This window comes from Magnolia sinica, chromosome 13 (genome assembly GCF_029962835.1).
Source record: "Magnolia sinica isolate HGM2019 chromosome 13, MsV1, whole genome shotgun sequence".
Lineage (NCBI taxonomy): Eukaryota > Viridiplantae > Streptophyta > Magnoliopsida > Magnoliales > Magnoliaceae > Magnolia > Magnolia sinica.
Window position 1 is genome coordinate 40,855,515 of NC_080585.1, and position 144,179 is coordinate 40,999,693.

General features: G+C 39.4%; 1 protein-coding gene across 1 annotated transcript; it reads left to right on the top strand.

Moving 5' to 3' along the window:
• The first annotated feature begins 5,594 nt into the window (after positions 1-5,594).
• On the top strand, positions 5,595-112,633 carry LOC131223649 (uncharacterized). Its single transcript, XM_058219103.1, has 22 exons — positions 5,595-5,819; positions 13,380-13,423; positions 13,551-13,614; positions 29,018-29,132; positions 29,225-29,292; positions 43,490-43,587; positions 51,821-51,992; positions 71,430-71,652; positions 80,185-80,311; positions 85,233-85,339; positions 85,457-85,549; positions 91,288-91,416; positions 91,656-91,789; positions 95,062-95,151; positions 99,200-99,267; positions 104,225-104,432; positions 104,517-104,588; positions 106,077-106,116; positions 108,814-109,091; positions 110,337-110,514; positions 111,018-111,229; positions 112,062-112,633. The coding sequence occupies exons 1-22, from the start codon at positions 5,760-5,762 to the stop codon at positions 112,356-112,358; spliced, it is 2,877 nt and encodes a 958-aa protein (XP_058075086.1). The 5' UTR covers positions 5,595-5,759; the 3' UTR covers positions 112,359-112,633.
• The last annotated feature ends 31,546 nt before the right edge of the window (positions 112,634-144,179 follow it).

Sequence of the window (144,179 nt, forward strand, 5' to 3'; positions counted from 1 at the left end):
CTGATTACACATTTTTTTCAAAATTGGGCCCTGATCATTAAGTGTGGACCGTTAATTGAGATCAAGTTCGTTTTGACATAAGTTAGGAGAATTTTCAAGATAAGCCAATCTAAATTTTAAATTACCAAGAAAATCATATACCCCGGCCCTATTCGATGACCCCAATACATTAGATGAATTAGATTTAAGGAAAGATTGATAGAAAATGTCAAATTGGATAAACTCAATCTAAGTTGGATGTGAAACACACCTACTCTCACACGCCCACTCCTTTATAAAAGGAGGAGTGCGTCCCCTTCTCTTATAAAGAAAATGAAAAGGAAAATGGAAAGAGAAATAGAAAGAGAAAGATAATGGGAAAGAGACAGAGAAAAAAGAAAAAGAAAAGAAAGATAAAAAGAAAGCCTAGTCACCCATCATCCTCTTCCTCCATATATGTAGTATCTCCCTCTTGTTAAAACGATGTTATGATTCATGTAGAAACTTTCCTACATTGAGATCTACCTATGATTTATATCCAAGGCTAAGGTGAGGGATTCCTTTAAGCTTACACTAATTTGAGTTGATATGATTTATCTTGTTTTTAAATACTTTCATATTACTGTGATTTTCCATGCAATTGATTGATTTACCATTATCAATTATTTATTCTTTTGAAAATTATGGTTAAGGTATAATTTTAATTATGCCTGATTTTTATTAATTTATGTGGGGTGATGGATACAAGCCTTGTCATTTGCTAATTTGAAAGCGACGCGTGCTTCGACTCTGTATTGAGTTGGTCTTTTGCTCATCTCTCCTTTTATTCTTGTTGAGTTAACCTATTTGTTACTCTTCTTTTTTATTGAGATAGTTTAATGCTACTTTTCTCCTTTATTAGGTTAGCCTTGTGCTACCTCCCTTTATGTCTTGGGCATGTGTCTTGGAATTTCAAAACTCTCATGGTTCGATTTATTTTTCCATTGATGTGTTAGAGGTCTCACATTTAGTGATTCATATATTTTATCGTGAATGTAATGCGCTTTGGGTAGTGACTTTCTTCGTTGATACATAATTCCATGGATTTTGAATAGCGGTGCACAAATTGATGCAAGTAATTCGTAATGCGTGTTACATCACTTCCAGGATTGGATGTCACGTAATTCATCCGATTCGTATGTTGTGCCGTCTTGAGGTATTCACGTAAATATACAGTAGCGTTGGACACACCGACGAATCTCCATATTGTAAAAGCACGGGGCAAGCCGAGTTTTCTATGAATTATATTTCATATTGTGATAATCACTATGTATGATAAATCGCACACACTTTGCTAGGCATGCATTCATATATATATATATATATATATAGGGAAAAGGTACTATGCGCTCGACCTCACGATAAGCTTCCGTGAGGTCGAGCTGTGTGGGCCCCACCGTGATGCGTGTCGACCATCAACACCGTGCATTTGATGGGTCCCCTCTAAATTATGGGATATCCCAAAAATCAGCCGTATACGGAACTCAGGTGGGCCATACCATCTAAAATCATGTAAAAACATGCCAAAAACATATAAAAGCACTTGGTGGGGCCCACCTGAGTTTTGAATGCTACTGAAACTTGGTCTGAACCCTCATCCAAGTGGGACACACATAATGGATGGGCTGGATTTGCAAACCACATCTCGGTGGGCCCAAAAAATGATTATGAATGTTTTAATGGTGCACGGCCCCTCCCCACTTCTGTATGTGGTGTGGCCCACACAAGTCACGGATTGACTTGATTTTTGAGACCTAGGCCCATGATGGAATGGTGCATCTAACTGATGGGGTAGATGTTTGAAACGCATCACGGTGGGGTCCACACAGCTCGACCTCATGGGACGGTCTTGTGAGGTCGAGCGCATAGTACCTTTTCCCATATATATTATATATATATATGTATATATTGGTTACCCATATTGACACCACTCGTAGTGGTAGAGTACAAGACGTATTAGAACCATTACATTATTTTTATGAATCTCTTGAATTATTGTTAATATTAAATGATAACCATCACTATGAGTAGGGCATTGACCCTCTCCAACCATACAGATGTTGTAGGTAAATTACAGGTTGATGTAACGGACGACGACCGTTCTGTGGAAGATGGGTTCGAATAGAGAGAAAGAGTAGTGCACGATTGGTTTTATTTATTTGCCGTTGCAAACTTTGATAATGTAATAAGCTCCCATTGAGATGGCATTTGATAATTTGTTGAATTCTCTTACTCTAGTGGAATGCTAAATACAATTAATTTTACTCTCGTGAATGGTTACCTTTGTGAATGTAACTGGATGTGACTTTTTTTTTTTTAAGGTGCGATTTTGAAGCATCAAAATTTTACATTATTAACACCTAGAAATCTCGGGCACGAGTATGTACTCGGGCAACGAAAATTCGGGTTGTTACACTAATACCACTTATTGGGAAACTGCGGAAGCACAAAGAGATGAATCAAGCAAAGTATTTCAATCGCACAATCAAGTCTAATCATAACCATTTCGAATTTAACAAGGAAAAATCATTGCAAGAAAAAACCATGGCATAGCGATAAAAATGCACTATGAAAACATAAAATCACAAAGAGATAGAGATTACCCGATTTGAACAAACCTCGAATCTCCCCAAGTTATGCTCTTGAAACCCTATAATGAACTAGAAAGCTCTCTCTAGACCCAAGTCCCGATTACACCCATATATATAGCATGTACAAGAATCACAATCGAAATCGGAAACAAATCCCACACTTATGCAGTTATGCGTATACGCTCGATCTCACTTTGATGGCATCGATAGACCGTTGATGGCATCAAGAAAGTTCCAAAACTGTCCAGTGATAAAGCATGGATTTTTCAGATTTTTTCGATGGCATCTTCGATGGGACTTCGATGTCATTGACGAACTGTCGATAGCATCAAACCCATTCGATAACATCGAGTAGACACCATGAAGTGTCCAACAACCAACATGGGATTTCTGGATTTTTCTGATGGCATTGAGCATCCTTCGATGGCATCGAAGTTTGCTCGATGACATCTAACTGTCTGTTGATGTCATCGACAAACCTGTTGTTTTTATATTTAAGATATCAATAACAATTTACTCGGCTTAAAGTTTGACCGAACCGTTGGTGTCCCCTTGCATTGAGCTAAACAAATTGGAGACTGGGATCAAAGATCCATGGTCCTCCCAACCACCAATATTTGCACTTCTATTTAGGTGATATATAAAGGGATAGGGGTTTACCTTTCAGAATGGATTCTTTTTCCCTATAACAATAAATGTGAGTTTATGGACTAAATGACTTTTTTCTTTTAGTATAATTCACTACCAAAGTTTAACAATAAAAATAACAAAGGAAAACATATAAAAGTCGAGAATTCTTCTTTTATTAATAAATTTTACAATAATAGCACTCATGATCGGCTTGAGGGATGTCGATCTGTTTGTTCCCCAATTAAGATTAAGCTTCGTAGTAGGACGATCGTTATGTGTGGGATAGATGTCTGTTCGTCGCTCGATCAAAACCGAGTGTTGTGGCGAGATGGCTGATTGATGACAGATCTTCGACAATTTGTTCGTTGCTCGATCGGAACCAGGCTTCGTGGTGAGATGGCCGGTGAAGTGACAACATATTTGTGGTTTTGGTTGGAACTAAGTACATGGCAGGATGGTCATGAATTGACTATCCGTTTGTTGTCTGGCATGGACCAAATTTCGTAATGAGATGACTAACGGAATCATCTAACATGTAGTAGGAAAATTCCGCAGTATTCTGTTCGAAACTAAGTGATCTGCCTTGCGATATAGTGGAATGCCGTGGATGAAGGATGTAAGGATAAACTAAGAACTAAAATTAACTAGGGGCTCCATGTCTGAGTAGCAATGGGGCTAAAATTTAAATAAATGAAGTAAAGACATATGTCCATAGTGGGCAGATAAATAGAGTTGGGCTTGATTGTATTAGCATGGGGCCTGGAGCTCTTTGTGGAGTACTGTTTATATAAGCTTTTGGGAAGTGGCGGTCTTGCGTAGTATTTAACATCGTGAATGATTTGGACGATCGGTTGTGAAAATCTCTTTGATTATTCAACATAAGCACTGGCTATTATATACGACCATATGTACAAGAGATATACTCTGACGTGTGTTGGATGAAGTCCTCGCATCTCTAGACCCTCATATTGGAAAGTTGCTATGATCCTTACATCAATTGGCTCTGGCATCCGTAGATAGATGCTTTTGATAATGCTATATCATTTAATGTTAGATGAAGATCTCACTTGATGAGATTTCGATATTTATTGCTAAGAGTGAGATTCTTACTTCAATGAGACTCTTGCCCTCACGTATGTTACTTTTGATAAAAATCTAACATTTAACATTTAATACTCTTTCAGGTATACATTTCTAACTCAATTTTAAGTTGATCTACATCACATAGGTATACATTTCTAACTCAATTTTAAGTTGATCTACATCACATATGATATGACTGCTATGTAATCTTGGGCCCATCGCATGTAAACAAAGATAAAGAGAATGAGTAGAATTTTATCCATCATTTGGCAAATGATGCCAACACTTGGTGGTATCACATTGATTCACTTCATTGTCCCAAAAATAAATATAAACGTCTTTTGTGTAAACACATTCACCCATGCTACGCATCCAATGTCATTCCCCATCAATAAAATGCCATCTAAATAAAGAAGAGAGAAGCACAGCTGCAGGAATCACTTTTAGAGATGTTCTGTGTGGTCATCTCTTGCAATGGTACTTCGAATCAAATCTTACGAGGTCAGGGCCTCACCGAATCCGCTCAGGATGGCAATGGTCGGGATGGCCAGATCATCAACTCTTGAGCGCTTTCCACCCTGGGCTAGATGGACGGTAGCAGTTGCTACATCAGCATACCACGTTGAGTGTGGGCATGGCTTGCCGGCAAAATCAGAGCACCGTCCCGGCCTTTTTATCCTCGTTCCTGCTCGAGGAGTGGCTTTGATTGTTCCATCCTGTGCCCCGCTGGCGAAGTGTGAGGAGATTTAAATGAAAGCCGTCGAGGCCATTCCGCTTTGTTCTCACCCTGTCCTACCCCCGCCCTTCTCCAACTGGGAACGGGCAGGAGCATTGAGTGCCCGCCGTGATGTATGGGCCTTATCCACACCGTCCATCCATTTTCTCCGTATCATTTTAAAGTACGATTTTAAAAAAGAGCAGATCCAAGGCTCAAATGGACCACACCACAGGAAGCAGCGGTGATAATGATTCTCACCGTTGAAACTTTTATAAGACCCACAGTGATGTTTATTTGCCATCTAACCAATTCATCAAGTTACATAGACATCTATGAAGAGAAAACACAAATATCAGCTCCATCCAAAACTTCACTGGCCCAAAGAAGTTTTCAACAATAGAGTTTTATCTCTATTGTGTAGTTTACTTGAGCCTTCGATCTGCCTTATTTTTGGGCTTATGCCATAAAATGATACCAAAAAATGGATGGACGGTGTGGATAAGATCCATACATCACAGTGGCCACTCAAAGCTCCTGCCCGTCCCAGCTAGAGACGGCCGGGGGTAGGACGCAATCCGCGCCCCACCCTTTCGCACGTGCAACGCCGAGCAATCAGCGCGTTTGCTTTGCATTTTCTCAAGCGCGCGTCCGGGCTCAGCGATCTCGTCGTAAAAAAGCTCTGCCCGCGATCTCTTCGTTTTTGCAGTCTCTGTAAATCCATGGCGTCTTCTTCTTCTAGCAAGATGGAGGAAGAAGAAGAAGAAGAAAACCTAGATCAGGTACTCTCTCTCTATCTCTCTCGATTTGACTCTCTCTCTATTTCTCTCGATTTCACGTGCAATGCACGCTCCTTCAATACCAAGCGCCTGATTTCAGAGATTTGAGTTTGGAGATCAGATTTTGACTTTAGTATCCCGGAAATTTATTGCCAAGAAATCACATGGATTGGGAATTTCGTATTCATTTCTACGAATTCGTTTTCTTCGCCAACTTCTCTTATCCATCCGTTTGTCCATGCATGGCGTTGCCTGCCATTGTTGGACCAGCCCGATTTGTAGGCCAAGGTATCTACCTGCGGGGCCCACAGGATGGATGAATCTAATATAGCACATGCATTGAATGCGTTTCCATGTGGGGTTCCAGCCTATGTACTGGAGTCTTGGTTTGATGAACCCTTTTCTTCATATCTTACGCATGCGTGGATGCATGCTTGTATGTTTACTTATATGTATATGTATATATTTTCTCTGGACACTAGTTTAAATGATTAGTTTCAATTGGCATTCAGGACTGATCAAGTTTCTTTTGTTCGACGAGACTAGAGATTTAAGACTGGAGGAAGTGTCTAGGTTTAAGAATACTAGAAATAGTACAATAGTATTTGGAATGTAACTTTAGTAACAATTGTTTTAGAGGTGAGGCTTTTGTTAAAATCAATGGCTAGGGTCAAAGTGTTGTGTTTCGTTACCTTTGCGGGAATGCTTCTAATAGAATTGATTTGTGTGGATGAAGTGGAGATGTGTTTTTGATGCACCGTGTGATTGCCCATGTACCACCGAAATTGAAGGAAACATTTTAGTAGACTACTATTTGATAGGCTATTCTGTTAAGGGACGAAGCTTTGCGCAACTATGAAGCAACTCAAATAGCGATTGAGTGATGGAAAAATGAGGATATCGAGATGGATGCATGGAGAGTACCCAAGCAGTAGCCCCAATAGTAGATAAATTGGTCCATACTAGATTGAGATGGTTTGCCATGTGATGTGAAAGTTGAAGGCAACCTTTGCAAGGAGGGAACTTTGATTACAGTGGGAAGGTTCTAAAGAAAAATAAAGGGGGGTCCTAAAAGGACTTGGATCATGGTGGTGTGAGGAAATGTGAAGGCTTGTTCATAAATCGAGTAAGGGCCTTGCGTAGGAATTATTAATGAAACATGATTTACAAAGTGGACACTCCAAGTAGCTGGGAGTAGTGTTTTATATAGCATGTAGCGTATTGCATAGCATTCAACTCTCCATAGCATGTAGAATAAGCTATATGATATGTCTATTTTTTAAAACAACATGGTAAATAGTAAGAATACATATGATAAATGGAGTGGCGGCCCATATGATGGAATAGATAGGTTCAATTCTATGCCATACACCACAGTGGGCCCCATGCAGCAAATGATTGTAGAACAAGCTTATTCTATAATATTGCACAGCCCCAACCCCCTAAAAATGAAAAAAAAAGGGATCCTCCTGGATTGGGCGGTGGGCCACATCAAAGGAAACAATGGCCAACTATGAGCCACCCAAGAAAATCAAGCCTATCCAACCATCACGTATGTCGTGCCATAGAAGACAATGCATAACCACCCAAACACCTCCACTGAAGTATGGTGGCCCATGTGATGGTTGGATGGGTTGTATGCCATGCCATGCATACACCACAACATGGCCCACACTTAAAATGTTGTAGAACAATCCTATCCTAGAGGAGGGCTGAATTTGTTCCTGGGTGGTAGTACAATATTATTCATAGCTCCTTTCTTTTAACAGATGGAGTAGACGGAAGTTAGATAACTTACAGTTTGAAAGCCTATCTATCGAGGAAAGGGAAGGTGGTGTGGGTATTAGAGTTTTTTAGTCGATGAATGCATCTCTTCTTGGGAAGTGGCATTGGAGATTCGGCTTGGAGGATGGAAAAATGTGGAGGGAACTCATTGTATCTAAATATGGAGGGCCATAAATTCCATCTGGCCCTTGTTTAAGCTTGGAGTGGCCTTTTCTCTTGGAGATGGCGCCCACATACACTTTTGGGAGGATCTTTGGTGTGGGGATAGAACATTGGAATCAGATTTTCCATTGTTGACAAATTTGGCCCCATCAAAAGAACACCATGGTCAATGGTTGTTTCTCATGGAATGGAGATGGGGGGTGTTGTGCCTCCATGTCGAAGACATCTATCGGATGAAATAGTAGAAGGTTTTGTAAATCTCACGGAGCCGCTCCACAATCTTCAATCAGCCCTTGGTTCCAACATTATTTTAATTTGGAAAGGCGGTGCATCGGGAAAACTTTTGGTAGATCTTTCTATAATCTGGTTTGGAAACACTATCTCCATCCTCACATGATGTATTTCACAACTTTTGGTTCTATAGAGCCCCTCCAAAGGTAGCTGGCTACCTTCATTTGGCTGGTGGGGAAAAGAGGATCTTAACAGATGACAACCTGCAAAAAGGAGGGACGGTTCTTCCAAATATATGCCTCACGTGTAAAAGAGGGCCAGAATCGATAGACCACCTTTTCATCCATTGCTCCTTTGCGTGGCAAGTGTGGTCCACCTTTTTACTAAGTTTTGGAGTGGATTGGGTTATGCCGAAATCAGCTGAAGAGTTATTAAAGAGCCGGCATGATATGCATCTTTCTAAAGATGAGGAAGTGGCATTGCATTTGGTCATCATGGTAGTCTTATGGAATATTTGGTGTGCTCGAAATAGGCTTTGCTTCACTACTAAGCAAGGATCTTGGGAAGAGGTAGTGTGGAAATAAAAAAGGGATGTATTGGAGTGGCTATCAGGGATAAAAAAATGTAAACGCTGAGGTAGTGGCGGTTAAGTTTGGTGTGTAATATGTTTTTTGGGGTTGTATTTTTTGCTGCATCTTAGCATTTCATTAATAAAATTTATCTGTTACCCCTCAAAAAAGTAGAAAAGGTGGTGAGGAAAATCAAGGTTGAAATTGTGGGTTGGCCTCTAATGTGAAGGGGGTGGATGCTTGTAGTCTTTCCTTATTTTTCAGGTTGTAGTCTGGGGTTGTGTTCTTTGCTCGCCTGGCTTTTGCTTTGTTGTGGTTTCCTAATAAAATTTCGTTATTTTTATAAAAAAAGGATTGGTTTCAGTTGATCTTAAAAGGCTTACATTTTTTATTGGGAAATTATGGAAAACGTTGCTTTGGCTTGCTTCCGCATTGGACAGTCAATAACAACTAACAAGATCAGAAGATGTTGGGATATTTCATTTATTTATTTTTTGATAGGCCGTTTGGTGGACTACCAATGTAGGTAGATGATGGATTGACTGGGAGAGGATTATACTATCAGATCAGACTGTTGGGTGATTGCATGGCAACACGAGAAGTTTAGACATTGTATGGAAGATTACACTATCAGATCAGACTGTGGGTGATTGGGTGGCAGCATGTGTAGATGATGAGTGTTGCGGAGATTGGGATGTTGTGATGGATGTGTGGAATGGATGTAAAAGATGAATCTAAAATAAGGACATCCAAAACAGCCTAAGAGTATCCCATTTAGGAGATTAAATGATGAGCAATTGAGATGGTTTAGCTATAATTGCATGTAGTTGGGTCGGGTGTGGAAGCGGGGAAAGTCTATTTCAAAATGACAAGAGCAAGAGTCCAAAGCCCGATACAAAGTGGGAGTGCACCTGTGTAGATGGTTTGTTCAACTAATGGTTTAGCCATGTGCCACGAGAATTGAGACGAGCCTAAAAGGAGGATTGAGGGAAAGCTAAGGACCTGGCTTGAAGCGGTGAGAAGGAGATAACCTTCTAATGATTAGCACATTCCATTCTTCTCCATGTTTGAGACACATTCTAAAGCTCATCTTTCCCTGAACTTTAAAAAAAATAGTTGCATCATATAAAAGAATGTGGTACTATCAAATGTAACATGCACTGAGTGTAGTTCCTCTAAGAGGATGGATCATAATAAGTGTATCTATTGTTAATAGTTATGTCCTACAAAGAAATTCAGATTTTGTTGCTTTTCATTGTTGAGATTTATAAATATGCATGGCCTAAACACTTCCATAGAAATGCTGAATTAAATTATAGGAGTCAAAATTTCCCTTTGGGAGATAGTACCAACGGCTTTGGTGGAAAGATTGTTGTGTATGTTGGGTTTGCTGAAATCTTTAACCCATGTGTGGGGGCTATCATTGTGATATAAAATGTTGTAAATCTTATGTCATGATTCCGTACTTATACAATGAGGACCCTGGGTTCTCTCAAACTCTTCATGCCTACAAGTTTAGCAAAACAAGCGAACTTTGTTGAGCCTTGGGAATTGTTATTAGGTCATCATTTGGATATGAAGTCTACATAAGCATGATGTGGAAGTCACATCCTTCTAAAACAAAAGAGAGTGATTTATGGGATTTGCTTTGATATGATTATAGTTGGTGATATTTGGAAGCAGCCTAGCAAACACCTTAAAATGAACTTAAGGAGTCCTGTATTTCCAAATACAACAAAATCAATCAAGCCAGTACACGATTTAGCATTTTACCCATTTGTTGAGGCGAAAATTCCCTGTCTACAAGAAGCATAGCTGCTTCCATCTACCCTACAAAATCGGAGAATCTTTCATGCCTGTTGTGGCTCTAAATCCATTACTTTGATTGTCAAGTCATTTGATAGTGTGAAGGTGTCTCCTATACTAATGTTATTGTTAATTGGATATTATGGTTCATTAATTGTTAGTTCCTTAACATTTCACGTTCCTCCTGACATTTCTTTGCCGCCTCACTCTTTCCACCATTGGTTCTATAGAGCTCCCCTAGGGTTGTTGTGTTTGTTTGGCTTGTGGGTTTCAAGTGGATCCTTACTGTAGATAACCTTTAGAGGAGAGCTCTTATTCTTCCCAATATTTGCTTGACATGCATGGGGAATGTGGAATTGATCGATCATCTATTGTTCATTGCCCTTTTGCCACTAAAGTTTGGGCGCATTTCTTGGGCTTGCTTCACGTTGACTGGGTTATGTTGGGAACTGTTGAATATCTCTTGAGGGCATGGCATGGCGGAGGCATAGGGAAAGCAAGCAAATCTGTGTGGAGGCTGATTCTCATGGCTGTTTTTTGGGCCATTTGGGGTGTTAGAAATGGTAGATGTTTTTGGAATGAAAGCACGAGCATCAACAAGGTTGTTAGGCATGTTAAAAAGCTTGTGTCCAGTTGGGTTGTGTATGTAAAGGCCAATTTGGCTGAAAATCTGTTTGGTTCCTCTTAGTGGTGCGTGGGTTGTATTCTTTGCCACTTTTGCGAGCTTTTCAGTAAATTTTGTTATCTTTCAAAAAAAAAAGGGGGAAAAAAAAAACGATTGGATCTCTATGTCTGAAAGTCCATAGCCTAATTGCAAATCATAAGGAGATACTCTTGTTTATCCCACTTGGATTGGATGGTTAGTGATGTGCACAATTTGGGAAGAAGAACCACAACCCTCCAAAGATACCAAAGATACCCAAAGGGGTTGAAATGAAAAATGTGCCTAAGCTGGACCCATTATGTCATTTGATGGACCAAAACATTCAAGGGCCTGTTTGGTTGGATGCATTTCAGGGGAATTGCAGTCTATTCTACACTTTTCAAGCATTAATTACATGCTACAAGAATTTGTGATGGAAGGGATGCTGCATGACATTGACAGCAACAACTTTTAGGTACAGAAAACGAGATTGACTCTGTGGGTCCCACCATGATGTATATGTTTTATCCATGCCGTCCATTCATTTGGCCAGATCATTTTAGGGTATGCCTCCAAAAATGAGACAGATCCAAAGCTCAAGTGGACCACACTATGGGAAGAACATTTAAATGGTTAGCGTTCAATCTCCAGTATTTTATGTAGTATGGTCCACTTGAACTTTGAATCTGCCTCAGTTTTGGGCCTATGCCCTAAAATGATCTGTATTAATGAATGGATGGAGTGGATATAACACATATCATGGTGGGGCCCACCAAGCTTTGGCTTCGAATTATCATGAAATCTGATCCCGGGCAACTCCTCTTCACTTTGAACCGCATGTTATGTTGTTTGATGTATGCATTTAATGCTGATTTGAGAAAAATTACATGAAAATACATGTAATTACATCAAACCAAACAAGCCCTAAAAGGAATAAGTGGACGGGCTTTTCTGGTTCTAATTGGTTAGGAAAGTTAGAATGTGTCACATGCATAAATGGGGGGTTGTAGACTTTTGGCTGCTAAATACCATGAGCTGTTAGTTACATCTCATTTGTAGAAAAGCCTTGATTAAAGGCCAAATCAAGGAATTGGAGTAACAATATTATCAAAACTGCTTGTGATGCTGATGAGTGCTTTTAGTAGGAACACTTAATAGGTGGCAGAGCTCATTAGTGTGCTAAGAGGTCTTCCTTGTCTTGGAAGACCTGTCCTTGAACAAGAGACTGAGTTCTCAAAGTTTTGCCTATGTCTATTGTCTAGTGGTGCACCCCAAAGGGATATTGGTGAGTCATGCATAAATTCTCTCAAAACTTCTCCAAGTGGAAGCAGAGACATGGGGATAATGCATAAAGTATTCTCTTGAAGTCCATCTCATGGATGGAAACCTTATGATATATGGTCTACATCTTGAGTTAATGGATGACAAAAACTTCTATTCAGAAAGAGAGATTAAGGAGGGAGGGGAGAGATATTTGGAAAAGGAATAATTTTAAGGGCTTTTTTTTTTTTTTTGGCCTTAACTTTCTATGTGGATATTTAGGCCAAGCTTGACTGGATTATCTTTTGGGCCCAAGGGCCAGGCCTGAGCCAATTTATAGGCCTAATTGCCAATCCTGGAATAGGCTTTTCCTGCACCTAGTAACTGGTCTATTGAATCCTTGCTCTAAGCAACTATTTTCCCCCTTCTAGTTATAATTTATAAGAAACTAACTACGAGTGTATTATTCTCTCTTCGTGATTTGCCTATCCTTACATTGGTTGGTCAAGCTGGGGTGCTTAGTGGCTTCATGGTTGTTTTTAAAGCTGTGATTTCAACATATTCAAAATCAGCGTATTTCCCATCCATGGGACTGTGTTTCTTATACCCGTTTTCTTGATGATATGCTGGAGTCAACTGGCTGCAGAGTGTGAGTAGTCAACAGTTGGATCAGACTCACTTCCCATTTCCTTTCGGTTCTCCCCCCCTCCCCCCTTTTTCCCTTTTCATTTCTTGCTGTTGGTAACTTTAAAATATTTCGTTTTTATAAACACATATTCAACTTTCATTTATCAGATAAAGTATGTCATGAAAAGTTTTAGTAAGAACCTTTCAGATTGTGGGCACGTTGTTCTTTTACCAGATAATGTTTGTCACAAAAAATTTAACCAATGGATCCAGAAGTTAATAGCATGACATTCTATTGCCAATCTTTCTTTCCTAAAGATCTGTATGGTGAATTCCCCGCCTCTATGTAAAGAGCAACGTTTCACTTTCAGAATTGACATGCTAGAATTTATATGCTGTTTTATTTACACATAACATAATAGATTTCCATGGTTCTAGTAATGTTTCAATTGAATTAATGGTATTCTCATTTTCCTGCAGCCTGAGGGATTTGATGATTTCACCCTTGCTTCTTCTTGGGAAAGGTACCTTTTAGTTGCTTAGTAACTATTCATTTGAATGCTTTTTGTTTGTTAATGTAAAACTTGTTGGACCATTTAACTTGGGAAAGGAGGAAACCACTAACAATACCATGCTTTCATATGTTGCTAGATTCATATCTGAGATAGAGGCTGTTTGTCGTTTATGGCTGGTGGATGGTCCAGCAAATTTGGTGGTATGCCAGTTTATTTTGGAAAACCAGCTTAGTATTATCTACTTTGTTGTGATGTATACTATTTTTAGTGGGTTTGCATGCTTCAATGTTCCAGTTTGCATTGCTTGCATATGGCAATAAATTCGGAAGTTTCTTTTTTTCCTTTCAAGATTCTGATGGGTGGCTTTCTTTTATGTATTGATATGCATATCTGATACAAACACCACTCTAACCTTGCATGCAGTAAAATTTGATCACATAAGTTACATGACAATAGAAGGATATATATATGCCCCAATACAATATAGAAATAAAATACAAAAAGACAAGACATCTTTTTTGCTTACACTCTCCCCCTTCTGGAGTTGAGTTCTCTGAGGCAGTAACTAAAGCTTGCTGGAAAGATGCCTATGTTGAGGGGAGGCTCTTTAGTGATAATGTCCAGCAACTAATGTGTAGAACAAACACTGAATGAATTTCACCAGGGTCCATTGTCTCCCTAATGAAGTGTTGATTTTCTTCAATGTGCTTGATCTGAGGTTGTGGTGAGGATTGAGAGAGATGTCATCCACTATTATCATCTGCCTATAGCAGCTGGGATGAAAAGAATCCAAGCTCACTTATCAAATGACAAATCCAGGTAGCTTAGTAGTGGCTGTTGCCATTGCCTGATATCTGAGCGATTGCTGGACAAGGAGATGAGACTATGAAGTATGATCAGCAGAGATACATCAACCAATATTCTAGAACCCAGTGTTAGGATCAAGTGTGCACCAAAGAATACGGACTAGGGAAGGCTGATGGAGGCATAGTAGGATAATATTAGGGATGGCAATCAAGGTTCTGAATCTGTTTTGGAGGGTGTATCCACCCTACCAAAAAATGATGTGATAGGGGGCGTATCAAACCCTATCAACCCTGTATTGGAATCCTTTTTTAAAAAAAAACTGTATTGGATTTGGCTGTGCAATTCTTTTGGCCACAATGTGGAAAGATATCATAAGAAGGAAAATGGAAACAAAAGAATTATCATTTATTTGTGTTTCGACATGTATTCAATGGTGTATCATTCTGTTTTTGCAAGGCAACAAAAAATGTATTCAATGGTGAATCGAACCATTCTTTGGTAAGAATGTTGTTTGCCAACTTGACCTATCGAAAACTGAGATTTTTGGTCCTTGAACAATAAATTTTGAGGGAGAGGGCGGTGCAATGCATCATGGAGCGTTTCCGAAGCATATAGTATATGCTATTTCACTTAGTAAAAGTTTGCAATTGTTTTGTTAATAAGAAAGAGTTTGGTAAACATGAAAGATGCTGAAAGAGAAGCTCAGAGCTTGGAAGAAAGAGTTTCTATCTAAGAGGGAAGACGAGTTCGACAAGATAGCAGAGGATATCCATGAGATGGATCTCAAAGAAGAGGCTATAGGCCTATCGGATGAAGAAAGGAGGGAGAGGGATGCTTTAGCTTCTAGATATGCAAGCGAGGCAAAGGAAGAAGAGATAAGGTGGCGCTAGAGATTGCTTGTGATATGGTTGAAGGAAGGAGATAAAACACTTAGTTCTTTCACAATTTTGCAAGTTCTGGGGCCCACGCTAACAGAATTTCCAGTTTGGTTGTAGATGGGAAATTATCTCTAACAAAGACTATATCTGTGAAGCCATAGTATCGCTCTATAGGAAGCTTCTCTAGTGAGCCTTGGGATAGGCCGAGGCTTGACGGATTGCCGTTCCGTTAGATCTCAGCCGAGGACGCAGACTTGTTTGAAAAGAAGATTTCGGAAGAAGTGAAAGTGGACTTGGCCACATTGTGTGGGGAGAAAGCCTCTGGCCGGATGGATTTCCTATTGCTTTCTTCTAGAAATTTTGGCATATAATGGGAAAGGAGGTTACAGAGTTTATAGTGGAGTTTTTCGATAGTGGGTGCTTGTCTAAAGAGCTTGGGGTGTCGTTTATAGCCCTCATCCCTAAGATTGAGGGAGTTAAACTACTGAAAGATTTTAGACCCATCAGTCTTATAGGGGGCATGTACAAGATTTTGAGTAAGATCTTGGTGCAGAGATTGAGAGAGTGCATCTTTAAAGTTATTTTGGAAAATCAAGGGGCTTTTGTCTTGGGAAGACAAATTTTAGACACGGCGCGGATCGTTCACGTGTATTGACTATATGTTTAAAGGAGGCAAGAGCGGATTAGTTTGTAAATTAGATATAAAGAAGGCGTGTGATCATGTCGATTGAGATTTTACGGATTATATGCTCCAGAAGCTGGGTTGTGGCCTAAAGTGGAGGGGGTGGATCAATGCCATTTGGCTTCTTTCTCCATTTGGTGAATGGTTCTCCTAAAGGCTTTTTCAAAGCCTCCAGGGGTCTTAGGCAGGGGGACCCTCTTTCACCTTATCTTTCTGTGGTGGTGACCAAGGCCCTATGCATGATGCTTAACAGGGGTGAGGAAAACGAATGGTTTTTAGGTTCCCAAAATTGCAAGGCACTGTTTCCCACCTCCAATATGCAGACGATACTCTTCTATTTTGTGAGGTGAATGATGGTTATGTCTGGAACTTGAGGAAGATCCTTGTCTGTTTTGAGGCAGTATCGGGTTTGAAGGTAAATGCGTCAAAATCAGAGACGCTCGGGGTGAATGTTCGACAAGAAGATCTGTTTCGAATGCCAGTCGCTTTTGGATGTCACACAGGAGCATTCCGTATACCTACTTGGGGCTACCTCTTTGTTTGGGGAAACCGGCCAAACATCTCTAGGATAAGGTTTTAGAAAGAATTCAGTGGACGCTTTCTTCTTGGTGTTGTAGATGTCTTTCGTTGGGGGCCCGACTGACTTTGCTCAAATCAACTTTCTCCAAAATGCTAGTTTATTTTTTTGTCTCTATTCAAGTGCCCAAAATCGATGTTGGACAAGCTTGAGAAGATGAGGAGGGATTTCCTATAGAAGGGGGACAATGATAGAATGAAATTTCATCTTCTTAAATGGGAAGAGGTTTGTAGAAGTGGATTTGGAGATTTAGTGTTGAAGAGGGAAGCCCATGGATGAATTTGCTAGCCGCTAAATATGGGGTGCAAGAGGGTGGGTGGTTTGTTAAACCCTCATCTTCCTACAGAGCTTTAGGTGCTTGGAAAGCAATTATGGTTATGCAACATATTGTGAGACGTGGAATCGCCTTCAAGGTTAGAACGAGAACTTGGATCAAATTTTGGGTGGACATATGGTGTGGATCCAGGCACTTTAAAGTTTATTTCCAAGTATTGCTAGGCTTGCTCCAGGCAGGTATGTCAGCATGGTGAGCTGCTACTTTAGAGATGGGCAAAAGGTTGTATTCCCCTCCCTGCCATAAAAATATGTTGGACACCGAATTTGAGGAGGTTCTCGCTTTGTTGGAGCTCCTCAATCCGGTAAAGCTGGATCTGATTTGGGAAGATAACATTGTTTGGGTTAGAAGTAAGTCTGGGAAATTCTCGGTCAAAGGTCTATACATCCTCATCTCTCGGATGCCTTCGTCTATAGATCCGTGCTACTCTTTTAATCATTGGCTTTGTGGAGTGCCCCCTAGGCTAGTGGCCGTTGTTTGGATGGTGGGTCGGAAGAGAGTCCTCACAGTCATCAACCTCCAAAGGAGAGCGCTTGTTCTTCCCAACATTTGCCTTATGTGTATGCGGGGTGAGGAGAGGATTGATCATCTTTTCATACACTGTTCTTTTGCCACTAGAGTTCGGGACCACTTTCTCACCTGTTTCCACATGGATTGGGCTATGCCTAAGTCGGTGGAAGACTAATTATGGGCTTGGTATGGCGGCGGCGGCGGTAAGGCTACGAAATCTATTTGGCGGCTTCTCTTGATGGCGTTCTTTGGGGATCAGGGAATGATTGTTGTTTCCGCAATATTTCCGAAGGTGAGAGTGTGATTATTGGAAGGGTTAAGAGGCTTGTTTTAGAGTGGGTGGTTTATGTTAAGGTGACCTTGGCTGCCCTTCCCTTCTAGTTTTTGTAATGTGCTTGCGCTTGTATTTTTTCTGCTTCAGTGTTTTTTCTAATAAAAGTTTTTATTATCTCTAAAAAAATGAAAAATGCTAAAATCAACTAAGTAGGTCCATTTAACACAAATCAATCATGATTTGGTGGACTAGGACACATTAGATTGAAATATAATAGAAAGAGGGAAAAAAAACCAAATGATTGAAGGTGATGGTTTACCTCCTTTTTTTTTTTTTTTTGATTTTTTGATTTTCCACAAAATGGTCCACTCCACCTTGATTCGTCAAGTACTGCTCAAATCTTATGTTTTGAACTCCAATATTAGCCTCTGGTGAAATTGAGTTTCTAGGCTTCCTCTATCCCTGTAAACAGGAAAATGGATGAAATAGTGGGAGAAAGTGAAAATGCAACTTGGCTCTCTAGCCATTTTGTCCATGGCGTTATATGCATGGGGTATATTGTGACTGCTATAGTTGTACAGGATGATATTCTCACCATTTTTTGCCTTTGGTTTCACCCTTGAATCATGTGTCAGTTCTGGTTGTATTGCCTATATAGATTCAATAGTTGTATTCGCTAATATGATATGGATATTCAGAAAATTGGTGGCAAGGGTTCAAGTCAATGTTGGTCCCGGCCCCCTCATGATCAAGATGACCAGGTGTGACTTTTGATTGGGTTCTTAATCCCAAGCCCAACTTTACCTAGCCCCCTTATGAAAAGATTATCATTTATAAGGAGCTCCACAAAATCCATCTATCAAGAAATGCCTTTTTAGATGTCATAAATAGCTCAATATGACTAACAAGCAAACATATTGATTTGGGCAAATGAAGAAGAGGTATGTGCAAATGTAAATGCCTTGCTCCCTTGTTTTCTTCTAGGTGTTTTAGGAAGTGGTAAAGCCAAACCTGTTAGCCTTATCTTTGAGTTCTTCAATTGAAGTCACCTCTCAAAGGATATAGGAGTGTCTTTCATTGCCCTTATCTCTAAAATGGAAGGTGCAAAGTGCCTATTTGGTTTTCAGCCTATAAGTTTGATTGGTAGCCCTTACAAAGTGTTATCGAGGATTCTGGCAACCATATTGCGGAAAGTTTTGGGTTTTGTCATATCGAAGACTTGAGGCACGTTCTTATATGGGTGACAAATCCTTGATGAGGCATTGGTAGCCCATGAGTGTATTGATTCTAGAAGAAGAGAAGGTAGACAATGTATTGTTTGGTTTGAACATGTTAGAGAGAGAGAGAGAGAGAGAGAGAGAGAGAGAGAGAGAGAGGCTCATGGGGCTGGGATGTCCAATCCTACTTTATTCATAGCAATAGGAGAAGGGTACAATTACATATATGCCCTTATTAGGAGGAAAAAAACTAAAGAAAGACCGGGGACAAATAAGGAAAGCATAAAAATAAAGACAACATTAAAAAAAGCTAAAATTAAGGCCCATAACACAGAAGACCCAGGTGTATGTATTTGTGGGCCTAGTCATAGGCCCATACACACTTACTCTCCCTCAAGCTGAGGCATAGATTTCAATCATGCCCAGCTTGTCAAGATTACATTGTCTTAACATATACTGTAAAAGCCTTTGTGAACAAATGAAGTGGAAACAACACATGCAACAACCTTCTCATGAATAAAGTGACAATGAGCTTTAATATGTTTTGTGTGCTCATGAAAAACAAGATTAGAGGCAATGTGAATATCAGTTTGATAGTCACAATACATCGGGACATGAGTCTTCACAGGAAATCTCAATTTAGAAACAAAGCTTTTCAACCATATAAAAGTTCACATATCGTATTTGCCATAGCATGATTTGTTGTCTCAGCATTAGATCATGCTACAAGTATTTGCTTCTTAGTTTTCCATGTGACTAAATTGCCGCCGAAAAAAGTATAATAGCCCAATGTAGAGCAATGATCATCCGGGGAACTTGCCCAATCAACATTAGAATACCCCTTAATCTCGAGATTATGATGACGACTAAGAAGGATACCATGCGCTAGGGACAATTTGATGTAGTACAAGATGCGACAAATGACTTCAAGATGACTAGAGCAGGGAGCATGCATGAACCGACTAACCAAACTAACTGCATGAGACAATATGGTTGAGTAATTGTCAAATATTTCAATCTTCTAACCAAGTGCTCATACATACGAGGATTATCAAGAAATTCCCCATCGTTTGCCCTGAGCTTTTTATCAACTTCCAATTGAGCTCATACACCAAGATTTCCAGTTGATGTCAACAAGTCAGAGCATATTTTTGTTGAGACATAACTATGCTCTATTGGATCAACGGACTTTAATTCCAAGAAAGTATTTTAATGGTCCCAAATCTTTGATATGAAATACCTTGCTTAGATATAATTTCAACTCTAATATATCATTAACATCATCACATGTAACAATAATGTCATCCACATACACGCTTATAATAATAGTCTCCTTCGTATGCCGCTTGATAAACAAAATGATCAGAATGGATGCGAGTGAAACCAATACAGATCAAGGCCCCACTAAACTTTTCAAACTAGGCGCGAGGAACTTACTTCAACCCATTTATTGCCTTTTTCAGACGACATACCTTGTTCTCTTGATACAAGGTCCAATTCAAATTGGTAGCAAGAGAAATAATCACTTGTACAGAGTTCATCTTGGCGACAAGGGCAAAGGTCTCGGAATAATCCTCACCAAAGGTTTTGTAAAACTTTTAGCTATAAAAGTGGGTTGTATGGCAAGATATACTTAATCGGGATTGTACTTGAGAACATACACCCAACGACAACCTATAGGATTCTTTCTAGTTGGTACTCAGTCATCTCCCATGTATGATTTTTTCAAGAGCCACCATCTCTTCCTCCATAGCTCGACACCATAGAGGAGAAATAAGAGCATCCTTAAGATTTCTAAGAATGGTGGAGAAAGAACACTCAACACCTGAAATAGAGGACTGATGTTGAGGGGAGAAGGAATGGTAGGAAATAAACCTTTGAATAGGATGAGTGGTACATTGTCTTTTTGCTAGGTAAATCTAAGGTAGGTTCTAAATAAGGATCATTATAAATAGGCGGCCGAGTAGGAACACTATCAATACTTGTAGCTAAAGGAGCATGCTTCGTGGTGTCCTGGGAAGTAACGTGTTTACAAATATTCCTTTGTTCATATACTTTCAAGTTTGACTTAGTGGAATTGGTACTAACCTTATTTCTACTATTGTCGGGTGCAAAAGACAGAGACATTGTCTGATCAGACTCAAGAATAGGAACATAAAGAACCATAGAACGTGTCTCCCCCTTTTTATCAGAAAGTAGGAAGCATCTTCCACAAATTTATCATCCATAGAGACAACGCTTTTTAGTAAGAGGATTAAGACATTTATACCCCTTTTGTGAAGACAAATATCCCATGAAAATGCATTTAACAGTTTTATTTGACAATGTATTTCTAAGAGGATAAGTGTTAGAGACATAACATACAATGCAAGTACAACACCCAAAGACACGCAGGGAAATATCAGAGATTGGATAAAAGTCTCAAAAATACCGAGTGGGAGACTTTCCAACAAGAACTTTAGTGGAAAATCGATTGAGTGGATAGCAGGCTATAAGAACAACATCTGACAGAAAAGATTTAGGAATAGACATTTCAATAAGAAGAGCCTGGGTGACTTTTAAAACATGTCTATTCTTCCTTTCAGCCACTCCATTTTGTTTTAGGGTACATACACATGTGGTTTGAGAGTTAATACTACGCTCTTGAAGATAATATATCATAGTATGGGAAAGCTATTCTTTTGCATTGTTGGTACGGAGAGTACCAATACTTTCATTAACTTGATTTTTAACCCAACTATGAACACTTTGAAAGTAGAGCTAACTTTATCTTTAGATTTCGTCAAATAAATCCATCTCATATGAGATGCATCATCAATAAATGAAACAAAGTATTTAAAATCCATTATAAATAATAGGAATTGGACTCCAAATATCCAAATGAACCAAAGAAAATAACGCTGGAACATTTCTCCACAGGCAGATAGACAAACTTATGGTTTTTGGCTAAAACACAAGCTTCACACTTACATTTTTTAACATCACTAGATGTTACTGTATTGGTAATAAAGATTACAATATTAGGCTTGAAGGATAACCAAACTTACAATGCCAGAGATGGTCTTCCTTCTTGACACTAAGACACTCACTTGAAGTATTCATATAAAAAAGGTATAAACCATCATTCTCATATCTGCCACTGAGAAATTTATTCCTCTTCAAATCCTAAAAAACACACTAATCAATATAAAAGGTTACACTACAATTAATGTCCCTGATTACCTTACTAACTGATAACAGGCTCGACGTAATGTTAGGCACCAACAAAACAAATGACAAGGAAAAAAAAGGGGAAAACAAAGATAGGAGTTAAGAGTGCTGTTTGTCAGTTTCAAACATCCTAAACTAGAATTGTGAGTAAATGAAGAAAAAGAGCCAGACGTATCTGTTATATGATCAATAGCCTTTAAACCAATGACCCAAGGGCTTGACGTAGAGGTAATATGAAGAGCAGTGGATGTATTACCTGCTCGAGCTAAGGAAATGGATGAGGAGGCCTTATTCTGAGTGGCATCTCTTCATAAAGCATCATACTCATATTTTGAGAGATTAATAATATCACCAGCTGATGGAACCGTAGGTGAAGCTGAGTAAGGAATTGTATCCTCGGCAGTAATATGAGAACACTTGCCATCTAAAGTTGCAGAGTTCGCAGCTTGGCCAGAGGTCTACCATGAAGAACTCAACAACAATCCAAAGTATGTTCCTGTCTACCATAGTGGGTACACAATCGATATATGCCATGACCACGACCAATACCATGGTCATGACCATGACTGCCATCATGTCCTCCTCTTCCTGACGCCCTACCACGACTAGATGTAATATGATCGATAGCCTTTAAACCAATGACCCAAGGGCTTGATGTAGAGGTAATATGAAGAGTAGTGGATGTATTACTTGCTTGAGCTAAGGAAATGGATGAGGAGGCCTTATTCTGAGTGGCATCTCTTCATAAAGCATCATACTCATATTTTGAGAGATTAATAATATCACCAGCTGATGGAACAGCACGTGAAGCTGAGTAAGGAATCGTATCCTCGGCAGTAATATATATCTATATATATATATATATATATATATATATATTTTGAAAGATGATTATATTGAAAAGAAAAGAGGATTGAAACAACAGGGAAAACAAAAACAAAAAACAGAAAAACAGAAAACCGGAACTGAAAGATCCGCTGAGATAGCAGATTAGATCAGCTCAAACCCCAAGAAACAACAGATCAACATTCTTCAGCGCTTCAACCTGCACGGCCCATTCTATCAGGGCCTTCTTAACCTTAGAGGACACATACTGCGCGGGATGAACGATATCCCAGAAACATCTGTTGTTACGTTCTTCCCAAACAAACCACCAGATCGCAAGAACCGCCATCCTCGAGATCTTTGTTCTCTCTTTGCCCATATGCACACCATGCCACACTTTCAGAAAAAGATCCGCCCTCTCAGGGAAGCAACAACTGATGTTGAAACGACAAAGGAAATCGGCCCATATGGAAGAAATAAAGGAGCAATTCACCAGCAGATGATCAACTGTTTCCTCCTGTCGCATACAGCACAAGCAAATGTTTGGTATGGTCATCCCTTTTTTTTGCAGATTGTTGATAGTCAAGATCTTTCTTTTCCCAGCCAGCCAACCAAAAGCCGTGATTCGGGGGGGAATAGTGTATTTCCAAAGAAAGGCCTCCCCACTGGACTGATTGTAGAGCCTGCTGGAAGAAATGTAGCTGTAGAAGGAGGACACCGAGAAGCAGCCCGTCTTACAAAGCTTCCAAATCAGACTGTCGGGAGCCGATTTGTCAGGAGAAAAAACAGAAATGCACTCCAGCAACTCGGCGAATTCTGATACCTCCCAATCTTGTAAATTTCGCCTGCAAACAATGCTCCACACAATGTTGCTGCTAGATATCTCGTAACAATCCGCCATGGATATAGATTTGGCTGGGGCAAGGGCAAAGATCTGCGGAAATCTATCTTTTAGAAGGCTATCCCCCACCTAGTTATCTTCCCAAAACCGAATATTGGCCCCATTATCAAGCTCGAAAGTGATACCACTGAGCACCTCCCTTTTTGTTTTTAGAATATCCTTCCAGATGGCTGACGCCCTATACGTGGATGACTCTTTAGTCCACCAGCCCCCGCTCGCTTTCCTGTATTTTTGCTTGATAACCGAATTCCAAAAACTACCGTTTTCAGCCCCCAATCTCCAGATCCATTTACCTAGCAGAGCCTGATTCATAGCCTCGAGATCCCTGATTCTAGCCCCTCCATCTGCCGTACGCCTGCACACATCCTTCCATCTCATCAGGTGAAATTTCATCCTGATATCCGTGCCAAAGGAAGTTGCGCCTACACTTTTCAAGCGACGCCAGCACAACACTGGGACATTTGAGCAGCGACATAAAATAAATAGGAAAATTGGAGAGGGAGGCTTTAATTAGGGTGAGACGACCGCCTAATGATCAGTATCGACTCTTCCATCTAGCAAGAAGCTTCTCGAACCTGGAAGTGACTTTCTCCTACATTTTAATGGGCGGCCTGCCAATGCAAAGAGGAAGCCTGACAAAAGAATAGGGGAACGAAGCCGTGGAGCACCCAAGGATACCTGCCAGGGCCGCAAGCTCATCGCTGTCCAGATTGGTGCCATACATATTGGACTTTGCTAGATTGACCTTTAGCCCTGAAACAACTTCGAAACAACAGATAGCGGTGCGCAGATTTTCTACCTTTTCGACATCGGCTTCCAAAAAAAGCAAGGAGTCGTTTGCGTATTGGATTAACGATATCGGGGTCCTCAGCCCTTTGATATTGATCCCACTTAAGACACCTTCCGCCTGACCTTTGTGCAGCATTCTGGAAAGGGCTTCCATGACTATAAGAAACAAGAAAGGGGAAAGGGGATCGCCTTGCCTGAGGCCCCTCGAACTCTTAAAAAAACCTTTAGGAGAGCCATTGAGAAGGACGGAGAAGGAGGCAGAATCGATGCATTCCTTTATCCAGCCTCGCCACTTCGGCCCAAAACCCATCCGCTTCAGAAGATAGAGCAAAAAATCCCAATCCACGTGGTTGTAAGCCTTTTTGATGTCTAGCTTACAGATAATCGACTTCTTCCCGGAGGATGAGGCAAAATCCAAACACTCGTTCGCGACAAGAGCTGCACCCACTATCTGTCTACCGGCAATAAAAGCACACCGATTTCCAGAGATGATCCTCCCAATCACTCGGCAGTAATATGAGAACACCTGCCATCTATAGTTGCTGAGTTAGTAGCTCGGCCAGAGGTCTACCATGAAGAACTCAACAACAATCCAAAGTATGTTCCTGTCTACCATAGTGGGTACACAATCGAAATATGCCATGACCATGACCAATACCATGGCCATGACCATGATTGCCATCATGTCCTCCTCTTCTTGACACCCTACCACGACTAGTAGTAGCATTGTCGAAGTTTTAAGAACCTGTCACTACAGCAAAATTTTCAACTGTAATCGATCCCATAGTAGTACAACCATTCTCAACGCGCATTAATAGTGCATAGATGTTGTTAAGTGATGGTAAAGAGGGTGAACCAAGAATCTGGGTGCGAATTGGTTCGAACTTTGTATCAAGGCGTGCTAGTAACTCATTTTTGCCTTCTTAATCCTCTTTTTACATGCCTTTGTATCTGTGGAACACGAATTGAAGATCATCCAGAAAGGATAATTTCTGCCATAGACGACACATCTTGCCATAACAGTCACACATTGATCGCTCCCCCATCTTAGATTTCCGATCTCCTGATAAATATTATAAATCCAAGCCATATTATTTTGATCTGCATATAGTTCATGGGTCATTTGCTAGATCTCATGAGTAGTAGACTGTCTTGGAAGATTGATGAATGAGCAAATTGATTGGGCTGCTAATGATAGAAAGGTATGGAAATGGGCTTCAAACAGTCTTTTTTCTAAATCGAGGTTCTTTAGGTTGGTGGGTAGGATGAATGTTTCTCCTTATGTGCAAGAGTTTGAAATACTCTGGCGCCTCCAAGAGTAAAAGTGTTTCTTTAGATTGAAGGTGAATAAGATTCTAACGAGTCACTTAAAAGAAGGAAGGAGTCGAGTCACTTAAAGATTTTCGTCCCATTAGTTTAATTAGGAGTCCATACAAGATTGTGGCTAAGATCCTTGCTACTAGGTTTAGGACAACCTGTGTCGTCTCTAAGAACCAAGGTGCTTTTGTGGCAAATAGACAAATCCTAGATGGTGCCTTACTTGCACATGAATCCATTGATTCAAGACACAAGGTAGGCAGGAAAGGTTTGGTATGCAAACTAGACATTGAAAAGACGTATGATCATGTGGACTGGGGATTTCTTGAGTATATGCTAAAAAGAATAGGGTGTGGGAACAAATGGATTTGGTGGATGCATGAGTGCACTTCATTAGCTTCCTTCTGTGTTGGTGAATGGCTCTCCTAAGGGAATCTTCAAAGCCTCGAGGGGTCTTAGGTAGGGGGATCCATTATCCCTTATTTTATTCATTATAGTAGCAGAAGCATTGAGGAGAATATTAGCGAAAGGTCAAGATGTGGGGTCATTTCTGGTTTCAAGGGTGCACTAATAGATCCGCGGGTCTCCCATTTGTAATTCGCGGATGACACAATCCTATTTTGTTATGTAGAAGTTCCTATTATTGATAAGCTGAGGAAAATTTTGGGTTGCTTCGAGGAGGAATTTGGTCTAAAGGTTAATGTGAGGAAAAGTGAGATGCTAGGTATCAGACTTTGAAATGAGGACTTATCCACCTATGTCGACATGTTTGAATTGTGGAGTTGGTTCATTCCCTTCTTCCTATTTGGGTCCCTTGCTATGCGTAGGAAAACTGGCTAAACACCTGTGGATTAGGGTGATTGAAAAGCTCGAAAGGAAGCTGTTAAGATGGAAGAGCCACCACTTATTGTTAGTAGGCCAAGTCACACTCATTAAAGCCGCTCTTTGTAACCTCCCTATGTACTTTGTGTCTTTGATTAAGTGTCCAAGGTCAGTTTTGAATAAGTTGGAAAAGCTGTGGCACGATTTCTTATGGCAAGGGGCTGAGGAAAAGAAGAAATTTCACATACTTAAATGGGAGGAAGTGTGTAAGCCATTTTCCAATGGAGGTGCAGGTATCAGAGTACTAGAATATTTCAATGTGGCACTTCTAGGCAAGTGGCAGTGGTGTTTGGATCCAAAGAGGGCAGGCTATGGAGAGAAGTCATTGCTTCCAAGTATGGTGTACAAGAAAGAGGGGGTGAGAGGTCAACAGAGCCTTGCATTCTTGGGCATCGGGGATTTGGATGGCCATTAATTCAGTTTCTTCCCTGTTTAAGTCAGGTGTGGCTTTCTCCCTTGGAAATGTGAATTGTTTTTGCTTTTGGGAAGATCCTTGGTGTGGTGAGAGATCTTTGGAACAAGAATTTCCATTCTTGGCTAGATTAGCCCCTAGGAAGAATATTTCATTGTCTTCATGCTTTTCCCCGGTCGGCGAGAGCAGGGGGTGGTGTCTCCCATGCAGACGGGCATGGTTAGATGAGGAGGCGGTAGACATGACACTATTATTGCCTCAGCTTCAAAACACACACCCCTCTTCGGCGTCCATGGATTCTATGGTTGGAATGCATCCCCGTCTGGCAAATTCTCGGTCAAGTCTTTCTACAAGATGCTTCGGGCTTCGGAGTCGGCAAGCAACAAAGAATTCTTTCATGCTTTTTGGTTTTACAGGGAACCTCCCAAGGTTGCATCCTTTGTTAGGTTGGTTGGTCGTTAACATATCTTAACCACAGAAAATCTTTAGAAAAGGTCTATGATCCTCTCAAACATGTCTCTTATGCAAGAACGATGCAGAATCAGTTGATCACCTGTTCATCCATTGCCACTTTGTTCATCAAGTGTGGAGCTCATTTTTAGCATCTTTTGGTATCTAGTTGGTCATGCCGTGGTTGATGATTTGTTTTTTGCTTGGAACGACAACCCCATTGCTAGGGAGAAGCACATGACATGGCGGCTTGTTTTATTAGCAGTCTTGTGGAACACTTGGCGGGAACGAAATCGTCATTGCTTTCTCAACAGACAAGGACCATGGGAAGAGGTTCTGTGGCTTTCCAAAAGAGACATAATTGATTGGTCTTATGGGGCTAAAGATGTAAATATTGATGAAGTGTCATGTTTGGGTTGTAATTGGATCTGTAATCAGGGCTGCACGTTGGGGTTGTTGTTTTCCATACTGTTTTAACTGTTTTTGGGGTTGCCTTTTAGGTTGTATTCTTTCATTGCTTGAACTTTTGTTTTGCAGCTTAATAATAAAACCAAATTCATTACTCTTAAAAAAAGAAAAAGAAAAAAGAAAAAAAAAGATTCTAATGATAGACAATCTCAAGAAGCGGATTTTTTTGCTCCCAAATAGATGTGCGATGTGCATGACTGAAGAGGGAACAGTTTGATCACCTTATCATCCACTGTAGGTTGTGAAGGAGATTTACGCTTTTTTTTTTTTTCTTTTCTTGTTGCAAAGACGCAAATTGGTTTTCAATGCGTCTATTGGAGTTGTGTTGCTAGCTTGGTTCAACAGGTCATTCAATGGTTGGAACAACACTATCCAAGTTTGAATGACAAAGTGGTGCCTAGTTATTGCTTTTCTTTCTAATACTTAGAAAGTAGCCCTTTCAGCTTCAGCCACTCAAATTTTTGATAGTCCTTTTTATTTCTCATCAAACGAATGGCATATTCTGGAAATCCTAGCTATTCTTAGCAGAGTAGTTCTAAAAAGAAAAATAATGTTTATGATCATTAACTGGCGCATGCTATGCCGGACTTCATCAATCTATCATTTTTCAGCTTTTTTTTTTTTGGTTGGGAGATAGAAGCAGGGATGTTGGCGATCATCACTAGTGCAGAGCCTCTCCCTGTATTTTCTCTTCTTTCTCCTGTTTGGCTCTTGTATTTGTAGGGGTGGTGACAAGATGGTCACATCCTCTTATGGCTGTGTTTTGTTCCCCTTTTTAACTTTCAGTTTAATAGATTTAGTCATCATTCTATTGTGCTACTGCTATGTTATTGAGGGGCTGGCGTTTCAATTTTATTCACTATGCTATTAGATTTTAAACTTTTGGTCATATTCTCACCATAACTTGAGAATTGAGTATATTTAAATTTTGTCTGAAATCTGGATTATTGTTTTGCGATGGTTGTGCTTATTTTCATAGCCACATATTATCAATCCAATTACATATGTGTCCATCTCAGTATATGGAGTATTCTATGGTGATAGTTATTCACGGACTTGTTTGGTTCTAGGACAAGGGTGCAGATCACTTGGGTTCTCCAAAGAACCTATACAAGGTCAAATTTGAGTTGAAGTATGGGATGAAAAGCTATAGCATGGAGTACTACTTTCAGATTAATGGCAATGGTACTTTTCAAGTTGGTAGAGAATTTATTTTTTGCTTCCGAGAGAAAAATGGAATTTTTTATTATATTGTTCTCAAGTTTTGGTTGGTGCAGGCAAAGTTGTTGAATGGAATGACAATCTGCACAATCTGCAGCTATCTTTTGGAGTAAAGGAGTTTCTGGTGTGTATCTAGCTTCATATTTTATTTTTCAATGAAATGCTCAGTCCATTTTTAGCCTTCTCCATTTTGCTGTATCAAGAGAGTAAAAGGGGAATTGTGTTCATTAATTATTAATATCAGAATTAATTGACCATACCTAGCCTGACCAAAAGGGTATTTTCTTTAAATTAATGATAACAAGGATTGTAAAGGATACTTGAAAAGTTTTATTGAATGATGAGCCTTGTGCACTTCTAGTTGTGGCTGTGGATGAGTACTGCTTTAAAATCATACTGCTTACAATTGTGTGCTGATCCAAACATGGCTCATCTGGTCTTGTGCAAAAAGTTTGGAATTGATTCTTTTTGTGCGTAGTAATGCAATCCAAGGGCAGACTCCACGATAATCTGGATATTTTTGTGGGCCCCTGATGATGGACTGATCAATCTGTTGGTTCCATAGAAAACTTTCTCGGTTCACATGTCCATATTTTCTATAGCAACAGTTAGTGTCTCTGTTACTTGCTGGGCGAGTTTTTGTTCGGTATTTTCATCACCTATTTTCTGGGTCACTTCTATGGGTGATGCTGTCCTACTGATACAAAATTGGTCCTTTTTGAAATCCTACTGAGTTAGCTCTCATACGAGCATGTGATTCATTTGGGTCGTGGCTGACTTATGAAAAGGCTGTAGGATTTTGATGGGATTTAGAGATATTCCAGTCGTTATTAATATTTCATTGAATTAGATGGTTAGGATAAAAACTAATGGGTGGTTAGGATTCGATGGCGCTCCTCTTACTTTAGGAGAAGTATATGTGTGTGTGTATATATATATATATACATGTAAAGGCTTTTATAAAGGAATGACAAATGAAATTTCAGTTCACTCTTCTTTTAAACCTGCAATGGATTTTTTCAGAGGTGCGGCTTTTAAACCAGCAATGGGTTTTCCGAGGTGCAGCGCACCTTTGCTACAAGGGAGACTCTTCTAGACCATGTGGTGAAAGTTCAGAGTCCACACAGCCATAATTTGGAGAAATCCAAATCATCTGTCCCTTTTTCCTTCTATCTCCTATCCTTCAAGCTACAAATCATCTTCCTTTACATTTATAACATTTATGATTACAATCATCTGCCTTTTTTTCCTTCCATTTGTCATCATTGAAGCTACAAAATGTCTTCATTACATTTACAACATTACCACATCTAGCACGTCTCAAATAGTCCTTTCTGTAAGTTGAATTGGGACTCAAAAAGAGTTATGAAAAGTCTTAACTAAGGCAAATGACATTCACCTTGTATCCAAGGTTGGGAAAGAACCTACCATGGACGGAAGGGTAGTTCTTATGGAAAATGCTGCCTTGCTTTTCCTATTATGTCGAAAGTTTTTATCATATTGCGCCTAAATCTTGGTTATCTTCGGTAGCTGATGATTTGACCAAAGAATGTTAAAGTTTTGAAGTTTGGGAATTTATTATGATGGTTTAGCTTAACCAATGACCTCTAAAAATGGATGAAATTGCAAAGTTGTAGGGATTGATCATGGATTAGGTCCAACTATAACAAACAAAAAATTTGTAGGACTTTTAGGAAGTCAATAAAAGACATGAAAGAAAGAGCCTAGAACATAAGGTTTTCCCAACTAAACATCTGATGTCATGCTAGATTTGTTTATAACATTTTCATCATTTGCATCATCTAAGCCTTTTCGCAACTAATGCTTGGTGTATCGGTACCTTTACAAGTATCAATGATTGGGGATATGGAAACATGTATCAATATTTGCTGATGTTATTGCTGATACCTGAAAAAATATCGTTAACTGAAGGAAAGATTGGGGAAACATGGAGAAAAAGGTGGAATTTTGAAGTGAAAATTTAGGAGATGTTAAAAGATACATGTTTACATATTTATAAATCAAAATATTTAAAAAAACCACACATAATAAGTTCCTAGTTAATAGGGGCCTCCGTGTGCCCTCATAAAAAATAGTGCAATAGTAATCAAAATGAGTTAATATTATACAAATGCAGGTGGTAAAAATTAAGATATCTTTGCAGGGAAAAGAATCGAGGGAAAGTGATGTAGGAGTGACCGTTTGTGCATACCTTGCACCTCCCTCTGCGATTTTCTTGTCTGGGAGTTACATTCAGGAGGGGTCGTAGGTCATTTTGGTTGAGACAAGACTATTGCCCTAGTGGAGTATAGATTCTATTGGCCAAGCCTCAAGCGAGACGTGGCTAAAATTATAGGGCAGTGTCGTACTTGTCAACTGACAAAGCAAAAAAAGCAGAATACGGGGCTATACACACCTTCGCCAGTTCCATTCGCCCCTTGGCAGGACATTAGTATGGACTTTGTGCTTGGGCTCCCCAAGACTATTCGAAAACACGATTCCATATTTGTTGTCGTTGACTGTTTTTCTAAAATGTTCCACTTCATCCCTTGTTCAAAGACCTCTAACTCATCCCATGTTGCCAAATTATTCTTTAGTGAGGTTGTCAAGCTTCATGGGTTATACAAAACCATAGTGTCTGACCGTGACGTGCGGTTCATGAGTTATTTTTGGAAGACACTATCGCATATGATGTGTACTAGGCTCTAATTTTCTTCTCCCTACCACCCTTAGACTAATGGTCAGACTGAGGTGGTCAATAGGAGCTTAGGAAATTTGCTCAAGTGTTTAGTGGGGGAGCACACGTGGATGTGGGATACTGCACTACCCATCGCTGAATTTGCATATAATAGTTCTGTGAATAGATCCACAGGTTTAAGTCCTTTTGAAGTCGTTACTGGTTATAAACTTAGAAAGCCTATTGATCTTGTCATTATGTTCGTGTCTCATAGGCCATCAGAGTCTGCAGAGTTCTTTCACATCATATTCATTCATTGCATCAAGAAATCAGGTGAATGATCAATGCTAGTAATGACCAATACAAATTTTCTGCAGACCAACATATACAATTAAAGGAATTTAATGAAGGGGACTCTGTGATGGTCCGCATCAGGCCAGAGCAGTATCCTCGGGGAACCGTTCGGAAATTACATACGCGTAGCGCTGGACCATTCAAAATTATAAAACGAAACGGTCCCAATGCGCATGTGGTAGACTTTCTAGCTTCCATGGGAATTAGTTCCACATTCAATGTGGAGGATCTAATTGCATTTCAGGGGACCACTGACACATTGTCCAGCCTTTCACCTAACCATCCCAGTTCCCCAAACCTTTCCCTTGACCCATGGCCTTTTCCCGACCCATCTTCCCATCCTCTACCTTTTATACCTACCCTTCCCACATCCAGAGAGGAGATAGAGGATATTCTAGATCATCAGATTGTATCGACGCTGGATGACGGTTTTCAAAAGTTCCTTATCATGTGGAAGTTACGCCCAGCTTCAGACAATACGTGGCTCATTGAGAAAGAGCTTTAGAGACTTGATTCAGACATCTTGGAGTGGTTCAGGAATTTTGTTTCGCCAGTGGCGAAACCTTCGTAGTCGGGGAGAGTTGATGGGGGCATCATGCACACGCCCCCTCTACGCAAGTATTCAAGGAGGAGGCAGGCCCTACTTTCGATTTGGATCAACGACATCTTTGGAGGACCTCACAAGTAGGGGGCTGCGTTATGGAGCATTGGAGTGGACCCGATCATCACATAAATCCTACCATCGGATCTCATGATCGTGGCCCACTACTTTAGATGATTTAGGATTTTTGAGTTCTGATTATTTTTATCATTAGAAACATCATGAATGACTTTGATTGCTTAGATTAGTTATTTTTTTATTTTAGTTTTGGTATTAGTGTGCGCGCATGGCGTAAGGGTAGTTTTGTCCTTTTGGATTTAGTGTTTTCTTATAAATAAAGCAATCCCATGTATGGACTCTCATGATATTATGAATTAAAAATCCTGCATTTCTTCCTGTCTCTCACATTGAGTTGAAGGATCAAATTGGGTGCGAAGCCCTCCCTTCCTCGAAGGGTTAACTACCGTTGTGCGAAGCCACACTCGCTCCAAGTCATCACCATTTTCTTACGCATCTCATCCATCATCCTCAACACCCCATTTACCATCAGATTCACCAATTTTCGCGTCAAAATCCTCTCCTACAGCGGTGCACACGAAGTTTTCAGATTCTGGCGCATCTATGGGGCTAAAACTTCGGCGGAGTACTAAGCTATATCCATGTGCTGGATCGAAGTGATTTTTGGTATGTAAACAACCCACCCCTGGCCGATCCTAACCTAGGAGTCCTTTCCCAATTTTGTGGGCCCCACACACGTACGGACGTCTAGTCTCACACGTGCATCCAGGCCAACCTACTGTCCAGTGTGCGTGGCCCATCCCAGGTCCTCTTTTCCCCTTTGTTTCTTTCCTTTTTTTTTTTTTTTTGGCTTAAAACCTCCCCATAGGATTCCCCATTAATCCTCTACCTAAACCCCCTTAAATCTATCCCTAATATTCACTCCTAAACATGATCAACATGTGGTACAACGGAATTGTTAAATCTGGAAATTGCTAAATCAGTCCCTGTACCCTCAAATACCTTAACCGATCCTTAACCGTCATCTAGAAAACCTCATAATCCGAAATCCATAACCCAAAATGGTCCCAAATCTCAATTTTCCCCAATTTTCAAACCTTAGATTTTTCCCTAAATTGAAACTTAGTGAATCTCTTGAGTCGGGAACAATCCTATGCAAAAATGCTCCTATTATAATCTCGATTATAATAAGAGTCATTTCCTGATTTTGTGGGCCTCACACACGTACGGACGTCCAGTCTCACACGTGCATCCAGGCCAACCTGCTGTCCAGCGTGCGTGGCTCATCCCAGGTCCTCTTTTCCCCTCTGTTTCTTTTCTTCTTTTTTTTTGGCCTAAAACCTCCCCATAGGATCCCCCATTAATCCTCTACCTAAGCCCCCTTAAATCTATCCATAATATTCACTCCTAAACATGATCAACATGTGGTACAATGGAATTGTTAAATTTGGAAATTGCTAAATCAGTCCCTGTACCCTTGAATACCTTGACCGATCCTTAACCGTTATCTAGAAAACCTCATAATCCGAAATCCATAACCCAAAATGGTCCCAAATCTCAAATTTCCCAAATTTTCAAACCGTAGATTTTCCCCTAAATTGAAACTTAGTGAATCTCTTGAGTCGGGAACAATCCTATGCAAAAATGGGTGATTCTTACACTCCTTTGGGCTTGTTTGGCTTATAATTTTATTTGATCCAGCCCTAATGGTTGTGTAGGCTTGGACCCCATAGATTCCCCTTCTTGAATATTTGATAGTATGTAGGATGTGGAATTTTGTGACTGTTTAATATTGGCATAATTACAAACTTGATTTCTTGCACTCTATGGTTAATTTCATCTCCTGCGTCAATTATTAATCACCCATCGAATATGAGACTGAGAAACTAAAAGGCTCAAGTTATCATTACCTCATTCCTAAAATTTGCTTTTCTCGTCCACTTAGGGAATAGGTAATAACTTCTAGTAAGCCTAGTGGGTGATCTTGTTCAGATAATTATCCTCCTAGGGCTGATGTTTGTTGTGGATCATCAGGTTTAGGAAATATACTGAAACCCAAATTATATTTAATGAACAACATTAACATAGAAACAAAGCAATACTTAATAACCTAAAAATAAATGATGAAACTAATCAGCTTGGTGAAGTGGATGCTCAAGCGTCTTGTACCATCTATTGTCTATAATCTCGAGCATCCATCTATATGAATTAGGGGATGCAACCCTCAACTCCTCTTATCAATCACATCAACTTGTTCATGGACCCCATCGAAGGCCACATGTCATAGTTCACTACCTTAAGAAGTCTATAACTTAGATGCAGGATGACAACTACATCACAAACTCTATCCCATAATCCATCACTCAACTCTATCTCCGTAACTCTCTGGCAATTTGGGTCTCTCTAATTCCACTCCATGTACTTCTTAGATATGAAAAGATTCCTTATTTTGGCCTTGTGTTGATACAAGCTATCTAATGCGATATAGTTTGTACCTTTGTGGTGAATCGTGTTGCCACTGGTCAAACAATATCTACTTGACACTCGCGCATTGCGGCCAACAATGAGTGACCATATATGAAGTTGGCCATTCTCCTTGCTACTTCAATTGTGGATATGATCGAGTCTTTTTGGCTTATCGAGTCAAGCATGAGGTCTATGTAGTGAGCCATTACAAATTGTACTTCTTCATCAACTTCTTTATTGCCTTGATGAAGGCATTGCCATTGCCCGTTACAACCCGAACCATATTCTTTAGGCCAACCTCTTTAATCACTCTGTTGAGAAGATCATATATATAGGAGTGATTCCTTATATGAGCGGAAGCATCAATAGAACTTAGAAATATTGCTTGATCCTTGCAATAAACCATGAATTCGATAAATGACAACATTTTGGGCTTCGTCCACCCATCACATTGTTGTACTCTTTGCCCAAGCCTGCATCTCCTTCTACACTTTGTCAAGGTAGGCTTCCAAAATCTCCTTTGATGTTGGAGGCTTCACTCCTTTGTCAACGCGTTGGACAGTGTCAATCATGTAAGGGAAGTGTGGGGCGGCCGCTGTATGTGTTGGTATGTGGTTAGAAATGAACTACCTGGCGATAGCACTCCCCAGAGACTTCCTAAATCTTGCTTTCCACCCACAACGAGTGCATCTGGAAACACCAATGCTTTGGGTACGTTGTAGGTTCGGCTTGTCTGAATTAGAACTAGCATCACTCCTACTCTTGTCCTCACCCCCTATTGCTCCCACTAATCTCATGTTTAGAGTCCCCAAATGTCGACGTAGCTTCAAGTCGTCGCCTCGACTCCCTATCCCAACTTTTAGCCAATGACTCATGCATGGCCTATCTGTACTCCATCCTCTCTTGCTCGGTAACACAATCCTCTGGATATGCTAGGCTCATGTCTTTGCCATCATCATCATTGTCATCATCTCACTCCTCAACAACCCCTAGACCTCGTGCAGGAACCTATTACTTGTTCCTAACTCCCTCTCTCATGCTTGCTGCCCGTGTCTTACCCTCGCTCGATACCTTCCTCATTTCCATTCTCACCTCCTTTGGAACATTTCTACTACCCTCCTGCCACGTGCTCCTTTAACCTTAAAACCTCTCCACTACTTGTGTGATGTCCATAGTAGTTGCAAATCATTCGAAAACTATTTTCCTCCATTTCTCGTCCATGTTTTCACCCAATGTTCCTTGCTCTTTTTCCTGACATTTTAATTTAAGCTACCTATATGGAAATACGACAATAATGCCATTGGGAACACGAACGTCACTTAAAGGTGTTCCTAAAACAACATCCATCTATAATCCATTCATGCATGCATGCATACATCCATACATGTCTATCCATCACTCCATCCATCTATATGTACAATCATACATACGTACATTAATGCATCCATCCATCCTTCCATGCATACATCCACTAATACATCCATCCATCCATCCATGCATATATGCATACAAACATACATCCACCCATCTATGCGTACATGCATGCATGGTCCATCAATGCATACGTACATGCATGCATGATCCATCCATGCATACATACATGCATGCATGGTCCCTCTTTGCATACATACATGCATGCATACAAACATACATACATGATCCATCCATCCATGCATACATACATAGATACATCATCCATATATCCAACCATCCATCAATGCACACATACATACACACTACATTACATACATGCATGCATCCATTCATTAAAAAATGAACCCATCCACACATATACATCATACATCCATCCCTATATTAAAGAAATTATGAAATGAAAAAAAAACATTATTTTTATAAAAATAAACAGTTTTTTTTTTCTTTTTCATAAATTTCAAATAATTGAAAAAGTAATCTTTCTTGAAAAATGGATGACCTCATTCATTAACATCCGCTCATAAATAAAAAACAAGTAACAATTATTTCATGATTAAACAACAAATTTTTTTTTTCCAAATAAAACATTTTTTTAATTTTAAAAAATTAACATTTTTTTTCTGAGAAAATGAAAGGGTTGGTTGAATTGATAGATCGGCCAACTCTCATCAACATACTAAAAATTCAATCCTTAATTACCAATTTTAGGGGAGAATGGAGGAAAATAGAATTTCCCCAATTTCCCCCAATTTCGACCTTTGAATGGTCACATTTTCAACTCAAATCCATGTCAATGCATGAGAATTGTGCACAGACATGGATTTAAGTAGAAATCCTTTTTTTAAAATCTTAAGAAAAAATATATTTTCGAAAAAAATTTCACCTTTAAAGTTTCGACGTGCTTCTGCTCTCGTTTCGTCAAATCTCCTCCTAATCCAATCTTTGGGAAAAGGAAAAAAAAAGGGAAGATTTGGTCGAAATCCACCTCACTACCAATTTCTTAACGAAAAAAAATTAAAATTAAAAAAGGCATTTCCCTTTTTTTTTTTTTTGCATTTAAAAAAAAAATTTAAATTTACCCTATTTTTGCACTTTTTTTTCTGGAAGCATTCCCTATGTTGGTGATAATATCATATGTATCATTGGCACACGAGTGATCTATACTGGCTATACGATTGATATTGATATTATCTACATATCAGTAAATCAATTATACACAATAATCTCGCCGATATAAGGAAAATTTTCGATTAACAGGTATTTCTGTATCGCCACCTTGGTGTCACCAATAATATTGGTGATATTATCAATAATATTGCCAATATTAATATCACTGATATTTTAAACAATGACCCAACTAACTAGGTCGGCTATCTCATTTCGCTGTTCCACTCTATCAAGGACCATACCTAAGTTAAACCATATTTCAATACTGATACTTCGAACATTGATTTCATCAAGTCTTTGCTTACTACCTCTGCCCACGTCCTTTTGGGCCTTTCCTTGTCCTTGTAGAGCCTTCAACTTGAACCAATTCACTCCCAACTGAAGTTCTTGGTGTCTATGGCACATGGCCTAAGCATTTAATTTTACTTTCCCTCATCTTATGTGAAGAGGTATACTATGCTTGATCCAATAATATCTACAATATGGGACCATATATTTTCTAGAATAAATGGGGGTTTTTAGTTCACACAAGTTAGGCCCATGGTTTATGATCCAAATCATTGATATGATGGGTCCTAGTTTGGAATAGATGAACCATGCACAAACTATCTCGATGGGAAAATCCTAACCCTTCAATTGTTGGCTAGAAAATATTTGGTTTAGGAAGAAATACAACAATGGTCCATAGCCCAGAGAAAGCCATAGGTTTAATGGTTAGCAATGTTGTCAAATTGCCTAAGCGATTGTATGCGATCACCACTGTGTGATCGCTTGTGAGATCACACAACAAATTTTTTTTTTTTTTTTGAAAAAAAAATCATTAAAAAATGGAAAAAATAGGGAAGAATTTGTTTTTTCCCCATAAAGACTTCACTACTCCCATCAATTTTCAAATTGTGAATATTAGTAAGTATATTACCTATACTATGTAAGCTATTAATAACTAAAAATTAACAACTTATTAATAAAAAGTAAAAACTTAATACTTTTATTGATAAACAAAATCTACAAAGTACAAACTACTAATCTACTAACTATAATACTATATACATTGTTTCCTCTTCCATTGTGTCACAACACCACCATCACCATCGTAGAGTCATATCCTTCTTTATCGTATGCTTCATCTTCTTCTGTTTCCTCATCTACTGTCCACACAAGTTGCTCATCCATGTCTAATGGTCGAGCATCTTCTTCTTGTACTTCTTCAATCTCAATATCATCGTCGTCTTCTCCTTGATTGCTATGCGCAGGCCTCGTGCTGCTGCTCGTCCCTCAAACTCCTCTTCTCCGCCATTGAGATTGAGAACCTTCGCTAGGCGTCGATCCATAGGTGGCGTCTTTGACTTGGGCCCATGTAAGGGACTTGCCGGCAAAGACTGGATCCTCTATCTCCACAAGCCACTCACTATCTGCCTTCAAATCATCTAGGTTGATAGGATCATAGAATCTAGGCTTTTCTCACCTAGCCCTAGAATCTTTCTCGCAGCTTTTGATTATACTAGATGAAGACCAAGTTGTTGAGTTTCTCTTGTACAAGGCGATTTCTTTTTTTCGTGTGAATCTGCATGTCATTAACATTTAGAATATGTAATATTAGTAATTTAGCATTGAAATTTGAAACTAGAAGTAAATTATAAAATTTTGAGTTGTAATTTGTAAAACTTACTGACTCGAATGTACTCCAGTTGCGCTCGCAACCGCTCGAAGAACACGTAAGGCCAATAATTCTCATGGCCAACTTCTGTAGTGCCGGATCCCTCCTAGTCGGGTCTACTCCATGCATAAACTGCCAGTTAGTTGTGCAAATAAGTTTAATTTAGATACGTTCTTACTTAGACTTCTTACATTGTAAGTTGTAAAACTTCATAGCATTGCATACTTGGCAATTTCATACTTCTATGCCTGATAACAATCTCTCTTGACCAAATCCCTGCACTCTTCAGGTAGAAGTCTTAACTCCCGAAATTTTTTATCATGTTCTTCTTTGTCTGGAACCATTCTTTCTGAAGTGTCTATAAGTTCGACCATATGAAATGTGACTGCTGCAGTCTGATCGGCCGACGCAAAGAATATGGCCGGATTAAGGGTGTAGGCAGCCGAATATAAATGAAATAACATTTGGCTACGCCATCTAGCATTTATAATATTTAGGATGGGCTGGTAATCACGTTCTTTATAGTTGAAGTATTCCATTACTTTGTTTCTATCCCTCTCCATCGCATCATAAATATAGCCCATGGGTGGCTTTTCATTACCGTCCACCAATCACAACACACTTACTAAGGGTTCAGATGATTTTAAGACCTTTACTACTTGAGCCCAAAATTGATCGGAAAGAATGGTTTGTTGGACTAACTTTCCTTTGGCCTTTTTTGAACATGGTTCATTATTCCAATCGGTTGATACTATAAAGGACTTAAGTTCAACTTTCTTTGAATGTAATATTTGTAGTGTTAAGAAAGCTGTTGCGAATTGGGTGACTGCTAGACGAAGCAAGTTGCACCCAAGGTGGTTTCTCATGTGATTAAGAAGAAGGGCATACTTGTACATTAAAACCGTGATTCTCCTAGCTGTAGCAATTACTTTAAGATATAACATACCTATATCTTCTAACATTAAATCGACACAGTGTGTTGCGCATGGTGTCCAAAATAAACGTTGCCTCTTCTTCATAAGTTGCCTACCGGCAGCTGCATAATTTATTACGTTGTCTGTGATAACTTGGACAACATATTCCTCTCCTACCCCTTTAATTACACTATCTAACAATTTAAATAAATAATCGACCGTCTGGGAATTGGCTGATGCATTCACGGTTTTTAAAAACATTGTCCCGGTTGGACAATTTACAAGAAAGTTTATCAATTTTCGACCGGATCTATCGGTCCATCTATCGACCATTAATGAAGAACCATATATTTTTCAACTTTCTTTAGATTCGGAGATAAAATTTCTAGTAAGCTCCACCTTTTTTAGGCAACTTTCCCTCACTACATGATAGGAATGGGGTTTCAAGCCAGGTCCAAATTGACCTATAGCTTGAACCGCAACTTTAAAACTCTTCATTTTCACGGTGTTAAAAGCTACACTAGCTTGGTACAACCACTTCACAATGAACTGAATCGTGGTTTTTCTATCTTTCTTCTTATACTGCTTTTTTTTTTTTTTTTATAAATGGTTTAGGCGGGTTCCTTACCCCTTTGGTCAATCAAATGTTGTGGATGTGGCATACACTACCTATCCATAGGCCCATGCCCATGAGCTCTTTTGGCGGCCGGTCTAGATCACCTTGTGGATGTAGGTTGTGTAGATTCATCCAAATCTACTACATTGATGTCATTATAAGCTTCTCTCTCTATCAATTCTTCTTGCATACCATTTTGTCATGTCTTTTTCGAGCATGCTTATCTATGTACTCCATGATTTCTCTACGGATTTCCGGAGTAACATTGGGACATGCTCTTGCATTTGCTCCCGATGTGTGCACAATGTGTTGTTTATGCCGGCCAATATCATTGGGACTTACGAATCCGCATAGGTCACACACTACTTGGGACTTTTCATTGGCACTTCGATATACCTGTACTTCCAACTCGAGTCATTTGACTTTTGCTTGAAAGTAGAAGATTGGGAAGAAGACATGATGACACTATGTAGTAGCCTAATAGGGTAGAGTAGTTGACCGTAATGTGTGTATGAGACTATGATTGTGTATTAGAATTTAGAGTCTATTAGTGTAGGTAGTAAGTACTAAACTAAATAAGTAGTAAGCAGTACATACTACTAAATAAGTATTATTTAGTATAATAAGCAAGTGCTAACTACTAAAAGAGAGGGAGAGTGTCACTAGTATGGTTGTGGGAGTAGAGTAGAGTAGAGAGAGAGAGAGAGAGAGAGAGAGAGAGAGAGAGAGAGAGAGAGAGAGAGAGAGAGAGGAAAACCTCTCGTCTCTTGAACTTGAGTCTTGAATCTTGAATCCTAGAAACTATAGACTAGAACTAAACGAGAAACTAGAAATAATTAAACTAGAAACTAAAAATAAACTAGAAATTTAAAACTTGAAATAAACTAGAAACTTGAAAGTTGAAAAAAAACTAGAAGTCTAGAATCTAGAAACTACGAAGTACAAAGTAGAAACTAGAAACTAGAAGTCTACAAATTACAATGAAAGTATGAAACAAAATGGAAGACTTTGTTGGGACTTGAGTGTGTGATTGCCACTTGAGAGTTGAGACTTGACTATTGACTCTTGAGTTGTTGAGAGTATCTTGAGTTGAGTTGAGTGACTTGAGTCTTACTTTTGAGTCTTGAGTCTTGAATCTTGATAAATGATAATTCTAAAAAGAAATCAAGAATAGATCACACAAACACAAGTTAGAAACTTAGAATAGGGATTGGAAATTAAAAAAGTTATAAACTTAGAATAAGAGATTAGAGTGGAGATTAAAAATTAGAATAATAAGAGAATAGAATTATAGAAGAGATAAGAGAGGAAGAGATAGAGTGATTGAATCCTTGATTCTTCTTCTTGCTTCTTGACTAGATCTTGTTTCTTGCTTCATGATAGAGTGAATAGTATGAAAGAGATTAAGATGAAGAGAGAATGAGAGCTTTAGAATGATGTATGAGAGCAAGAGAGTGTTTTAGGATGTATATGTTGCAAATGGAGGAGGAAGTGCCTTTTTATAGGCAAAACTTCCGAAATAAAGATAAAAATTAATGCTCCAATGGTCAAATTTCTGACCGTTGGAGGGTATACGATCGCAAATGCCATTATGCGATCACATAATCGCATATGCGATCGCTTTATGCGATATGCGATCGCATACCATCCATATGGCATATGCGACCATCACATATGCCATATGGATGGCATTATGTGATTATGCGATTTCACTTGACAACATTGATGGTTAGGGTCTTCAAATATGGGAAATCTTTGGTATGTGGAGCATCCATGATGGATTCTATAATATCAATTGATTCAGATCACCCAACTATGGATCCCATTTGTACAAGCTGAAAATGCAAGCATACTGTTGATACTTTCATGCTAAGCATTATATAATTCCTCTGCCGAATACTAGTCTTAGATTGAAATAGCTTGTGACTTTCTCAAATTCTCATCTTTCTTTAAAAGTTGATAGACACAAATACTTTATGTTGCTTGAAACTAAAGGTCTGTCTACTCATCATGAATTACAGGTTTAGGCATCTATGATCTAACTGAATTTGTTGTCAGCCTCTGATTTTGGATAATATTAGAGCTTATGGTTTATTTAGATCTAAATGTCCTACTTCTTGCTAATTCTTGTGGATTGATTTTGCGCCCCCCTTTTTTTTTTTGGCAATTTGATATGGAGTCTAATCTATGTATCATTTGTATTAGTTAATATTGTCGTGATGAATAATAATGACGCTCTTAGCTTATTCTACACTCTCCTTATGTGAGCACTATGCATATTCTTTCTGTTTATTAATCTGGTTTGTTTTTACTAGGAAACGACATGAGAACCGTCAGTTCTACCTGTATCATAAAAATTGCAAGATATATTGTCTTTTGCTAGTTGCTCATTATCTGGGTTCTTCTTGTGCCATTAGGTGATTGCTCCTCTGAGTGCTAGTGGGGTGGTCCTTGATGCTCCTGAAGCCAGCAAACTTCTGAGTGCAGTTGCAATCGCCTTATCAAATTGTGGCAGGTATATTTAAATTTGTCATGGGCACATTCAAATTACATGGACTGGGCTGCTTCTAATTAAAGTAGAGCTAATGCAATCCTTGCAACAACCAATACCAATATATCCTTGATTTTTTATATTTATGTGGGACTTTTGTGTGTGCACATGTGCATGTGCATGCCTATGTACGTATGCATACTCAGATTTTGACATCTCTCAGCAGTCAGCTCCCCATACCATTGTACTTTCACCCTTTTTTTTTGTTTTTAAATTTTATTTTTTACGAAAGTTTACTTCTACCCCTTTTTCCATGCAAAGATTACCATTCTTTCCTTGGTCTACAGTCAGATCTTCCCTATTTGAAGCAGAAAGTGTTGCTTCGTAGGCATCCTTACTTGAGGAAGTTCTTGTTTATCGCATGGTTTAAAATGATTTGATAGATACTAGATTTTCAACACTACTAAGCTAATCTATCACCAATAGGCCACTAGACTTGGGAAACTTGATGATGCAACCAATGATTTCTCATGCATATATTCTGATATGTGCCACCCACATGTATATTTTCAGCCTTTCAGGCCATTACTAAGATCTTAAGCAATAATTGATATCAAATCAGGACAAGAAAGTCTATTAATTTCAAGTTCCATTTCCTTTCTGGTAATCTTGTCTTCCTTATTTTTTGTTTATCATTGTTGTCCTTTCTTGCCTCTTTCTTTTCCTTCATTTCCGCTTGAGTGGTGGAGAACAAGGGGACGGTCTTTTGTCAGATCGAGAGGTTGGCTTTCATCAGAATAAGAGGTTGCTCCCGTTGAAGAAATCGAGAGGTTGTGTGAAGATATGCCTCACCTCAAACAGATATGATGAGGGCGGTGGAAGACCGAACTGAGTGCCGGCCTGATTTTTCCTTGATACATACCAATGTGCTACTGTTTACCATGGAAGGGCGTGCCAGGAGCCGAGATAGATCTTCCACTTCTTCGTCCAACAAATTTCCATGACATGGAGTCCAAATCACAATATCACTAAATATAGAGTAACAATGAGAGAGAAGAATATTTGCTTTCGGGGATAACCTTGTTAGTCTTGGATACTCTTCTTTAAGCGCCCTTTCTCTAATCCAAAATATCGCAAAATTGAATACTCTTCCATAATGCCGACGCTATATGTAATGATGAGTTTTTCGTCCACTATCCCCCCTTCATAACACTATTTTTTGGCTGTTACTTCTCTCCATAAATTACTTTCTTCCGTACCAAATCTTCACAATCACTTGCCTAGCAATTAGGAGTTCATAGACTCAAGATTCTGTATGCTTGCTCCCCCTCCCTCATAATGCTTGCACACCTCTTTCCACTTCACCAACAAGTGACTTCTGTTTCTCTTTTGCACCCTGCCATAGAAAATCTTGTTTAAGTCTCTCTAATCTATCCAATATAGCTTTCAAACATCTAAAAAGGGACATGAGCATAGCGGCAAGTTCGACATGGCTGCTCTTATTAGCGTTAATCCACCCCCCCAAATGAGAGATGCCGACTCTTCTATCTTGATAGCTTTTTTATTTTTATTTTTATTTTTTAAAGATATGCTATCTTGAAAGCTTCTTTCTCCTTTTTCAATAACTTTTATCCCAAAGATATTTGCGTACACATAGAGGGAAGCCAAGGTATGTAGACGGAGAAGAATTGACGTGACACCCGAATATCATCGCTAATCTCGTTTCCTCCTCGAAAATTCGAGTACCCAACGTCTCACTTTTTAGGATGTTCATCTTCAAACCAGATACCACTTCAAATCATCTAATGATTTTCCCCAAGTTGTCCACCTTGTCTTCTTCTGCATCACACAATATGATGGTATCATTGACAAACTAAAGGTAGGAGATCTGAAATTGTGTTCTCCACACTAAACATGCTAATGAGGCCCGCTGATAGAACTATGTCCTACATTTTACTGAGTGCTTTTGCTATCACCATGAACAAGAAGGGAGAAGGTGGATCCCCTGTTCAGAGACCTCTTGAAGCCTTAAAAACCACTTTTGGGCTACCTGTTGACCAACATGGAGAGCTTAGCTGACGAAACACACACTAGAATCCACCTCCTCCATTTCTTCCTGTGACCCAAGTGATCCAACATATATTCAAGGAAGTCCCAATCCACATGGTCATATGCTCTCTTGATGTTGATCTTGCAAACAATGCCCTTCTTTCCTATTCTGTGACTTGAGTTGATGCATTTGTAGGCAATTAACGAGCTATCCAAAATTTGTCTCTTGGCCACAAAAGCACTTAGAACCCTTGGATGTAACATTTACAAATACCATCTGAAATTTGGAGCCCTCAATTTTAGCTAAAATTTTGCATGGGCCCTCAATAAGGCTAATCGACCCGAAATTATTAGGACATTCTGTACCTTCTTTTTTTCAAGATGATAACTACAAAAGTAGTGCCCAACTCCGACGATGACCATTGTCAAAGAACTCAACAATGAACTTTACCAGGTCGTCTTTCACCATCAACTAGAAAAATTGACAGAACGCCATGGGATATCCATCTAGCCTTTGGGCCTTATCTTTACTGAATGTTTCCACCGCTTCTTTAGCTTCCTACTCGGATATCGATTTTTCTAAAAAGTTTGCTTTCACTTTGGATATTTGATCAAAATGCAAGTTATCGATCTGCAACCGAATCCACTTCTCACCCATGAGAAGATCCTTGTAGAATTGAACTTTAGCATCACAAACTTGGGATTTTTCCTCAACCCTTGTCCCATCCACCATCATGCCATGAATCTCATTCATCCTGGCTTGCGCACAATCAATGCCTTGAAAGAATTTCATGTTCTGATCTCCCTCTTTAAGCCACGTTGCTCTCGATTGTTGCCTCCAGTTGACCTCTTCTTTTAAGATATTACTATAATTTAAGGTCAACTTGACTCTTGAGACCTTTTCCTCCATGGACAACCTCCCCTCCTTTAGATCAAGAGCTTGAATTTCTCGGAGAATATTTTCTACCTCCAACTCCTGCTTTCCAAACACCTCTTTCTTCTAGATGTTGATCCTTCCTTTGAGAATTTTGAATTTCCGAAATAACCTAAAGCCTGCACAACTCTCCACCATGACAAAATTCCATGACTCCTTCACCAAGTTAGAGAAACCCTCCACTTGTAGCTACACTAACTCGAACCTAATCAACATCCCAATCTTACTCCACTTCCAAGCTATTAAACAATGATATGAAATTGGCCTCGAAAGTCTCCTCTGTTGAACAAGAGGGAAACTCTCAGACCAATCAAAAGAAACAAAAAACTGGTCTAATTTGGACTTAACATAATGCAAGGGCACACTTGGGGTGGGCGGCCCACATAATCCATGGATTTGGGGCTTGTGTGAGGCGGAGCCCATGGATTTGGGGCCCACGAGGGGGCGGAACCCATGGATTTGGGGCTCATGAGGAGGGTTCGGCCGAGGACCTAATCCATGGATTTGGGACCTGGGCTATGAGATAAAGGGATTAATTCGCCATGCTCTATCAGTTTGAGCTTTAAGAGCAAGTGGTTAATTATCCTACATCATAACAGCTCCTTTCTTGCCCATTTTTCTAATTAAACTTAACCTCTCCCATTGGAATGTCCACAAGGTCATTCCTGGAGACCTAATATGAAAAGTCCCTCATACTTCTTGTAATGCGTCCTCCATTCCATTTCTCAAAGGTAAATCTTACCACGTTGAAGTCTCCCCTTAGACACTATGGGAACTGCCAATTGTTGTGCACAGAGTCCAACTCAACTCAAAATGTAGCGCGCTTAGCTAAATGATTTGGCCTGTATACTGCTATAGACACTCATTTGAAATCCAACATCACATCCCTTGTGAGCATCAAAACTGAGTATAGACCCCCCCACCACTCCTTTTCCCACACACTTGTATCCCATAGAAACAATATTCCTCCCGCAGTCCCTACTGCATCTAGGGCCACCTGGTTCCTATTCCTTCCTCCCCATAAAGAAGCAATAATCCTATCATCCAATGACTAAAGCTTGATCTCCTAAAAGGCAACTAGTTGGACCATGGAGCTCTTATAGAAAGTCTTAGATCCGATTTCTCTTCTACATGCATTCCAAGCCCCCAACTTTCCAACTGATCAGCTTCATTGTTGCACCGCCTTAGCCCCTTTCCCTTTCTTCTCACCTCTGAAGCTTGCCCCTGACCTATAGTTAAAGGACTCAAGACTTGTCAACTCCCTACTCCCTTTGGTGTTTTTTTTTTTTTTTTTTTTTTTTTTGAGTTTGCCTCTATTGAGCATCTTGAGACTTCTGGGCTCCTCTCCTCTCAACAAACTAGAACAAAGCAACGAGGTCCTCGCATTCACTGAAGAACACTTCAACCATCTTACCGACATGACCGATAGCTTCCTTTATACAGTGCATGGCCCGGGCCATAGAGATGTGCCCCCCTTGTTGGTGAGAAATTTTTGTGCACTGATAACCCTCTGCCATTTCCAGCCTCCTTGTCAAAACTGATAGCCGATTAAAGTGGCGAGATGTCCAGTGGCTCCAGCAGAAGCCCACCACTGGACTGCTTCTCTCGCAATGATTGACCATGACTGCCTTTCCCCTCTAGGTTGGTCTCCCTTTCCTGGACCACCGGAATCAAAGCTTGCTTAACCATACCTCCTTTTTACCACATAGCATAGCCAACGTCCTTATATGTATGTGACAACCCAACCTTGGAGGACGCCATCACTAGGAATTGATCGCCTTCTAGGAAATTTGATGGAAAGAGATGATATTCCTAGGGACCTGCTCCTAGTCTCCTACCCTTTCTCGGGCTCCCTATGGCTTGATTACACGCTCGTTACCTCTACAGGAGATGAGAAATCAACTACTTCAAGGTTTAAACGGGAGGGTTCTCATGCGTGCTAGAGCTTAACTCCTCAGCTACACGAACGCCATAATTAAGGGGCTATGCACAAGTGAGGGAACATGGGTGGAGAAAACTCGTGCGTGAAACAATGTCCACCTAATCGGACACCTAGCATCCCCTCCTCATCCAAAGCATCACCTAATCTTGCACTTCGATCTCAAGGGCATACGTGGCCTGAGCCTTCTACGTACTTTTCGAACCGGACGCGTGTTTGGCCTACGTTCGCCTCTAAGCCAACAACTCCCTACACGCCTATTGCCATCACATACATATCTCGAACCTCTGGCGCCGCTGTGCCGACTTAGAAGCCTAAACTTTTTTTTTTTTTTGCTCAACCTAGAAGCCTAGCCTTTGTAGCACGTAGCATAGCCCACTTCCTTACCTGCATGTGACAACCCAACCTTGGAGGATGCCATCACCAGGAATTGATAGCCTTCTAGGGAATCTGATGGAAAGAGATGACATTCTTAGGGATCCGCTCTTAGTCTCCTACCCTTTCTCAGGCTCCCTATGGCCAACTGCACGCCTGCTACCTTGACAAGAGATGAGAAATCAACTACTTCTACGTTTAAAAGGGAGGGGCTCTTGCATGTGCAAAGCTTAACTCTTCAGCTACACAAATGCCATAATTAAGGGGCTCCGCATGAGTGGGGGAACATAGGTGGAGAAAACACATGCGTGAAGCGATGTCCACCTCACCGGACATGTAGTATCCCCTCCTTTTCCGAAGAACCATCTACTCTTTGCGCTTTGATCTCAAGAGGGCGCATGTTGCCTGAGCCTCCTGCATACTCTCTGAACTGGATGTGTGTTTGTCTTACGTTCGTATCTAAGCCAACAACTCCCTACACGCCTATTACCATCGCACATGTATCTTGAACCTCCGGTGCCGCTGTGCCAACCTAGAAGCTTGGCCTTTTTAATATTTTATTTTTTGATTTTGCTCTAGCTGTGGGTTATTCTTTGTGTTAGGGTGTTTTATGGCTTCGGCGAGATGGTTTTTGTGCTGTTCTATTTTTGCGTGGTTTTCTGCTGGTCTGTCTAAAGTGTTTTCCATAGTCCTGCTGCACTTTGTTGTAGTTTAGTGTTGTCTTTCTTTAATAAATTCAATTTATCCATAAAAAATAGAGCGTTCTTTATGAAATCCCTTCTTCAAGACAGATTCTAATAGCTCTATTTCAACACTTGAGAAGGTGCGGAAGTTTCTAGTGCCGCCTAGAGTTCAGGGTTTCACTTGAGGGGGGAAGGGAGGTAATATGTGCACCATGTGCAGAGAGGAGTCAAGGAGCCATCGTTTTATCCATGGAAAGTCTGCAGACAGTATGGAATCAAATTTCTTTCTTCCGTTTCTTTTCCCCAAATTTTTTGGGGTATCCTTGTCCTTAATGGGTTTCTGCTAAATGTCATGGCAAGCTGGGAGAAAGGCCCATTCATCCCATTCCATCCTCGTGGGAGCATTTTGTAGAAATTGATCCTGCTCTCTATGATGTAGGGGATTTGAAAAGAATGAAACTCCAGGTTTTTTGAAGATCAAGGATCCTTGGTGGTTATTTATGTGTAAAATCCAAACCATGGTTGCAAGATGGGCCTCAATGTTTCCCGGCTTTAGAGGAGTCATCACTTCTGATATAATTTATGATTGTCAATCAATCGTCTTAGGAGCTGCTTGAGGCTGGTTTAGGCTAGTGGATGCATGGGCTTGTGCATAGAGTGTCTCTATTTCTGTTGTGGGAAAGTCTGCTTCCACTTGCTAGTCGTTGGGTGGGATGATTTCTCATCATCCCTGAGTATTTTATTGGCCTTTTGTTCCTTACGAATTCTCATGATCAAATGAAAAAATAAAAGGAACAAGGAAAAAGTTGTGTTGGTCTGTTGGACATGATTGAAAATGAGCTTGCATGCAGATATGACTTGGTCGAGTAATGTCTCGCATGCAGCCAATTGTAGATGAGAAAACTGTGTAGCTAGTTTTTTGTGTGGCCCAGCATGGTGTGTGTGTATAACATCCAACCTGTCCAGTAGGGCTAATCATTAGGTAGGTAACGACTCACGACATAGAATGTTGTTGGTTATATATATATATATATATATTATATCAGTAGTATATATTGACTCATTTAGACGAAAAAACTGAAAAATGAACCTCAATCAAGTAAATCTCTAGGTCCCCAAATTACTGGTTTGAAACTTGGATCGTGGAATTTCAACTTCACTGATGCCTTTGTTGCAAGAATTTGGGAGGACAGGCTAAAGCTTTTAAACATGTAATGTGGGGGCATTTTCACACCGAGCTCGAGTGGGGTAGCCTGTGTGAAGCGGGGGCACACTCGGAGTGGGCGGCCCGTGTGAGGCGGGTGGGTCGTGTGAGGCAAGAGCCATGTAAAGTGGGACCCACGAGGGGTGTTTGGCCGAGTGCCTGACCCATGTGAAGTGGGGCCTGGGCTATGAGATTAAGGGATCGATTCATCACGCTCTATTAGTTCGAGCTTCTAGAGCAAGTGGTTAGTTTTCCTGCATTAAAGTGGTATTAGAGCGGGAGGTCTCATGTTCGAGACTCCTCGCTGGGGGTGATTAATGCATGGGCATTTTCACACCGGGCTTGAATGGGGTAGCCTGTGTGAAGTGGGGGCACACTCAGGATGGGCGGCCCGTGTGAGGCGAGACCCATGTGAAGTGGGGCCTGGGCTATGGGATAAAGGGATTGATTCGCCATGCTCTATCAGTTCGAGCTTTTAGAGCAAGTGGTTAGTTGTGTTGCATCAACATGTCTCACTTGTAGCGAGTAATGAGCAAAAAGGCGACGTATCTGGAAGTTATATAGTTTATTTTTGTCTCATTTGTAGAGGCTGAGCTGCATGTCTTGAGCTTGCATATATCAGGGTGATACTAGATGCCTGTTCAGGTGACTTGTATCAGTGCTCACTACCACTGAGTTGATTTGGTGTAGCTACAATGAACCTTGCCTCCTTGTAATTGGCATTTCTGGCAAACAACTCTTTTTGTTATGCCATTTGCAGTTGATATTATAATTATCAAATGATGGGGGGATTTTCTTTGTTACTGAAAATGCTGAATATTTCCTCTATTGTTCTTCAAACTGCTGTTCGAAATCTTAATTTATTGCATTGAGTCCTTGACTAAGATAATGTTTAGTAACCTAACTGTCTGAAATTGCACTGTATGTTTTCCTTAGTGTATTCATGCATGAGCACAGCTGTACATGCTAATTTATCGTTTTAGCTTTTGTCTAACTTGATCTGTTACTTTTAATTTGAGAAAATGTGCGACATCCAATATGTACTGATCTCTTGGATAAATTCCACATCACAGTATCTGGCCGGCATTTGTTCCGGTGCATGATCCTTCACGGAAAGCATACATTGGAATTCAAAATATGGGAATGGTTTTTACCAGAAGGTATGAGGCCGATCGTATTGGCAGCCAGGTTCCAATAAGGCTCATGCATTTGGAAGGACTGTATGAGTTATTCGTATCTAAATTCGTGAGTTCAGCTATCCATAATTCTTGTTTTTGTTTATATTTATATGGTTTCAAACTAAATTTGTATTGATGTATATTCTTTAGATTAGATCTTTGAATTTTGGTCACTTGAAACTAATGTACTTGTGTAATACCCATTGGAGATAGAAACTTGCATTGATGTGAGAGAATCTTCCTTGGTGGTCATAAAGAAAGGCGAGGGAGCCCATCTTAGAATGGATCTTTTCTAGTCTAGTTAATAAATCACAATCATCATCATCACAGCCTTGTTACTTTTATTTGTGGTTGGCTTGCATAATTCACTTGGCAAAAGTTTAACTGGCCGCCCAGCTGACATCCATCCTTCTTTACCTGTGCTAGGGACCAGCTGATGCATTGCTACCATGTTGAGTTGAACTTGTTGATAGTTATCTATACTATACATTAGAAGAGTGGTTAGGGACTTTTAACCAACCATTGGCAAAATGTTGTGTGTGGGTAGAAAAATATGAAGGTATATGTGTTGGTGTGCCAACCGATAGTTGGCTTAAGTTGCAGAGGGAGGGAAGGAAACTCGAATCAAACCATTCAAACCATAGGCCCCACCTAAACTGTGACTTTACCCAAACCTAGATTGATTAGGTAATCGTAAATTGTGAATATGATATACATTATTTGGACTAGTAAATCGTCCATTTAATGTATTTGTTGGATTATTTTCCATCCATAATGGGTCCCTTGGAGGATAAATTTGGATTAAATTTGTTAGAAACATCACACTGTGTGCGCTATCTATGATACTCATGTGGAGTACCATATGCTTATATTTATCTTTTGTTAAAAAAGCCACCTGCTCTTATCTCCCCATTCTTATAAATAAGAGACTAAGTGAGAGAGGATCTCAAGTTCTGTCATTGTTTCTTTCATACTTTCTTCTCATTTATTCTCTAATACACAGTGTTTGAAGTATCGGTATCGGTACAAGTTTCGCTGGCCGGGGAATGGGGATACGGAAACAATATCGATATCGCCGATAACTAGAAATGTGGGGAAACATGAGGAAAACTGTGGAATTTTTCAGTGAAACTTCAGGAGATGCTTAAATACACATATTTGCATATTTAGGAATAAAAAAATTGTAAAAAGAATGTATTCATAATAAGTTTCCATTTAATGGGGGTGTAAATGCATTTGTTATTGTAAGAAATCAGTCCAACCATCCCATCAATCCCATTTATCCATCCAACCATCCAACCTTCCATCCAAACGTCTAACGATATTTCAGAATATCGACAATACACGATATTTCACCAAGAAATTGCCGACAACTTGAAAGGAAATGAGAGACGGTGGTCTTGATATCGCCCATGTTGCGATAACGATAATATCATGATATTATCGATATTATCTTCAACCATTGCATACAACCATGTGCGCATAAAAAAATGAAATGGAATTTTTTTTTTAATAAACAAAAATTTGGCAATATCTACACTGGCAATATTATTGAAATATCGCTAATACACTGGCGATACAAGTGATACTTAGAATTTATGTAGTAAAAAATATTGGCAATACATTGGTGATATCGATATAAGTGGCACCTGGAATTTACACAATCGAAAATATTGGTGATACTTAGTGATCCATCTCTGAGACTTGGAATTTCCAATACCACCACAGTTATCGGTATTGCTACTAGTGTTATCGGTGATGCCGAGCTATAGATACAGATAATATCGGGGATATGTCAAACAATGCTAATACCATAAATTCAGCAAAGTTACATGTATTCCATGTGTACAACATGGTTATGGATCTTTTAGTACTCATGCTTTGGTAGCTAAATCCTCTATAACATACCTTGCCAACTATTTTGTACATTGCATGAATGCATATAAAAAAAGGTCTAGTCAAATTATGTACTCATAATTTGCCGATGTATGCTATCTTATAGGCTATAACTTACTAATGACATTTACTGGAAAGGAGCTCCAACAAGTTTGAATGGGCATGGCAAGATGTTGCTTTGAGAATGAAAGAAATACATAAGTGACCATTGAATCCAATTTTGAAAAGAGAATAACTTGTGATGTTCTCAACTCAAAATTGTTGTACTAGGCTTTGCAATCAAAATGTTAGTTTGTGCAGTCATACTTTCTAGAATTTTAATCTTATATAACATTCAATTGATGCAGATGATTGAGATGTTTCCACTATGTGCAATAAAAGTCGGAGTTGTTTGCATCGAGGTGGATCTTTTATTAGGGTTGAAGGGCCTGAAGGGAGGATGAGGGGAAGAGTAAAGGACTTGGCTCGAGGTCGTGGGATGGGACATGAGGGCTCCAGTTACCGAGGATAGGGCATTGGGATATGAATATTGGCCAAACATTATTTGTGAAGTGAGTCCCTAAGAGCTGGACAAGGCAGTGATGATGATTATAAAGTTTTGAAATACAAATGGCTATGTGACATCATCATCTAAACGTTATCCCAACTAACTGGGGTCGGCTACATGAGTCCTTTTGTGCCATTCCACTCTATCAAGGACCATACCCTTTGTTAAACCATAGGTCATCAACTCTTTTCTTACTACCTTGTCCCACATCCTTCCGGTCCTTCCCCTTTCCCTTTTAGAGTCTTCTACTTAAACAAATCCAATCCTTCTAATTGCGTAGTTCATGGTCTTTGTAGCAGATGACCAAAACCTCATAGTATACTTTCCCTTGTCTTATTACCTATTCATGCTACTCCTAACTTCCCTCATACGTGTTCATTTCTAATTCTATCCTTCCTCATCTTGTCACTTATCCATCTTAACATCCTTGTTTCAGCTACATTCATTTATGAACTCGTGTTCACTAACTACCCGAACATTATATCCCATAAAGCTTGGATGGTCTTATCGCTATCCAATAAAATTTCACCTTTTGTTTAATTGGCATGTGGCAATCACATAAAACTTCTGATGTAGGACATGAAATTAAATATGACATGCAAGAGTTCAAGCTTTAGATTATATCAATTTTAAACAATCACAAAATTCCACATCTTACATACGATCAAATATTCAAAAAGGGGAATCTATGGGGGTCCAAGCCTAGACAAGTTTAGGGCTGGATCAAATAAAATTATAAACCAAACAAGCCCAAATGAGTGTAAGATTCATCCATTCTTGCAAAGGACTGTTCCCTAATTCAAGAGATTCACCATGTTTCAATTTGGGGGAAAATCTATGGTTTGCAAAATTGGGGATAATTGGGATTTGGGATTCTTTAGGGTTAAGGACTTGGATTTAAGGCTAAAGAGGAGGAAAATAGAGGAAAGATAGAACTTGAGATGAGCCACGTGCGTGGACAGTAGTTGGCCTTGGGCGCACATGCGTGACGGCTCATCTGTACGTGTGTGGGGCCCATAAAGTCAGAAAGCGACTCCTAGGTTAGGATCGGCTAGGGTAGGATTGCCTCCATGCCAAATTTCGTGTCGATCCGACGCATGGTTTGTGCGTGGTGCTCTGCCAAAGTTTCAGCCCCTCTGACGGGCCAGAATATGAAAATTTGTTGTAGAAGAGAACTCGGGTACGAGAAGGGGTGAATCTGAAGGTGGGAGGGATGTAGAAGATGATGGATGTAGGGTATAAAGATGTAGGGATGATTTGGGATGGTTGTGGGTTCGCACCGTGGTAGTTAGCCCTTCGAGGAAGGGAGGGTTTCGCACCCAATTCGATTATTCAACCCAAAGAGAGAGAAGAAGAAAAACGCATAATTTTTATTCATAAACTTCATTGAAAATACCTACATCGGGTTGCTTATTTATAAGAAAACCCTAAACCCCAAAAGACAATTTTGCCCTTGCGCAATGTGCGCACAATAATACTTAAAGCTGAAGTAAATAAAATAATAACTAATCTACGTAATCGAAGCCATTCATGATGTTTCTAATAACGAGAATAGTCAAAACTCAAAATCCTATATCATCTAAGGTAGTGGGCCACGATCATGAGATCCGATGGTAGAATCTATATGATGATCGGGTTCACTCCAATGCTCCATAGCACAACCCCTAACTGTGAGGCCCTCCAAAAATGTCGTCGTCGATTTAGATCGAAAGTGGGGCCCTCTTCCACTGGATATGTGCGTAGGGTGGGGGGCGTGCGTATGATGTCCCCAACAACTCTCCTCGGCTGCGAAGGTTTTGCTACTGGCGAAACAAACTCCTGAACCGCTCCAAGATGTCTAGATTAAGTCTCTGAAACTCTTCCTCAGTGAGTCACGTATTGGCTAAAGCTGAGCGTTACTTCCACTTGACAAGGAACTTTTGAAAGCTGCCATCCAACGTTGATACTATCTGATAGTATAGAATATCCTCTATCTCCTCTCTGGGTGTGGGAAGGGTAGGTATGGAAGGTAGAGGCTGGAAAGATGGGTCGGGAAGGGGCCATGGATCAAGGGAAAGGTTTGGGGAATTGAGATGGTTAGGTGGAAGGCTGGACAATGTATCAGTGGTCTCCTAAAATGCAACTAGATTCTCTACATCGAATGTAGAACTAATTCCCATGGAAGGTGGAAGATCTACCACGTATGCATTCGGACCGTTTCGTTTTGTAATTTTGAATGGTCCAGCGCTATGCGCATGTAATTTCCGAACGGCTCCCTAAGGGTACCGCTCTGGCCTGATATGGACCATCAAAAGTCCCCTACATTGAATTCCTTGAATCGTTTATATTGGTCTGCAGAAATTTTATAATATTCATTACTAGTATTGATCTTTTGCCTGATTTCTTGATGCAATAAATGAATATGATGTGCAAAGGACTTTGCAGACTCTGATGGCCTATGGTATAGGGACATAGGGACAAGATCAATAGGCTTTCTAGGTTTAAAACCACTAACGACTTCAGAAGGACTTAAACCTGTAGATCTATTGATAGAACTATTGTATGCAAACTCGGCGATAGGTAGTGCAGTGTTCCACATCTTGGTATGCTCCCCCACTAAACACCTGAGCAAATTTCTTAAGCTCCTATTGACCACCTCACTCTGACCATCGGTCTGGGGATGGTAGGCAGAAGAAAATTGGAGCCTAATACTCATCATATGCCTTAGTGTCTTCCAAAAATAACTCATGAATCGCACGTCACGGTCAGACACTATGGTTTTGGATAACCCATGAAGTTTGACAACCTTACTAAAGAACAACTTGGCAACGTGAGATGCGTCAGAGGTCTTCGAACAAGGGATAAAGTGGGCCATTTTAGAAAAATGGTCCATGACAACAAATATAGAATTATGTTTCTGAATATTCTTGAGGAGCCCAAGCATGAAGTCCATACTGATGTCTTACCAATGGGTGAATGGAACTGGCAAGTTGTGTATAGCCCTGTATTTTTCTTTTTCTGCTTTGCCAATTGACAAGTATGACACCGCCCTATAATTTTGGCCACGTCTCGCTTGAGGCTTGACCAATAGAATACTCCATTAAGGCAATGATCTTGTCTCGACCAAAATGACCCGCGAGCCCTCCTGAATGTAACTCCCAAACAAGAAAATCGCGGAGGGAGGTGCAAGGTATACACAAACGGTCACTCCTAAACAAATATCCGTTCAATATTAAACACTTGTTGCTAGCTCCTGATGGACTCTAACAACGATGCGTACACAACTCCAAAATCTGGGCACTCAGAATAATTCTCTCTGGCACGCTTGAGCCCTGTGACTTCGACACTCATGGAGTCGAGTAACACGACTTGACGACTCAACGTGTCGGCAGGCTTATTCTCTACACCTGCCTTGTGCTTAAGCACAAAAGTATACTTTTGAAGGAACCGGGCACACTTGACGTACCTAGGGTTTAGTTTCTTCTGAGAGTTTAGGTATCTCAAGGCCTCGTAATTTGAGAATAAGACGAATTCTTGCGGCAATAGATAATGATGCCAGTCGGGCAACGATTGCACTACCGCATAAATTTCTCTGTCATAGGTGGAATATTTTTGCTTCGCTTCATTTAGTTTCTCATTAAAGAAGGCGATAGGGTGCCCTTCCTGAATAAGCACTCCTATACCAACTCCTGACATGTCGTATGCGACCTTAAAAACTTTCAAAAAATCTAGAAGTCGCATGACTGGAGCCTCGGTCATCTTAGTCTTTATCTCATTGAAGGTCTTTGAGGTTGCTTTCGTCCATTGAAACTCTTTTTTTTTTTTTTAAAATGCAATCCGTGACAAGAGCCATAATAGAACTGAAGCCTTGAATGAACCGCCTGTAGAAGGTGGCCAAGCAATGAAAGCTGTGCACCTCGTGAATATTCCTGGGTTCAGGCCAATTGGTAATGGCTTTAATCTTCTTGAGATTTGCCGACACACCCTCAGCTGACACAACAAAACCTAAGAAGATAACACTGCTATACATAAACGCACACTTCTTTAGGTTGATGTACAATTTTTCGGTTCTAAGGATCTCACAAACCTGCCTCAAATGGTTGAGTTGTTGTTCCTTGGTCATGTTATAAATCAGGATATCATCAAAGTAGACGACTAGGAACTTCCCCATAAAGGGCCTCAACACTTGGGTCATCACACGCATGAAGGTACTTGTGGCATTAGTCAGCCCAAAAGGCATGACTATCCACTCTTGTAGCTCATCTTTCGTCTTGAAGGCTGTCTTCCACTAGTCGCCAGGGCGTACATGGATTTGGTGATAACCACTTTTGAGGTCAATTTTCGAGAAGATAGTAGTGTTGGCCATCATATCTAACATATCATTAAGATGTGGTATGGGAAACTGATACTTGATTGTGATTTTGTTGATGACCCTGCTATCAACACACATCTTCCATGTGCCGTCCTTCTTAGGTGTAAGCAGGGTGGGCACGACACACGAGCTCATGCTCTCTCGAATAAAACCCTTTTCCAGGAGCTCATCAACCTGCCTCTTCAACTCTGCATGCTCCTTTGGGTTCATTCTGTAATAAGGGAGGTTTGGTAGAGTCGCCCTAGGGACTAAATCAATGGCGTGCTGTATATCCCTCATAGGGAGAAGCTCATCTAGTAGATTATCAGGAAAGACATCACGAAACTCATCCACTACCGGAATGGCCTCAGTGGGTAATTCTACACTAGCCTTTGGTGCACTCTCCCTAGCCACAAGGACGTACACCATCGAGTCCGACTCAGTCTCTCACTCAAAGTCTTTATTATTTAGAATATGGAGAGGCTTAGACTTGGACTTCAATTCCTTCAATTCCTTTGAGCCGCTCACACCACTCTGTCGTGGACTCCTTTCCAGTCGTGTTCTTGGGTGGGAGAGGATTTAGCTTGACTTTCTTGCCCTCAAACCAGAATGTACACACATTCGAACAACCAAATATGGTGACATCCTTGTCATAGAGTCAAGGCCTACCCAAAATGATGTGGCCAACTGTAACGCCCCGAAATTTCACGGCCAGAGTTTATACTCGTGCCTGAGAAAATCGGGTGTTAATAATATATAAACTGGATGCTTTAAAATCTCACCTTCTTTTTTTTTTTTTTTAATTATTTTCTTATTTAAATCGCATCCGGATACATTCATGAAGGTACTCATTCACGAGGATAAAATCAACTGTATTGTTTATTTCATCAGAGTAAAGAAATTCAATAAATAATCAAATGCCTTCTCAATGGAAGCTTATTACATTAATCAAGTTCGTAGCGGAAGTGTAAAACTAAATAAATAAACTATCTTCGTATTCTTTCGGTATAGTCTTCTATGGGGAGACGGTCCTCTAAGTCTTCGATCTGTACATCATCTGCATCATTTGTACGGTTGGGAGAGGGTCAATGCCCTACTCATAGTGATGGTTATCCTTTAAGATTAACAGTAATTCAAGAGATTCATAAAAGCGATGTAAGAGTTCTGATACGTCCCATACTCCACAACTACAAGAGGTATCGATGCATAAGTAATCTATATGAGATGCATGCCTAGCAAAGTATATGCGGTTTATCACACTTAGCGATCGCCACAATGTGGAATACGATTATAGTTATCCGACTCGCCTTGCATCCCATACTACGGAGATTCGCCGGCGTGTCCCACGTTTAACATGGATTTATGCGGTTATCCCAAGACGGATACAACACATGACCAGGTGAATCATGCAACCCCGATTGGAGCGACTAATTGCGACAACCAACCCCCCCAAAAAAATTGATGTAACACGTATATATAACGATTCACATACACCAACTGGTGCACCATCACCCATGAAACATGGAATTACGTGTCGCCCTAGGGCCGCTACCGAAACGCATTACATCCACGATATTTATTCGATAGCTAGAAGAGGGATTCCCGACATGGTACTTGCACTAAAAAGGAAAACCCATTGAATCATGGAAGTTTAGGAATATTAAGACACCCGCCCAAGCCCTTTTAAAATAGGTAGCACAAGGCCACTAACATAAAGAGAAGAGTGACAATGGCCAACTTAGATATAAGGAGAGTGGTAATAACCAACTTAAGAAAGAGAAGAGTGGCAAAGGCCAATTCAACAAAGAGATGAGTAGCAAGGGCTAACTCAACAATATTGGTAAAGGCAAGGGCAAGGCTTGTATCTGTCGCTTCCCATAATTTCACAAAGATCGCTTGTAAACAACATTATACTAAAATCTCAAAGGGCAAATAATTGATGGTAAAACATATAATTGCAGGAAGAATTCAGGTAACACGGAGGCATGTTAAAGACATGATAAAAATAATGCGAAGGCATGTAAAGGTAAGATGAAATAACAGAATGGCATGTAAATGCAAGGTAAATATAATAACTTAAATTAGTGTAAGCCTAAAGGATAAAACCCTAAGCTCGACGCAAATCTGGCCCAGACTTAGTCCAGGACTTAACGAGTCGACTCAGCACATATTCTCTCTCTCTCTCTCTCTCTCTCTCTCTCTCCTTTCCTTTCTCTTTCTTCTTCTTTCCTTTCTTTTTCTTTCTTCCTTTCTTTTTCTTCCCTTTCCTTTCTTTTCTTTCTCTTTCTCTCTCTCTTTCTTTTTTCTTCCTTGCTGCCATGTCCAGCAAGGTTGTCCGTTGTTCCTTCTTTCTCTCTCACATTTCTCCTCTTTCTTCTATCAAGTCGGACGGAAGAGGTCCCTTTTTATAGATGTAAGAACTTCTGGATCATTCCTGCGAAACCCTTATGTGGTCCTGGGTGCGTAAGCAGGGGAAACGGTGTCGGTTTCCTTATGCAGCCCTATTTTTGCTTATCACGAATTGGAACAGCGTGGTGGCCCCCCATTCTTCTTCGGATCCTTTTTGCCCGAACGGATCTTCTTGAACGGCCCTAATTTGGTGTCTGACGGTCTCTGGCCCCTAAACTCATGTTCTGCTCACATTGTTTGGCTTCGTGAATTACGCAGTTCCTGCATACGCGACTCCCAGACGTATGTTTAGTGCAAGAAAACCAAGAACGACTGAATTCTCCTTATTTTCGTCAGCTAGGGTGGGATCGGAATCCCCTTCTCTTTGGTATGGACAGTCTAGATCTTGTGGATCTGGCGTGGCCAGATTTCTTGGACGGGGGAAGTTTCTGAGTTTCTTTTAGACGCTGTAACAGCGTCTGACTCCACTCGTCTTGAGGATGGATGGGGCCCGCTGGTTCGGCTTTTGTGGTGTGATCCAACCTGGCCATCAATTTTATCTAGTCAATTTAGGGCATGGGCTCAAGTTTGGAGTGGATTCATTGATCAGGTGGCCCACACATGGAGTAGGAAGGTGGGGTGAAATCCATTCTTCCATCCGGTTTCATCGCTGTAACACCGGGAAGGTGTTGACATTGATTGTTAGCTGGTTTAGGTGGGGTTCACTAGTGATGTCCTTCTTGAGATCCACTCCGTTCATTGGTTTGGCGGGATAATGTTAGGCCACGGGCCAGAATATGGGGTGGGTTCGAGGTTTGGGTGGGCCACACCATTAGTCCACGTGGGGACTGTGTTCGTCTTTGAACCAAGAAGTCAGTTAGGATGTGAACTTCTTGGTTTCATTTGCATGTGATAGGTGGGGTCCATTATGGCTATCTTTCGGGAAATCCGCTCTCTTCACCGACTTCAGCTTGCTGTGTGGGCCCACGGGCCCAAGTTTGAAGTAGATCCGAGCTCTAGGTGGACCGCATGATCGGATAACACTTAGAATGATGTTCACTGTTAAACCTTTATAGTTGAATAGTGCCATGCATTTGACATCCCTTAATTACAAATTTGCCATCTATTACTCAACTATCTTCTGACGTCCGTTATGTCAGAGTGTACCATCCAAATGCCCTAAGATTTGGCGAGTACCCTTTATTTTTTGTGCTCTATGGTTCAAGTTTGGGCCCCAATTTCCAAAGGATGTCCAAGATGCTCTTTTAGATGGCTTACATGCTCCGTACTTCAGAACAGTGGTTGTACACATCTAATTGAAACATTACCCGGTGGTTTGGACACATAACCTAATATCTTCATAATGATCGGATTATCCTAAATTTCCGATGGCCCGTTTGGGGGATCCAAATACGATGGATGGTTAGATGACATGCTAAAAACAAGACTTAATTGTCGGTATTCTAATCATGTATCTAGGTGATTGTACTGTTAGTTTTGTAAATTGATGGACATAAAGCGAGTTTCTGGAGTGATTAGGGGTAAGACATGTATATTGTTAAATTCGAGTGACTTTTTCACATGTATAAGTTCCTCATATTGTAATTCTAATGGTGGGTTAAGCATATTCATATGTGGTGAACAAGATGAACGGATTAGAATCTTGATCGGAGAAGTGTACGGACGGATGTAGAGGTCAAGTAGCTAGTTTACTGTAATCTAAGGGCTGAAATTCGACGTGTATGGTTAATTTATGATACATAGGCATGGTATAAAATTTCACATGAAACGGATCATGGGAACTATGTGATCTAGAATTTAGGGGTCTAGGCTAATGGTATTTTCGTAATTATTGCTGATTTGAGAGTTTTGTGAAATCTAATGGTTCTATACCTATTTTTAAACAATTCTTACAAAAGAACTTATATCTAAATCATTATGAATAAAGAGTTATTCACCGATTTAGTCAAGGGAAGGTACACATAATCAACGGTCGGATGACTTGATTTATGGATGAAGATCATTCTTAATCAGTTAGATTCACGTTGGAGGATGGATGTAGGGTTAGGTTAGCTAGATTGGTACCGTACACGTGTACATAATAGGCTAAATTCATGGTAACACTCGAGGACTTTCAATACTCGGGTATTGAAAAGTTCGGGGTGTTACACCAACATCCATGGAAACAAAATCACACCAGAGTGTCTTTATATGATCTAAACTGAATAGGAACAAGACAACGGTGCGAGACTGGAATGGAAGTCTCATCAACCCAACACACTCTATATGGTTGAGGATGGGCTTCAAGCTTCAAGCCTAAATGGCTCACAGTGCCAGTTGATGCCACATTGGCACAACTACCACTATCCACGATCATCTTGCAACTCTTATCACCACATTTTGTATAGGTATAGAAGATCGTATTGCGGCGCTAATCATTGGTATTCTTTACTTGGGCAAAGGCGCAACGCATAACTGCAAGGGTCGCACTCTTGCGCTCCCTCTTCCTCATCACTAGGGACCTCTGTTGGCTCATATTCTTTTTCCTCACCGTCACTTTCTGGGGGCACTACTTCTATTTGCCCATTAATAAGGAATACCTTGGTGCCCTCTTTTGTGCCACACTGGTGGGCAAAGTGACGAAACCCCTGACATTTAAAACACCTAGTCGTATCGCTTTTGTGCAAGCTAGACTCGACAACTCCTTTACCCTTATCATCCTTAGGCCTAGACTGAGCACTACTGGAAGGCTTGTATTGATATCTAGTCTTAGGCTTAGCCCCAGAAAGGTTGGCCTTAGCACCAGAATCACGAGACTCAAACCGCCTTCCCAAGATGCTTTTAGGTATTGCTCGACCTCCAACACTACTTGATACATCTGTTCAAGAGTGTCTTTGTCCTTGGCGAGCAACTCTCTCCTAATGTCAGAACGAAGGCTTGTCTTAAATCGAGCAAGAGTTAGTACGAGATCCTCTTCAACTTCACACCGGGTCAAGTACTCTTCGAACTTCTCAATGTATTCAGTCATACTCATGGAACCTTGTCGAAGAGATTGCCAATCTTCAACCAACCTTACGTGATAAGAGAAAGCGAGGTACTTCTCCTTTAGAATTTCTTTCATTTCTCCCCAATGGACTATTAGGGGCTTTCTCAACCTTTCTTTCTTTCGCTCCATCGTAACCCAAAACCTCTTTGCTTGGCCCACAAGCTTCATCTTGGCAAATTGGACTCAGCGAGCATCCGACATGTCATACCACTTAAAATAGTGGTCCATGTCCGCCAACCAATCTAGAAAAGCTTTAGGGTCAAAGTGACCATTAAACGTAGGGGCCTCTACTTTAACTCTCTTGAGGAGTTGCGCATCTGGGTCATAATGATCATGATGCCCCTCGCGGGTGGGTGCACGGGTGCGCGCCCATGACCATTTCTTTGGCCACCCCCATTCCCTTGTCTATTCTCCTGACCACCTGTCTGGGATTGGGTGTAACGACCCGCCCCACCATTGTGATATTGTCTGCTTTGCCGAAGCTCACGGATTTAAAACGCGTCACACCAGTTAAGGGAGAGCCTCCACATATAACCACCACAACTCTAGACGGCGCTTCCGATGTGGGACAAGGTTCCACTCCACTGTCAGCACAGTAGCCTGCCAACCACTGGTAGCTTGCCCAGGTCTTTTCAGACCCTGTCCACTCAGCGTCCACCCACATGTGCCACAGTATTGTGTTCCAATATCCCCCACCAGGGTAGAGCCGTCCTCGACTTTGATACCATTTGTAACGACCCGCCCTACCATTGTGATATTGTTCGCTTTGCTGAAGCTCACGGATTTAAAACGCGTCAAACCGGTTAAAAGAGAGCCTCTACATATAACCACCACAACTCTAGATGACGCTTCCGATGTGGGACAAGGTTCCACCCCACTGCTAGCACAGTAGCTTGCCAACCACTGGTAGCTCGCCTAGGTCCTTTTAGACCCCGCTCACTCAACGTCTACCCACATGTGCCATATTTAGCTCAAACAGAGTCCATGTGTCCATACAACGCTGACGTCAGCAAGGTGACGTGTCGCTTCTCAATATGTTGGATGCGGAATGCCTGGATCTATGCTTTGATACCAAGTAGAGAATGATTTGATGCTGATAATGTGAAGAAGAGAGGAGAATGTTGAGAGAGAAGAAGAAGAAGGGAGTTTGGGAGATGTTATGTTAGGCTTGCTTGCCCTAACATATAATATTTTATTATAATAAAGCATATAGTACACCGCAAGAGAAGAGGGAAGTGTGCACATGCACTTACACTAAAAGGGGCCACTAACCACAATACACAATACACAATACATGGCACATGTGGGCAGACGTTGAGTGGGCGGGGTCTGAAAGGACCTGGGCGAGTTACCAGTGGTTGGCAGGTTACTGTGTTGGCAGTGGGGTGGAACCTTCTCCCACATTGGAAGCGCTGTCTAGAGTTGTGGTGGTTATATGTGGAGGCTCTCCCTTAACCGGTGTGACGCGTTTTAAATCCGTGAGTTTCGGTAAAACGGACAATATCACAATGGTGGGGCGGGTTGTTACATTGGGCTTCCCCAATGGTGGGGTTTGCCCGGGTGGAGGGTCTCTAGTTGGGTAACGCGCACATTAAGCTGATCCAAGCAGCTACCCAAAGACTTAAATTGCCGGGTTATGTTGTTCATGGACTCTTGCAATTGCTCTATGTTTAGTGCAGGGTGCAAACCAAAACCACGACCAGTACGTGTGGGTATACAACCACTCACTCAACTCAAAGACCCTCTAATGCAACTATATGCGTCTAAATGGGACTAAATGATCCTATAGGACTATATGAAGGAAATTACATAATGCTACTAAAATTCCAGCAATATAACTGCCCAAATAATTTGTTAACAAAAAATTCAGCTATGAAATTTGTGGATTTTCTGACAAGAGAAAATTCAGCAGCCCATATTGTGAATTATGGGTCCTAAACAATCCTATATGAGAAGACTTGATGCATAATGGACATAAATAAACTGAAACCTAAACATGCAATGCATTCCCCTATAAAAACCTAGTCTCTGATACCAAATTTGATGCTGGACATGAAATTAAATATGATATGCAAGAGTTCAAGCTTTAAATTATACCAATTTTAAACAATCACAAAATTCCACATCCTACATACGATCAAATATTCAAAAAGGGGAATATATGGGGGTCCAAGCCTACACAAGTTTAGGGCTGGATCAAATAAAATTATAAACCAAACAAGCCCAAAGGAGTGTAAGATTCATCCATTCTTGTAAAAGATTGTTCCCCAATTCAAGAGATTCACCATGTTTCAATTCGGGGGAAAATCTAAGGTTTGCAAAATTGGGGATAATTGGGATTTGGGATTCTTTAAGGTTAAGGACCTGGATTTAAGGCTAAAGAGGAGGAGAGGAAAGATAGAACCTCAGATGAGCCACGTGCGTGGATAGCAGTTGGCCCTAGGCACACGTGCGTGACCATTCGTCCGCATGTGTGTGGGGCCCACAAAGTCGGAAAGCGACTCCTAGGCTAGGATCGGCCAGGGTAGGACCGATTCCATGCCAAATTTTGTGTCGATCCGATGCACGGTTTGTGCGTGATGCTCCGCCGAATTTTCAGCCTCTCTGACGGGTCAGAATCTGAAAATCTGTTGTAGAAGAGAACTTGGGTGCGAGAAAGGGTGAATCTAAAGATGAGAGGGATGTAAAAGATGATGGATGTGGGGTGTAAAGAAGTGGGGATGATTGGGATGGTTGTGGCTTTGCACCACGGTAGTTAGCCCTTCATGGAAGGGAGGGTTTCGCACCCAATTCGATTCTTCAACCCAAAGAGATAGAGAAGAAGAAAAATGCAGAATTTTTATTCATAAACTTTATTGAAAATACCTACATGGGGTTGCTTATTTATAAGAAAATCCTTAACCCCAAAAGACGATTTTACCCTTGTGCCATGTGCGCACATTGATAGTTAAAGCTGAAGTAAATAAAATAATAACTAATCTATGTAATCAAAACCGTTCATGATGTTTCTAATAACAAGAATAGTCAAAACTCAAAATCCTGGATCATCTAAGGTAGCGGGCCACGATCATGAGATCTGATGGTAGAATCTATATGATGATTGGGTCCACTCCATTGCTCCATAGCACAACCCTTAACTGTGAGGCCCTCAAAAAATGTCGTCGTTGATACAGATTGAAAGTGGGGCCCACCTCCTCCTTGAATATGTGCGTAGGGTGGGGGGCGTGCTCATGATGTCCCCACCAACTCCAGAGGCACATCTCCACTTCTTCCACAAGCATGGATGGTCTTATTGCTTTCCAATAAAATTTCACCTTTCATTTAATTGGCATGTGGCAATCACATAAAACTCCAGAGGCACATTTCCACTTCTTCCACCCAGCTTGAATTTTGTGAGCAACACTCTTCTCAATCCCTCTGTTCTCATGAATTCTCTTTTCGCATGAAATGGCTATGTAGCATATGATAGAGTTAAGATAAGAAGATCAACCTTTCAAGGTAGAGTTAATTGTCTTTGGCCAAGAAATTTAGGTTAACGTTAAACCCGTAATACGATAACAGAGAATGTTAACTTAATATGTAAAAAAGGAGTAACTTCAATTTTCTATCTACCCTCATTTGTATAATAAACAAATGCATATGTCACATTCTTTACTAGTCTGAATCACTCGTTATTCTTCTCCCCATTAACTTACTCTTTCCTCCTTGTTGTTTTAATAAAAGGTAGTTTCAAGCAGTGTTCGCAATATCGATACTATCGGCCGATATATTGGCCGATATTATTGTTATCGCCCCCCAGCGAGACGAAACCCGCACGATAACCCCCGGAAGATACCAAAACCCCCAAAATCCAGATATTGCACGATATATCGTCGATATCGCACGATGTATCGTTGATATTGCACGATTTCCTCCATTATTTTCGGATTTCGATAGACGCACTCGAAAAAAAGAAGAAGAAGGAGAAATCGGAGAGTACCTGTAGGCTGTAGCGAAGATTGGTGATCAAAGGTGGGCCATTGTGCGGATTTCTCGGAGATTCTGGCGAGAAATCAGGCCAGATTGAGGAACAGAACGAGAAATCATCGCCATCTCTTGCTCTGGAACCCTCGCTTGGATGAAGGAGAGGGGCGCGCGAGGGGTGAAAAGGGGATCGGATTGTGTGGTGGGTTACTGAGCACGCTCTTATCGTACTCAGTAAACTCAGTTGGGCCCACCTTTAATGTATGTGGTCTATCCACGCCGTCCATCCGTTTTCTCATCTAAATTAAGGGGTTGATCCCAAAATTTAGGAATTTTAGTGGATCATACCACAGGAAACAGTGGTGATACTGATTTCCACCGTTGAAACCTTTCTTGGCCCTGCAGTGATGTTTATTGGTCATCCAAACCGTAAGACGTGGATGAAGGGAAAATACAAATATAAGATTGATCCAATCATCCAAGACTTCTGTGGCCCTCGAGAAATTTTCAACGGTAGATGTTCAATTCAACTGTTTTCTACAGTGTGGCCCATTTGAACATTGTATATACTTTATTTTTGGGCTAAAGCCCTGAAATTATCTGCTAAAATGGATGGACGGAGCAGATAAAATACATAAATCATGGTGGACCTCACATGAGTTTACTTAGTACGCTAAGCGTAGTAACTCACTAGGCAATCGCATAAGTGGTGTCACCAAGTTCTGTGGGTCCCACGGTAATGTATGTGTCGCATCCACACCGTCCATTAATTTGGAAATATTTTTTTAGTGCATGACACAAACAATTATGTAGATTTAAATCTTTAGTGGACCCCACCACCGAAAAAAGTGGAGAGTGACGCCCACCATTGAAACTTAAAACCTTCCTAGGGCCCATCATAATGTTTATTTGTGATCTAATCTGTTCATAAGTCCAGGAAGATATGGACTAATGGAAAACACAAATATCATCTTGATCATCCATCTCTTGTGGCCCTTAAGAAGTTTTTAATGGTGAATGTCACTCTCCATTGTTTCCTGTGGTGGGGTCCACTCGAGCTCTGGATCTGACTCATTTTTTGGCTCATGCCCGTAAAATGATCTATTCAAATGGATGGACGGTGTGGATAGAAAAAATACATCATGGTGGGACCCACGTAACTTGGTGACGGCACTTGTGACTGTGAGGGGCGAGGATCAGGGGACGCCGATTTCCTGCGAAAGCCTTTCGTAGAAAGTTCCTGCGCAAGGATGCTGGGTGGGGCCTACCAAAATGTTTTTGAGATATCCACCCCATTCATATGTTTTATGAGATCATTTTAGGATGTGCAACCAAAAATGAGGTGTATCCAACACTCAAGTGGGCCATACAAGAGGAAAAAGTGGGCATTCGGTGAACACTGTTGAAGCGTTTTTATGGCCAGAAAAGTTTTGCATTAGGCTATAATTTTGGTGTTTTCACTTCATCCCATTGGGAATGACCTTGTAAAAGGTTTGGATATCATATAAACATCAAGGTGGAGCCCAGTTAAGGTTTCAACGGTAGAAATTTCTTGCCCCAATTTTCCCTCTCGTGTGACCTACTTGAGTGTTGTATCCACCTCATTTTTGGTAGAATGTACTAAAATGAGCTCGAAATATGGATGGACGGAATGGATTTATAAGATACATTGCAGTGGGCCCCACCCGACATCCTTGCGCAGGAACTTCCTACGAAAGGCTGGTGCACCACACACCAGATATATAGCGGAAACGGATTGGCTACTCCCCCTGACACCAGCCTTTTGCTGGTGGTCGGTGCTCCGTGGGCCTCACCATGATGTATGTGTTTCATCCATGCCTTCCATCTATTTTTATAGATCATTTTACAGTGTGAAACCAAAAATGAGGTATATCCCAATCTCAAGTGGACCACATTACACGAAACAACGTTGAATGAGCGTCGACCATTAAAAACATTTTGGCGGCCATTAAAGTTTTGGATCAAGCTGATTTTTGTTTGTTCCCTTCATCTGGGCCTGTATGACCTAATCAATAGATTGGATGTCAAATAAACAGTACAGTGGGCCTTAGGAGGATTTTAATGGTGGATATCCAATCACTATTGTTTTCGTGTGGTGTGGTCCACCTGAGATTTATATCCGTCTCATTTTTGAGATCAAGCCATAAAATGATATGTAAAAATGGATGAACGGAATGGATGAAACAAATACATCATGGTGGGGCCCACAGAGCATCGACCACCAGCCATGGGGCTGGTGTTGGGGGAGTAGCCAATCTGTTTCCTACAGCTGCTGTAGGTACGTGGGACGCGGATTGTGTCCTACCCCCGCCTATCTCTGGCCCCGAACGGGCAGTTCTGTGCGCGGGCCCACCGTGATGTACCTATAAATCTAAGCCGTCCATCCCTTTTTCTCCGATCATTTTAAGCCTGAAAACAAAAATGAGGCAGATTCAACGCTAAAATGGACCACACACTCTTGCATTTAATGCAACTGGCATTCGATGCTTTGTGCATTTAATGCAACCAAGCTTATTATTTGGTGTGGTCCACTTGATCGTTGGATCTACCTCATTTTTGTGTTCAAGCCTTAAAATGATGTGAGAAAAGGGATTGACGGCTTGGATGTACAGATGCAGCATGGTGGGCCTACCCACAGAACTACCCCATCATTGATATGTATATTTCTCAAATTTTACTTCTTCAGTTCTTCTTTTGCTTTTCAATGAATTGGTTGTGTTTTCATACATGACTATGATATATTTATAAATATCATCATGCATTCAATTTAAATATAGTTGCATTAGTTCAGTTAAACATCGCATAGCTTAGGACCCTATACAAAGGAAATTTATTATGTGCATCTTTTTTTTTTGCGATGTTATGATTTAAAAGTGTGTACTAAGGGCTTTTTTTAACAATCCCCAAAGTTTCATTAAAAAATTCAACCATTTTCCCAATGTTTCCCCATGTTTCCCAAAAAGTGCGATAAATTATGCGATACAAACGATATATCCCGTGCAATAACCGATAAGTATCTGTATCCCAAGGGTGCGATACATCGTGCGATACCGATATTTCGAACACTGGTTTCAAGCATGTTGTCATTCCCTTGCACATCCATGTTTACATCAATACACTTCTTTGCATTTTGTTCCTTGCTTTGACATTGTTCCCAATGGAAGTTTGAGTAATATCTGATGGAAATTAGTTCTTAATTACAATTGCAGTGACTTTGAGCTAACCACATTTTCTATAATCTGAGTATATTTAATGAACTATATTTTTTGTTCTTTTCAATTCTAACAGTTGTCCTTTTCATTTCTTATTGAAGGCCTTCTCTACCGGAGATTTATCAACAAGTTTTTTCAATGTCCACTTCACATTGAAGCTCACCTACAGAACACCTCCCCACGATGATGATGATGATATACAGGGAGGGGAATCTGAAGTTATAAATTCTAGTGGAAATTTGGAGGGTGAAAGCCGTATCAAAACACAATGGGATGATGATTGTCCTTGGACTGAGTGGTACTCTGCAGAAGATCCTATAAAAGGTAAACTTATATTTCCATCAAAGGATTCTGATCATGGTATGTTCCATCATATTGTAACGATGCCTTACCTTATTGTAACGTGTCCTCATGATGAGCCTTGTGGTTGTGTCTCAACATTCTTTACATAGTTTTTGAGTTCTTCTTGGTACCTTTTATCTGTTATTATCAAACATGAAATCGAAAGGTGCCAAGATATCTTTTGAGCATTTGTGGCAGGGATACAGTTAATGGATAGTGCTTTAATAGCTTATGAGGGACTTCCTATGGCAGGGGGCCAACGAAAAGCATTAGTTTCACCTTATGAAGTGGGAAGAGGTGTGCAAACTGCTGGATGAAGGGGGTGCTGGGCTAAGGAATTTGGAAGCCGTGAACTATGCATTGCTTGGAAAATGGCTTTGGAGGTCCGGGTCTGAGTAGAGTAGTTTTTGGAGGGAGGTTATTTCAAAGAAGTATGGATTTCAGATAGGAGGATGGTGGACAAGGGTCCCATCTCTGTATGTACTTATGGAAGTCAGTGTTCAGTTTGGGATTGAACTTTTTGGAGGGTTGGGTTTCTCTTTGGGAGATGGAAAGAAGATAACGTTATGGGAAGATGTTTGGTTGGGTGAAAAAGCCCTGAGAGGAATTTTCAAGACTAGCTAACGTTGCCGTGGAGGAGGACATCCCGATTGTTCGGTGTTTCTCCCGTTTAGTAGGGAGGTGGTTTGGGCTCCTCCTTTCCGTGGCAGCCTGTGAGATGAGGAGTTGGAAGAGTTTGTGAGGCTTTTGTAGCGGCTGAGTGGTGTTTTTCCTTGGTGGGTGAAAAGGAAGTAATGGTGTGGGTGAAAGAAAAGTCTGGCTGGTTCTTGGTCAGCTCCATGTACAAATTAATTACTGGCCCTTTGACTGAAAGGAAGATGTGGTACACTGCTCATGTGTGTCATTATTGTGCTCCTAGGAGGGTGGTTTTTTTTTTGGCTTGTCCGTTGGAACAAGGTGCTCACTGCTCACTATAAATAACCTTCAAAAGAGGATGATGGTGCTCCTGAATGTATGTATGATGTGTCTGAAGAATGTGAAGTTGATCATCTTTTTATCCATTGCTCCTTTGCTAAAGAAATTTGGAAAAGCTTCTTCGATTTATTTGGTATGACGTGCGTGATGTCGAGCTCAATCGGGAATTTTCTTCTAGCGTTGCATATGGGAGGAATGGGAAAGTTGGGAAGATAGTTTGGAGACTATCTGCTGGAATTTGGTTTATTTGGGGGGAGAAACAGTTGTTGCTTTAGGAACAATAGCAGGAGGGCTGTGGAGATTTTTTGCAAGGCTAAATCATATGAAATGGGATGGGCTTTAGCATCAAAAGTAGCGGGCAATAGTCCCCCACCCCCCCCCCCTCCTACTTGGTCTGATTTGTAATTCTTCCTGCTTTGGCCTTAATTAATAAAGTCATCACCTTTAAAAAAAATATATCTTGAAATTCAGGTTTTGTTTGTAGCCTCTTGATTTCTCCTTGCAATTAAAACCTTTGTCTTAATTAGTTTTGTGTTAGCTGCTTTCCCATATTCAAATAGCATATTGAGTGTCGAATTTGTTGAAAACCCCCCAAAAAAGGATCTATGGATTAGATATTACATCTTATTCTGTCTAAAAATAAATATTTAAGAATAGAATATGTATAAAATAAAAGCTCCATATCAATGGAAAAATACCAGAATTCCTCATTAAGAATATTGCCATTTTTAATGTATTATATGGACTTGGATTCTATGTCATAGACAATATTGCCATGTATATGTGCCACGTGTACCATAACCAGGTATGTGCATATGACCACCCTATGTTTGTGGGAGTATCCTGTTGTTGCCAGTTGTTGTCCTTTTAAAAAAAATAATAATTTTGAGATATAATGATGATGGTGAAGAAGAGATAAAATACTATAACCCTTTACTTTGTGCAAGGTTAAGAACAACATTATAACCTTATAATGTCTGATTGAATTTATTGTTATGTAATGGTCATTTCAGTTATGAACTAGAAAAGCACCGTTACACATGTCTTTAATACGTTGATGCATCTTCCAGGACCCCTTTCCTCATCACCCCTCACATAACCTCCCTAGTTTCTCTATCATATACTTTCTCTGTATTTATAAAAACAATGTGGAGATTATCTTCAATTTCTCTATAGTTTTCCATCAATTGTCTTAAAGGGGCTATTTTGATTGGTGGAAATCAAACTTCTCAAGATTTTGAGAAGATAATTCTTTCATTGATTTCCCTTCTTCTTTCTATCTTTGACCCTTTTCTAATCTTCATATACTGGTGGCTTCTTCTACTACCTCTTCTTCTCTTCCATCCCTCTCCTTATCCTCTATTACTTGTCTCCATTAAACTTAAGTAACTAAGGAAATGAAATCGATTTTCTCAGACTTGACAATTTCCTTGTTTGTGGAAGATCGGAGGATTGAGGAAATTCCTCTATAAAGGGCCATTTCCTTTTCCACTCTTAGACCTAAAGAAAAGGAAACCTTTTCCTTTTCCCCAGTTTTCCTCAAATGTGTTGTTTTCCTCTCCTCATCTACCTTTTGGTTTCCACCAACCCACATAGACCAAGTAGAAAAGTAGCTCTAATTGTTGATCTACCTAGGTTGAAGTCAAATAGATTTTCTAACGTCCTTGTTTCTTGTCTTATTCTTTGTTGCGCTACCCTCTCTCAAATGTTTCATTGTGTGTCATATGTTTAATTGGTGGAACTTTGACTTTGTGTATCTCCTTTTCCCCCCTTTTCCCCCTTCTAAATGGTTATTATGATGGTTCCAAATCTCCTAACAAATTTGTTAAGGATCTCTCTTCTTTACTCTTAATTTATCTAATGTGGTTGATTGCTTTACTTTTCTTCTCCCACAATTTGCTTGTTTGTATCACTCTCCATGTAAGGCCTCGAAATTTCCCACTCTCGTGGACAACACAAGAAGCCGAGTTTTTTCTAGGTGTTAAATAATGCCTCTATATATTCCAAATATTCATCACATTCATAAATAGAAGGTATTCATGGCGTAAAAGACGAGAATTGATCTTATTCCGTTTAACTACTAAACTAAGTTCCAATCAACCAAATCCAAACCATCCATTAATAAAATCCAATGTTGGTCCACCCATGAGGGGACTTGTTACAATTTGAAATTCAAATGAACTCTTAAGACTAGGGAAAGCAAAAATAACATGAAACTAATGTGAATCACGGCTGAGCCGCCTCAACTTCATCATCTGCCATTTGCTGCCATGAACCAACATACTCCCCACCCTGGAGCTCATCTATGGGATCATTACCTGCAAGGTTTACGATTTTTCGACAAGATGAATGAGTTGCCTAGGTTCAACTCAGTGAAGGCATCCCTCCAAGGATATCCACAACAACCACATATAAAATCCAAAGCAGAACATCCATAGTAATCCTCATTAATGCGATGAATGATATGCATGCTTTGATGGAGGTACCCGACTAGACAAAAAGGGATGCCCACGCTTCCCCCGAAACAAGATCCCCATACTTCCGACAGAAACAGGAATTCCCATGCTTTCACATAATCGGTAGCCACCAGAGGTTCTGAGCCCACTAGTCTCACAAGCTCCCCAAAACCCAACTAATGAAACGGGATCTCCACACTTTCATTAGATAGTGTACAACTAGAGAAACAAGCATTCCCCTGCTTTCCTCAACTAGAAACAGGACTCCCATGCTTTCTAGGGAAATAAGGATTTCCACGCTTCCTCTGTTGTAACACCTACAGGGAATGCATGGTTTTTCATCCAACCTTTAGTTAATCTAGTTTTACATCCTATTAATTCAATTGTGCACACATACTCCAAGTTGCGTCCACATCCACCACAAACTCATGGTCTCACAATATAACACCATTGTCCACGCCTGGACCCACAATTTATCACGATCGTCCACACATGGACCCACAGTGTAACACGATTTGTCCACTTACGTACACACAATTCAATTTGACTTTTACATGTGGAAGTGAGGTTTCTTGAGATGTGGCATTCTCAAATATGTCTCATTACATAGCACAACATATCAATGTCTCAAGTCTTAATCTCATGTAATCTAATCATGATAAACCTTATAACATAGCATTGAGCATGTATCCCACAAAAACAATCCTACATTCATGTTCATATGTTCACATGCCCTTGAACATGGCACTTTAAGAATTTCAGCAATATAACAACACCTTAAATTTCATGATAACATCATCAAATAGCATGCATACATATTCCAAGTTGGATTCGTCAAAACTACATAGTGTAGGGTTCACATTGGACTAGTATTGGGGGCGAACCGAGTTGACTCGGTGAGTTAACTTGACTCAGCGAGTTGGCTCGCTGGGTCGCACATACCTACATGTACACAAGTCTGAAATTCACATCCACAGCATGTAATTACCACCGATCCACAAACTATGTGGTTCCCACCACAAAACAATGCACAATATGAACCCTCATGTACATAGTTTGATTTTCAATACCCAAGTTTGAACATCATCAATCCAAACAATATAAATTCATGATTTTAGCATCTAAACATGTAATTGCAACATATCATCACATAAAACCAGATCTGTAAGCATGATGGAAGTTAAATCACACATTCACCAAACATGAAGGATGAAAACTACATCAACTTGAAAAGCTATGATAGTTGTAGGAAAAGCTATGATCTGATTAGGTGCTGATGATGATCAATCAACAGATGAGATGGATCGATCTTCTATGATGTACGGTGGATCTCTCTCTCTCTCTCTCTCTCTCTCTCTCTCTTCTTCTTCTTCTTCTTCTTCATCTTCTTCTTCTTCATCTTCTTCTTCTTCTTCTTCTTTCTTCCTTCTCTCTCTCCCTCACACTAGGGTTTGGACATGGGGAGCTAGGGTTGCTGCTGGATTTCCAAGAGGAAACAAGGGTAGGGAGGTTATTTTATATAGGCAATTGAGGTGGAAGGGTTGGACGTGCAAGGCCTTGCATGGGTTGGACGGTCCACTTTTGATGGGTTCACCATGATGTTCAGAGTGAAGTGGTCACTCAAATGATTTGGAATAGAGAGATGTCTTAGAATGTGTAATTTGATCGGGGGTCCACAATGTACATTGGTTGTTATCGCTTGGTGCTTGATCGATGATCATGGTACCATGATCAGGTCCATTTTCTCCACCAAAGGTCGTAGTCTCACTAGATAATCCATCATCCAAGTTTTCATCCATGATGGATGGTGGGAACACCAATAACTTAGGGCCCACTCCATTGAAGTTTGAATTTGGAAACTAGTTTCATCTTTTGAGTAGGATGGGACTGGGATGGACGCAAATTGGCCATTGACAGGTTGAGTAGCGAGACTAGCTATTGAAGTGACGTCACCAAGTTTTGTGGGCTCCACTATGATATATGTGTTGTATCCACACCATCCATCCATTTAGAGAGATCATTTTAGGGCATAAACCAAGGAAGGAATTAGATCCAAATCTTGAGTGGACCCCACCATAGGAAATGGTGGGGAGAGTGACACTGACAGTTGAAACCTTCCTAGGGGCCACAAAAGTTTTCAATCAAGTTGATATTTGTGTTTTCCCTTATTTCATGTCTCTGTTAACTTATAAACAAGTTGGATCTCAAATAAACATAACAGGGGACCCTAGGAAGGTTTCATCAGTGGGCGTCACTCTCCCCACCTTTTTTTTCTGTGGTGGGATACACCAGAACTTTGGATCTGACTCATTCTTTGGATCATGCTCTAAAATGATATCTTCAATTGTATGGATGGTGTGGATACAACACATATCATAGAGGCCCCACATAATTTGTTAACGTCACTTTAGTAGCGAGTCTCGCTACTCAACCCATCAGTAGCTAATCTGCGTCCGACTGGGATGATGTGATCTCTCAATTGGTTCATGATCTTTGAGATCTACGATGCTCATTAGTTAAAGAATATTTGACTACGGATAGTGGTTATGTTTCCCTCACGATGGCCACCAAAATCAAGGGTTTAGAGTATGTTTCGCTAGATGGGCCACTTCTACCATGATCTAAGGTCTGAAAATTGACATGTACAGTTCATTTATGATAGAAATTAAGAGTCTAGGGATGGATAGCTATTCACGAAATGAGTTAAAATTCGTATTAAATATGGGGAGAAACACACAAAATATCACACAAAGCACGAACTAAAGCGGAAACATCCGAGATGTTGCACTCCATCTCTTGTGCTTTACCTCTCGTACAAAACATCATATGCCTCATACTTGGCCTATCTTCTTCCTTTCAGTTTTTTAGCATTTTAAAAATATCATCAAGGTTTTTCTCATCTTCAGTCTTTTTTGCATTCCTAATATGACCATTTCTTGGTAATACCCTTTGTACATTAGCCTCCATCACGTTGCTTTACGTGTGTGACTTCTTCATTTAGTTTCACTTTCCCTAAGCACTTCTTTTGCAATATATATATATATATATATATATATATGGCCAACCATATGCATCCATCTCCTTTATCTTTGATTATAAATTCCAATTGCCTTATTTTATCACTTTCTTTTTAAACAACAATGATCTTTCCCCATTCAGGTTTGACCACCTTTTCCTTGGGCAGCTTCCATCCTGCTTCCTCTCTTCTTTCTCCTAGTGGCTCGTGCACACCTCCGAGTCCAATAGCTGATTTTTGACTAGTATGGATATGGTAGCTTATAAGCATTTATTTCTTGTAGATTGGTGCCCCATCCTAGATTGAACTACCCGAAAGTTTGTTACAAGTCTTCTGAGATACAAATTAGTAGATTTTGGATTAAGTAAATAGGTCCTACAAGATTTTCTTTATCCATCTTAGAGTAATTGCCTATATAACTAGCACCACTTAGTAAAGCATCTATGCTCGATCTCCTAATGGTTGCGATCATCCACTCACTCAATATGGTATTCCTTTATGATTTATGCACATGATGTTTCTCTTATTCAACGTCATCCTTAACTTCCTCAGAGTTGCTTTGATGGTCAGTTATGTTATTCTTTTAGATCTCTCCATTCTAGGTCTCCTTGTACCATAGCAAGATACTCAAGCATCTTATCTTGTCCGTCTCACATAGCTTAGCACTGGCATCAAATGTTCTTTAAATTTTGCTAACACCCTGGTTGCTCTCTTACCATAGTAAATGTGAATGTACAATAATGCTCCTATGCTTCCAACCATAGTTGCACAATCTTTCTAAGTAGGCACAACTCCCCCTTCTGATTGCGCTTCAAAGAAGGTCCTGCTTCCTAGTGGTTTGTACTTGCTAGCATTTCGAAACAGAGGCTTCTCTCTCCTGCCTTTTGAATTTGTCGTCATTTCACACTTCGTGCAACTATACTTCAAACTATGTCAACGTCATGAGCTTCATGCTGTGTAGGCATTCTTAAAATCTTATTGATTTCGGATGATCTGCAATCAACTAAAAATTAAATAATAGAAGTTTTGAAATAAGAAACGCAAACTCATGGAAGTATTTTAACATTAAATAAGAAAATGTTGTTGACCAACAGACTAGATATCCAAAAAATTCTATTATACGTAACGGAAGTAGCTATAGGAAATTTTACACATGCAATTAGTCTTTGGAGAGGCGCGACCTTTGGGTCTTAAAATAACATGGACAGGGAGTACGAGCATAGGGAAACATATTTAGGTAATTGGGGTTTCTTTGTGTCTTTAGCAAATGATGGCTCATATTATACCTCCTTCGTCTCATGGGTGGTGTTGGTCTTACTCATTCAGGGGATGCCATTAAAATTTTTTGATGCAAGTAGCCCTCACGCTTGTAACTCACACCCTTTCTTTGCTCTCTTTGCATGTAGCCTGCTCTCCCACCCTACCCCCACCCCTCCCCTTTCTTTCCTCTCTTCCTTTTTCTTAGCCGCAAAATTCATGGATCATATCATCTTCATTAAGCACCCTTCTGTTTTATCTCACAACAGTGATAACCTACGGAGTTTTGCTATACTTTAACTGTTGTTTGTTACTTGGTTTTGGAATTGTTTTATAGGTATTGTAGACTTCAAAGTTTAGGGCCTTTTTACAATGGGGGTTGAACCCCCATAATTTTGTATAAAATATTAGAAAAATATTTCAATTCAAAACAATCGGCTGTTTGATTTATCCTAAATATCCTGAGCAGAAGCAGAAATATGTCAAAAAGGACTTATTCTCTGATTCCTTTGCTCCATATCCCACTCAAAGTGAAATGGATTTTATTAATCCAAACAACTTTCAGCTGGAGCTGTGCACTTGCAGATAGCTTCCCAATTCTTGTTTCCTGTGGAGTATGTAACTTTTATCCTTTTTTGTAGAACACTATAATATTTGAATGAATGGAATATTGTATATATAGCCTTTTAAAGGTTTAATGTCTATTTAAAGTCATTCATTCTCATATAATAATGCAGCTTTCTTAGTTTACCATTTAGAAAGTAACTGGAGTGTAGGCAGTTTCTCATCTATGTTATATATGCTGTTCAGGTTTTGAGTTGATTAGCATATGGTCAAGCAGGATTGTTGAAAGTTCTCTTCAGATGGCTGAGTTAGAAAACACTTCATCACATGAAGCTGAGAAGTGGCTACTTCTTCCAATTGTGTCTTCAAATCAGTAAGGGTGAAATTTTACAACTCTAAATTCTTTGCATTTGTGTGTGGGTGTGGTAGGAACTATTGTCTGCTGGAACATTTTTCTCACTATGCAGGGGTTTATCTGTAAATATGTAAAGTAGGGTCTTATGTGTCGATATACAAAGTAGGGTCTTATGTGTAATTTTGTGTTTATTAGGATGTTATTTGTAAATAGGGGAAACTCTACATATAAAAAGATAATAAAACAGAATAGGGCTCTCATGTTTTTGAGCTCCTTAATTTCCCATCTCTCTTTTTCTCTCTCTACAATCTCTCTACATTCTCTACAATAAGTTTATGGTATCAAAGCCAAGTTGCAATCGAGGTTAAAAGAGGATCTCGAGGACCTGAAGAGGAGAAGATTTCCTATCCCAGACCCCTTTATTATGGTGACTAGATTATGGTTGTAAATGAATGTCGTCACTTCTTTTGCTCTTTCGATCATTGCTGTAACAATTTTCTTCCTTCTAATATCTTGCAATATAAGATCAATACAATGTGTAACACATGGTGACCAAAATATGTGGTCTTTTCAACATCAACATCTTTCCCGCAGCCTTATATGTTGCTTTGCTATCGGTCACAATCTGTACCACATTCCCCTCTCCAATCTCATCCACCACTTTATCCATTAGGGAGAAAATATAATCAACATTTTTTGTTTCATCCGATGCATCGATTGACTTATGGAACACCGTTCCCAAGTGGCAGTACACCATGAAGTTGATCGTGCTGCGTATGGTTGGGCCAGTCTAGATATCGCACACGATTGCACATCCTTTGGCTTGCCATACGGGTCTCAAGGTAGCCATGTATGTCTTCACATCCTCATACTCTACATTTTTCCATTTCCCCCCTGATCTCCTTAGTTGTGGGTGCCTTAATTCCTACATGTGCCTCTGCTGCTGTATCGATTACCACCTGGTAGTACGGAGAGTTGGTTGCATTTGGTGGTATGTTATCATGCATAAATAACTTAATTGCTGCCCTACCCAACTTCTCAACGGAAGTTTTACTCAACATTTATTGGATCTTCTTTTGTTTACTTGACTCATTCCTAAATAGGATCGAATCAACGGAGGGTCTCCTGGGCTCCACATCCACATCCACAAGCATCACATGAAAATGTCTCTCGTCAGCTGCCAAACATACGCCATAATCCAATAAGTCTACCCTCAATTGTAGTCACACTCCCAATTGCACTCATACTTCCCCCCTGTGTCACATATGGACCCCCTCCTCCCAAACATGCACCGATGTTCTTCACTTCACGAGGAGTGCCACACTCTCTCTCCTAGCTATATTCACCTCCCGATCTGAATCTTCGTCAGATTCTGTATTCTCATCATTATGAAGTCCCATATAATTAAGACCAAACACCTCCTATTGGGTCGCTTCCAAAACCTTACTTCTCTTTTGCACGACAACTCGTTTCCCCTTCGACTCATCCAAACTGGCTTGCATCAAGAGCATTATCTCTCTTGGCATTTTGGTACAACCCGTGATTTGGCCCTTTTGGTGTGCCAAATGTTGTTTAAGTTGTGTGATTCCACCAGCAATCAATCTTTCACAATAGTTGCACTTCATTTGGTGCCTAGTACCATCCGCCTTCTCACAATATTGCTACCCAATATCCTCACTTCCTTGTTGGCCAACCGTTTTCTTGCTAGTTATGGCATATGGGAGTCTTTAAGTTAAAAAATATTACGACTTATGGGAGTCTTAAGTAAAGTCGAAATAGAATATATGGAAATCAAAGTACTAAAGTCTAAAAGAATAATCAATAACCCCAATCAACTAATCATGTCTAAAATCCAAATGGTGAATTGAAGACTAAAGTAAATAACTATCTACTAATCAAGAATGAATCAACCATGGTTTATGAATCTCCAAAACCTGTTCAAAATGACAAAATATTAATGTATAATCACTATTTATCCGAAAATAGCTCAAAAAATACAAGCCAAATTCAATATGATCTTATATGAATGGCACATCAGATTGAAGCATTAAACCAAAAAAGAAAAAGAAAAAGAAAAAACTATTATTTTTCATATTTTTTAAAAATGGCAAACATTTATCCAAAAATAGAAGAATTACAAAAAGATATAAAATTGCATCAATAATCTCAAAGAAGCACATGAATGTGATCTTATATGAATGATGAATGAGATCGAAGCATCAAATCGAGAAAAGACAGAACAATTATTTTTCATATTTTAAAAAAATGGCAGATATTTATCCGAAAATAAAAAAAAATATAAAATCGCATCAATAGACTCAAAGAAGCACATGAATATGATCTTATATGAATGGCACATTAGATTGAAGTATCAAACTAGAAAAAAAGAAAAAAAAAACAATTTTTTTATTTATATATTTTTAAAAAGATAGAAAATACTGCATAAATACAAAAATAAAAAATAAAAAATATAAAATTGCATCAGTAATTTCATAGAAGCACATGATTATGATCTTCTATCAATGACACATCATATTGAAGCATCGAAACAATGAATCACAAAGAAAAATGGGAATAGATACCTAGTTTCGATTTTTTCCGAAAAATGGCCTACGGAGCTTCGATTCTCCAAAATCGCTTCTATGTAATGTTTTGATCCTAAAAACTAAGCTAGGAGTGATTGAAATTAGTAGTAGAATGGTGTATGAGTGATTTGGGTAGCTGAAAGTGAAAAAATGGAAAAAAAAATGCAACATAAATAGGCTAAAAGGTAGCTCTTTTTTGACCGTTATGGTTAAGAATGTTATGGGGCTGTAACACCCGTTATGGGCAAATAACGGACGGCCATTATGACCCCCCTTACCCGTAACGCGTAACAGTATCTGCGGTTACCTCTCAGCCGATTCGTAACCGTTTTTGCAAACCTTGTCTTGGAGTAAGATTACAATTAAGAACCTCTAGGTTTGTGGAAGATGGAGAGCGGAGGAGATTCAGGATCAATAATGGAATTCCATAAAAATCTATACTAAAAAGAGGGTAATTCTCGGAGTAAGAATACAATAAAGAACCTCCAGGTTGCGGAAGATGGATAGAGGAGGAGATTCAAGAGTTGGTAGTGGAGTTCCCATAAAAATCTATATTTGAAAGAGGAGCTACATAGGCCTACTTCATTGCTAGAAGAGGCTGCCCGTCAATTGGAATGTCCTTTTGAAGAAGAGGAAATAAAGATGTGATTAAGAGCATGGACAGTGATAAGGCTCCATGGGCGGATGGGTATGTGATCAGGTTTTTCCAATTTTGTTAGGAAATTGTGAAACAAGATTTGATGGAATTGCTTGGGGAGTTTTACAACAGAGGTTGCTTGAATAAAAATCTAAATGCTACTTTAATCTGTCTAATTCAGTTAGTGTCGGACGTGACGGACTTGAAGGATTGCAGACTGATAAGCTTAGTGAGCACCATTTCCAAAACCATTGCAAAGGCCCTCACTAACAGGTTGAAGAGGGTGATGCACTGGTTCATATCCCATATCAAGGAGCCTTTGTGGAAGAGTGCCATATTTTAGACAATATTCTTATAATGAATGAATGTATCCACTCTAGGAGAATTGATTGGAGTCCTGGTGTAGTTTGTAAAATCGATATGGAGACGGCATATGACAAGGTGGATTGAGGTTTTCTATTATCTATGATGAACATAATGGGGTTCAAAGCTAATTGGATTAGGTGCGTTTTGGAATTATCTCATCAGCCCACTTTTCCATTCGTATCAACAGTTTTCCTTGTGGCTTCTTTAAGGGTTCTATAGGTATCTGTCAAGGAGATCCTTTATTTCCCTTCTCCTGCTGGTTGTAGAGGCGATGGGTTGTCTGTTCAAGAAGGGTGAGAACTTGTGACTGATTGATGGTTCCAGGATGAGAACTTATCAGTATCTCACCACCAGTTCGCCGATAACACTATGGTTTTCTGGAATGCATCCCCAAAGGAAATCTTCAATGTGAAGCTTATTCTTTGATGCTTTGAGGTGGTGTCGGGCCTTCAAATCAATGTCCAAAAGCTTGATATCTGGGATTGAGCTGGATTCCTGATCTCATAACTGAGTCTCCCCTTAGGAGCAACTGGTACGTCTTCAAGTATTTGGAATTCAGTCATTTGATCTGATTGAGAAAAGGCATGCCATAGCCATCCCTAACAGATGTATCATGTGTAAGGAGGAAGAAGAGAATCGGGGTCCACTCAATTCTGCATTGCTCAGAAGCGTCTGAGATTTGAAATTTCTTTCTCGCAGAGTTTGGTTTCTCTTGGGTCAAAGCTATTTGACTGGAAGAGGAATTTGTTAGCTGGGGATGTTCACCAATCTGGGGAAAGTGGAAGGTATTATGGAAGCTGGTTACAGCACACCATTTGCTGGGAAACTTAGAAAGAAAGGAACAACAGAATTTTCAGGGATGTCCAGTTATCTAGTGAAGCCCTCATCGGAGAAAAAGGGGAAAAAAAGAAAAAAGAAAAAGAAAAAAACCAAAGGCTCCATCCTGTATTGGGTGGCTCTGCCTTCAAAAATCAGTGGACGACATTGTGGTTGTATGGAAGGAGTTATGTAGATGTTGAGGAGTCTTGCATTCTCTGCTCTCTTATGGTTAAAATGTTTATTTAACTAGTAGTTTCTGATGCTGTGCCTTTTATCTCTATGGTGGTTTTCCTGTTTGTATCTTCTTCATGCCTTGCCGGTCTTTTGTTTCAATGAAAATTCCCCCCCCCCCCCCACAAAACCAAAAAGAAAAAGAAGAAACAAAAAGATCTTCAGTGTCCACACTAACTGAGAGAACTCTTTTCTGATTTCAGTGATACTTAGTTCACCCTATAAATGATTAATATGGTAGTAAATGTTTAAAACATAACAGCATTTTGGGTTTATGGTACTTTTTTTTTTTTCCCCTCAGAAATGATTCCAAAGGAAACATGATTGGATTTGCTTCCCAATTGCGCCTTCTAATAAATGCATTGGATATGTCCTTTGAGGCTCAATTCATGGAAGATTTCGTATCAGGTTTGAAATCTTTTACTCTTTTTGTACTCGTCTTAATGTTGGTGGTGTGTTCACTGTGTTGTGATGTGGATGTTTTAAGTTTTTTTTCCTAATGTCTTGCTTCTTGTCATAAGGCAGTTGAGACCCCAAGTTCTGATAATTTGAAGTCTGCAACGGCAATACCTCCTCCAACAGTTATTGACCGTGTCCTCAAAGATCTTTTCCATGAAGGTACTCCTATTGGGACCTTTTCTGGAAAAGCTGTTTCTTGGGTGTCTTCCTTATTGAGCTTTACATTTCTCATCATGTGTTTGGTAGACATGTTTCCTTTTGCCATATTAAAACGTGGAAGCTTCCTTTGCTAGTTACTAATTGATTGGTTGTATCTCCAAATGTATTACAGTGGTCTTGTAGAAACCAACATAGGCAGTTTACTTACAACCATCTATTGCCATCTTGGCATGAGTTGGCAACTTGGCATATCGCTTGAGATCACAATGAAAAGAATTCCTTTTTGTTGGAATTTTATATCTTTGGTGTCAGGCTCTATGGCTATTGCACATTTTTTCTCATTTTATTAAAGAAGATTAAAGTAACTGCCATATCATACAATAATTGGTTTGTTATAATGTAGCTTTGTATTTGTTAACTTGTTCATCTGTATTCCAGAGTTAACTCCCGCACATCTCTATTTCTTCCACCCAAGCTTTTTATTAATTTATTTATACGCACACAACCTCACACTCACACACACGACAATGGGTACTCGAACCCATGACCTTACTGTTGAAACCCTTGTGAGTCTACCACTAAGCCATGAGTAGGGACCCATTTCTTCCACCCAGCTTGAATTCTATGGGCAACATCCTTCTCAATCTCTACACTCTTATGAATTATTGACTCAAGGTGAAAGTGGTCATTTTGGGAAACTTCTTAGTCAGTAATCTTAACTACTTCCTTATTTACACTCTTATTGTTAATTGCACTCCATATACTCTGTTTTAGTTCTACTAACTTTAAATCCTTTAGATTCTAAAGCAACCCTCCATAAATCTAGCTTTGTGTTAATGCCCTCCCACATCTTGTCAATCAAAACTATGTCATTTGTTAAAAACATACACAACAAGATCTCTTCCTTCAAATGCCTCGTTAGCTTGTTCGTAACCAATGCGAAGAGATATGGGCTCAATCCAACCCTTGGTGCAAGCCTACAGTAATTGGGAACTCACTTGTCTCTCTACTAGCGGTCTTTACATTTTTTACTCCTCCCTTATCCATATCCTTAATCATGTCAATATATCCTCTTGAAACTCTTTTCTTTCCTAACATCCACCAGATTAACTCTCTAGAGACCTTATTATAAGCTTTCTCTACGTTAATAAAATGGAGATCCTTCCTCCTCTCTGTGTATTTCTCTGGCAATTGTCTAAGTAGGAATATAGCTTTAATGGTACACCTCCTAAGCATGAAACCGAACTGATTTTCTGATACGGCTATTTCGTGACTATCTTTGCTCAATTACTCTCCCAAAGTTTCAAAGTATTAACATATTAACAATGGTTACGTAATGGCCGTAACCAGTGTTTTAAGTATCGACGATATCGGCCGATATATCCCACGATATATCTTATATCCCACCTGTGCGATACGAAACAGACAAGTAATGAGATATATACCACATGTTCGATTCGGTGAGCATTTTCAATTTTCGATCCTTTTTTTTTTTTTCTATAAATCATGTTAAATCAGTGTCAAATTGTTACAAATTCATGATTTTTCAAATCATGGATTGGGAGCTTTCGATTTTGAGACTTGGAGGAGATGGGCCAAGTTGTGGAAAATTGGAAAAAAAAAATCAAAATTTCCTATTTCTCGCAAATTGGTTGCAATCTGTGTCCAAACATAAAATCAAACATTATGTAACCTGATCTAGTGATTATTCTTTTGCTTTTGAATGTATTGCTTGTGTTTCCACACGTCTTTTTACCCTTATAAATTATATGAAATAACTTTGAATACACCTACATCAATTCAGTTAGACAACGCATAGATTAGGACCCCATACAAAGAAAACCCATTATGTGCACTTGTTTTTTGTAATGTTTTGATTTATAAGTGTGTATTGATGTCTTTTTTAACAATCATTGAAGTTTCATTGAAAAATTTAACCAATTTCCTCATGTTTCCCCATGTTTCCAACAATAGCGATACATTATGCAATGCAACCGATATGTCCCATGCGATAACCGATATGTACCGTATCCCAATGGTGCAATACGTAACATGATACCGATATTTCGAACACTAGCTGTAACAACTGTTATGTAATGGTCTGTAACGGCCTTGTAATAGCCCCATAATGGTCCACTGAGGGGTTGATAACTTCTTTTTTTTTAATTTATATATATATATAAAATGGCCGTAGCGGATGTTACAGCCTGTATCATAATAGTGCAGTTCATTAATTTGATCTCGTGATAGTGCAGTTCCATATGTCTCCTTTATTCTCATTAATAGGTACCACAGTACTTTTCTCTATTCATCTGCCATTTTCTTCAACCTTAAAATCTTGTTGAACAACTTTATTAACCAAAATATCCCAGTATGTTCCATACAGTTACAAGCCTCTATTGGTATACTATCTAGTTCGAGGGCCTTTAATGTTTTCATCTTTCTCAAAACCTCTTTCACGTAAGATATCCTAATCTCATGAAAGTACCTATGGTCTCTGAAGTCCTTGGAATTTATGGTTCCTTCTATCCTCTTCTCTCAGAGTGGCTGTCATTTGACAAGTTTTGAAATTGCTTCTTCATATTTCATTTATCTCATTGTCCTTTACAAGCACCCTTTTATCGCTCTTAATGCATCTCACTTGATCTAGGTCCCTACCCTTCCTATCTCATTTTTACAAGTATGAAGTCATCTTTCTCACCCTCCTCTTGTCCCAAATATATTGTAAAGATCATTATAAGCCTAAGTTTAGCCTCACTTGCTACTTTCTTAGCAATCTTTTTGGCGTTTCTATATTGTTCAAAACTTTCATCGCTTCTAGCCCCTTGGGTTTTAAAACTTGAAAGTTTCTCGTGGATAGCTTTTTGTACATTGTCATTCCACCATCAAGTTTCCTTATATGATTGACTTTTCCCTTAGAATACTCATAAAACATATTTTGCCACTTTCCTAATGCACTTAGCCATCTCATTCCATATAACTTTTATTTCTTCCTTGACATTCATTCCACTTTCCTTCTTGCATGAATTTATTTATGAATTACATTGTTTTATCTTCTTTTAAATTCCACCACCTAGTTTTTGGACACCTATTAATTTCTCTCCCTTTCTTCCATGTCTTAATGTAAACATCCATAACCATTGACCTATGTTGCATAGTTAGACTATTTTCTGGTATAACCTTGCAATCCTTACATATTGATCGTTTTGTTTCCCCGAGTAGAAAGAGATCTATTTGGCTTATATATAATTTACTTTTGAAAGTTATTAAATGTAAATGTTCATCTCTCTTTTTAAAGTATGCATTTGCTAAAGCTAGCTTATACACCATAGTGAAATCAAGGGTAGCATCCCTCATCTCATTTCTTGTCCCAAAACCATATCCTCCATGTACGCTCTATATCCTCTACTTTCTTTTCCTACATGACCATTTAAGTCTCATCCTACAAATATTCTCTCCGTTCGGAATTCCTTGTATTACTCCATCCATATCCTCCTAGAATTCTCTTGTTTCCGTCCTTGAACCTTACCTGTGGCATATATGCACTAATGACATTGATTATCTCCTCTCTTGGCATGAGTTTTATTAATAAAATCCTATCACGTACCCTCCCAACATCTACAACTTTACCCCCTAAATCTTTGTCTACTACTAACCATATCCCCATTTATATTATTGTCCTTTCTTATATACCAAAGTTTATATCGATCAATTTCTCTAGTTTTGGTCCATTTCCACTTGGTCTCTCCTAAACGCAAGCTAAGTCTCTAGTTTATATTCTTACCTATCAATGTTTGTATATTCCATGTGGCATGATGAATACTATTCTCCTGAAGGTATTCCGTATCGGTAATGGTGGCCGTAACGGTCACCACCATTACCGATACGGGTATCGGCCGTAACGGCCGTTATGACCCCGTAACGGTTGAAAATTTTTTGTTTGAAAAATTCTGAAAAAATATTGAGAAAATCCAGAATAATGTAAATATTCCAAATATGTATTCATTTTTTTTTTAATTTTGAACATATTTATGGTAGTGTAACGGTCCACTCTTTGGTGAGAGTGTTGTATCGGGTTGTCTAGTGAATTTGTGAACATGATTATAAATCTCTAACGTTTAGACATCACAATCAAGCACTAGAACTAGAAATCAGAAAAAGGCATAAATACTACTTTTTCAATTTTAAAAAAAATGGCCCTTGGAGGTTCTATTCGCTCAAATCACTTCAATCTACGGTTTTAATATTAAAAACTATAGTAAGAGCGGTCAAAATCAGTTATAAAATGACCTAGGAGAGTTTTTGGAATGAGAAAAGCGAAAAATTGAGAAAATTTTATTTAAATAGAAAAAAAAGTGGTCATTTTTTGACCTTTAGGGAGTAACGGTCGTTATGCCCTGTAACGGCTTTTACGACCACCTTAACGGCTGATACGGTCTTAAAAAACCATCTATCCCGTTTCACCCCTATATCACGTAATGGTCATGGCCATTACCTATACGTATCGGCCTTTACGGGCATATCGTAACGGATACGGAACACCTTGATTCTCCTGGACTAGCTTCTTTACATCCACTCGTCCATAATGATGCAGGAACCCTTGCCTACTTCTCACAGGAACCTGGCGTTGTTGTCGCGCATCGCTTCCGAGGGACCCTATAGCCAACCCCCGCCATTTTCACTACACCTGGGTTCTGATGGAATGGGTCACTTGTAGGGCCGTGGCATGAGTTTTGAATGTCATATTGTTCGGATTCTTGAAGAAAGTTATGGCATAAGTTGGGCTCTAGCCGCCAACTTGAGACAAGCCTCCTTTATGCAGACTAGGGGACTTGCAATGAGAGCACAAAACTCCCATAGGCGCAATGTAATAAACTATTACATGGATTGATTACAATCAAGTGTGTCTAGTTGTCTATTACATGGGTTGATTACATTCAACAAGTTCCGAACTTCCACTGAGTAATTTCGAGAAATTGTATCTTCTCTGACTATATTTATAGATGCAACAGTTCCTGCTGGATGAAGTGGTGTTCCTTTAGAATTCTAAACTTTTCTTGATGCCATGTGTTGGCATAAACTTGTGTGATGATAATGGGTATGATGTGCATTCATCACAAACTATTCTTTGTATAAACATAGACACAAGTTTAAATCCTTCTTGTTAAGTCCAATATTCCTGGAACAATTCTGGTTCTCCTCAAGTTTATTGAGACATGAACCCTTGTGTCCCCATCAACTGGTAGCAAGAATGAGTTTGTCCTGCTTGTTCTCAACTCTCATACAAACTACCTCTTTTGGGGCATGGATATATTTTCTCTCAATGTTTCTGAATGAGCTTGTGTGCACTCACTATGGAGATTGATGTGAAACTGATTTTGACTGAGTTCAACTTCTTATCAGTGTTGATTGTTCAAATGTCCCAGCCAGGCAGTTGCTTGTATCCTAATTTTCTTGTGCAGTTTCCATGCAAAAATATTTTATTTCGTACGTCATCTGGGAAAGCTTATGTAAATCTATTCATCTTCCTTACTTTCTAGTTGGAGTTAATTGGAGCATGTCCGTTGGGTTGTTGACTTGGGTTGAATTTTCTCTAGGGATGTGGATTTTTCTTTCAAGATCTCATATAGCTCAGTTTGCTAGAAGTTTATTCTGTTTTTCATTTTGTGCATCAATGTGCTTCTTCCACTTTCATTTCGATATTGTGGAACTAAGCAAACATATTGTTCCTTTTACAGGAGAGCAAATTTCCAGCTATGGAAAGGGTGAAGATAAGAACTCCCGTGCCATCAAAGGCGCACCTTTGGAATCGCTTTTTGCACAATTTTGTTTGCATTCTCTTTGGTTTGGCAATTGCAATATACGTGGTATGCATGAACAGCAAGAATTTGTCTATTTGAGTAGCTATTATGCATTTGTTATATTTAATCAGTTCTACATTTCATACTGGGCATAGATAGTTATTCCAAAAAAAAAAAAAAAAAAAATGAATGAAGAAGGAATGGGAAAAGAAAGGAAAAAGAAGAAGTGAAAAGTGTCTTCTAATATATAACCATGCTAAACTACTTACTACTACTATTTTTTTTTTCCCCCATATGATAATCAGCAATAGCCACGCTCTGGATAGAATTTGTGAGAGAAGTTCGTTGGTGCTGGGAGGAATCACAACCTTTACCAAGAATGCTAACCTCTGTCAATATTGATCTATCCACATGTCTAATACACCAAAAGTTGCAAATGGTAATTGTTTAATCTTTATCAGACGAAGTTTTCTTTGAGCTTAATGAGTGTAGTTTCTTTACTGAATCAGTAGTTGTCAACCATGAAATTTCCGCCTGCTGAATTCTTACATTCTTACCTTTTGAAAATATCTACTAATGTTGTTATTCTTTAGCTCATGTGGTACAATTATCTTAGAAACATTTGCCATTTAACTAACACTTAACGAAATATAATAGATTAATGAATTCATTGTCGTCATATCATGGAAGCAAAATTCAGTCAAAACATAGTCGGCTTGGTTCTGGTTGTCAGTGTGCCAAGTCAACCTCATCATGCATGCATGCATTTTGTCGCACGGATATGGATTGAGTCAGAAGGGCTTGTGCTGGTTTTAGTTTTTGGTGGGTGGCATTCCAAAATCAAGTTTGGATCAGTGTTTTAAATAGTGTGTGGTATATAGAGTAGCATAGCCTTCAGTTTTCACTGCGCTCTCATGGGTCACATGTAGCATACACTCCACACTACGTAGCGTATACTACAGGCTACATTACAAGCTACTTAGCCTGTGGTATACACTAGATAGTTTATGGTAAATGTTATTTTCACTAAAGCGGTAAGGTCAATTAGCGTTTTCAATTATTTGTTACATTTTTCTATTTTTGTTAAGAGAAAAAAGGCTTACTTTTATGAATACTAAGTGAGGGAGGGACTCGCTTCTATGAATACTTGTGTGAAAATACATAGTTAAAGAGGAGAAAGGGGAAGAAGCAAAATAGAAGGCAAGGACTCACTTTTTTGAATACTTAAGTGAAAATAAGGCACTCTACCCAGTGTTTAAAAAGAAAATAGTGTGTAGCGTAGTGTTCAGCCCTTTGAAGCGTAAGCTACATAGCATGTTGCGTAAGCTACATGCTACTTCTAGATTTTTAATCAAGGTTGCACTTGGTTGCTCCAATTTCATGATATTCAACCCCAAATTAGGTTGATTGATAATGAAATTTAACAAAATTTCATGATATTTGGTGCAATCAAACCCAACCTAAAGTAATCTGAAAGCACAATAAACGTTTGTAGTATCAATATTGTTGGATGTATCATTGGCTGGGGATACGGAAACATGTATCGATATTGTAGATATTATCACTAATGCCCGGAAATGTATCACTGACTAAGGGAAACATTGTGGAAACATGAGGAAATGGTGGAGTTTCTTAATGAAACTTCAGGAGATGCTAAAATACACATATTTGCATATTTGAAATTAAATAATTGCAAAAAAATGCATACATAATAAGATTCTCTATGATGAGGGTCTAAAAGCATCTAATGCTAACTCAAGGAAACATTAGAGAAACATGAGAAAATGGTGGAATTTTTCAATGATACTTTAAGAGATGTTAAAAATACACATATTTGCATATTTAAGAATCAAATAATAGCGAAAGAGATGCATATTTGCTAGTTAGGAATCAATTAATAAGTTTCACTTTAATGGGGCCTAAAAGCATGTATTGTTGACTTAGGGAAACATTAGGGAAACATGGTAGATCCATCCATCCGACCATCCATCCATGCATGCACATACATACAAACACACATGCATGATATATCCATCCATCCATGCGTGCACACACACACAGATACATACATCCATCCAACCAACCATCCATGCATGCATACATATCCACATACAAACATGCATTTCATCATACAACCATGCACCCATAAAAAAAATAAAATGAAATGGAAATTTCTTTAATAAACAGATTTTTAGCAATATCGATACATTGGTGATATTATTGAAATATCGTTGATAGACTGGCAATATTATCAAAATATTGCTGAAAAACTGGCGATACAAGCAACACCCGGAATTTACACAGTCGAAAATATTGGCGATATCAATACATTGGTGATACTTGGCAATAGATTGCTGATATATAGAATTTTTTATACTACTAGTGTTATCGGTATCACTACCGGTGGTATCAGTATTGCCGAGCTCGAGAGATCGATAATGTCGGGTATACTCCAAACAATGCATTGCCAAATCGTCATGGGATGGATCATCAGATAGTGGGCCTTTCTAATTTCCATTTATATAACTGAACTTCCTCTTCCCTTCAATGTACATTTTGGTGGATGGAGACCATTCCAAATATTTTTTTCTTGTCAAAATTGATGTAATTATTACTTACCCTGAAGGATCATTCTGATTGTGCCCCATGTTAATTAGCTTTTATGATCAATTGATATCCCCCAGTGCTATTTTCCACTATGATTTAATCGGATACACGAACTCAAAGAATCAAAGATGAATTCTTCAGACCGGCTTACATCTGAAATAAAGAACCTGAAGAATGATGAAGAACCGGAAGATGCTGCTGTGCAATTGAAGGAATCTGATCAGGCTAATTAGAGAAGCATCTAACCCTGAAGAGCCTGGCCCATGCACTTGTGGGGGTTGGTCAGCCCTGTCGGTGATGTGGCTGGCTGGTATTGCTGTGGGGGTTAATTGGCCCTGCTGATGGTGCTGCTTGCCCTATAGGGTCTGGCTAGCGCTGGAGATGGGCCAGATGGTCCTTTGGATGGATTGGCTGCCATAGGTCTGTTAGAGTGATGAAAATGGTGGAAAAGAAAGGTAAAAGAAGAAAGGAGAAGAAAAGAAGGAGATACAAAAGGTAAGAAGAAGAAAGAGAAGAAAGGGAGAATTGTTAATAATCTAATCCCTCTTTGATACCTTGTGGAAGGTTCACATAGTGAAGAGCATAAAGGGTGGGAGGGGAGGGAGCATGAGAATTAGGGCTCCATGTTCACCTCTCCTCACTTTTATGAAGACTTAAGTGGAAATATATATGGTACTCCATATGACCACTGAAATACACATGAATGTAGAGTCGTGGACACTAATTCACTTATTTCTCTATATTTTTCAACGATTTTAGTGAAATAATATGAGCAATAGTATTATTAAGTTGGTTACATTAGTACTTCTATCTTATATTTCCTCTTTGCCCTATTTTTCCTGTTATTTTAATAAAAGATCTGTAAGTAATCTTTAGCTTACTCTACTCGCTGAGCTTATGCTTCACGCTTTAGAGGGTGAATGCTAGTTATGTGCTATTGTCTATTTAAAACACCTATTTGGATTGCTTGTGTTATTGACCGACTTTCCTAACTCGTATGCTTCATATAAAGAATGATGCCACCGCTGTCTACAGGATAAGTTGGATTAGTTTTTGCAACCCGAATTGCTTCAATTATTCTTATGTTGCCGTTGTCTTGATCAGCTTGCAATATGCATTGAGAAGAAGGGCCCAGTGGATCAAGATTTCCATGACAGTATTGAAAGCAATACTTGTGCTCCAGGTGGTAATGAGGTAGTATTCATGTGGTCCCATTTTTTGAAGGTTTCAATGCTCATACTGTTCAATCTGTTTTATTATTCTGTACAAGTATTCGTGGATAAATTTTAAAAGAAAAAAATAAAAATAAAATTGGTTTATGGAAATGGGTGTGGGAATAGCAACATCCCCAAAGCTTTTAAATTATAAGTAGGAAGGGCCAATCATCAATTTGGATTTCCCATTCATTCCTGCCATTGCACACAGGTCATGCATAAAAAATTACACTGATCATGTCTCCTAACCCTCTAAATGTGGTCATTTAGTTAGAACTATTTGTTTTTTACAAGCTGCTAGGGGGTATGGCATGTGCAACGCTGACGCACGTGGAGGAAGAGTGGGGGCGAGAGAAAATAGGAGCGAAAAAGAGGAAAAGAGTGCGGCTACCCACTATAAAGGGTGAGGGATTTTTTCCATGGATGGGGACCCATCTCAACTTTTTTTTTTTTTTGTTGATGTGTCCCATTCAAAGTTCTAGATCTGCCTCGTTTTAGGGCTGACGTCCTTGCATTAGGCTGTGAAATAGATTGATGGAGTGGATTTCATACAATCATCATAGTGGGCCTTGATAGCCTTTGTTGCATGGCTTGTCAGTAGCACCTTTGGGGGAGGTTACACACGAGGAAGAGGAGAGCATGCTATTCCCATTAAAGCATATGTGTTAAAATCTATCCAGTTTAAAGGTATATTGTGTTTGGAATCTGAACCATTGGACAGGCAACAACCATCTTTTTCAGGTCCCAAAATAACCCTAATTTCATTTAAAAATGTCTTCCCATGTTCTTTCAATGTTCAAAGTTCTCTGCCCTAGGGAAACTAATTGTGGGGTGAAAATGTCCATGGCTACCTGCGTTATATGTATTAGAGATAGATCGAATTGTTGGCATCATTGAACTAGGTGCTTTTTTGGATTCACATGCAATACATGGTGGGATCTATTGGATAGATGTTCCAAGATGATGATTGGGCCTTCTGTGTCTTCATTAAATCTTGACTGGGCATTTTTCCTGGTATTGATTGGATGATTAGGATCTTCCGTTTGGCGTGATTTTGCACCAATGCTTTCCCCTATTTGTATGGATGAATAGACAGTCCAAATTGATGATTGGTTGTCCCACATGTCTTTTAAAAGCTTGCGGGATGTTGCTAATGTCCCTGTGATGGTGGGGACTCTAGATATGTACGTATGAATGTATGTACGTATGTAGAGGGAGAGAGGGACATCCAACTAGTGGTTAAGTTCCAACCTATCATGTGTATGACATCTAACCCATCCAAGATGTTTTGGATACACCAAAAGGATCACCTTGTGCAAAAATCATCATGATCTACTCATTAGGTTGGTCGCACTTGTATTGGACACACCATGAGGATCACCTTGAGCAAAAATCAGCACGATCCACTCAGCAGGTGGGCCAAAAACTTGTAATTTTTTATTATTTCAGTGGCTATCAATGTTTTCTATGGTGCCCTGCAAAATCAGCCCGATATACTCTTCAGCTGGGTGAGACTTATATTCTTTTATTAGATCAGTGGCTATCCATGTCTTATGTGGCCAACAGGATGACTGGATTGGGCTGATTAGCTTGTCCAGATTGATAATTGGGCACGCCGTGTAATTTAGTAACTCTGGGGGACCTTCCTAACAACCTAATGAAGGTGGGGATGTTAGCATTCCACTCCTCCTAAGGTTTTGAATAACAATATTGGTGGGTGTACCAGTAAGGCCCAAAAACAATTCAATCAATACATTACGGGACATAAGACCGTATAAGACCCGTACCGGTTGAAATTTGTTTAGCACAAGAAAATATTGAAAAAATAATGGAAAAATTAGGAAAAAAATAAAAAAACATCAGAATCTTTATACACACACAGAGAGAGAGAGACATATATGTTTTAACATGTAGTCAATGGTGTAACAGATAATTCTTTGACACGAATGCTGCCTGTTAGCTGGATCTGTAGAAAGTCAACTAGATAGGTCCTAATTGAACGCAAATCAAGCATGATTTTGTGAATTATGGCCCGCTACATATGAATACAACAAAAAGAAGAAGTGAAAAATGTAAAAGATAATGGTTAATTGCTTTCAGTATTTCCCAAAATGGTCCATTCGTCTTTGATTTGTCGAAGTGCAGTCTAATCTTTGGTTTTGATTCTCAAAACAGGCCTAGATCTAGTTTAAATTAGTTCTTATGCTTCCTTGATGATTGAAATGAAGAAAAAAAAAAGTGAACATTTGAAAATAAAAAATTTCAAAATGTGACTATTATGGCCATATTGGCCCGTGTTGGCTGGAACGGCCCTATATCAATGCTGATATGGAGCGTATTGGTCTGTATTGGCTGATACGACCCATTTATTTTCTTAACGGACCGATTGATCCCCATAATGTGTAACGAGAGAGAGAGAGAGAGAGAGAGAGAGAGAGAGAGAGAGAGAGAGAGAGAGAGAGTTAAGTCAAGTCAAGTGTACCTACACTCGAGGATGTGCATACACCCCACCTTGATGTGGATGTGGCATCTGGGCCACGCATCACGTGTGTCCCCCCTCTAGAAGATGGGATCCCCCAAAACTTAACCCGATTTGGACTTTAAGGTGGCCACACCATTTAGAAGAATGCCAAATCATGCTTAAAATTTATAAAATCATTCGGTATAAATGAGATTCGGAGCTCAGGCTGGGGGATACAACTGATGTTGCCCTCGGCACACACATGCAACTAGTTGTAGATAAAAAAAAAATGATCAATTACTTGTGTGTTGGACACACTGTGGTGTATTTATGTATGCTTGTTTGTATTGGAAGGTCTCAGACAACTACTTGCGGATAAAAAATGATCAACTAGTGTGGGGTCTAGCTTGGTGTATGCCTTTAATCCATCCAATAGGCTTGCCCCTAATGCATGGGCATTTTCACACCGGGCTCGAGTGGGGTTGCTTGTGGGATGCAGGGGCACACTCGGGGTGGGTGGTCTGCATAACCCATGGATTTTGGGCTCGTGTGAGGTGAGTGACTCCTGTGAGGCGGAGCCCATGGATTTGGGGCTCATGAGGGGGCGGAACCCATGGATTTGGGGCTCACAAGGAGGGTTTGGCCGAGGACTTAACCCATAGATTTTGGGCCTGGGCTATGAGATAAAGGGATTAATTTGCCACGCTCTATCAGTTTGAGCTTTTAGAGCAAGTAGTTAATTGTCCTGCATCAAATTGGTATCAGAGAGGGAGGTCTCGTGTTCGAGACTCCTCATCGGTGGTGATTAATGCGGGGGCATTTTCACACCGGGCTGGAGTGGGGTTGCCTATGGGATGCAAGGGCACACTTAGGGTGGGTGGCCTGCATAACCCATGGATTTGGGGCCCATGAGGGGGCGTAACCCATGGATTTGGGGCTCACGAGGAGGGTTTGGCCGAGGACCTAACCAATGGATTTGGGGCCTGAGCTATGAGATAAAGGGATTAATTTGCCACGCTCTATTAGTTCGAGCTTTTAGAGCAAGTGATTAATTGTCCTGCATCAGCTCCACCATGAAAATAGGATGTGCAAAAATCATGCTAATCCAACATTCATGGTGTGCCCCAATAGTCATGCCGATCCAATCATCAAGTGGGCTACCATGTGAATTTGGAGATTTTTGGGTGCTTGTCCGTTGTTTTCTATCGTGTGGCCCATATGGTGATTGGATCAACATGAGTTTGGGCCATACTATTTTCATGGTGGGGTAACCCAGTTGGATGGATTGGATAACATACAACATGGTGGGCCCCACACTACAACTAGTCACATGTGAGACATATATATATTCACACATTTTCTAGGGCATCCTATTTTCATTCTAGGGCGACACTACTTGATTGTTGGATGTCATGCACACAACGCATGCTACGGTGGGCCCAACAGACAACTAGTTGCACGAACTTTTGATCTACAACTAGTTTTGTGTGAGACGTTTACACACACACACACACGTATTGGAATGTATCGCATGGCTAAAGATAATCGTTTGATTTTGTAAATACAGGGAGGTGTCAAAGTTGAAGGGTCTGTGACAAGAATGCCTATTGAGGAGTTAGATGAGAAACCTGTCAGGTGAATTATGCATTTCAATCCATTTTGTTTCCTTTGTTTCAACATATAGCTTGTTAAATGGACCATTGTGATCAGTTGGGTGGACCGGCTTGATCTCACATGTGGTCTCTTGTAGTTATTGGGCTAAAATATGTGTTGGGGTAGAGTTTACACCCATGGGCTTAGTTTATGTAATATCTAAGTAAAGGGGCAGTTTTGTAATTTTGCTTTTTAACAATGAAAGCCTTAATATCATGAGAGAGTAATTTTTAGCCTTAATATCATGAGAGAGAGAGAGAGAGAGAGAGAGAGAGAGAGAGAGAGAGTAATTTTTTTCTACGTAACGTGTAATGGTTCAAACCATTATCAGTACATAACGACCATTACGTAATTGTTTTGGCATACCATGATAGACGTTTGTTGCCACGTCATTTGCGATAATGTTTCTCACAAAGAAATATCTATTCCATATATCTTGTCTTATGATCAGATTGTAGATCTATTCACTAAAGCTCTTGGGAAGTCTCAGTTTGAAAAGCTTATTTCCAAGCTAGTAATATTTGTGCTCTAGCTTGATGGGGAGTGTTAAATGGATCATTGTGATCTCTTGGGTGAATTGGCTTGGTATCATGCTCGGTTTGTTGTAATTATTGGTCTAAAATATGTGTTGGGGGTAGACTGTAGAGTCTCCATGGGCTTAGTTTATGTAATATTTGAGTAAAGAGGGGCCGTTTTGTAATTTTCTTTTTAATAACGAAATCCCTAATATAATAAGAGATAAGAGGGATGGGCATGTGAGCATATTGAGCAACCTTTCTCCCTCTCCTCCTCTTCTTCTTCTTCTTCTTCAACATATCAGTGTTGATGGAATGTATCATAGAAACATTAGGAAAATGATAGAGTTTTTTCAATGAAACTTTATGAGATGTTAGAAGAAACATGCTTACATACTAAGAACTCAAAACATTATATAAAAGAAACTATGCATAATAGGCTTCCATTGTATAGGGCCCAAGCTATGCGTTCTCAAACAAAAGTGATGCAATTATATACAAAATGAGTTCATATCATTCAAATCTCATACAATAGAAGTAATAAACCACAAATAATAAATAGGGAAACAAATAGAATTCAAATCCAAAAACAAAAAGAAGCAAAACACCTTGGACTCATCCTCATTTAATTTTAAGGCAGCTAGAAGTCGTCGTTTCTATGCCGACTAGAGTGGTCATAATACCTCTTCTCCACATGATGACAATATTGTGAGTTGATGATACTAGGTAGCGTACTATCTAACATCTCTAGTACTCGTGCTCTCTAAATTGCACCAATATGCCTATTAGTGGAATATTGTGTAGATAACATAACTGTGACCATTACCTTGACGATGGCTCTGCACTGCTAGACCTTGGATTTGCAACTTTTTTCTTCCCAATCTTTGCAAAAGAAATGAATTTAAATGCATTATTCTAACTTTTCTCATTGAGTGTGTTCCAACCCGCTTCCGCTCTTAGATCTTGATTTTTCCACAAAAATTGTGTTTTGATGTGAAACAACTCAAGTGAAGTTATCAAAATGCACCAATACACACTATCATGGATCAAGTATCATCATATAGATCTATTTAGAGGTCCATAATTCCTGATATAAGCTGCTGAATTTTCTGCTATCAGAAAATCCCCATATCTCTTTGCTGGATTTTCTGTTGACAAATTCTTTGGGCAGATAAGTTGCTGGAAATTTAGTATTGTGACGTTTTTCCCATATAGAGTCCTATAGGAGCACTTAGTCCCATTTAGGCGCATATAGTCGTATTAGAAGGTCCTTAAGTTGAGTTAGTAGTTGTATACCCACACGTATGGGTCGTGGTTTTGGCTTGCACTCTACACTAAACATGGAGCAATTGCAAGAGTCAATGAACAAGCTGACCCAACAATTTGAGTATTTGGGTAAGTGCTTGGAACAACGTATGGACCAACGCTTCGAGCAGCTAGATATGCTCATTACCCAACTAGAGACCTCTGCCAGGGCAAACCCCACCATTGGAAAAGATGTCCAATCTCAGACAAGTGGTTAGGAGGATAGACCAAGGAATGGAGGTGGCCAATGAATCGTTTATGGGCGCGCACCTGTGCACCCACCCCGTGAGGGACATCAAGACCACTATGATCTCAATGTGCAACTTCTTAAAGGAGTTAGAGTAGATGCCCCCACATTTGATGATCACTTGGACCTTAAAGCTTTTCTAGATTGGTTGGCAGACATGAACCACTATTTTGAGTGATACAACATGTACGGCCTTGTGGCTAGAGAGTGCACTAGAGGCTAGTGTAGAGTTACCCACTGAGGCCATTCTGGTAGTGGATGAGTTTCGTGTTGTCTTTCCTGATGATCTACCTGATGAGTTTTCCCCTAAGAAGGATATACAACACACCAGGACGTGGGACACCGTAACCTATAGCCGAGTTTGCGTTTAATAATTTTGTTAATAGGTCCACAGGTCTAAGTCCTTTTGAAGTCGTTACTGGTTATAAACCTAGGAAACCTATTGATCTTATCCCTATGTCTTTGTTCCATAGGCCATTAGAGTCTGCAGAGTCTTCTGCGCATCATATTCACTCATTGCATCAAGAAATCAGGCGAAAGATTACTACTAGTAATGAACATTATAAAATTTCTGCAAACCAACATAAACGATTTAAGGAATTCAATGTAGGGGATTTTGTGATGGTCTGCATCAGGCCAGAGCGGTACCCTCAGGGAGTCATTCATAAATTACACGCGCGTAGCGCTGGACCATTCAAAATTATAAAACGAAACGGTCTCAATGCGTATGTGGTAGATCTTCCACATTCCATGGGAATTAGTTCAACATTCAATTTAAAGGATCTAGTTGCATTTCAGGGGACCACTAATACATTGTCCGGCCTTTCACCTAACCATCCTTATTTTCCAGACCTTTTCCTTGATCCATGGCCCCCTCCCGACCCATCTTTCCAGCCTCTACCTCCCATACCTACCCTTCCCACACCCAGAGAGGAGATGGGTGATATTTTGGACCATCAGATAGTATCGACGTCGGACGGCAGATTTCAAAAGTTTTTAGTCAAGTGGAAGTCACGCCTAGCTTCAGACAGTACGTGGCTCGCTGAGGAGGAGCTTCAGAGACTTGATCCTGACATCTCGGAGCGGTTCAGGAATTTTGTTTCGCAAGTGGCGAAACCTTCGCAGCCGGGGAGAATTGATGGGGACATCACGCACACACACATGCCCTCCTACGCACATACGCAAGGAGGAGAAGAGCCCCATCATCGATCTGGATCGGTGACGACATCCAGGGAGGGCCTCCTAGTTAGAGGACTGCATTTTGGTTCGTTGGAGTGGACCCGATAGTCATGTGAATCCCACCATGGGTTCTTACGATCATTGCCCACTATTTTAAATAATCTAGTACTTTGGGTTTTGCTTATTATTGTTATTAGGAATATCATGGATGTTTAAATTGCTTTTATTAGTTGTTATTTTTTATTACTTCGTCTCCAAGTAATAGGTTGCGCACATGGCGTAAGTTTTGGGGTATAGGGTTTTATTATAAATAAGCACCCCTTATAGTCTTTTTTCTTATCGAAGATTGAATAAAATTTCTGCGTTTTCCTGCTCCTCTCTGAGTTGTAAAGCCTAATTGGGTGCGAAATCCTCCATTCTTCGAAAGGCTAACTACCGTGGTGCGAAGCCACATCCATCCCAAATTGCCCCCACCTTCTACCTTCTATATTTCTCCTCTTATAGCCTTTATACCTGCAAATCCATCAATATTTTGCAGACGTGTCTTTTCTATAGTAAATTTCTAGAATTTAGCCCTGCATGAGGGCTGAAACTTCGGTGGAGCACCGTGCACAGACCAATTGTCGGATCGTTGCGAAACTTGGAGGTTTTGTGGTCCACCCCTAGCAGACCAGGGCCAATCTGGTCGTTTTCTGATTCGTGGGCCCCACACACGTGCGGGACACCATCAGCGCATGTGCGCCTGGGCCCTCACTGTTGTTCACGCTTGTGGCGCTTCTTTGGTTCATCTCTCTCCTCTCTTTCATTCATCTTTCACCCTAAATCCCTAACCCTAACCCTAAATTACTCAAATCCCCAATTTTATGCCCTCTCTTCAACTTTAGGGTTTCCTGAATTGAAATTTGTGAATCCCTTGGATTGATGAATTATTTCTGTGCATATGTGGATGAATTTACCCTCCTTTGATTATTGTTTGGTTTATAATTTTGATTGATCCGGCCCTCACATGTGTAGGCCTAAATCCGCATAAGATTCCCCTTGATTGAATGCTTGAACTTTTGTGTGGGATATGAAATTTTGTGTAATTGTTTTTGAACTAGTGTGATCTAAAGCATGAAAATCTTGCATATCATATTTGAATTTCATGTCCTGCATCACATACTAGTCATTCACATAGCTTTAGGGCTTTCTTTTGTGTAAAAGCCCGTATAACAGCATCTTTGGATGTGTGATAGCTAGCTATTATTATTGTTGAAGTTTGAGAACAAGCTTTATTCAGACCTTTTTGTGTTTTGTTTTGTGTGTGGCATGTTTTGGTAGGCGTATCACTTTTTGGTGATTTTTTTACTGTATAGTGGTGATTAATATGCAACATGCATCCTTTTGGGTACTTTCTCCCGTGAAATCTGTGCTGTTTACAGATGTACATTGTACTCGCACAATAAACACCATTCCTAATAGGATTGGTCATCGGTTGAAATGCTAAGGTGGCCAGGGAAGGAGGAACAGGAAGCTCAAAACAAGTTGATTTACATTCCTTGACCACCTTGTTGCTCATCCACTCTCTCTCCCTTTCCATTATTTTATGATTGACTTTTGTCCTATTTCTCCCTGTTTCACCATATTTCACCTTCTTCTTGATAACCTTTTCTTTTTAGTAAGTGCATGCACGATGCGTCTGAATTTTTTGTAGAAATTATATTGTTTATTGCAGCTCCTTGAGACCAGAAACTTATCATGGTTCCAATTTTAATCAAGCAAGGCCCAATATAGATCCTAGAAATGTTGTGCCATCAGAGGATCTACAACCATCAGATCGAGATAGAAAGGGATCAGCTGGCATCGTGGGGTCTTTGATGCTTCTGAATTCATACCAGCAGATGCATGCCCCGTACACCCAGGTTTCTCATTCCTGATTTGGTTATACATAGATTCTCTTGAATGTTTTCACAATTGCATTATATAACTTTCTCCTTAATATTTAGGATGCACCAATTATGACAGAAGATATGCATGAAGAAAGGCTCCACGCAGTTGAAGCATTTGGCAATTCATTTGTAAGCCTTCTCTCTTTCATCTTATTGACTAGTGTATCCATTTCCCTATGACAGGCAGCTATCTTTTTTCTTGTTTAGAAACTCTTATGATAAATTAGATAATTTACCTCATGACATATGAACTTTTTGGTTTTATCATGTGACCTCACTATATGCTAGTTTTTTTTTTTTTTTATCCTCTTTTTGTTTTTCAAATTTTATTTTAGTGCTCTTCAATTGTTGTAGTAGAATCCTCTTTGTGAGACTGCTCATGAAAAAGTCTTGCAGAGAAGCATATCTTTTACTTGCAACTTGCTAGTAATGCCACGGGTTTATATCAAAGCGCTTGTCAAAGATGTACTTAAGAAATATGGCAAGCGTTGGTCTAATTTTTTTACCAAATTATTGCTGCCTGCAGCATTTCCCATGTTTACACACACACACACACACACACACACACACACACACACACACACGATCAGTAGAAAATCATTAAACTAGATCTCCTGTATATGGTTACCATTATTGCTATGGGCTGTCAATGGGTACCCAGATTGACAGGTACCTGACCGATTTGATTCATTTTAAATGGGTTTGGGTACAGGTTTTGGACCTGCTTTAAAATTGGATCGGGTTTGGGTCCACCTCCTTAGACCTGTTTGAAAATCTGATCAGGTTGGGTACCTGATTATCTGGTTAATATAATAAATATAATTATTTTAACAATATCTATTAGAGCAAATGGCATATTCTCTAAGTCATCACCATCTTCATCATCATCCAAGTCTTATCCCGATAAATGGGTTCTGCTGTACGAATCCTGTTCTGCCATTCCACTCTAAAAAAATGTTCATTTGATGTGTCCCCTCCCTAAAATGGAAACCCCCAAAAATCAGCCGGATCCAGAACTTCGGTGGGCCACACCATCTGAAACTGTTGCAAATCATGCCTAAAAGCTATAAAATCACTTGGTGCGGCCCACCTGAGTTTAAGAATGTCCTGAAAGTTTGTCAGTCTCTTCATCCAGGTGAGATGCACACAATGAACTGGTTGGATGACATATAAAGGACATGGTGGGCCCACTCAGGAACAAAAGGTGGGTGTTCAACCTCCAGTGTTTCTTGTGTGGTGGCCCACCTGGGTCATGGGGCAGGCTGATTTTTGGGTTCTGGACCTAAAAAGGGGGGTGCTATTGATGGACAGTGTGGATGACTGAAACACATCATGGTGGGGTCCACACCACTTGACACCACAACTTGTGGTAGTGTTGACTTCATGTGATAATTCACTTACATGTTTGTATGTATGTATGCATGTATGCTCATGTGCATATTTATATATGTATATGTATGTATGCATTTAACGGTCTTTTAATCGTTATTGGTCATTTGATGGTCAGAAGAGTAATTTTTTTTTCTTTTTATTTTCTAGTTTTGTGGATGGTATTACATGTCATCCTTGAAAACTATTCATAATTAATTGAGGAGTTTTCATTGCTTGTTGTTGCAGAGCTTCTCTGCTCACTTGGAGAAAGATATCCTGTCTTCAGGTAACTGGCTCTACTTTCTAGATCTAGCTCTTTCATAGTACAGTAAATTCAACCACTAGAAATTTCTTCCTGTTCTTGACTCTTCTTCTTTTAATTTTTAATTTTTGGTTTCTGATGAATCCAGTGGCATCCAATATAAAAAGGAGATAGTTCCATACCTTGTTGAGCTAGTGTGCATGAATGTGCGTACTGTTCCCATATTTTAGATTTAGTCTTATAAGTTCGTTCTCTTTTAACTAGTATTCTATTAAGATCCTGTGTGATGAACTACAAGTTGGAAGCAATAGAAAGGAAAAAAGCGAAGACATACATGAAAGAAATAGTGATGGTTATGTATCATTATTTCTAGTTAATACAAAAAGTTGGGGGTGTGCACTGGTGAGAACCATTATATCTTTCATTTTGCTTCCATCAGGCACCTGATAACCTTTGCTTCCTTTCCAAATGGTTATAACTAGGCATCATTCATAGTTCTGTTTCTTGCTACAGTACTACTATGGCCAGGTATTGATATTCCCAAAAAATTGTTTCTTGTGTGCTTATGCGGTGTGATTTTTGTTGTGTGCACTAAGTGGAATGGTGTTTATAGATAGAGAATTTGATAGTAAATTTTTTGTTCTCTTGTATTTTTGTTTCAAATAGACCACAAAAGTACGAGTTTCATCAATAAAATCATTGCATTCATATTAGGTACAGATTCTCCATTTAAAGCTTGTGGGTGGTGTATATGTTCATGAATATGTTTTATAATATTTGAGTTTGATTTCTTTCTTTAGAAATTATTAAATCACACAGATCTATGTTTGCCATTTAGAAGATCTTCACATGCATAGATCTTCTATACATGTTGTTAAATGTAAAATGGTTCCACGTGCAGGCTCCATGGTCTGTTGGGCTTCAATGTGCATGTTTGGGTAGAGTTTAGGCACTTGGAATTCTCTTTTTTATATTACTTAAGCAGGGGGGGGGGGGGGGGAGGGGAGGAGGTGTCACGATCCTAGACAGATGAAAAATATTTTCCTTTAGGATGCAGGATCCTTCTAACTAGGTGCTTCTCCTGCTTCAAATCACGCTTTGGACTGTTGCTCCCGCTTCCTACATATTTCTACTTATTTACATTTTGAAGTGGACGCTTTCTGTGACTGCACATGAATTTGTTGCTGCTTAGCTTCACGCTTCACGCAACTATAGATTGTCATCAAAATACATCTACAACATTGTTCCTCAATCCATTTTCCATGTACACATTGTTTGGAATGCATTCCCAAGACTGTTTCCCAGGCATGTAAACACTCCAAAAATGTGTTACACCTAACAATAGTCATCATGATTAATGTGACTCCACAAAATACTGAATCACCTTGCTATGTTGTAATGACAATTTAGAAAGAGTATCTGGCAACCTGTATTTGCACTTAGATCTGTCCCGTCTCTCTGGACAGAAATTATTCACCAAGTTGCCAACTCCAGAAATATGTAACAGTTTCATGCTTTTGTAATCTCAGAAGTATATGACAGTTTCACACTTTTGTAAACTCTGCACTGTGATTAATTGTCAACTTTTGGTTGTGTGCGCGCACTCATGCATGTAAATCACCTTGCTATGTTGTAATGGCATCTCAGAAAGAGCATCTGGCTACCTGTCTTTACACTTAGATCTGACCCGTCTCTCTGGACAGAAATTATTCACCAAGTTGCCAAATCCAAAAATATGTAGCAGTTACATGCTTTTGTAATCTCAGAAATATGCTACAGTTTAATGCTTTTGTAAACTCAGCACTGAGATTAATTGTCTACTTTTTGGTGTGTGTGCGTGTGTGCGTGCATTGGAATTTCTACTGAGTCTGTGTGCGTCGTGTGGTGGAATTTCTGCTCAGTGAGTGTGTGCGCATTGTGTGGTGGAATATCTACTCAGTGTGGAATTAGTCTCTTCTAGATCCTCTGGTGGCAAACAGCTAGATTTCATTGGTACAGGAGTAAAATTCTGTTTGGTAGGCAAATTAAGCGACCAAGTATAAGAATACAACACAGCTTTTTGAACAAAGTTTTTTTTGGAAGAACTGTGTTTATAGAAGTTTATTCATGCATATCTGGAGAGGCATGGTTCCTCTATAGACAATAAGCTAATCAACATCCATAGGATTTCACTGAGGAACTAAATACATTTAGTATCACCAATTATGTGTTAATATTTATATCAGGAAAATGTGTTTGTCTGGGTATGTTTTGATATTGATACTATTACCATGCCCAAATAATTGGGATGAGGCTATGGCTTGATATGATAACTATCCTTGTTGCACGTTCATGGTTTTAATTGTTATATACTTGTATCTGCATGCACATCTGGGCATTCTACAATTCTGAGTTGAATTTGTCTCTGTATCCTTATCATGGTGGGAGTATGAAGTAATTTAGTAATCATACTCATAGCCTCATATCATATATTGATTACAGGTAATATTATTCTCTCAATCACATGCTGTGCTCTTTATATTTCTGGACAATAGTGGTTTTCTTGTTACTGAGTGGCTTGTATCTTGCATCAGCCCTTGACTTCCACTAGATTGAAAGTTAAGATTGTTGTTATTAGGCTGTAGCCACGATGTTCCCCTTAGAGACATTAAGTCTTTTGTGCTCCATATTTATGGCAGAATATGCATTTGTTATTTATCATCTCAAAATTTTTTGAACTAGACATGTCAGCATTCAAAGCCGCAAACCCAGATGCAGTTTTTGAAGATTTTATTCGTTGGCATTCACCTGGTGACTGGGAGAATGATGAAGCTGAAGGAAATGATAAATCTAGAGATCTTGAGATAGAAGGAAAAGGTTCTGAGTGGCCACCTCGGGGAAGACTTTCACAACGCATGTCTGAAGGAGGTAATTCTTGGCGCCAAATTTGGAATGACTCTCCAGCTTTGCCAGTTTCTGAACAAAAGCTTCTCTTAGATCCAAATAGAGAAGGAGAAAAGGTATTCACTTACAATACCACATCTTATAATGTGGACTGATTCTATTTTGTAGTTAGACATACATTATTATACATTTTCATGGTGCATTCTTATGCATTGTTTCTCCTTGATATGTATGCTGAATACATTGGTTATTGCATGAAACACTGAACGCATAATTCTGTGGATGCTCCATTTTGTGCACGTGGATTCTGTTTATCTAATATTATGTTTATAGATTGTAGTCTTTTGACCTGTTGTACATATGGGGAAACAGTATTTTATAATCGTTTGTGGTTATTCATTATTGTTCTATACCACTTAGTTAATGGCAATAAAAGTAGTAATTTTGTCATCGGTTTGTGTCTAGTAAGCTTATCTAGCATGGCATGCTAGAGATCAAGTGCATTGTTTGACACTATTGTGTTGGCATGTGAATAGTGCTCCGTAAACATGTATTGCTGAGCTCAGCCTACTACTTGAACATGACCATTGCCCTTTTGTCTAATGTTGATACGTATGCCTACCTTGTGTTGGAGAGATTTACATAAAGAACTCGAAACCCAGAGTACCATAAACAGTAAAATTTGATCTTACAGTTTTTTCTTTCTTATGATCCAAATCACTCAACACACTCAAATAATGGAGGAATCATCATTGAGATTTGGAGCTTCATATCCCAAGAGATACAATCATCAATTTATTTAGTGGGAAAGCTGCCTCCATCTTTCTCCAATGATGGAAGAGTGTTTGAGCATTGAGGGCCAACCCTGACTGTACTCTGATTTCATATGCTAAATCAACTATAAAGCAGCTATAAATCATATTAAGCTTACTGCTTAGTGGGTATATTCACCAGGTAAAAATAAACTTGCCTACTGCAGGGTCGCTTCCGCAGCATGGTTTTCAAGTGAACCTTATCTTGCCTTATGATCAGGTTTCCATACATTCATTTGATTAACCAGTGTTCAAGGAGCTTGTACAAGTTCAATGAGCTGGCCTTATCATTGAAAACTAGTACAAGAGGCTCACCCATCTTCTTTTCAAATGTGACCTGTTGGATGGGCCAAATAGATGTTCCAATCGGACTTTGGTCCCATAAGTCCAATTGACCATGTATTTCAGAGTTCATGCAATTTAAATATGGTTGCGAATAAGGAGTTTGCATAGTTGTTCTGACTGGACCTATAAAATTTTGCTGCTTCCTTTTTTATGTCTTTAGCTAATTGTCTTCAGCATGTGACTAATTACATACTCTTTCTATAGATTCTCCATTACCTAGAAACGCTGCGTCCGCATCAGCTGCTTGAACAAATGGTTTGCACTTCCTTCCGGGCATCAGCTGACAGTCTAAACCAGGCCTCGTTTGGTGATTTAAGACAGATGACAATAAAAATTGAACAGCTTTACCTCACAATGGCATCCACTTTGAAGCCATTGCAAGGTACTGAAATTGATTTACTGTTTAATAGGAGTGCATTAGTGGGCATTAGTGTCTCTTTCCTCCTTGTGTTAGCTTGGGTTTGTGATGGACTCACCCACCTTTCAATGTGGCATACATGTACAACCATCAGACCATCCAAATCATGGGTCTCCAAATCATAGGACTCATTTCTGATGAAGCATAACCTGAAAGGCAAAACTGATTGGATGATCCTCAATCTCCTATTGATGGCTGTAAAATGAATGGCTAACAGTTAATTTTCATCAGTCCAATATCTGCAGGCGAAATCATCAGTTAAGATCTCCCATTCACTCTGATGTTTGAGTCATACTCCATTCATAACAGGCTACTCAATTTGGATTCTTTGTATTGACAAACATGTATCTGTATATCCACAGTGGGTGAGTTTCTACCATTCAGGAAAAGAGGGTGGAAAACATAGACCTGTTGTCCCAGCCCATCTTTTACATTTCAGATTTCCAAGCCTATATTCTGTGTTACAGCAAACAATTTACATGACAAGGGCGAGCTCATTGATGACCTAAGCCGGTTGTGCATCGTTTTCGAGCATGTCGAGAAGCTACTGATCCTTGCAGCATCTATGCACCGCAAGCTGTTGCATGTGCCACGCCTCTCTCGAGCAATTTTCGGTGACTACTACAGTTTTGTTCTTCCAACAATGGGAAGGGGCTTGGAAGGCACAGCCAAGGAGGAGGTACATGATAGCATCTCTATGGTGAATCTATATACATAATGATGGGCAGAGTAACCTGATGTGCTAAGTCGTCCATAGAATACAAGTTGGGCACATGGTTCGGTGATGCGGATGTTGATCTGATTGGCCCCACTGTGGATAAAGGATGCCCCAAAATCACCCCATGTTGAAAGATCCTAACCATCATTAATAGCCTAAAATCCAGTTAAAAAAAGAGTACTGATCCCGAAAAAGGCCAAAGATTGCATACTCCAAGCTGCAAGATTTTTGGGGCATCACCTATCCCTCATTGAACCACCAGATCAACGGTCTGGATCACCGAACAATGTGCTCCCCTATTGTACAGGCTTTTGATGCGCACTAGGATGCTCATGCCATTAACACATCAGATCAGGACACCATAGCTCTTCTTCAGGTACATTTTTGCCACATTAGACTAAACTTTGTTCTGATATGCGTAAGGGTGTGATTACTGTTCTGATATGCCCATCCATATACGTGGGTCTATGGTTGGCTATCAAGACAGTTGATCTGATGTGGCCTGTCAATGATGCGGTATTACCTTGAAATCCTCCCAGTCAGAAAAATTGTAACACTCTGTCCCATGAATACTGTTCAGACAAAAATACAGAAATGGGAGGCCAAAGATTTAGACCATTACAGTCTTCAGAATGTTGAAGACTTTTAGGGTGTCCCATATCCAGCATTGGGGCCTGTCATTTGAGCGGTCTATGTCAATGAGCAATGGGTCTCACTTGTCCAGAATTGGCTGATTAGGACCCTATAATTCCTTATTACAGTAGGCCTGATGTTGTTGCATCAACTTTCTCAGGAGTTCAACGTCAGGCAAGCAGTGAGAATGTCCGAGAGACAGGTGGTAGCCAATTTGTTTCCGCTGCCCACTGCCAACCAATCATGGAGGAAGGTTTTGAGCATGGGCAATCTCCTCAACGGCCATGAGCCCATACATAGGGAAATCATCTTTTCAGTATACGACGACATGAGTGGTGGTCATTATGGGGACAACAGTTCTTTGGGCTCTCGTCGAGAAATCGAGACGCACCGCATGTACATTTGTGGAACTTCCAATGATCTGCAGGTTGCATTATCAGTTACCTCCTGCGATTAATCTCATATCGTCAATATCACGCATTCTTTGGGTCTGATTATATTATTGATAGCTATTTCAATTTCTTAAATTGTGCATTCCATTCTTGTTGTTCTGCCTCTGGTGTATCTTATTGCGTGTGAAAACCAGCACAATACACTGACCACTAACCCCCAACCGAAAATCCTGGCCTGCTGAACTAGTGACCCGAAATGTCATAATAGACAAAATTAGTGAAAAGCTTTGAAGCTGTTTAAAATTCCAAATTCAGAAATAATTCTTTTCCTTTCATCTTCTCCTTGTTTGTCTTGATGAATCAGAGGGTCCAATCATGTGATGGACTGTGTTGTAGATATTTCTAAAAAAAAGAGTGGATCCTAACCTGATTGGCAGCTGGGGGTTGACAGTAAAAAGGATGATACAGGCAACAGGATTACAGTGGCAAAAAATAAAATAAAATAATCCGTGAATGGGATGGTTAGGATCTTCTGATGGGGAATCGACTAAGCTTCTTTAGGCCCAAACGCCTATGTGGCTGAAGCTGAAGCCATGGGATTGGCTCAACTCAACTAATTGGGCCTAGCCTGTGGCGTTTCTAGAGACCAAAGTTAACAAAATCAGAGTGGACACTGAGCTTCCAAGATTGAACAAGTGGGCTCATTGATCTGTAATCCATTCGATGTTCCTTCCATGGATGGGTGATTCAAAACCCACCAAAATAACAATTCCAGACATTCAATCACTGGCGTTCGAATAGAGATGGTCGATAAGAAAATACAACTAGCGTGGGTCACAACGGGTGGAAGAAAGACCAAATACCAGATGAGTACCCCTCATGCTTAATGCAATACGGATCACTAATCAGTTTGGCCCACTTGTCCAATCTCTAAGGTTCAAGAATGTTCTTGTGTATTTCTCCATTCCAAGTTCATACCCAGGGTGACGTCACCTTAAGAGTAGCCTCCTTTATTGGGGACCAATATTTGAGATGGGGCATGGGTTTGAAAGTTAGGCCCAGCACCAGCCCATGTAGCTATAAATATACCAAGATTCAGCGTCCAAAAGGTATGTTACTAAACTGTGGCATAGGCCAACTGGCTTTCCTAGCCATTTATTTCTCAGGCCCACCAAAATTAGGCTCGAGACCAGATCATGGGCCCAAAGGTTACGTGAAAGACAGGATCATTGTGGGCTTTACCTGATAAGCTGGTGAGCCTAGCCTATCAGTAGCTGGGTCGTCTATATACATCCTTGTTATGCTTATGTAAATATGGGTTATTCATGGGACTATAACATCGGTGAGGGGCCCGCTTCGATAAACGCCCTCATCTCACAGGGGGGCGTGGATTAGTTGAGTCCCGGGTAACAGCTTTGTGGGTTAGTTCCTGAATGACTATAGGGCCCACCTGATGTATGTGTTGTATATCCACTCGGCCCATCAGTCTTTCCAGCTCATGGTCCCAAAAATTGAAGCAGATCCAAATCTCAAGTGGACCACACCACAGAGAATAGTGGTAATTCACCATTAAAAGCTTCTTTTGGGCCACAAAGTTCTGGATCAAGCTGATATTTGTGTTTTTCCTTCATCCACATCTGTGTGACCTTATCAACAGGTTGGATGGCAAATAAACATTACAATAGGCCCTAGGATTTTTTTAATGGTGGGCGTTCACTGATCAGTGTTCTCTGTGGTGTGGGCTGCTTGAGATTTGGATGCTTCATTTTGGGACCATGCCCTAAAATGAGGTGGAACAACTGATGGACGGAGTGGATATACAACGCATACATGAAGGTGGGCCCCACGGTCAGGGACTCACCTACTGTTAACCCGGACATACCTAATCCCCCAAAACACGTGTCATGTTAGGCACGTGTTTGCGCCTTCGTTTGGTGCTTGAGATTGTGTGCGTGGAATTAGCCACTTCTCGTTCAGTGAATTTGAGCTATCGACACATCTGGTGGGCCACTGCCCCGCTCAATAGGGAATTGGATTGCATCCTGCCCCCGCCTGGACGGAAGCGGATTTTGTCCTGTTCCCAACCTTGGACGGACTCGGTCCAAGCAGGGTCTCTGTGGGGCCCATCGGGATGTGTGGGTTTTATCCACGTCGTTTATCCATTTTTCCAGATCATTTTAAGGTATCAGCCCAAAAATGAGGCAGATTCAAGGCAAGTGAACCACACAGTAGTGATAATGACACCTACTATTAGAACCTTCTTAAGGCCCACCCTGATGTTTATTTGCCATCCAACCTGTTCATAAAGTCACACAGACATGGATGAAGGATGAAGAGAAAACACAGCTATCAGCTTGATCTAAAACTTGTGCGACTCCCAATTACTTTTTAACGGTGTTCATTCAATTCCCACTCTGTGGTCCACTTGAGCCTTGGATCTGTTCTAAAATGATACGAGGGTTACCAATAAGCCGTCAGGGCATTAACAACGTTCATAAGAAAAAGCGGACGCGGGTTTCCTGCGAAAGCCTCTCGCAGGAAGTTCCTGCACAAGGATTCTGCGTGGGACCCACCGAGATGTTTGTGTAAAATCCACCCCGTCCATTCGTTTTGAGAGATCATTTTAGGATGTTAGACCAAAGAATAGATTTATATAGCACTCATATGGGCCACACGAGAGGAAACATTGGGTATTCAGTGAGAACCGTTGAATCATTATTTTGGCCGTAAAAGTTCTATATCAAGCTATATTTTTGGTGCTTTCACTTCATCACATTCGGAATGACATTATAAACGGTTTGGATAGCGTATAAACATTAAGATGGAGTCCAGGAAGGTTTCAACGGTGGGAATTTCTTTCCCCAATTTTCCCTCTGGTGTGACTCACTTGAGTTTTGTATCCACCTAATTTTTGGTCCCACGTCTTAAAATGAGCTCTCAAAACCGATGGATGGAATGAATTTCTATCATACATTGCAGTGGGCCCCATCCAGCATACTTGCGCAGGAACTTCCTGCGAAAGGCTTTCGCAGGAAATCCGCGTCCAGAAAAAGCAGAGAAAGTGGAGCTACGTTTTTCATGATTAGAGACGTATTATAACCATTGGTTGATCAAACAAAAGTGAATGACTCGCGTTAGACAAATAAATAATAGGACCTACAGATTGACTGAGTTGATGGATGGATGGGATTGACTAAGTTGATGGATGGACGGGGTGGATAAAACCCATACATCAACGTTTGACGCCAAAAAGCCCCTGCTTCACCAAGACCATCCAGGCGTGGAAACGGCACCCGACAAATCCATTCGTTGCATCAACCAGCCGGGCGCGGATCAGGTGCACCACCCCCAGTGGTGGTGTTGAGATGTGCTCGGCACGGTGGGGCCCATCTTGATGTATGTATTTTATATCCACTCCGTCCATCCGTTTTTCCAGTACATTTTGGGATAGTATAAAAAAGTGAATTAGATCCGAAGATCAGGTGGACCACACCACCAAAATAAAGTGGCGATTAAATGGCCACTGTTAAAAACTTGTTTGGGGCCACGATCAATCTGATATTTGTATTTTCCCTTCATCCAGGACTGCATAACCTTATCAACAGGTTAGATGGAAAATAAACAACACGGTGGGTCCCAAGAAATTTTCAACTGTTACTGTCATTATTCCCAATGTTATTATGCTCTCGTCCACTTAAGCTTTCCATCTGCTTGATTTTTGGTTTCATGCACTAAAATGAGCAGGAAAACGGATGAACGACCTGGATGTAGAAGACATCATTACGGTGGGCCCCACGGCGCCCAACACATCACCACACGACTGCTGGGGTTAATCCGCGTACATGCGGATACGGGACAGTCCCTCTTCGCCACGGTCGGAAGCTACATGGTGCCCACCAAGATGTGCGTGAGAAATTCATCCCATATATCAGTTTCTCCGGCTTTTATTAGGACATGATCCCAATAAATCAGTCAGATACATACCTTGAGTGGGATTGGAAATACCCACATTGAAATTGTCATGGGTCCCACCTTAATGTACCACACTACGTGGGAAGCGGATTGCGTCTGACCCCGGTCAGACCTATCAACATCCAACCACATCTGTGTGGGGCCCACCGTGATGTATCTGTTTATCCACGTAGTTCACTTTTATTTTTTTATTTTTTATTTTTTTAGATCATGTTAAGGCATGGGTAGATAACAAAGCTTTAGTGGACCACACCAAACATTAAATGCAGTGGAGTCATCTCATGAACGGTCCGCTAGAGCGTTGGATCTGCCCATATATTAACATGATATGAGAAAAGGGATGGATGGCATGGATAAACAATGCATCATGTGGTGGCCCCACACAGATCTGGTACGACATTGCTAGGTCCGACCAGGGAGGGATGGGACTTGCTTCCCATTAGGTGGGATGGAAATACAGCTGGGCATTGAGTCAAGTCGTTTACCATTAGGTGGGATGGAAATACAGCTGGGCATTGAGTCAAGTCCGACCGAGTTAGTGCTGACCCGACTTGACTTGGTTTTGAAATAGGCTTGACCCGATGCGAGTACCGGTCCGGCATGCACTAATCCGGACCAAGTCCGACCCGATTACAAGAATCGGGTTAGGTCGAGTAAGCACCAAGTCGGATTGAGTTTACCCTTTTTTTTCCTTGTTCTTTTTGTTGTTGTTTGTATCCCTATTTAGTAGTGTACTTGAGTTGAGTTGTTCAGAATAAACATTGTCAAAGTAATTTGTAATTAAAAAAAAAATGAACAAAATAAATAAACATTGTCAAAACTCAAAAGTATGTTCAGATGAAGTTGTACATACAAACCATTCATTCATTCAATATCCTTTATATGATGAATGTCTTTGTGTTGTGTAACTCGAGTAACATTGTCCATAATAGTAATCCCCTCCTCCACTCTCATCATTAGAATCATTATTTGATTCTCTTTTTACGGCTTGGATGCGGGAGAACTCTAGGCCGAGTCTGAAGTGGAGGTGTCTAAAACATGATTGTTTGACTCTTCTAAATCGGATGGTGGAGATGCATTTCCATCGTTCTCATTTATATATTTAACAAACTTTTTCAATCACTTTTTATGATCCTATTTGTATGGGATTCTCAGCCACCTATAAAATGCAGCAAGACTTTTAAGAAACTTTGATGATTTATTGTCTGGCTTATATCTTGTACTCGTGCCTGCTTCTGCATCATGTTGTCTTGGTGGAGGTTGATGTTGTATGATCCTGAATGCCAATTTCAGGCTTTATTTTACGGCTTTTTTTAAATTATATATAATCTCGTTCTTCTTGTTCCCTTAATAGTCTGCCTTCATCTTCTTTACTAAGTGTTGGGGTTCTTCCTGGTAATGCCCTGAAAATCGGCACTCGAGTACATAGACTCCGATCTCGAGTTCCCAGGTGTTATCCAAATGAAAACGCATGTGTGTCTTTATTCAGATTTACATCAGTTCCACACATGGGCAACTAGAGTAGCGCAATTTAAATTAGTGGATCTAAGGCGAGGTAGAGATAACAAAAGTAAATAAATATGGGGCCGACAGTAAAGATACAATTAAAATATGGTGTTCACCCAAATGAGAATTGTACAAATCACAATAATTGCAATAGGAATAGAAGAACAGCTACCAAGTGGGAAGAAGCTAGAGATTTACTGGGAGCACCGAGCGCACCGCCGAATAGTCCTATTGTTGAGTTATCTACATATGTCGAATAGAAGGCGTCAAACGCCAACATAGTGAAGAAATATCCTCAAGATTGTTACTTAGAACATTTTAGGGATTAATAAGTTCACAATACATACATATTCATACATGTAATATACATAAGTATGTTATACAGTTACACGTGTTATCAACCCAGTCAACGCAGGTAATGATAAAATAAGAAATCAAACATTTCCTAAATACTCTTGTTAAATGTGTATATGAAGATATGACATGATGTATGCTCTCACCATTCGACACTCCCTCAACACGCGACTCCGATCACCTGGTTTACACATGACAACACTTCCTCCACACGCGACTTCAATGCCTGTTTCGCCACATTCTAAACTAATGTGATGTGGTGAATGATCATGTTAGTCGAGTAATTATTAAGTTCAATTCATCCAGCATATTGACAAAACTAGAATACTGGCGTTATATTACGAGTCCTTATCCGGATCATGTGGCTTGTTGCCGCACGTAGTGGTTCTTTACCAGTGTCCCTTGATCCAAATTTAGGTACCACTCGTTTATATCACAAATCAATAATTTCAAAGATACGATATGGTACCTAAACGTATGTGGATAAACCCGATATGAGTCGTCACCCAAACCGAGTATGATCACTCTATTTCGAGGTTGTAACAACTCACAGCACGCCGCCCTGATCGACTGGAGCACTATTTTCAAAGCTCGACCGATCCCACACATGGACCCGGATTACAACTTACGCTTGGACCACAGCCCGGATGAACAATGGCTGAGGTGTTACAGAGGTGTAGGCTTATCACATTAAACCAAATCAATATAAAGGAAATGGCTCGTCACCCAATTTCATTCATGCCCGGTCGTTCGAACGGTATTCTGGCACGGAACCATAGGCCGGTTAATTTGACGGGGGCCGTTCAAACAATGGTCTGTCACCTCCATCAGTGCTCACTGGTCATTATGGGGAGGCTCGTCACCCCAGCATAAGCCGATATCTCGGACACGATGTCCCATACCATGATGCCCGGCTCATGAGTCTTAATTGCTCACTAGTAACTATAGGGAGGCTCGTCACCCCAGTGTAGGTCGACAGCTCGGACACAGTGTCTCATACTACCATGCCCAGCTCATAGGTCTTAGGATCGTGTCAATAACGGTTATGAGTAGACTAAATCAATGGTAACGGTAGTATCCCAGTTTCTATTGAATGTTATACAGTCTCCAAGCATAAGAATTATCGAGCTTATATTAGACTGATACGATCGACTACGGAGGACCCCGGGCAAACCGGCATTGGGTGCAAAGCATCCCGCGTAGCTCTAACTACTACCAATCGTCCGTGTTCAACTCCAGTTGGCCGTATAAGCTTGGGATAGCCTCCTTAAAGTGGGCTACCCGTATATTTACATAAATTGTGAATCTCGATCCACTGCAACAACACAATTCAATCAACCTAGTATTTTTAAGCATTTAACATTTAAGAATTTTTTTTTAACCGGGCATTTCATCGAGCATGTTATCAACCAAAAGTTAAATAAATATAATTAATAATTCTAAAATGCCGAGTAGAAGCTTGGGGGTATATCTTCACCTTTGAGTCAAAATTCTGGACTCGGATGAGGCCCTAGTGTCAGGAATATTGAGAAAAACCCTCCAAACCTAAATTAAAATATAAGACTATCGTTAATGACATAAATTTAGTCATAATTAAATATTAAACAATGAATTATGGCTTAACTAAATCAATTTGGTTAATCCATCAACTCGGTTCGATAAATCGGGACTCGTAATCGGCGTACAATCAAAACCGTAATGGAATAGGGCCCGATTACGGCTCCCTCAAGAGTATGAACCACTTTAATTGGTAATAATGACTTAAAGCCCTAACATACTCAATCCCAATATTAGGGTTTGCTAGAATCGACAGAAATAAAATGGAATTTCTAACCCTAATGGCTTAAAATGAAAGAAATGAAAGAAAGAAATGGAAATAAATGTAAGGAAATCTCTTATCTAACAAGTGAGTGGAGAATCCAACCTAAAATCTTTAAATTTCATCCATGAAAGACATGAGATCGGGAATAGAGATGAGGTCTTGCATGAATCCGGCGAGCACGAGGATTGGACGGCGTGATCCGGCCGCCGGGGGTGCATACAAGGTGGTGGCTCCACTTTCTCTCTCCTCTATCTCTAACTCTCTCTCTCTCTCTCAGCTGCTGGAAATGGCTGAGAGAGAGAAGGGTTGGAGCTTTTATATGGGTGGAATTATTTCAGTTGGCCCTTAGGTTTGAAAAATCTCAAAAATGGCCAAGTGGGGCCTGATTTGGATTATAGGGGTTGATCTGATGGACCTATGGCCCATCTAAGCCATTGGATAGATGCCTCAAGTCCTGATGAAGGGTTAGGTGAAGTTTGATTGAAAACAAACGCGGGGTTTTATCGTAATGGCCTGATTTGCGATCCAATGGCCGTGTTGAACTCCTATTTTTAGCTGCTGAGGCTGCCCTGATGCCCCCCCTAGCCATGAAATTTATAAGATAGGTGGCCCATGGCCCGATGAAGGGCTGTACAAAGTTTGACGGCAAACAGATGCGGGATTTTTTTAAAATGGCTCGGTTTGCGATCAACAGTCACCGTTACTCGATCAGGGATCATATTTGGCAAATGAGTGTAAAGAATTATTTTCAAACTTTGGTGTAAATTTGGAAGAGATCCGACGGTTGAAATACTCTGATTCCTTGTTCTAAGCAAGGGCCATTGATTTAAAATTTCAAGCCTTAGGCCAAGGCCAGGGCGAGTCATACTTTACAAGTGCTGACTTGACAACATGAATTATCTATTTTTGGGCATTGTCTGAGTCTGTCATCTGCGATGGACCACAAGCCCAGTGGGATGGACATTACTCTACAATTTCGGAACCAGTGGCCCACTAACGAGCGGTTTAGAGCTTGTTCAGGTAATCGGAGCATTTCTAGAATAAATTGGGTAGGAGGATTTCTTGGGTGCAATTGTTGAGGTATGTATTAACTAAGTTCACAGTATGACCTATTCGAAATTAGTAAAAGTGGAGATTTGGTCATGTTTACTCTAAACCGTCGGTTTTAGGCTAAAAGTGTAATGGGGTTGATTTAGTCCATTAGTAAAAAGATCCGAACCTTATCTGACTCGGCTTTGGGTAGATCTTTTAATTTAGTTACGATTGTATTGATGAATCAGTGGTAGGTCGATCAGATTTGGGCTCTATGTGAGCATATCATGGGGATAAACTCGATACTTAAGTGATTGGGCGTGTTCATCAGCTTTCTACAGTTGATTTATTGAATTTGTGCAGTTTTTTACTGATATCACCTGTGTATAAACTAACATTGAGTATTAATGGTCACTAAATGATAATATAAGTTAATTATAAAAAAATTCAAGGATTTTTGGAAATCCAAAACAGCGAAAATTCAGGACGTTACATTCCTTCACTTGACCCTTCTTCATTTATAATAAGCCCACTTTTATCTTCTATGGATGATTGTATTGGTTATAGGGGAAAGAGTGGAAGCCTTTATATTTCAGTCGAGAATGGTTCGAAATAAATCTCGAACTTATAGAGGAGTTTTGCTAAATGGGGCAACGTCTTTTTCCCGAAAAGCCAAATGTAATTTTAGCTAATTTATTTTATTTACAAGTTGTTTTCCACACAACTTGTATTGCAACTTTATCTTTTCATCTTGGGAGTAGATTTAAGTTCCATAATCTCAAATAATTGATGAATATTATCTTTCGATGACATATTTATAAGTGTAAATTTTGAAAGAAAAAAAATTTGATAAGGTTGAGGCAACATAAATAATCAAGGAATGAAGATAAATAAATGCAACTAGCCAACCATATGAGATTTAAAGAATATTAAGTTATTTAAAAGCATAAACGAAAAGATGAGAAATAATAATAATAATAATAATAAATTCATTAAAATATATAAGCAAATAACCATAGAAAATATCTATCCACCTATCAAATGTTACAATTCAAGTCGACAAATAATAACTGTCAAATTGTCACAAGTAAATGCAAGGGAAATAGAAGGTAATTGTCTCATCCTGCTTCATATACAATTGTTGTATGTACTGTATTATCGTGCTTCTCACTCTCCTCTTCCTTGAACTCCTAATCAACATATTTGCCTTTTTCCTATATTGGACGAAGCCAATCTTATGTACAAATGAGTATTTCAACTGATTCTGGTGTAAGTGAGCTTCGATACTTGTTCACAACCTTACTCCCCATATTAAAAGCAGATTTTGGTGTTTGACGTCACGGTTGAAATTGAAATAGACAATATGCCTCGTGCCATCAACGAGACCACATGGTATTGTGATTCACTAGCTTTTGACTTTCATAAGTCTAAACACATCAAATTCTTTACCTGTATACTTTATAAGTGGTTCATTGAAATAGTGGTCAAGTTTTATTTGGGTTGTCTGCGTTTGGGTCTCAACTTATGTCATAAAAGACATGAAATCATCAATAGTGTTTCGTTGTGCAGCAACACTATAACTAGAACCCACTTGAGGAGTTTGACCTACGGTATTGTCTTTCGCAGCTCACAAAGTTTCTACATAAATTTTTTATAAATCTCCGACTGCATCATGAATCTTATCGACCTCAGTGTCACTCTTCTCGCCATATAACTTTTTAAAAATCAATATAACCATGAACATCTTGTATCGAGGATCAAGAATGACTGCAATGGCCATTATTAAACTGCACTTAGATAAATACTTATCAAACTTTAATTGCATACCCATAATCATTATTTGTATAAAGATTAGTCCACTACAGCTTTTGTGCAAGACATCATTTACTCTCCAAAGTTCTAAAAGAAATGTATTTTTTTATTAGATACTTGGTTCTTGAAAAGATCTTCGTTGTGTTGTAAAAAATTGAAAGAAACTTGTGAACTGCTTCAACTCTTGTCCAATTATTGGTAGAAGGCGACCACTGATACGCACTATTATGCTCTACATATTGAGAGAATGTATCTTTGCAAGCTATCGCTGAATCTAATATTTTGTAAGTTGAATTCTAACGTGTCATGACATCCAACTTCATTATTCTCTGAGATGACAAATTCAACCATTTCACGATCTCATTCCATGTATTTAATTGTAAAGGTGACCCCATATGTACTTCATACTCTTATTTTCTTGATCATTGGCTCAATTGTTTTAAGCCCATTTTGTATAATTAAGTTTATAATGTAGGCACAACACCTAACATGAAATATTTTCCCACCGAAATACAAGTCACCGATGGCCTTAAGCTGGTTCTTCAAAATCATTATCACATTATCGTTTGCAGAGGCATTGCCTATAGTTATCAAAGAGATTTACTTTTCAATACCTCACTTCACAAGGCATATGTAGATGCAATATGAAATCATTAAACCAGTGTGAGAAGGCGCAAGATAATAAAAGTTTATAACTCTTTTGCAAAGCCTCCATTTAGCATTAATATAGTTGGCAGTTAGTGACATATACCCCTTTCGTTGATTGGATGCTATTCACAAATATAATGTTAGGCTGATTCGGGAAACTGATGCCAATTGTCCTTTCAACTTGACCTTCTTGCTTGTATACATCTTCATGAACACTCTCTATTGTTGTACGGGAGACATTCTCGTATATGGGGTTAAGGCCTCTAGTTAATTCGACAAAAGATGAACTCTCTATCATCTGAAATGGGTTTTCATTTACATAATAAATTTTGATCGTCAACTCATTCACATGGTTCATGTTATACTTATAGTACTCTACGATGGATCCGCCAAAGATTAGGTAAATGAAACTGTCTGTTGGCCTAATGTCTGACTTCTCTCTTTTTTATAATACTTCAATATGTATTTCTTTAGAATTGTGGTCGACCTGTCTACATGTTTAACATATTGAGCCTTGTAGTACTTGCACTGTATCACAATGTCATTCTTCAGGGTTATTTTTTCAAAATCTTCCCACACCAGATCTTTTTTTTTTTTTTTGCCTTTTTACTGAGAGGTACTAATCTCAATGGGCACCTCTTCATCATGTAGACCTAACCCTTTATCCAAGATCATCGACAAAGTGACTGACAAACTGTCGAGGGTATTAGGAATTTCCTCACTAATTAATCATATATTAATTGAAAGATACTAAACATACTAACACTATAATGCCTTAAAAACATGTACTAAATCCTAAATTACTCACCCATCCAAGGTTGGATAGATTGTACTACTTTCATATTGTCATTTAAATGTACATGCTAAAATTCTGGCAACATTTCTTCATATCTCTCTAGATAGGTTGATCTTCCATTTCATTCTCATGTCAAATATCTAAGTAATGTGAAAATATTTGACATGAGAAATAAAAAGAAAAAAAATATCTAGAGAGAAATGGAGAGATAGAGTGCAAAACAGGCACGGACATTTAAATAGGTTTAATGAAAGCATAACATATATATATATATATATATATATATATATATATATAAAACCTTGAACTGTCCAAAATGAGACAATTTGAGTGATTTTTATGCCACCAAAAATATACTATATCTATGCCTGGTCACATAGAAATCCTCAAATAGACAACTAATTATCTAATTCACAAAAATAAACCACATTAGACTAACTATCTAATGCACAATAATAAGTTAAGTAATAAGCAATGTAATCCATAATTCACAAAAATAAACCACTAATTATCTAATTCATAAAAAATAAACCATATTATGCTAACTATCTAATGCATAATAATAAGCTAAGCAATAAGGGATTGGGGAAATAAAGATTTATATTTAGATTTAGGTTTAATTGTTTAGGGTTTGGGGATTACGTTTAAGATTAATTTTAGGATTTTGGGTTTAGGTTTATGGTTTAGAGATTAGGTTTATCCGTTTATGGATTAGGTTTAAGGTTTAGGTTTACGGTTTAGAAATGGCTCACCTCAAGCCAACTCATCCGCACCCCCACTACGCCAAAACAGTGAAAAAAGGACGGTTGAAAACCATCTCAAATCACAATAAAGGACGGTTTTGAACCGTTGCATGGGCCGTCCTATTTTACTGCGTTGTATTACTTAAAGGACGGTCATGAACCATCATTGCTGATGAATATTTAAAGGACGGTTATGGACCGTCTGTAAAGAAGGACGGTCATGGACCGTCAATAAAGATAGACGTTAAAACGACGGTTATGGACCGTCTATTATGAAGGACAGTCATGGACTATCCTTAAAGATGGACAATAAAAGGACTGTTATGATCAGTCTCTGATGTTACACGGTTGCACTTTAAAAAAGGATGGTTATGGAACATCTCTAAAGAAGGACGGTCATGGACCGTCATGAAAGATTAGACTTTAAAAGGACAGTTATGGACCGTCTCAAATTTGAATATTTTAGAAAAATATGGATGGCCTAAAGCTGTCAGAAAATTTCTTGCATTTAAAAAAAATAGAAAAAAATTAGCAACAATTTTCTCTGTCTTTGATACAATAAAAAAAAATATTCAACCAACAAAACATTATAATTCAGAATTATGAAGAATTGCAGAAACTTCATTTGCTTTTTTTTTTTCTTTTATTTTTTTCCAAAAAAGTGGGCAGACTTTTTTTTAAAATAAAACTGATTATTAAAATAAAATGAATGCAAGAAAATAATACAAAAAAGTGTTTTAATTCAAGTTAATAGAAACAACAACAAAAATTAAAGCTTTGTAAAAAGGGGCATGTGTTAAAGGGATACATCCTTAATTCCCATGCCTGAGAGTCCAATGATGATGAGAACAAGAATCGCAGCACAAGGGCCCATAAATATGGCAATGTTATCCTGCAAAGGAATATGATAGTATTAGATATTAATGCACTTGATCAGATTGCACATAAAGTTCCGATTAGAGTTACAGTTTAGTAAAGGTTTGCAGTGCCATGCATGGATGGTAAGGAAGCTTAAAAGAACTCAAAAACTAAGCCCCTTTCTTTTCTTTTACAACAAATTATGTACAATCTTATTGAAACTAAGCAATGAATTAAAAGAGAGTTTAAAAAAATATAGAAACAACAATAGGTTAGGGTTAGGTTTAGGTTTAGGTTTTAGGTTTAGGTTAAGGTTAGGTTATAAGTTATAAGTTTAGGTTATAGTTTATAGGTTATAGGTTAAGGTTTAGGTTATAGGTTTTAGGTTTAAGTTAGGTTATAGGTTATAAGTTTAGGTTATAGGTTATAGGTTAAGGTTTAGGTTATAGGTTTTGATATATGTTAAGGTTATAGGTTTAGGTTTAGGTTAAGGTTTAGGTTTGGGTTTGGGTTATAGGTTTAGGTTAAGGTTTAGGTTTAGGTTATAGGTTATAAGTTTAGGTTATAGGTTATAGGTTAAGGTTTAGGTTATAGGTTTAGGTTTAGGTTAAGGTTTAGGTTTGGGTTTGGGATTGGGTTATAGGTTTAGATTAAGGTTTAGGTTTAGGTTATAGGTTATAGTATATAGGTTATAGCTTTAGGGAATTGAGAATAGGTTAAGGTTTAGGTTTAGAAAATCGGGTTCGGGTTCAGGATCGGGTTTAGGTTTGAATTTTCAAGTTTAGGTTTAAGTTTAGGTTAGAGAGTTGAGATTAGGATTAGGTGTAGGTTTAGGTTTAGGGATTTGAGAATATATTTAGGTTTTAGGTTTAGGTTTAGGTTTTATGTTTAGGTTTAGGTTATAGGTTTAGGTTATAGGCTTAGGTTTAGGTTATAAGTGTAGGTTATAGGTTTAGGTTTAGGTTAGGTTATAGGTTAAGGTTTAGGGAATAGAGTTTAGGTTATAGGTTATAGGTTATATGTTATAGGTTAAGGTTTAAGTTTAGGTTATAGGTTTAAGTTTAGGTTAAGGTTTAGGTTTAGGTTATAGGTTTTGGGATTTGAGAATAGGTTTAGGTTATAAGTATAGGTTTAGGTTAATGTTGTAGGTTATAAGTTTATGTTAATGTTGTAGGTTATAGGTTTAGGTTTAGGGATTTGAGAATAGATTTAGGTTTTAGGTTTAGGTTTAGGTTGTAGGTTTAGGTTATAGGTTTAGGTTTAGGTTATATGTTTAGGTTTAGGTTAGGTTATAGGTTAATGTTTAGGGAATTGAGTTTAGGTTATAGGTTAAGGTTTAGGTTTAGGTTATAGGTTTAGGTTTAGGTTAAGGTTTAGGTTTAGGTTATAGGTTTTGGAATTTGAGAATAGGTTTAGGTTATAAGTATAGGTTTAGGTTAATGTTGTAGGTTATAGGTTTAGGTTATAAGTTTATGTTAATGTTGTAGGTTATAGGTTTAGGTTTAGGTTTAGGGGTTTGAGAATATATTTAGGTTTTAGGTTTAGGTTTACGTTTTACGTTTAGGTTAACGTTACAGGCTTAGGTTATAGGTTTAGGTTTAGGTTATAAGTGTAGGTTATAGGTTTAGGTTTAGGTTAGGTTATAAGTTAAGGTTTAGGGAATTGAGAATAGGTTAAGGTTTAGGTTTAGGAAATCAGGTTCGGGTTCAGGTTTAGGTTTGGGTTTTCAAGTTTAGGTTTAGGTTAAGGAGTTGTGATTAGGATTAGGTGTAGGTTTAAGTTTAGGTTAAGGAGTTGTGATTAGGATTAGGTATAGGTTTATGTTTAGGGATTTGAGAATACATTTAGGTTATAGGTTTAGGTTAAGGTTATAGGTTTAAGTTATAGGTTTAGGTTTAGGTTTAGGTTTAGGTTATAGGTTGTAGCTTTAGGGAATTGAGAATAGGTTAAGGCTTAGGTTTAGAAAATCGGGTTCAGGTTCGGGATCGGGTTTAGGTTTGGGTTTAGGTTTTAGGTTATAAGTTATAGGTTTAGGTTATAGGTTAAGGTATAGGTTTAAGTTTAGGTTATAGGTTTAGGTTAAGGTTATAGGTTTATGTTTGGGTTTAGGTTATAGGTTATAGGTTAAAGGTTTAGGTTTATGTTATAGGTTTAGGGATTTGAGAATAGGTTTTGGTTATAGGTTTAGGTTTATGTTATAGGTTTAGGGATTTGAGAATAGGTTTCGGTTATAAGTTTAGGTTATAGGTTATAGGTTTAGGTTATAGGTTATAGGTTTAGGGATTTGAGAATAGGTTTAGGTTATGTTATAGGTTATAGGTTAAGGTTAAGGTTATAGGTTTAGGTTTAGGTTTAGGTTTAGGAATTTGGGTTCAGGTTCGGGTTATATGTTTGGGTTAAGGTGTAGGTTTAAGTTAAGTGAATTAAGTTTAGGTTATAGGTTTAAGTTTAGGTTTAGGTGTAGGCTAAGGGTTTAGGGATTCAGATTCGGGTTCGGGATCGAATTTAGGTTTGGATTTTCAAGTTTAGGTTTAGGTTTAGGTTAGGGACTTGAGATTAGGATTAGGTGTAGGTTTAGGTTTAGGGATTTGAGATTAGGATTAGGTGTAAGTTTAGGTTTAAGGATTTGAGAATACGTTTAGGTTTTAGGTTTAGGTTTAGGTTTAGGTTATAGGTTATAGGTTATAGGTTTAGGTTAAGATTTAGGTTTGGGTTTGGGTTTAGGTTATAGGTTATAGGTTTAGGTTATAGGTTAAAGGTTTAGGTTTAGGTTATAGGTTTAGGGATTTGAGAATAGGTTTAGGTTATAGGTTTAGGTTTAGATTTAGGTTTATGTTTAGGTTATAGGTTTAGGGATATGAGAATAGGTTTAGGTTATATGTTTAGGTTCAGGTTTAGGTTAGGTTATAGGTTATATGTTAAGGTTAAGGTTTGGGTTTGGGTTATAGGTTATAAGTTAAAGGTTATAGGTTTAGGTTTAGGTTATAGGTTTAGGGATTTGAGAATAGGTTTAGGTTATAGGTTTAGGTTTAGGTTTAGGTTAGGTTATAAGTTATAGGTTTAGGTTAAGGTTATAGGTTAAGGTTAAGGTTATAGGTTTAGGTTTAGGTTAGTTTATAGGTTTAGGTTTAGGAATTCGGGTTTAGGTTCGGGTTATATGTTTGGGTTAAGGTGTAGGTTTAAGTTAAGTGAATTAAGTTTAGGTTATAGGTTTAGGTTTAGGTTTAGGTTTAGGCTAAGGGTTTAAGGATTTAGATTCGGGTTCGGGATCAGGTTTAGGTTTGGGTTTTCAAGTTTAGATTTAGGTTTAGGTTAGGGAGTTAAGATTAGGATTAGGTGTAGGTTTAGGTTTAGGGATTTGAGATTAGGATTAGGTGTAAGTTTAAGTTTAGGAATTTGAGAATACGTTTAGGTTTTAGGTTTGGATTTAAGTTTTAGGTTATAGGTTTTAGGTTTAGGTTATAGGTTTAGGTTTAGGTTTGGGTTCAGGTGATAGGTTATAGGTTTAGGGATTTGAGAATAGGTTTAGGTTTAGATTTAGGTTTATGTTTAGGTTATAGGTTTAGGGATTTGAGAATAGGTTTAGGTTATAGGTTTAGGTTTAGGTTTAGGTTTAGGTTAGGTTATAGGTTATAGGTTTAGGTTAAGGTTATAGGTTATAGGTTTAGGTTTAGGTTTAGGTTTAGGTTTAGGAATTCGGGTTCGGGTTCGGGTTATATGTTTGGGTTTAGGTGTAGGTTTAAGTTAAGCGAATTAAGTTTAAGTTTAGGTTATAGGTTATAGGTTATAGGTTATGTTTAAGCTCATTTCAAATTACAAAAAATTAACTCGAGCATAAATGAAGATTTTCATAAACATGGGCTTGCTCCTACAAATTCGAGCTAATACATAAACACAGCCTGTCCTAATGGTCAGGCCACTCCAATATTGTTTATAGGAAATGGTCAGCTTTATCATGGTCATAATAGCGGTTCCCACCTTCCAAGGACCCCTGCTCAACATCCGGATAGCTCCGATGCATATCCAGGTCTGCTCCATCAATGTTTAATACATAAACACGGGCCTGTCCAAATGGCCAGGCCACCCATATTGCTATCTATAGGAAATGGACAGCCTCGTCATGGTCATAATAACGGTTCTCACCTTCCACAGACCACTGCTCAATTAAATCATAAATTAGCTACCCATCCAAGGTTGGATAGATTGTAATACTTAATACCGGCCTTCCATACTTAGTTCAAAAAACGAAGAAAACAGAAAAAGAAAAAGAAAGGAATTGCATGTAAAATTAATTCAAGAAGGGCCAGAGTAACTTGTCCCCAAACATTGAGAGTGTGTCGGTGCGGTAGATCTTGTAATTTATTTGTAAGGATTTTCATCCCAAAACCCTTATGGACAGATCTGGTTGCATGCAGGAGTGAATCTATATTATCTGTTTGAAGCAGCAAAATCTAGTTGCATGCACGAGTGAATCTATATTATCTGACAGAAAATTGAAACAAGTACTGCCACTCTATGACTAACAGTTGAAAAGGAAAATCATGCATCTTATCTTCTGCTGCAATTGACGGCACATCGAACTGGCCTGAGGAACCATGTGATACATCCATCCCCAAGATGATTGATACGTCGGATTTGTAATTGACGACACGATGGGCCTTATGTTCTTTACAGCTGAAGAGAAAACGCTTTTGACAGCCTCAAAGACCTCTTTAATAATCTTTCCAGCATCAATCTGACCAAAAGTAACAGCAGTTAGTTGTTGCAAATAACGTCCATGTGTTTTATAGTTTACGTGAATTTCCAACCTCATGTGTTCTATAGCATGAAACAATATTCATGAAGCATTTATAAAGTTATGAAAATTTATTTTCACAATATTGGCAAACTATTTTTACTATCAAGTGTTTAGCCAAATCAACTTTTAGCCAAAGTCAACTCCATAGCAGCTTCCATAATCCATTATAGACCTCTAAATCACTAGCCACAATATCTGTCTTATTCCCAACCTCATGTGTTAAGAACAGCACACAACGCCTTCGATACAAGCAAGGTTCTCCAACAAAGCTGGTTTCTTAACACCTTCCACAAAATTATCTCATATTTATAATGTTGCATTTAGTGCAAGAATAAAATTCATATACAAGCTTCTCAACTTGGTGCAAGTCAACTCACCTTTGTTTAATGCTAATAAAGATGCATCTAATAAGGCCAAATATGCATGTTCAGATTTTCACCACAGATAGGATTGAATCCAATATTTTCCCACCAGAAACCTGAAAATCAGAAACTTTTGTCATGATTATAGAGATTTATCATCGTCATCTAAGCCTTGCTCAATTTTATTTATAAATTTTGCAAGTTTACTTATAATTATCATTGGCTCTTAATTTATTTATAATGAAAATCTTAAATATCACCTGATAATGCTCCTTTGATAAAGCTTGATTGGAATGAATAATTTGGTGAAGATCAATGTCCATGAGCTCATAAACAATGTACACATCATTAAATGTTTCCTTATAAGGAGGTGATATTATATCTTTGATAGCCATAACCTGTATGACAGAGAAAAATGCAACCGATACAATCTGTTACAATTCAAAGGAGAAAAAATTTTTGTGGCTCCACTGATATTTTAGTACATTACGAACGGCTGCCTACGTACCCAAAAAGTCAGATTGGGATCATGCCACTACGTAGTTCTTTTTAATTAATCAAGTTACTAAAGGTCATAAATTTCATATTTAACAAAGTATCATTGAACGTCGTCTCAAATTGTTTTTGGGTGGTACATTTAAAAAAATTCAAATACACAATCGATGTATATTCTTGTTACATCTCGTACTGCAACTAGAGACAATGTTCTGTCAATACTTCAGTTACATTTGAAATTGAAATCCTTTAGTGACTTGGTTAATAAAAAACAAATGACAACAAGCCATAATTAATAAAAGGATGCTAAAGATTAAATAAATAAAAAAGGCAACTTGATCAAATAAGGATTTCAATGAATAATTAAGTTTTCGTCATACAAATTACCAAAGCATGTGTTAGAGTTTAAAAAGTTAAACAAAACTACTGAATATTCAAATTCTCATAAGGGGCCCATAATCTTATGCATGCATCATGTGGGCCCCACATCAATAGAATGATCTGCTGTTTCCACACACGTCCATTCTCATATGGTTAGGTAAATCATCCTACTTCTATGATGTGTAACACCCACTTCTCAAATGATTAATCCAAACCATGGACGTGGCCCATCCATGGTTTCGCTTTTATGGCCCATTTCGACAATTGGGTCCTGAACATGGCCCTATCTGGACTGGGCTTTCTGAGCACTTGTCCAAGTTGCTTCTAGACAAATAAACAATCACCGTCCACTACGCATTACGCAATTCAATGGCCTGCAAGGAAAATTCACCTACAAAAGGAACTTTTCCATCTGTTTAAATACCGAATACAAATGCCTTGATCAACCGTTGATCCCAGATGGCCCACCTCAAAGGCCCATATTCATTAGGGTAAGGAAAAGGCACTCACCTAGAGATGGTTTGGTTGAGTTGGATCTACCTCTTGATGGCTTGGATCTTGTGGTGAAGGGTCCACCTCTCTCTCTCTCTCTCAAACTTGTTTTACTCTTGATCTCTCTCTCACACATAAACCAGTTTTAACTAGAGTTGGAGAGGGAAAAAGGAAATTGAGAGGGAATGTGCATGAGTTTTCATTTTTGAGCGGCGGAAAACTTTGGCACCCGCACCAGTCTCGGGCCACGAATGTGCATGAGTTTTGAGTGGCCATCGTGATGTATGTGTCATATCTACACCGTCAATCCATTTTTTTGTATCGTTTTAGGCTATTAACCTAAAAATGATGCGGATCCAAGGCTCAAGTCGACTACACAATTGGGATTGACGTACAATGTTTATTCACCATTGTTTCCTGTAATGTTGTCCACTTGAGATTGGGATATACCTCTTTTTTTTTTTAATACGATAAAATGATCTAGAAAAATAGATGGATGGCATGGATGAAGTAAATACATCACGATGGGGCCCACAGAGCACTGACTTACCATCTTTGACTGGTGGGATGGGGAGTAGCCAATACATCTTCTCCAATCACACGGCTCGAGGTGAGCAGAGCTCCCTGATGACAGTGAGCCTTTCACGTTTGCTTGGGATGTTAGGTGGGTCCCACCGTGATGTTTGTGATTAATCGAACCCATCCATCCATTTTTTGAGTTCATTTTAGTATATATGACCAAAAATTAGGAGGATCCAAAACTCTACTGGGCCACACAAGATGAAATAGTGGGAAAAGGAATTCCTATCGTTGAAACCTTCTTAGGATCTGTCTTAATGTTTATATGCCATCCAAACTGCTTATAAGGTCTTTTTTACTGGGATGAAGTGAAAACAACGAAAGCCAAAAACTTACACCGATATAAAACTTTGATGGCCATATAAATATTTCAATGGTGAAAAATAAATCCGCACTTTTTCATCTCTTATAGGCCATTTGAGTCATGGATCTACCTTATTTTTTCTCACGTGTCCTAAAATGAGATTGAAAAATAGATGGATGGGTTTGATTTCTCACAAACATCACAGTGGGCCCCACCCAGAATACTTGCGCAGGAGCTTCCCGTGAAAGCCTTTCGTAGGAAATCCGTGTCCTGGATGTTCAGACGTCACGTCTGACGCTCCTCGAGCTCCGGGTTGTATGAACGGTTCAAAGGAGATCAAAGTTATATGGGACCCATAGTGAGTATTTATTATATCTACACCGTTTATATATTTTTAGATATCATTATGGAGCATTATCCAAAAAATGAATAATATCCAAAGATCATCTGGACCACACCATGAATAGCGGCAGAGATAATGATTTTTCACCTTAAACAATTCGCGTAGTTCACTTGATAGTTAGATTTGTCTTATTTTTCGTCTCAATCCTTAAGATGAGCTCGCCAAATGCATGAACGGTTTGGATATAAAACATACCCCATGATCAAATCCACAGAACTTGATAATGTGAATACAGTGCATTGCACTACGCGTGTGCTTTCTTGCTAAGCAAGCCACTGCCGGAAGTGGATTGCGTGCTGAGTAACTCCGTACCTGAAGCGTGCTGAGTATACTCTGTGGGGTCCACCGTGATTTACATGTTTTATCTACTCCGTACATCCATTTAAAAAGATTATTTGAAGACTTGAGCCCAAAAATTAGGTATATCAAAATCTCAAGTGGACCTCACCAAGGGAAATCGATTGGTAACTGTGTAGGTAACTGAGTACACGTGTACGACATGATTTATATATTTTATCTACTCCTTTCTTCCATTTTACCAAATAAATTAAGGGCCTGAGCCCAAAAATAAAGCATATTTAAAGCCCAAATGGACCACACCATAGGAAATAGTGTGAATTAAAAATCTTCCATTAAAAACTCTTGAGGGCCACAGAAGTTTTGGATCAATATTATATTTGTGTTTTCCCTTTCATCCATATTTTTTTTAATCTTATGAACAGGTTGGATGACAAATAAACATCAATGTGGGGCCAGCAAGGTTTCAATGGTGGAAATCATTATTCTCACCGTTTCCCGTGGTATGGTCTACTTCAGCTTTGGACATGGTTCAATTTTGGTTTCAACCCCTTAAATGAGATAGGAAAACCGATGGACGGCATGGATAAAATACATATATCATGGTGGGGTCCACATAACACTGGCCACTAGCCACCGTAACTAGCCAAATCGCGTCCGGATTAGGTGTCCGGCTTTGGTGGTGTACCACACTAAGAAACCAAACGAATTCGGATTGTGTACTGCGTTACTTAGCACGTTCTTATTGTTCTGAGTAAATTCAGTCGGGCCCACTGTGAATGTATGTAGTTTATCCAGGCCGTCCATCCATTTTTCTAGCTCATTTAAGGCGTTGAGTCCAAAATTGAAGCATATACAAAGCTCACGTGGATCATACCAAAGGAAAAAGTGGAATAAATATCAAGGTGGGCCTTAAGAAGATTTCAAGGGTGGGTGTCATTATTCCACTATTTCCAATGGTGGTCCTAGCCATAGAGATAGCATCAGCAAAGCATGTTGGTAAGGAGTGCGGATTAGGTGCGGCCCCTGGCCTTACCCAACAGGTGTGCCCCCCGGCCTTACCCAACAGGTGTGGCCCAGACTGTGGCGTGTAGTATATCCACTCGGGTTAAATGCTGCCCAGCCTCACCTATCATGATCTGGCCCTGACCATGGGGTCCACCTTGATGTATGTGTACTATATCCACACCCTCCATCGGTGTTGCCTATTGAGAATGGGGCATGAGCCCAAAACTAAAGTACATACAAGTCTTACATGAAAAAGTGGAATAATGACTTCCAACATTGAAACCTTTCTAGGCCTCGCAGTGACGTTTATTTGTCATCCAACCTGTTCATAAGATCGTACAGACATGGATGAAGGGAAAACACAAATATAAGCTTGATCCAAAACTTCTGTGGCCCCCAAGAATTTTGCAACGGTAGAAGTTTATTTCACACTGTTTCCTGTAGTGTGGTCCATTTATCTCTGGATATGCTTAATTTTTGGGTTCAAGCCATAAAATTATTCAATAAAATGGATGGACAAAGTGGATTAAATACATAAGTCATGGTGAACTCCACAGAGTTTACTCAGTACGCTAAGCGTATTGAGTTACCTGTACGCAATCGGCTTCTTAGGGAAACAGATTGGCTACTCCCCTACCACCAGCCATGTGTGCCCCACTATGAAGTATATCTTTTATCCATGTTGTTCATCCATTTTTACAGATCATTTTAGAGATTGATACTGAAAATGAGATGGATATAAATCTCAGGTGGACCACGCAACAGGAAAATAATAGTGATTGGATATCCATCATTAAATTCCTCCTAAGGCCCACTATACTGTTTATTTGACATCTAATTTGTTGATTAGTTCATACAGTCCTAGATGAAGGGAAAAAACTAAGATCAACTTGATCTAAAACTAAGACCTTGCCACTAACACTGTCAGTACACAATCCGTGTCCTTGTGAAGGCTTCGCCTCGTGTGAGGGTGGGGTGGTAGTGGAAGGATTAGACAGCCAAGGACGGTCTTTGAAGGTCTCAAATGACTGCCTATAAGACTGCTCCCAACCGTCTCTAATTTTGACGGTTTCTGACCGTCTCGAATGACGTCTTTTATTCCAGACGGTCAGTAGCCGTCTTTTATCCATCATTACCAACGGCTTCCGACCGTCTTAAATGATTTGTGGATGTTCACCATAAGGCTATTTATGACCGTCTCTAATAACCACCATAAGACTGCTAAGGACTGTCTCTAATGCAGGCTGTCATTGACCGTATCAGATGACTGCTATAGGACCGCTAATGACTGTCTCAAATGCAGACGGTCTTTGACTATCTCAGATAAATGCCTATAAGACAGTTAAGGACCATCTCTAATACAAAAGGTCCTTAACCATCTCAGATGACTGTTATAGGACCACAAATAGCCGTCTCAAATGCAGACAGTCTTTGACTGTCTCAGATAACTGCATATAAGACAGCTAAGGACCGTCTTTTCTAGACAGTCGATAGCCGTCTTTTATCCGAAGTTAGCAATGGATTCTGACCGTCTTAAATGATTTGTGGATGTTCAACATTAATATGACTATTTTGCTTCATATTAAAGACGGTTAAGAGCTGTCTCTAATTTTAGAGATGGCTAAGAGCCATCTTTAAACCAAGGGATTTTGCAGACGGTTCATAACCGTCTCAAAATTTGTCTTATTTTTCCATTTTTCACGTAGTGCCCGAGCCAGCCCAGCCGCACCATACCGCTTGACCGAACCCGAGCTAGCCCAAATACACCACAACCAACCAGATCGCACCCGAGTTAGTCCAAATGCACCACAACTAGCCCATCTACACTCGACCTAGTCTGGATGAACCACAGCTAGCCCGGATGCACCACAACTAGCCTGGACACACCCAACCCATTCTAATTTGGACATCCAATCCTACCCGACCACAATTTCACAAAAACCTCCAAATGATAAATGAATATATGAAAAATAGAACTATAAAAAATTAATAATTACCTTGATTAGATAGTTAGCTGGGTTGGTGCGGACAGGCTGCTACTTGAGTTGAGACGAGTAGTCGAGCTATGGTGGTTATCGGGTTGGGACAAACAGACAGTTGGACCATGCGGTTGTGTGGTAGACGAGAGAGGGAGTGGAGAGTGAGGGAGGAGGGTGACTAGGTGGTGGTGGGTGGCTGCTAGGCTCAGGAGAGGAGGAGGGATGGAGAGAGGTTGGTGACTCGGGTCATGTGCGGGCGACTGGTGTGCGGTGAGTAGGTAAGTTAGATTATATATATATATATATATAGTACTTGAACTTGAGTCGAGTCGAGTTTCGGATCAAGTCAAGTTAGAACCGAGTCAAATTTCAGGTCGAGTCGAGTTAATGGTGACCTGGACTCGACTCGGATTAAGTTCGGATCAGACGAAGTATACTTAGTCTAAATTAACTCACCCACGTAGCTCGGGTCGAGTTAGTTCTGAACGAGTCGGCTGAGTTGAATTTATTGAGTCGGATGAGTCGAGCTTTAAATGAAAATAGCCACATAGATATTCTCCAGAGTCCCACCTTAATGTTTATATGCCATCCAAACCCTTCATAAGGCCATTCTAATTGGGTGAACTAAAAACACAAATATTAGCCTAATCCAAAACCTCTTTATACCTATAAAGGTTTTGATGGTGGGCATTCCATCCCTACTATTTTCTATAGCGTGGTCCACTTAAGTTTTGGATCTGCTTCATTTTTTAGATCATATCCTAATATGATGAACTAGAAAACTTGATAGACGGGTGGATTTTTCATGGACATCTTGATGAGCCGTATAGATTGCCTGTAAATCCCTTTGGCAAGAACTTCCTGTGACAAGAAGGTAGGTATGGCCTAACATAATGCTTGTGAGAAATCAAACCCATCCATTTTTTCAGATCATGTTAGTACTTAGGCTAAAAAATGAGGCAAATCCAAAACTCAAGTGGGCCACGCTGCAGCAAAAAGTAGTTAGGAAAATGCTTTCCGTTAAAACCTTCCTGGTTCCACCGTGATGTTAATAGCCATTTATACCGTTCATAAGGTCATTCCTACCAGATGGACTGAAATGACAAATATATTAGCCTGAACCAAAACTTCTGTGGCCCCATGAATGTTTTAACAGTGGACGTTCAATACTCACTTTTTCCTGTCATCCGGCCCACTTGAGTTTTGGATTTGATTTACTTTTTAGCCAATCTCCTAACATCATCCCTTAAAATAGATGAACAGGGTGTCACAAGTATCGCGGCGGGCCCAACCTAGATTCCCATCAGTGGAAGTTCCTGCCAAAGGCTTTAGCAGGCAATCCACGTCCCACCACAATACTCCTGGTTCATCCACACCCGTACATAGCCAGTGATGCAGGTCGCATCTGACTCATACTGGAATGCTAGTGAAAAAATAAAAAATTAAATTTGAGAGAGATTTTGTATGTCATCTCTGTCTCTTATACAAACCTATTCCTTATCTCCTATCTTATCTTTATCCCTAATGATTTTTCCTTTTATATATCTCTAACTCCCCCCATATCTCTCAATCTCTCAAATGAGCCTTATATATTATGGAAGGTGCTGTAAGAGGAGTTCTAATCCAACTCAAATATTAATAAAAAGGCACCCAACGTATAATTGAGAAAGTGAGGGGGGGGGGGGGGGGGGGGGTTAGGAGAGCTTAGATTCGGAAAGTTTATTGTCCTTCTTTCATTATTTTTGTGCATTTAATGTGATTTGACTCGATCTATACAATGAACGGTGTGGATCGGCCACACGTTCATTGCATTTATATGTGAGTAGATATGATGTAAAGACAATGGAAAGATAAGATTTCATTCAAAGTTTCTTGTTACATAGATTGACTTGTGTGCATATAATCGAATTAGATTAGATCTATATGAATCATATGATCCCTAAGCCCAAAATATATAAGGGCCCTGACTTCCAAATCAACCTGGCCATCGGATGGGCCACACTAGTCAGATCTAGAAGTGTTTAATAAAGAAAGGTCATATTTCTGCACAAGTTTTTATATCACTTAGTATATAACGTTGAGATGGGCCATTGGTGTATGTGTGGTTACATCCACACCATTCATCCAATGTGTAGAGGCAAAATATGCTAAGACCTCTAGAATCTAGATGATCCAATCATCTGGTGGGCCACACCGATCAATTATTTTCCATTCAATTTTAGAATCTAGATGTAAATAAGCATATGAATGGTTCATATTAGTAAATCCATCGGTCTTGTTTGGTGTTTGACTAAAGAGTGGGCAATGATAGGTGTAGATCTGTTTAAATTGGTTAAATTCCTTCTAACGATCTGTGTACCAAAAAAAATTGACAATACCTCAGTCGACCGTGTTTCCTGTCTAGAGGAAGAGACAATCAAAGAAAATGACTTCAGTCTCATCAACCATCCCGTCATCAATGCCAATAAAGATGATCAAACCTTCTTCTTTTATGTTAATAAGAATGGTCAACCAACTTAAACTAAATTAAAGCGTTGGAAGACCACAGTTGCAAGCCTAATTAAAGTGTTTTCGACGATTGATTCAATCCCAACACTGACGACTCCTCCAATCATTTTGAAGATTTTTAAGCTCGGGCCTCTTTTAACTCCTCGTCCTGCATCTTTTGCAACTTCTGATTAATCTACTTCAAGTATTTCTTCTTAGGCCAAGGTCATTTCAACCTTTGAAAAATATTACAAAACCAAGTTTTGGCTAGGATACGTGCGTATTAATGAAAGAATAATCGTGACTCCTTATATGATATGATTCTAAGCAACATGTCACATGGACTACCTAGAAGGAAATGGTAAAGAATATCTTTTGGTTCAGTATCAGTCAAGTAGAATCATTGGGGAGACGACATGTGTTCTAATGAACGATTGCATTGGGTAGCAAAACAATATCGCTATCATGTTTTTTGTAAAGGTGAAGCGACGTGTGAGGCAATGTTGTACCGTATTTCTGGCCATTTTATAAAAAGCCAATAGGAATGCAACATGTTGCACTGCACGAGAGATAAGAGATGGATGAAAAGATCTTCAAGATACTTGGAGTGCTTTTTACTGATTTATAGTTGACATAAATCCAGTGTTACATGTTATTGGATGGTCAGCGAAGTAACGCAACCGAGTTATCTAAAATTTAACGAGAGGAGAAAAACACAGTCGTAAGAGAAGAATCTAGAGAGAGAACCGTTGGAGTAAAAGAAAGAAACATATGAAAGAATAAGTTGCAATAAAACTCTATAAATAACAGAGGAAATGACAGAGCAAGAGAGTCTCACACCAATCAAACCAAATATATCAATTTACTTTATCTCATCTTATCTTAAGAATATGGATAATCACGTAGGGGTAATTCTTAACTATAATTTTACTTGTAATCCAAATCTACACTCATATGTTAGATTTGTCCTTTATCTGATATCATGCAGTTCTTTTAAGAGATGCATTCTTGCAGTCGCTCCTAGTGGCTGATTGTGGTTTTTTTTTTCTTTTGTTTAATTTGCAATGTTATACCAAAAGTCCTTTCTTATAAATGACAAAATGCAACTCATCTTAGAGGAAGAATCCTACTCTTTGATTATTGTCTGATTTTAATAAAATTTTGCAAGTGGCTGAGTAAGTGACCAATCTTCTCAGAATCTGATCATATACATTTATATTGGACGTATCTACTTATTTCAGCACTTGGTATCAAAGTTAATCGGTTTGGATCGAGCTGCTTTATTGATTCTGACACGCCTGCACAGACTACATTCACATAAAACAAATTGAGTACCAATGGATATATAATTTATTGAAGTATTTTTACATATAAAGTTGAAATTTTGATGATTTGACTTTAAACATGAATGAATCAACTTGACTGGGTAAGATTTCCAGCTAAGTCACTGGGAAACTTAGTACCAGCTGGGACATGATCCCAACTTCAAAAGACCCATAAAGTCGACCGACCACTAAGTTGACTCTAGGTTTACTAGTAGAATGTGAAAGGGAAGTGAGGGATTCAGACAGGAGACCTCTAATGAATGGTGAGATGCACTTAACTAGCATACAGAAAGTCTCCCCTTACATTAATTTTATCTAGATTAAGTATCTGAACATATTCCTCCTATTTTTAATTTATAGCTTCTATGGGTCCCATCTTCTAGTCAACTTGACCAAAAAACACATCGAGTTGAGTTTTCTTATCACTCCCTGGCTCTGGAAACTTGAGTTCACTTAACTCGATCACTGAGTCGAAGGTGTGGCTCAACCAAAATAATATTATGCTCAACCATAATAATTATATAAAAAAATAATAAACTTAATTTATCATTATGCATCCAGTCAAGAGTATCAATTATCTACTGGCTGATATCTAACCCAAGTTCATACATCATTATTTAAAGCAACAATTATAAATTGAAAAATTCATTATTCTTATAGCGAATATCTAAGATCATGTCTCTCAAAGTCATCACTCCACACAGAGACTCTAGTTCATTTCTTTGTCCTGGATCGTTTTTCAATCAACAAAATGAGCTAATAGCCCAGCAAGTAAGTGTACGTATGATTCACAACATAGTTATGATACAAGTGCATATACAAAAATCTTAACATGCCGCATTACTATATAAACAGTTTCTTTAGTAAACAACGAGGGCTGTACCTGCGCATAACGTCCGTTCTGCCAACACCTATCCAACTAAGATCCATACAAGCCTAACACGTGTATGAGTTTACTCACATCCTTCGCGAATGCTGGCTTGAGGTATATCATGTACCGTGTGTAATTGTATAGTCTAGCAATGAGTGGCCCAGTCTAAAAATGGCAAACTCTTTCCCTAGCCTTAACTGTAGTTTAAGGAGTAGGCCTTATTGGTACTAACTTGGGTTCTGTTAGGAAGTCTGCTCAGGAATTTAAAGGATAATTTGATCCCTGGGTTGTCTGGTGTTCTCAGAATAACACATTAAATACAATGTACTTGCATTCTCAAATAGATATCAACATATTATAAAAGTTAATAAAAAGTAAGCATATAATGTTATGTAATGCATGCGGAAAAATCCATCCATGATAGTGACTACTTACTAATCACATCAATTACTTATTCAACCATTTTGACCTTTTGATCATTTTCTCATGGATCTGATGACTGCAATCAGGTTTACGATCCATAGAAAGTTTCATTTTTTCGAGTCATGACTAGAATACAAGCATCAAGTTAATTTCTTCATTAGTGTCCATTTTCTTAGAACACTTATAAAAATGAGTAAGATTCTAAAATTGTTACATTAATCACTAAATCAGCCAATCAAGTCCCTAATTTCTTATATTTGAGTCGTAGATAGTCCATTTACCATGTTTCTAACCGTAGATTAAAGGTATTAATCTTTGTTAAGTTTGAATTATGATTAAGATCTACCTTAAAGACAATTTGATGTTAAGATCCATTTGATTCGACCAATTATTTTCTTATTTTTCATGATTTTGGTTCAACAGACCTGATCAATCTTTGATTAGATGATTTGATCTAACATTAGATCAAGTAGATTTTAATTTTCTTAAATCCAATCCCATAATTGGTTTATTAAACCTTTAATCAATGGTTGGATTGGACCCGATCATCAATTTAACGGTTTAAATCATTATTATAATCTTTTCTCTGATTTCAACAGTTTGGATCTAGATTTATAAGGTCTTCAATCCATATATATACTTAATAAATAAGATCTATAAATGTATGATTAATTTTATATGGGGCCCACCTTCACACTAAGTGCCTATGATGGATTTACCACTTACAGAATTAGAAAATAAGACAAGATATGGAAAAACACAAATGATTTAATCTGATAGACATGATCTTGTGGTGGAGCCCACTTTCATAAGCTATTAATATTTGGGGCCCAGCAAAGATCATGGTCTTCGGGTCAAACCACATATTTGGTTATTTTAAACAATCTAGCTGACTATTCAAATATCAAAGTCGTGATCAATTAACCATAATAATGTGGTGGAGTTCATTTCCTATGCATTCTTAACATATGTGGCCCAACAATGATCAGGCGATGATCTTATCATGATTAGCTAATAGTATACAAAAATTTACCATAAAATAATTCACCCTATCCATTAAGGTTTGTGATGGGGCCCATCTATGGAATGTGTTCAACGTACGTGGGGCTCACTGCCACATCTCCAGATAAAGGTTTCACAACAATATTTTAAAATTATGTGTAACATCTCGAAAAAATCCGTATAAAGACCCAAGTACCACCTCAAGCAGAAACCACTAATGATCGAATTATTTAGAAATTAGACGAAAATGAATTAAGTACTAAACCAAATTAATTAGGAGATTAGCTTGACATGCTTTCTATACCAACTGCAAGACCCAAAACTAATAGAATTGCTAACTCAACATTACCTGAAAACATAGGATCAATCTCAAAACCTAGTTGCTCTCGGGAGCATCTTGAAACTCTATATCAGACATGGATTGCGCGTCAAAAATCCGATTACTATGAAGCTATATAATTATGATCGCTTTACTGGGCTTGACAACCATCTCGGGAATCAAGTCCAAATAGTATCCAGAGACGCACAACTTGAGCCCAGAGGGAAGTGTGTGAGAAACACGAATATCTTTAGAAAATGAACTCAAACTTAAGTGAATTGGGCCGTTTGCTTGCAGGCCAAGTTGAAGGTTTCAGACTGTTAAATTCTGACCCAACTAAACCCTTGGATCAGGGAAATTTCCTAACACATGTTAGTGTGCTTGTGGCCCTGATCGAGTGTCGATGACTGCTAAACTGAAACTGGTCCTCCACGGTCAATCCAGAAATCTGATCGGACCAAAATCTTAACCTGACATAGATCCATTGCCAGGGAACTTTCTCCGGACTGTATGAAGGAAATGAACCTCCACATGAGCTCCGTTGGCACGAAACAGACGACCTTTGGCTATACCCTAAGTATACCATGGCCCTGGGGCCATTTACACCACTTTTGGGCCTATAAAAGGGCCTTAACCCACCCCTCTCTCATTTCATACGAATTTTCTATACCCTAGGAGATAGAAGACAAAAATAAGAAGGAAAGAGTAAGGAGAAGTGAGAGTTGTGGTTTGTTGCTGGGATTCATTCCCACCGCTCCACGTACCGAATCATCCCTCCTGTATCGCTACACCGTCGAATCCGAATCCATTTTTGAGTA

Excerpts from the sequence above, each read along its gene's own strand:
- LOC131223649 (XM_058219103.1), top strand. The coding sequence starts at position 5,760 with ATGGCGTCTTCTTCTTCTAGCAAGATGGAGGAAGAAGAAGAAGAAGAA. Across the intron at positions 43,588-51,820 it reads GCCTTATCAAATTGTGGCAG|TATCTGGCCGGCATTTGTTC; the intron begins GTATATTTAAAT and ends TCCACATCACAG. Across the intron at positions 91,417-91,655 it reads TGGCAATTGCAATATACGTG|CAATAGCCACGCTCTGGATA; the intron begins GTATGCATGAAC and ends TATGATAATCAG.